General features: G+C 47.5%; 4 protein-coding genes and 1 long non-coding RNA gene across 8 annotated transcripts; 3 read left to right on the top strand and 2 right to left on the bottom strand.

Annotated features, from left to right (window-relative positions):
* Nucleotides 1-5,244: 5,244 nt before the first annotated feature.
* FEM1B (fem-1 homolog B) lies at nucleotides 5,245-12,586 on the bottom strand. The gene is made up of 2 exons (XM_075431598.1): nucleotides 12,090-12,586; nucleotides 5,245-8,354 (listed from the first exon to the last, which is right to left on the bottom strand). Exons 1-2 carry the CDS (start codon nucleotides 12,335-12,337, stop codon nucleotides 6,719-6,721), a joined length of 1,884 nt encoding a protein of 627 aa, XP_075287713.1. The 5' UTR covers nucleotides 12,338-12,586; the 3' UTR covers nucleotides 5,245-6,718.
* Nucleotides 12,587-12,849: 263 nt separating this feature from the next.
* LOC142362558 (uncharacterized) lies at nucleotides 12,850-14,849 on the top strand. Its single transcript, XR_012765151.1, has 2 exons — nucleotides 12,850-13,055; nucleotides 13,610-14,849. It is a non-coding gene; the product is annotated as an uncharacterized LOC142362558 (long non-coding RNA).
* A 681-nt stretch (nucleotides 14,850-15,530) lies between these two features.
* Nucleotides 15,531-24,909, top strand: CLN6 (CLN6 transmembrane ER protein). Of its 2 annotated transcripts, none has more exons than XM_075431596.1 (7): nucleotides 15,531-15,660; nucleotides 16,364-16,478; nucleotides 17,438-17,536; nucleotides 19,694-19,882; nucleotides 19,994-20,049; nucleotides 22,600-22,722; nucleotides 24,526-24,909. In XM_075431596.1, the coding sequence occupies exons 1-7, from the start codon at nucleotides 15,578-15,580 to the stop codon at nucleotides 24,812-24,814; spliced, it is 954 nt and encodes a 317-aa protein (XP_075287711.1). In that variant the 5' UTR covers nucleotides 15,531-15,577; the 3' UTR covers nucleotides 24,815-24,909. The 2 variants fall into 2 exon arrangements, with proteins under 2 accessions (XP_075287711.1, XP_075287712.1); XM_075431597.1 differs by having other exon boundaries at nucleotides 24,594-24,793.
* Nucleotides 24,910-27,846: 2,937 nt separating this feature from the next.
* On the top strand, nucleotides 27,847-35,961 carry CALML4 (calmodulin like 4). 2 transcript variants are annotated; one of them, XM_075431740.1, is made up of 5 exons: nucleotides 27,847-27,944; nucleotides 28,063-28,093; nucleotides 29,778-29,918; nucleotides 31,003-31,191; nucleotides 35,660-35,961. In XM_075431740.1, the coding sequence occupies exons 1-5, from the start codon at nucleotides 27,942-27,944 to the stop codon at nucleotides 35,755-35,757; spliced, it is 462 nt and encodes a 153-aa protein (XP_075287855.1). In that variant the 5' UTR covers nucleotides 27,847-27,941; the 3' UTR covers nucleotides 35,758-35,961. The 2 variants fall into 2 exon arrangements, with proteins under 2 accessions (XP_075287855.1, XP_075287856.1); XM_075431741.1 differs by lacking the exon at nucleotides 29,778-29,918.
* Nucleotides 35,962-37,875: 1,914 nt separating this feature from the next.
* Nucleotides 37,876-101,949, bottom strand: PIAS1 (protein inhibitor of activated STAT 1). Of its 2 annotated transcripts, none has more exons than XM_075431526.1 (14): nucleotides 101,824-101,949; nucleotides 74,720-75,164; nucleotides 60,912-60,996; nucleotides 60,237-60,284; nucleotides 58,664-58,754; nucleotides 57,844-57,978; nucleotides 54,569-54,674; nucleotides 53,003-53,076; nucleotides 47,410-47,570; nucleotides 45,459-45,589; nucleotides 44,962-45,139; nucleotides 43,638-43,780; nucleotides 43,279-43,316; nucleotides 37,876-41,781 (listed from the first exon to the last, which is right to left on the bottom strand). In XM_075431526.1, the coding sequence occupies exons 1-14, from the start codon at nucleotides 101,947-101,949 to the stop codon at nucleotides 41,485-41,487; spliced, it is 2,058 nt and encodes a 685-aa protein (XP_075287641.1). In that variant the 3' UTR covers nucleotides 37,876-41,484. The 2 variants fall into 2 exon arrangements, with proteins under 2 accessions (XP_075287641.1, XP_075287642.1); XM_075431527.1 differs by having other exon boundaries at nucleotides 37,876-41,581; nucleotides 101,824-101,895.
* Between the last annotated feature and the right edge of the window lie 9,973 nt (nucleotides 101,950-111,922).

The raw sequence follows: 111,922 nt of genomic DNA, 5'->3' as shown, positions 1-111,922 counted from the left end.
GAGGAAGGCGTGCTGCCAAATCATCGTATGAAATCTGATTTTCATTGCCAGCGTCCTCACCTTGCATGGGAGCTGTTAACGTCATGGTTTCTGGCTGACTGGGGTCTCGGCTGTCCCAGAGGGCCCAGCTGGGGTGCAGGGACACCCCGGAGAGCCGAAATCCCGGTGCAGGTACCCGGGTGGGTGCCTGGGGCTCCGTGAGCTGAATGCCCATAGCCAGGCTCCACGAGCACTACCACCAGCGTCTTTCCAACCCTTTATTGCTAGGAAAAAAAAAAATAAATAACTGCTCTCCAAGGCTTTGCCCAAAAGGATCTCAGCCCTTGGTGCTGCGAGAAGAGCGGCCGCTTGCCTCTCCCTCCCTCCCTCCCTCCCCAGGCGGTCGATGCCTGCAGAACACAGCAAGGGCTGGGCAGGATCCTGCAGCGGGGCCTCCCCAGGGACGTGGGGACAGGTCTAAGGATGTACACATTTTTTACATACCCTCTCTCCCTATATATATACGTGTCTGTGTGTACATACATCCTCCAGCCCTGGCAAACCACGCTTAGAGGCAAGATGGTGCACCAGCCTGGGGGAGAGATGTGGGCGTACATATACATATTTGTGTGTGAATGTGTATCTACGTGTGGTACATGTATGTAACTGTGCGTGTGCATTAGAGAGAGCATCTCCAGCCTCGGGAAGCTGTGGTCACAGGGGACACGCCGCACCAGCAAGCATCTCTGTGTGTGTGTGTGTATAAATACATATAAATATATGTGGCTACATATACGTGTGTGGATATGCTCGTGTGTGTATAAAAAAAAGTGTTTCTGTGTACACATATAGGCATATATATGTGGGTTTTGTGCATGTGTGTACATATATATATATATATATATATATATATGCTTCTTCCCTGCCCCTACACCCCAGCCCTCCTGCCCAGCAGCTTCCAGGCCCAGAGCAGCGGCTGTTGCCCACCGGTACCCGGTGCCTGTCCCAGTACCTCACGCGTGCCGGTGTGCGACAGCCGCCCTGCGCCCTCACGGGAAGGAAAGCTGAGTTTTTATTTCTATATCCAGCCAAAACACCCCAAGAACACAGCTCCCATTCTCTGCAACAGCCTGGGGGCTTGGGGGGGACAAGAGCCCTACTGCAAGCTTCTCCTTACCGAAATCAGGCATCAGAGCATCAGCACTTCGCTCTCTGTGGGTTAAACCGGGTTTGCAGCTACTGAGAGCTTAAAGCTACTTACACTGGCAGCTTTTACCAATTAAACTCCAAATAGCACCAGCAAAGCTGCTGAGCTGCTCCTCATGGTTACTGGGGTTCACAAACTCATGCTCACACCACGGGACACCTTGGTAAAATGAGCTCTCCCAGCCCGCCCTGTTCAACCCCAGTGAAAAGGAATGGCTCCTGCCATCTCCAGATAAACTCATCAATTAATTCTGCACCTTAATGTACCCTGAACAGGGTGGCACAGCCCCAGCCAGGGCCCGATCCGGCAAACCCTGCTGTGAGCTCGGGGAGGACTGGAGCAAACGGGTACAGCCGAGCAGTGTTTGCCTCCACGGAGATGCAGAAGCCTACAGAATAAGTGAAAAACCTCAGCTTTTCACGCAGCTACATGATGCCAGGGCCAGGGAGGGCTCTCCTCTCCACCTCAGGACCACGGTTTAAGAGTAGCTGACCCAAAGCGAGCGAGTAAAATGCCAGCTGCAGGTCCCTCCAAGCATGGTGGCACTTGCCCTTCTGCTTGGGCTCGCTGCCCTCGACGTGGGGGGACCGAGATGCCACGTTTGCCAAAGCTTTGCACCCCCCCAGACGCGTGCTGGCCTCGGGAAGGTTTGTTTTTAAAAGGCAGCTCTGCAGATGACAGACCACCACCCCCCGGGCATGCACCCGCCTCATCCCTGGCAGGGGGGACATCACGCCTTTTCCCCAGCGAAAGGAGCACCTGGGGACTTTGTACAGGTTTTCACCAAGTTTTAAGCAATTCCCGCAAAGAGAGTGAGCTTTTTCAGCTTTTAATGCTTGGAAATCTCCAAATTAAGGAGAGGGATGGTCCCGGGGCGCCGAGAGCCGTGATGGATTCTGCTGCATCCGCACGCATGCAGAAATGGGCACACGACGGGGTATTTTTTTCCCCTGTCCTTTGGCCGAGCGCTTTCCCTGCCGTAGCGAAGGCGGCCAAACACCGCCCTGGTGCAGACAGGCAGGAACCCGTCCTCCCCAGGAACTGGGATGGAGACCAGGGACCACAGCTGAGGCAGGAGCAGCTCCAGCATCAGCAGCTCGTCCACAGCATGGACCTCACCCCTCTTCGCCAAGTGCTTCGCCGTGGACTGTGCAGGAGTGTCGTGGCTGCTCCTGGGTAAGGACATCCTCTCTCTTCAGGTCTTTAAGCCGTTAAATCATCCCCAGAATGGCATGAACAGAGCAGAACCACTGCAAAGATCCTGCAGTGGAGCGAAAAGCGGGAAAGGATGAGAACAAAGCTACAGGAAGGAAGAAGCAGCTCCTCCACAAGGTCGCTTGGTGTCACATTTTTTTTCCTATTACAAAAGCAGAATGGTGGGAGGAGCAGCTTCCTTCACCTTATTACTACCTACAGATATTTCAAGCACTTTTGTTCCAAGAACAGCTTCACACAGGTATTTCACAAGACTGAGATTACTCCAGGGCAGAAACAGGTCCTGAGAAACAAAAAAGAAAAACAACAACACTGCCTTAATTGATGATGGAGCATCTCGGAAGGATTTCCAATCCAAACGCTTCGTCACACACCCAGCAAGCAGGGTGAGCCCCAGCCCCGGGTGCCCATGGAGTGCAGAGGGGTTTGGGGCTACCCGGGTGGCCACAGAAACGGAGAGGGCTCAGTGCTTCGGCTTGGATGCCAGCAGACATCACAGAATCACAGAATGGTAGGGGTTGGAAGGGACCTCTGTGGGTCACCCAGCCCAACCCTCCTGCCCAAGCAGTGTCACCCAGAGCAGGCTGCAGAGGACCTTGTCCAGGAGGATCTTGAATATCTCCAGAGAAGGAGACTCCACAGCCTCCCCGGGCAGCCTGGGCCAGGGCTCCGTCACCCTCAGAGGGAAGAAGGAGGTGCGTGGTCCTCACCCCGTGCAAAGAAAACTCAGCCTTCAGCCTGCGTGGTCTTTGGGACGAGCGGTGCGAGATGCATGGGCCAGCTCTGGCTGGGAACACAGATTTTGGTGGCTGAATTTTCACAGTTGAGACCCCCCCCTTGCCCTGGGCAGGGGTACGTAAATATGTGACATGGGGGAGCATCCAGTTTTCTTGGAAAAATTCCAGTGCTGGGATAAGGGTGACCTCCTGAAGGGAAAAGGGCAACGTAGCAATTATCTACTACGTCTATACGCCCCTTCTCGAGAATCTAGGAAATAAATATGAACAAGAATTTCTATGACACAGCCGCAATGATGACATCATGCACACCCAACACACAGCGCGGACACCAATTACGTCCTTACAGAGGCAACCTGGGGAGAGCAGAGGAAAGGCAGGCAGCGCCGGGAGGGCACACGGCAGGAGGGCACGTGGCAGGAGGTGTGAGGAGGAGGCAGAAGAGGTTCTTCCAATTATCAAGAACAGCCAAAGTGAAGGATCTCATTCTAATTAATTAACCACAACTTGGTCAGGCATTGGAACAGGCTGCCCAAGGAGGTGGTGGAGCCACCATCCCTGGAGGTGTTTAAAAAACACGTAGATGCGGCACTTCAGGATGTGGTTTAGTAGCAATGGTGGTGTTGGGTGGATGGAAAAAAAAACCCCACAAAACAAAACAAAAAAAAAAAAGGGTTGGACTAGCTGACCCACAGAGGTCCCTTCCAACCCCGAACGTTCTGTGTGATTCTGTGAGAGCCGGTCAGCCCTCTCCCCTCTTCCCCCCCACCCCACGCCAGACAGACTCCAGCACCCCGACCCTCACTTGAGCCGCACGCACATCGCAAACCGTAGCTGTGCAAGCGCAAAAAGGAGCGGCGAGGCAGCGGAGCTCTGTCTGAAGCACGCAGCACAGCAAAGCAGATTTTCTTTCCGTAAGGCGCACGCACCGATTCACAGGGTGGGTAATTGTAACCGAGCCAGCGACCGGCAACCTCAGCAGCTAAATACCAACCCTCTGGTGCGTGTTCTCCAGCAGGTTCAAAGCTTTAGCACTAATGGAGACAGTCCCAAGGCGGGAGAGTAAAAGCGTTCCCCAGCTCTTGCGACGAGCCACAGCCATTTCAACATTTTTTTCTGCATTTCTAAGAGCCAGGCTAACCCTGGCCACTGCAAATTCTCAGCAAAACACAGAACTGCAGCTTTCCTGACGGCCTCAGCCGAGCAGCGGGAGGAAGGCATTTCAGGTACCAACTTACAGGCACATCCGCGCTGCCAGCACCCGCCTGTCACATCACAGAATCCCAGCGTGGTGGGGTTTGGCAGGGCCCTCTGTGGGTCACCCAGCCCAAACCCCTGCCCAAGCAGGGTCACCCAGAGCAGGCTGCACAGCACCGCGGCCAGGTGGGGCTGGAATATCTCCAGAGAAGGAGACTCCACAGCCTCCCTGGGCAGCCTAGGCCAGGGCTCCGTCACCCTCAGAGGGAAGAAGTTCTTCCTTGGGTTCAGCTGGAGCTTCCTCGGCTTCAGTTTGTGCCCGTTGCCCCTTGTCCTGTCGCTGGGCACCACTGGAAAGAGTCTGGCCCCGTCCTCCTGACCCCCACCCTGCAGATATTTAGAGGCATTTCTAAGGTCCCCTCTCAGCCTTCTCTTCTCCAGGCTGAACAAGCCCAGCTCCCTCAGCCTCTCCTTGTAGGAGAGATGCTCCAGTCCCCTCCTCATCCTCGCAGCCCTCCACTGGACTCTCTCCAGTAGCTCCTCATCTCTCTTGAACTGGGGAGCCCAGCACTGGACAGAGTACTCCAGATGAGGCCTCACCAGGGCAGAGTAGAGGGGAAGGAGAACCTCCCTCGACCTGCTGGCCCCCGGTGCCTGGATCTGGCTTTGCCCTTTCGCCTGACCTCGGACCGCAGGAGTCACGGTTTCGAGACCCAAGCGACAGGCACATTTTTTCATTTTAGGAGCTAGTTTCCAGCAGGGTAAAGTCTGCAGCCTGGAGGACACGGTTATTCCTACAGCTTCTCCCTCGCAGGAGCCCCGAGGGCCACCGCTTCTTGCACCACCCATACAACCTACGCAGCGCTACTCTGCTTGGCACCAGCCAGAAATTAAAGAGTTACAAGCTCCTTCCACATTCAATGTTTATTTATTTGTAATACAAATAGAAACGTGTGCCCAAATCTCGCCTGAAAGTTCTACCCAGATTGTTTAAAAAAAACCTACAGAACATTCTTTCATCATCTGACAGTTAAAAAGCGGCGTTTAAAATAAACAGAGTTTTCAGTAGCCTGTCAAAACAAGCGACACGGCACTGTCGGAGTATCTGCAACTTCTACCAAGGAGAAGCCCTTCCTCCAGCAACAGCGTTAGTATACAATCAGTTGCTTATCATAAAAGACCTTATGATAGGACAATTTTTTAAAAATCAGTTTTAATAGAGATTTTCATAATGAAAGGAGTAAAAATCCTGAAAAAACCCTCAAGTCCAATTCAGGGAGGCACAGACTCCACGCGTGTTGGCAAAGCCGGCTTCAAGCAGTATCCCGCTCCAGAGGAAGACTCTCTTTGGCGACAGACGACTCCGTTAGGAAGATACAGCATTTGGAATCCGAGAGTGCAGCTGTACATACTTTGAGTCCGAAAGGTGCTTGTGGATCATCGAAACGACAGAAAACAAGTTAAAAGCATTTTGAAATGTTGGGACACACACAAACACAAATACCCTACCAATTTTCTAGGTATCCATGCATGATCTTTATATATGAGCAACTCAGCTACATGAGAAGAAACCACGACTCTGGTTCATTTCAGTCAACGTGCCGGTTCCTTTTTCAGAAGTTATCCAGTACTCACTGTAGCAGTGTAAATGAAGAGCTTGGTATCTCAGCTACCACTAGATGAACATACCACAGCTGAATTTAAACCTGTATTTCCTAACAGAGCATTCCATGCGTCTGTAGCTGTTGATAGCTGCTGCTCAAAATTTAATTTAAAAAAAAAAAAACAAAAACCCACTTTAAAATGTTACCAACATTTTCAGCATTAACGGAAGGCATAGAAAGATGGTGAGGTATGACAGCAGCGGACTGCTCTGTACGTCGAGACTTCACTTTTACCCACCTACCGCACGATTTCCAATTGTTCCTTCTCACCTCGCTCCAAGAAGTTTCGAACTTTGCGCAGCCGCTGCCTGGGCAGCAGGGTGATGCGGCCCGTCAGCGGTGCCTTTGGAAATGACCACCTCCAGCAGCCAGCTGCAAACCCCAAGTGGAGACGTGTACCGGAAAGAAAACATTCTGCACAAGTTACAGGGGGATTCTTATCGTTTTGTTTACAAAAACAAGAGATGACAAAGCAATTCTTTAAATCAAAAGAAATGACCAAAATCTCGTACATTAGATTTGACTACAGGAAAACGATGTGGCTTTTCCCTCCCCGCCCCCACCCGAGATCTGCAGGAGAACTGAGGCTGCAGACCGAATCCAGAGGAACCCAAAACCGAAAGGACAGAGGAAACACAACTCCACGTATACGTAAGTACTCTGCTGTCTGCAACTGATGTCGTCCCGGGATAGCACCACCACAAAAGATTTTATGTGGCCTAGTGAAACTTGACAAACTCCTCCAGAGTTCTGGGGATCTGGTTCTGGTAGCTGATGTTATAGATCCGCACTGCTCGGGCAGCCAGGCACTTGAGACTCAGCTTCATTTGAGTTTTAAGGAGTATTTCAGACACCCCCGTCGTACTTTTATCCAGAGGGGTTTTCTTCTGCTTATTCGTCATGTCCGTGTGAGCACCAGCCTCCACCAGGCTAATGATGATTGAGTGCAACGTCAAGAAGTCACTGATGGGCCTGTGGTACTGGACGATGATGTGGAGCGGACTGTTTCCTTCGTTGTCCACAGCGTTCACGTCAGCACCACAATCTAGCAAGAGTTTCGTGACGAGCGCGTTGGGGAAGCTGCAGACGTCGTTCGTGTGGAAGTCGTCCACCGGAGTGCTGGAATTGACAGCGTGATGCAGCAGACTGGAGCCATCGCGGGTTCTGGGGTCGAGGTGAATCAGGTTATAGATCTGCTTGTTGATTTGCGACTGATCCTCCTCGCTGCACTGCGTCTTGGTAGAGATGCAGACTAAGTAGAGGAAGGTAAAAATGTTGCATTCGTAGTTGTCCATGGCTGTGTGGATGTCAGAGTCTTGGGTGGTTTTGATCCGGGACATGCCTTGCTCTATCTCCAAGAGGCTGCACCTCAGAACGCTCTCGATGTCCTTGGCCTTCACGGGCTCATTCAAGTGGATCATCTGCGAGAAGACCTGAGCGAACCTCAGGAGGTCCTTGTGAGTGTTCCTGTTGCCTTTCTGCCTCAGGTGCAACGCGTGAAGCCACAGCTTGACACACTGTTCGAACTCCATGTTATCCGCATAAACAGCTCCGCGGTAAATAATGGGGTGAGAAACGTCGATATTGTCCGAGCCCAGAATTCTTTCCCGCACAATGAGGCCTTCCATGTGCAGGGCATCTCGGTCCTGCCTAATGGACTCTAATTCCTGAGGAGTCCTGCATTCAGTCCTGTTGCCATAAGCTTCAATTTGGGGAAGAACTTCTTTTTCAATTACGTTCTCGCTGTCTCGGTACCTCTCCAGCATCGCTAAATATAAATAGTGGTAAGTCTTCATTATATCATAGTTTTCCCTGTCATTGGCAAACGAGGCGCCCAGGAGTTCCAGAGCTTCGATCCGGCTTCTCCGGTCGCAGTCGGCGTGAGCCAGCAGCAGCTCCACAACGTCGGCCTTGCAGCTCTCGGCGGCGACCTTCAGTGGGGTCATCCCATGGCCGTTCACAATCATCGCCGCCTTCCACTTGACCAGCTCCCTCACTATCTCCAGGTGGCCGGCCTCGGCCGCGAAGTGCAGCGCCGTGGCCCCGCAGTGGGCTTTGGCGTTGGGATCGGCGTGCTGCTCGAGGAGGTACCTCACCACATCCGTGTGGCCTTTGTAAGCCGCGATCATAAGGCAAGTGTTGTCGTACTTGTTGGCGATGCTGATGTTGGCATTGTTTTCCACCAGGTATTTCACGATGTCCAGCCTGCCGTCGAAGCACGCGGCCCGCAGGGGAGTCGAGTTGGTCACCGTGGTGTGGTTCACGTTGGCGCCGTGACTCACCAGCAGCTTGACGACTTCGAAGTGGCCGGCTCCCGCCGCACACCAGAGAGCCGTGGCTCCGTCGATGACGAAGCTGAAAACGGAAAAGGACAGAGACAAGCAGTTAAACCGACGCTCTTCCAGAAGCGTCTTTCACAGGCGGCCGAGCTGCACGCAACAGGCACGTACGTACCCAGCCAGTAAAAGCTATTTTACAGCCATCCTGGGCTTGTACTTGAAGGAACTCACCAGGAGAGCCACGGTAAAAGAATGAGAGGCTTATCGAGCACACAGACCTCCCGAAGGAAGGAGCGTCGGAAGCTGAAACTTCAAAGCAGCCAGGGGATTTAGCCACATTCTGCACTACTCCTTCCCGGGCCGCACTGAAGATCATAGAATCATAAAATGGTTTGGGTTGGAAGGGACCTCAAAGCTCATCTGGTTCCAACCCCCTGCCATGGGCAGGGACCCCTTCCACCAGTCCAGGGTGCTCAGAGCTCCATCCAACCTGGCCTTGAGCCCTGCCAGGGAGGGGGCAGCCACAGATTCTCTGGGCAGCCTGGGCCAGGGTTTCACCACCCTCATGGGGAAGAATTTCTTCCCAATATCTCATCTAAATCTGCCCTCTGTTAGTTTAGAGCCGTTCCCCCTTGTCCTGTCACTACACACCCTTGTGAAAGATGCTACCTGCAAGCTCCAGCCCTCAGCCTCGGGAAGAAGAGTTACAAGAATTACCGCTTCTTTGACATCTCGTGCCAGAAACCAACACATGGAAAGAAAGACAGAAAACTTAAAATTCATGTACTGACACAAAACCCCAAACTCAGACGTGAACAGCGGCGTAGCTACACAAGACGCCGGCCCCGGCAGCAAAGCCGGCTTCAGAATTTTGCGTCACTTCACTCCTCCTCTCTCCCTCGGCTGCAAAATCGCCACCGCTGCGCTGATACCTCTTGTTCATGAGACCGCACCGTAAACCAGACCAGCAGTCCGGTTACACAGGTGGAACTCCAGCAATAAAATAATTTTAAAAAGCAGAAGTTCTTCCGAGCTGGGCTGCTGCAGAGCCCTGTTCTACACCACGGCCCTGCAGACAGCTTGCTGGCACTCGGAGATGAGGGGACAGTTAATCTGAGCAAAGCACCATGGTCTCTTAAGCTGTTCTCGTTCCCAAATCCAGCGCGTCGTGCAACCACAAAGGCTGGTGTCCTGTCCATTCCCCCCATTTTTGAAGTAGCACTTCAAGGTAGAAACTGGCGGCATCCACGCTGCGGTTAACACACGCTCGAGGCACATCCCAAATCACCGAGGAGGGACAGGTATCTTATTTCCATGCGTCCAAACAGCCACATTTCCCAAAGTTAAAACACCCTAAGACACCGACTTCATTTCAACAGCGACTTTTATCATTTTATGAAGCTCTCGGGTAGCTCAGCGGGAACAGCTGCGCAGCTGGCTGTAAATCCAGCACCTCTGGACAAGATTTCAGAGCCCATTTAAGAGCTCTGGCACGCAGAGCTGTCTACATATTTACTCACGGCAAGAAGTTCCCTATTTTGTAAACCACCACGTTAATCACACAATCACAGAATGTTCGGGGTTGGCAGGGCCCTCTGTGGGTCACCCAGCCCAACCCCCTGCCCAAGCAGGGTCACCCACAGCAGGCTGCACAGCACCGCGGCCAGGCGGGGCTGGAATATCTCCAGAGAAGGAGACTCCACAGCCTCCCTGGGCAGCCTGGGCCAGGGCTCCGTCACCCTCAGAGGGAAGAAGTTCTTCCTCGGGTTCAGCTGGAGCTTCCTCTGCTTCAGTTTGTGCCCGTTGCCCCTTGTCCTGTCGCTGGGCACCACTGGAAAGAGTCTGGCCCCATCCTCCTGACCCCCACCCTGCAGATATTTGTAAGCATAAATACTTTTTAAAATACTTTCATCTTAAAAGAGGAGGAAAGCCAGGGTTTGTTAACGAGCGTGAGGTGATTTACTGGTGCACTACAGGTGTGTATTTACACATCAAAAGCCCAGAGCCCAACCAAGCGGAGCCGCTGGGCCACCTTGTCCCACCAAGGAGGACAGTGAGGCTGGGGCCGCACGCCGCCTCCTCGCTCCTCGCCGGGCTGCGACTCCCGCTGTGCCCATTGTGGCTCGGACAACACCGCCTTTCACCCGGACCGGGCAGCGGCTCTGGCACGCAGATCACCAGCCCAGCACGGCACAGCGCGAGACGGGAGAAAATTCAGCAGTGGAGGGGGGGTGATGGCCCCTCCTACCGCTGTCTGTCCACAGAGGCCCTTCCTCTGGCGGAATTTGGGGCAGACCTCACTTAAGGTATGCTCAAATAGTTCTTGCTGGTGGAAAAAAAAGGGCTGGAAGGGAAGAGGAAGAATGAAAAAAAACCAAACCGCCCGGAGAAGTCGGTTCCTCCCCCTTCACTCTGCATGTAGGAGCCGAGTCCTTCCCCGGGCAGGTGGAGCTGCACAGGCACAACTCCAGCTCATCAAGTCGGAGCCAGATGAAAGATACCAGCGGGGACCCGTGACGATCCCTCTCGCTCCGTATCTGATGCGAGCTCTCCTCTCTGCGCGAGCTACCTGCAAAACCTGACGCTGTTCAAAAGCCCAGGCAACCTCCGCGCTCCGTCAGCCTCAGGTTTCAGACTGACGCATGGGAGAGAACTCAATGAGCGCTCTGGGACATTTTAAAAACGACGTTCCTCCTTCCTTCTGCCACGGCAGCACGGGGATGGGGACACCACAGCCAGGCCTCTCCCCAGGCCATGGCACCAGCACTGCTGCCATACGAGGAGAGGCTGAGGGAGCTGGGCTTGTTCAGCCTGGAGAAGAGAAGGCTGAGAGGGGACCTTAGAAATGCCTCTAAATATCTGCAGGGTGGGGGTCAGGAGGATGGGGCCAGACTCTTTCCAGTGGTGCCCAGCGACAGGACAAGGGGCAACGGGCACAAACTGAAGCAGAGGAAGCTCCAGCTGAACCCGAGGAAGAACTTCTTCCCTCTGAGGGTGACGGAGCCCTGGCCCAGGCTGCCCAGGGAGGCTGTGGAGTCTCCTTCTCTGGAGATATTCCAGCCCCGCCTGGACGCGGTGCTGTGCAGCCTGCTCTGGGTGACCCTGCTTGGGCAGGGGGTTGGACTGGGTGACCCACAGAGGGCCCTGCCAACCCCTGCCATGCTGGGATTCTGTGCGATTCTGCCCCGGAAGGTCCCAGCTGAGGGCCTGGCCCTCTCTTCCTTCCATTTCATCGAATCACGGGCTGGTTTGGGTGGGGAGGGACCTTCAGAGGCCACCCAGCCCAGCCTCCTGGAACAAGCAGGGACATCTCCAGCCAGACCAGGGTGCTCAGAGCCCCGTCCAGCCTGGCCGGGAATGTTCCCAGGGATGGGGCATCCACCGCATCACCGGGCAAACTGTTCCAGTGCTTCACCACCCTCAGCACAAAGAAGTTCTTTCTTATATCCAATCTAAATCTCCCCTGTTTTGGTTTAAAGCCATTCCCTCTTGTCCCATCGCAACCAGCCCTGCTAAAAAGCCTGTCCCCAGCTTTCTTATAAAAAAGAAAGCTGCCCTAAGGCCTCCCCGCAGCCTTCTCCTCCCCAGGCTGAGCAGCCCCAGCTCCCACAGCAGAGGGGTTCCAGCCCTTGGATCACCTCCGTGCCCTCCCCTGGCCCTGCTCCGACAGCTCCGTGTCTCTCCCGCTCTGGAGCCCAATGCATCCCACCCTCCTTCCCCACGCCAAAACACCCCGTACCTCCCCCCCACCCCACCCCCGGGCCGTTCCTCGCCAACCGCTCCGTCGGGGCAGGCGAGCAGCTCCACGTACCCATCGAAGCGGACGGTGCCGGTCTGCTGGGTCTGCACGCGGTAGTGCTCGAGGAGCAGGCGGACCACCTTGGCGTGGCCGTTGCGGGCGGCGATGATGAGCGGCGTGGAGCGTTGCCCGCCGTGCTGGCTGACGTAGCCCAGCAGGTACTTGATGTCACTCTCGGAGCGGTTCAGGAGCAGCGCGGCCAAGGTCAGTACTCGCCCCTCGCTCGCCGCCTTGTACACGTACCCGGCCAGGCCCTCCATCGCGGCCTCCTCCTCCTCACGGCTGCGGCACCGACGGCTGGGCCTACCCCCCTCGGGCCTGCCCCCCTCGGGCCTACTCCCGTCGGGCCTGCCCGGCTCGGGCCCGCCCGGCTCGGGCCTACCGGCCTCTCCCTCCTCCTCCGTCCTGCCTCGGTGCCCGGCGGGGGGTACATGCGGCCCGCCCGGGGCCAGCCGCCCCCCGGGCCCGGCCAGCCCCTCCGGGCCGGCGGCGAGGAGCGGCAGCCCCAGCGCCCGCCGCCGCCGCCGCCTCACCCGCCCCGCGACTCCCCGACGCCCATCGCCGCCGCCGCCGGGACGCGAACCCACGGCACCACCCTGACGGGGGTGCGGGGGGGGACACGGACGGACACACCCGGAGAGCGGCAACGCGCGGAGCGGGCCCGGCGCCGCTACGGGTCGCCGGAAGGGCCCTGCCGGGCGGGCACGGCCGTCCGCCGCCGCTCCGCCCCCGCCGCCGACTCCGGAAGCGAAACCGGAAGCGCCTCCCCCTTCGCCCGGTTCCCCCCTGGCAACCGGCGCCCGCGCACGGACGTTCCGGGTGGCGGGCAGGACCGCGGGAGGGTCCCTTCCCCCGGGCCTCCCGGTGCTGCCCCCGGGGCCGCAGGTCCCGCTGTCCGGCCGCAGGCTGCATGGCCTCCCCCGGCCTGCCCTCCTCGGGCGGTCTGGCGCTGTGCCGGGGCCTCCTGGCGCTGGTTCAGTTGGTTGCGTTGGGTTGAGCTGGGCTGAGCTGGGCTGGTTCGGGTTGGGTTGGATTGGGTTGGGTAGGGTAGGGTTGGGCTGGCTTGGGTTGGGTTCAGTTGGGCTGGGTTGGCTTGGGTTGGTTTTAGTTGGATTGGATTCAGTTGGGGTGTGTTGGTTGGATTGGGTTGGGCTGAGTTGGGTCTGGTTCAGTTGGGCTGGGTTGGTTGGATTGGGTAGGGCTGGGCTGGCTTGGGTTGGGTCTGGTTCAGTTGTATTGGGCTGGTTGGATTGGGTAGGGCTGAGCTGGCTTGGGTTGGGTTCAGTTGGGCTGGGTTGGCTTGGGCTGGTTTTAGTTGGATTGGGTTCAGTTGGGCTGGGTTGGTTGGATCAGGCTGGGTTGAGATGGGTCTGGTTCAGTTGGATTGGGCTGGTTGGATTGGGTTGGGTAGAGTTGGGCTGGGCTGGGTTGGGCTGAGTTGGGTCTGCTTCAGTTGGATTGGGTTGGGTAGGGTTGGGTTGATTTATGTCAGGTTAGGTTTCATTTCATTCAGTTTGTTGGTTTTTTTGAAGGAGGGACCAGCAGCTCTTACCACCTCGGCCATGACTCCACCGCAGCAAGCCTGTCGTGCCCAGTCTCGGCACACGCAGGAGCTCCGTCCTCGGTTTCAGGGACGCCATTACCAGCCTCGCTGCACGAGTATCAGCTTAACCGAGAGCTAAATGCCACCCACCTGCTTGGCCGCCTCGCCTCTCACCTGCACAGACCATCTCCCAGAGACCTTCAGGAGCTGCCCCAGCTACGTGAGACCGATGGAGGCCACGCTACGCAACGTGATACGCAACCCGTGCCGCCGTCTGCGGCGTGCCGTTGTTTTCAAGGGGATACTGTATCAGCCGCATTAATAGTTAATTTTAAATCGGGCAACCGGAGCTGCTGCTCTGTGTGGAAAGTTTCACGCGGGCGTCACGCATGGGAGCAGCGGCCTGGCTGCGCAGCCGGCGTCGCCACGAGGAGAGCCGAGAGGGAAGCGAGTCCGGCCGCGGTCAGCTCCGTGGTGTTCCGTCGAGGAGGATGAGCTCGTTGAGGTCACTCCATGACCTCAACGGTCTCCACCAACTTTTCAAGGATTTTTTTTGTTTGTTTTCCCAACAAAAGCTGCGGGTGCCACTCGCGTTGTCCCCGTTGGCTCCCAGCTCGAAGCCCACCCTGCGGTGCCTGAGCGCGTGTCACCAGCTCCACCACGCTCAGCGTCAGAGCCCTCAAAGCGCCCGGGAGCCTGTCCAGAAGCCAAAGGGCTTCAGCGCATCGAACCCCCTTAGCCCGTTCAGTGCCCGTTTCGCCGGCCGGCTGCGCGGCTCGAGCCGCGTCTCCACTCGACGAGCTCCGTGTGCTTCCGACGCTGATGCATCTCCCGGTTTCGACCCTGAAATATAAAGTCCCAGGGGTGGAAATAAAGTCCCAGGGGTGGAAATAAAGACCCAGGGGTGGAAATAGAGTCCAGGGGTGCAAATACAAAGTCCCATGGGTGCAAATAAAGTCCCAGGGGTGCAAATATAAAGTCCCGGGGTGGAAATAAAGTCCCACGGGTGCAAATAAAGACCCAGGGGTGGAAATATGAAGCCCCAGGGGTGCAAATATAAAGTTCAAGGGTGGAAATATAAAGTCCCGGGGTGGCAATGATGTCCCAGGGGTGGAAATCTAAAGTACCAGGAGTGGAAATATAAAGTCCCAGGGGTGGAAATAAAGTCTCAGGGGTGGAAATATAAAATCCCAGGGGTGGAAATAAAGTCTCAAGGGTGGAAATATGAAGTCCCAGGGGTGCAAATATGAAGTCCAGGGGTGGAAATCTAAAGTCCAGGGGTGGAAATCTAAAGTCCAGGGGTGCACAGAGTCCTAGGCGTGGAAATAGAGTTCCAGGGGTGCAAATAAGAGTCCCAGCGGTGGAAATGGAGTCGCAGGGGTACAAATTTAAAGTCCCAGAGGTGGAAATAAAGTCTTGGGGGTATAAACATGAAGCCCCAGGGGTAGGAATGGATCCCCGGGGGTGCGAATGGATCCCCGGAGGTGGGAATGGAGCCCCAGGGGTGGGAATGGAGCCCCAGGGGTGGGGATCTGCAGCCCCCGGGGTGGGAATGAAGCCCCCGGGGTGGGGATCTGCAGCCCCAGGGGCGCACGCCCTTCCCCGGCTCCCGCCCTGACCGCCCTGCGCTGCCCCGGCCCGGTGCCGCCGCGGGGGAGCGGGATCGGGCCCATCGCCCCCCGACCCCCGGAGCCGCAACGCCCGCGCGGGTGCCGAACACGGGGGGGGGGGGGGGGGGGGGGGGGGGGGGGTGTTGGCCCGGGGACAGCGGGGACGAGACCCGCCACGCGGCCTTCCTCCTCCTCCTCCTCCTCCTCCGCAGGCCGCGCCGGGCCAGGCCGCGCTCCCCCCCCCGGGCCCCCCCGCCCGCGCAGCCGCCGCTCGTCCCCCGGCGCCGAGGCGGGGCCCGGGCGGAGCAGCCGGGCCGGGAGCAGCCGGGCCGGGCCGTACCGGGCCCATGCAGGGCGCGGCGCGGCGGAGGCCGTTCCCGGCGGCGGCCCCGGGCTCCCCTCAGCCCGCTGGGCCCCTCTACCCGGGCAGGTGAGGTACCGGCCCCCCCCCATCCCTCCCCATCGGGCCCCCTCGGGATGCGAGCCCCGCCGGGTCGCTGCCCTTACCGCGAGGGTCGGGGTCCCCCCGCCCCGCTCGCAGCCCCCCAGCCCCATCCAGCTCACCGGGGTTTGACGGGCTCGTCCCGGGTACCACCATCCTCTTCCTCCATCCGTGGGGTCTGGACCGTGGGCTCGGCCCCGCGGGACGGCGAAGGTCCGGAGGTGCTGCCGGAGGGTCCCGTGGCGGGGGGACATCAGCCGGGTTGGGTCCGGCCTTGCCCCGCCGAGGCAGAGGAGGAGGAAGGTCTGCGGAGCGGGAGATGAAGGCGGTAGCGCGTCCAGAGCATCCCCGCGCTCGGGTACCACCGGGCATCGGCGCGGTTTTGAGCGCTGGGCAGAAGCACGGCCGGGGGTTGGGGGTTGCTTTGTCACCCAAAAGTTAAAAATGGTCGCGCTGAATTCAGCGCTGGAGCTTTCCATCCCGCTTTCCATCCCTGCTCGCCGGGAAGCGCCTGCTTTTGTCACCAGCACCTTGCCTTCGCGCGCTGCCTCCTCCTCTCCTCGGGCTCCTCCGCTGTTCTCCCACGGATCCCAAAGCCCGGAGACGCGCCAGCAGCCGGGGAAGTGCCGGGGATGCAGAGGTGGAGAGACCCGTTGTGTCGGCTGACGCTGTCGCTTCTGTCGCCTTCTAGGCATGGAGCGGTCAAGAGCGAGGACACCTTCAAGACCTCCCCCTTCCATTTCGACCTCTGGTTCTACTTCACCCTGCAGAACTGGGTGCTGGACTTCGGGCGTCCCATCGCCATGGTGAGTGTGGCGGAGGTTGGCGCGCTGCTCTCCTCGCGGTCGGCCGGTTTGGGGTGGAGTGTCCCCTGCAGACCCCTTGGGCTGTTTGCTGCACCAAAGGGACGCCTTGGAGGAGCCGTCCTTGAGACAAGCACCGCTGCCGTGTACTGGTGTGAGTAACTGGTACCAGCTGCTTCAGTCTTGCTTCACTCACAGCGAAGGTGTCTGAGAAACTTGGGTCAACATCAGAAGAACTTTTTCCCTCTGAGGGTGACAGAGCCCTGGCCCAGGCTGCCCAGGGAGGCTGTGGAGTCTCCTTCTCTGGAGATATTCCAGCCCCGCCTGGACGCGGTGCTGTGCAGCCTGCTCTGGGTGACCCTGCTTGGGCAAGGGGTTGGGCTGGGTGACCCACAGAGGTCCCTGCCAACCCCTGCCATGCCGGGATTCTGTGATTCTGTGATCATCTCTCCCACAACTTTACATTTTCATACCAAAAGTTACCTGGGGAGGTTCCTCCTGCTCTTCCCCGTGCCTTGCCTGCATCTCCGGAGCGTGGGGCTCCTGCTCTCCAGACGGTGCAGGGCAGAATTGGCCGCTGCCCTCAAACGCAGGTTTTTCTCGCTGGCACCTGCACGTGGCAGAGGGTTAACGGAGATCCGCTGCTGCGCGACTCCCGAACGCCTTCCTCACTCGCTCGGCCCCGCAGCGGCACGGCGTTGGCTTCGGGCAGCGTAAATACGCCGTGCCGTGAGCACCCGCGTCCGAGCGCGCTTTTAGGGGTGCTGCCTGCGAGCAGAGCTGCCCAGCTTCCTGACTAACGGCGACGCGAGGGCAAGCCAACAATTCACAAGCAGTGGGGGTCCAGAGCAAGGGTTTTCTCTCTCCCTGCCTTTCAGCCGGTGGCAGGGCTGTAAGCGCAAGCTGCGTGGTGAGGATGCACTGACGTGCTCTTGGTTGTTTTTTTTTTCTCCCCTCCTCAGATAATCCTGCCTTTGGAGTGGTTTCCTCTAAACAAACCGAGTGCTGGAGATTATTTCCACATGGCTTACAATGTTATCACGCCCTTTCTTCTGCTAAAGGTAAACCTCGAGGTGCAGGTGTTAGATTTTTTTTTGTTTTTAATATTACCGGTTTTAAAAACAGGGCAAACAACCCAGTTCTGTAAAGGCTGAGAGTTCGTCAGCAACTCGCTGAGCGAATGTTGGTTATTCACAGGCTCCTGCAAGTGAGCCGGCCCTGCTGCGCGGTGGGGGTTTGCTGCTCCGGGAGGAGTTTGCGATGCCGCCTTCCCAGGAGCCAGGCAGCGACCCTCTTACTGCAGCTCCCTTCCCCCACTCCTGCCGGGGGCTCCCGATTCGGGGGGAGTCAGAGCCCTTCACCCTGGCCGAGCCAAAGCGTGTTGTGAAGACAAAATCCACCCGTGACTCGAAGGACCTGATGAGACAGCTGGAGCTGTTGTAGATTTTCTAAATTGTTCACTGCTTAATTGCACTTGCTCTTCACCATTAGAATTGTGTCTTTAGCTTGAATTTATCTAGCTTCAGCTGGCAGCCACTGGATCCTCTAAACCATTTGTGAGGTTAAAGACTGTCATATTGTTAGAAATCTTCTATTAAATACTTAGCTGCCAGAAGATAGGAGAAAGCAATTATAAATATATTTTAACCTTCATTAGCTAGAAATTGAATTATGCCCCAAGATGTAAATGATTCTCTCTCTCCTGAGTCTGTCTGGGAGATTTTAAATGCCGGTATGGTCAAAAGGGAATATTCAGGACCTGGTGCTCTGGGGGATGTGAAAGCTCTGAAGCTGGGTCTGACCCATCACGCAGCTGGTGTCTGCAGGCTGGCTACTCGTCGGGTTAAAATTCACCATCTTGGACATCCCTGGCAGGACAGCGTGAAGGGTTGGTCCACAGAAAAAATCCATTTGTTATTCAGGGCGCATTTCTTTTGCCCAGCGTCCCCTCGAAGGATGTGTCCCACCGTCCTTCTCCAGCAGACGAGAGCTTTCCTGGGCCTTCTGCGCTCCTCATCCTCTCTGCCTCCTGTGATGTTCACACAGCGGTTACAGAGAAGCCTCAAAATTAAACACAAATAAGGAGCTTTTCAGTGTTTCTGAAGGGGTGCAAAGCTGATTTGGCAGCAGGGATTGAGGTGGCGAAGGTGGCCCCAGCTGATCCTCGGGCTGGGCTGACGCCTCCGCCCCGACGCACGCTTCCCGAGGCCGGCTTGGCGTCCCCTCCGACGCCTGGGCCGCTTCAGCTGGGAGTTACGTCCTCTGAGGTCTTCTCGGTTTTCCCAGCCGAGCGGGGAGCTCCGTTTTGGGGAGCAGCTCCTGCTCTGGGTCCCCAGCCCGGAGCAACCCCGGGCTCCCCACCAGCCTCGCCCGCCTGCACCCAGACCTCGGCGGAGCGCGAGGTGGGACCGGGAGAGCTCGTCACTGAAGCTGGCGTGCGAAAGGCTGCCTCGACCGGTTTAGCTGGTAATTAGATATTTCTAGATACGGGTTTGAGTGCGGCTTCCACTTTAGAAGCAAACACAGAGAGAGGTGAGACCGATTCCATTAGGAAGAAAGAGGAAAAAAAAAAAGCCCCAAACCGTTCAACAAGTCTGAAAATGATCCGGCGGAGGATAGCGAAGGGCCGGGGCGCGAAGCGTGCGGAGCTGGCGTGGTGCCGGAGGCTCTCGGTGCCGCTGGAGGGCACAGCCAGCCCGGGGCAGAGCCGCTGGGCAGAGCCACCGCCGAGAGCAGCCGCCCTTCGCCTGCTCGTTAATCGGGCTTGATCGCGTCGGGTGAAGCAACTGCCGCGGGCGCTGCGTGAGGAGGACCGGGACGCTGATTCGGTCGAAGCGTTGGCTCGGGTTAAGGGTGCTGCTTCACCAAAAAGTTTAACAAGGGCAAAAAAACGTGGGTTTACTGTTGCAAACAGGGATAAAGCGCGTCCTCACACCCGAAAGCCACGTGAAACGTGCCTGGGACGCGTTCGGGGAAGCCGCTGCAGTCGGGAGCACGCGTTCCGGTGCGGTCGCGCCGCTTTCCCCGGGAACAGCCGTGTTTTCCCGGCCCGGTGCTGGCCGGCGCAGCTCGCACCGCTGCGGCAGCACAGCCCGCAGCGTTCTGCAAGGCCCTGCTTGGGTTCAGGTGACTTTTGTGAAGTGGAAGAGGGCAGAACTCTCCGCGCGTCTCTGCTGGTACCTGCTCGCCGTTGAACGCGTCTCTGTGGGGTTTTTTAGCTCATCGAGAGATCCCCCAAGACCTTACCGAGATCAATGGTCTACGTCAGCATCATCATGTTTGTCATGGGAGCCAGCATCCACCTGGTCGGAGACTCCGTAAACCATCGCCTGATTTTCAGCGGCTACCAGCACCATCTGTCCGTCAGAGAGAATCCCATCATCAAGAACCTGAAGCCAGAGACGCTGGTAAAGAGGCCGTGTTTTTTTAAAGAAAAAAAAAAATCTGAATTGCTTCTTCTCGTTGAACAGCGTCCTGTTCCCTCTGCCCTTTAAAATCCTCTTTTCCTTGCATTGCAGATTGATTCCTTTGAGCTGCTGTACTACTACGACGAATATTTAGGTCACTCGATGTGGTAAGCATTCGACAGTGTATCCAGCGGCCCGAGAACGTGGTAGGAGGAAGGGCAGGTCGGATCTGGTCATAGCTTAATATCACAGACTCACAGAACGACAGCATGGTGGGGGTTGGCAGGGCCTTCTGTGGGTCACCCAGCCCAACCCCCTGCCCAAGCAGGGGCACCCAGAGCAGGGGGCACAGCACCGCGGCCAGGCGGGGCTGGAATATCTCCAGAGAAGGAGACTCCACAGCCTCCCTGGGCAGCCTGGGCCAGGGCTCCGTCACCCTCAGAGGGAAGAAGTTCTTCCTCGGGTTCAGCTGGACCTTCCTCGGCTTCAGTTTGTGCCCATTGCCCCTTGTCCTGTCGCTGGGCACCACTGGAAAGAGTCTGGCCCTGTCCTCCTGACCCCCACCCTGCAGATATTTAGAGGCATTTCTAAGGTCCCCTCGCAGCCTTCTCTTCTCCAGGCTGAACAAGCCCAGCTCCCTCAGCCTCTCCTCGTAGGAGAGATGCTCCAGTCCCCTCCTCATCCTCGTAGCCCTCCGCTGGACTCTCTCCAGTAGCTCCTCATCTTTCTGGAACTGGGGAGCCCAGCACTGGACACAGCACTGCAGATGGGGCCTCCCCAGGGCAGAGCAGAGGGGGAGGAGAACCTCCCTCGCCCTGCTGCCCACACCCCTCCTAATGCATCACAGGATCCCACTGGCCTTCTTGGCACCCAGGGCACGCATCTGGCTCGTGGTCACCTTGTCACCCACCAGCACACCCAGGTCCCTCTCCTCAGAGCTGCTCTCCAGCAGGTGAGCCTCATCAGGTTCCTCTGCCCAACTTTCCAACCTGTCCAGGTCTCACTGGATGGCAATATGTAATATGGCAATATTTTAATATGTAAAACCGTGGAGCGCAGCTGATCAGAGCTGGCTGGGGATAACGTTCTCACAGCCGGTGTGGTCATGGCAGATCTCTCCCTTGGAAAATGGCCCGTTCCCCCTCGTTTTGTCCCCGTCTCGGTGATATTTCTAGGACGTGGCGGTTGTTTGACAGCCGTAGGGGACAGAGGCACGGCTCGTCTGCTCTCAGCCCCTTCCGCGGGACACCCAGGAGACAAGGCACAGCGCAGGTCCGAGGGCTCTGCTGGCTCCTTGGCTGTCGCCCCCCACATTTTTCCCCCTCTGGAGGTTAACCCCAGAACAGCTGGACTCTGCCCGGTCTCTCTAGCCCTGTGCTCGCTCCTCTCCTTTGCTGGGCATCCGCTTGGTGACCCCTGGCGAGAGGGAAGGCTTGCTGGCGTAGCCACACCAGTGCCGCCCAGTAAGAGACCGTTTGGCCGTCAAGCTACGAGGGCTACGAGGATGGTGAGGGGACTGGAGCATCTCTCCTACGAGGAGAGGCTGAGGGAGCTGGGCTTGTTCAGCCTGGAGGAGAGAAGGCTGAGAGGGGACCTTAGAAATGCCTCTAAATATCTGCAGGGTGGGGGTCAGGAGGACGGGGCCAGACTCTTTCCAGTGGTGCCCAGCGACAGGACAAGGGGTAACGGGCACAAACTGAAGTAGAGGAAGCTCCAGCTGAACACGAGGAAGAACTTCTTCCCTCTGAGGGTGACGGAGCCCTGGCCCAGGCTGCCCAGGGAGGCTGTGGAGTCTCCTTCTCTGGAGATATTCCAGCCCCGCCTGGCCGCGGTGCTGTGCAGCCTGCTCTGGGTGACCCTGCTTGGGCAGGGGGTTGGGCTGGGTGACCCACAGAGGTCTCTTCCAACCCCCACCATTCTGTGATTCTGTGGTGACCCAGGGAGCTCAGTCGGGGTCCAGTTTCAGCGCTGTCTCCCTGAGCTGACCCTAGAAATGCTCGTTCTGGCTGGGCAGGGTGCTCTGTCCGTTGCGGCTGCGCCTGCTGACCCGGGGTCCCCTCGGCACGGGGACCGTTACCTGCTGCCAGATAACCCCGAGACTGCTCGGAGCAGGGGGAGATCTCTCCCCCATCAGGCTTTCTCAGTTTATTTGCTGTTCCTCGAGCGCTGTGAAGCAAGCGAATCCCGTTCTTTTAAATCAAAAAGGGCTCTGTGAGGTTGTTGAAGTCCGGGTCCCTGCGGTTCAGCCTGTAACGCAACACATCGCTCTTCAGCAGCCTCTCGGAGCCCGGCAGCGTAACCAGTGCCGTCGTTCCACGCCGCACTGGATCCCAGTGTTCGACCTAATCAGCAAACTGGGATTTTTCCCATGAGATCCCCAAAATCTCACTATCTCCAGGAGCACGGGGTGCAGCCGGGGCGTACGGTAGCCCCGCAGCCGGCACCGCCAGTCCTTCGGCTGCTGCACCGACACAGCGAGCGCGGTGACGCTGGCAGAGAGGGGCTGCCCAACACTGCGGGACCCCACAAAGCTGGACCCCGCACCCCGGTTACCGGCTGCTTCACCCGCCCGAGCACGCGTGGCCGGAGCAGGCTGGGTGCTCCTTCACCGAATTAATTCCCACCTACCTGTGTGCGTGGTGTGGGTTTTGCGGGGAGGGGGTTTCACGCTCTTCCCAGGGTGGCACCGCCGACCAGCGCCGTGTTTCCCTTTGCAGGTACATCCCTTTTTTCCTGATCCTGTTTATATATTTCACCGGCTGCTTCACCCCCGTCGAAGAGGAGAGCAGGATGCCGGTGGCTGCCTTGCTTCTGATGGGGCCCAGCAGCCTTTATTACTGGTGAGTGATGTCCGTCCGAGGGATGAAGAGCGAGGACCTCAGGCAGGGGCTCTGCGTCCCCCGGGGCAGAACTCGCTGCAGCTTCTGCACTTCAGGCCTGGAAAATTAAATTTCAGCTGGCTGAGATTCGCAGCCGCTTTAGCCTTCGCAAGGTGGGACAACCCGAGGGTCGCCCGTCGGCGCTGCTGTCCCTGCTTGGGGTGTTTTTTCAGCCACGCTGTCGGTCGTGTGCTTCTGGCCGGAGCTCTGGCTCTTGGCCTCCGTGGCCCTTGGTGTCTGTCCCCCCCCTTCGAAGCCGTCGGGCAGTCCCTCGATGATTTTGGGGCGGTCACCCGGTGCCTGCAGCGCATCCGCCGGGTCTCGGGTTGTCGGCGGCAATGGGGATGCTCCCTCCGGTTGTCCAGGAATTTACCCAGAGCCCAGGCCGCCTGCGTGATGCTCAGATGCGGCCTCCTCGGCTCGCCCTGCGGGTCCAAATAGCCTTTTGAGAGAGGGCTTATTTATTTCCCATTTTCATTAGCCCCATCTCCCCATACGGTTTCCCTGATGGCAGCCAAACAACTTTTCATTCATCTTCAGCGATGATGTTCTCTCTTACCCGTGGCTTTGCCCCCATGCTGAGACTGTTTTCATACAGTAAATTAATTTTTGATAGTCGGAGTCATCAGGATGATTTGGTCAGCTCCCAGTTACCCCGTTGCACTTCCTTTAAACACATCAGCATGAGTCGTGCTGGCGATTGAAGAGCCAGGGAGTGCAATTCCTCCTTCCCCCTGCTACCACCCGCTCGGGGCTCGCCGCCGCCAGAAACGGCAAGGGGGGGGGCAGTGGATTTTTGGACTAAATGTGCACAACACCCACGGGTCGGAGCCAGAGCCTGGCTTCGGTTCTGCATTCGAGCATCCCATTCACGAGCTGAGCCCAGCCCCTTCCAGATCCCAACCCTGGGCACACGTTCCTTCACCCGTTCTCTTAACAAAGCCCGTGCTGGGTTGTGAAATTACTGATACTGTGCTGCCAAGAAAGCCAATGGGATCCTGGGGTGCATCAAGAAGAGTGTGGCCAGCAGGACGAGGGAGGTTCTCCTTCCCCTCTACACTGCCCTAGTGAGGCCTCATCTGGAGTACTGTGTCCAGTTCTGGGCTCCCCAGTTCAAGAAAGATGACGAGCTACTGGAGAGAGTCCAGCGGAGGGCTACAAGGATGGTGAGGGGACTGGAGCATCTCCCCTACGAGGAGAGGTTGAGGGAACTGGGCTTGTTCAGCCTGAAGAAGAGAAGGCTGCGAGGGGACCTTATAAATGCCTACAAATATCTGCAGGGTGGGTGTCAGGAGGATGGGGCCAAGCTCTTTTCAGTGGTGCCCAGAGACAGGACAAGGGGCAATGGGCACAAACTGAGGCACAAGAAGTTCCGTCTGAACAGGAGGAAGAACTTCTTCCCTCTGAGGGTGACGGAGCCCTGGCCCAGGCTGCCCAGGGAGGCTGTGGAGTCTCCTTCTCTGGAGATATTCAAGACCCGCCTGGCTGCGGTGCTGTGCAGCCTGCTGTAGGTGACCCTGCTTGGGCAGGGGGTTGGGCTGGGTGACCCACAGAGGTACCTTCCAACCCCTACTATTCTGTGATTCTGTGATAAGAAGCGTGAAGACAAATTACAGCATAGAAAGCAGCACAGCTTTGTCGGTCGGGATGCAGAGCGGGGAGAAGCGGGCGATGGCTCACCCCGGGTAAGGCTGGGGGTGCCGGGGGCTGCCGCCGCTCGGGGCTCGCTCCCGGGGGGCACTAACGGCTCGTTTTGCTTCGTAGGTATCTGGTGACGGAGGGTCAGATTTTCATCCTCTACATTTTCACTTTCTTTGCCATGATGGCTTTAGTGATGCACCAGAAACGCAAAGGACTCGTCCTGGACAGCAACGGGCTTTTTCTCTTCTACTCCTTCATCATCACGCTGGTGCTCATTGCTGTTTGGGTGGGTTGGCTGTGGAATGACAAAATTCTCAGGAAGAAGTACCCTGGCGTGATCTACATCCCGGAGCCGTGGGCGTTTTACACCCTGCACATGAACAACCTCCACGCAGCAAAGGAAAATTTCTAAGTTTTGATATTTTAGAGTGATCTGAAGACCGAAAAAAAAAAAAGTCTAGTTTTTCTAATGTAGAAGTATTTCAAATAAATTCCTGACCGACATTGGCTGCGGGACGTGTCGTGTGTTAACCAGGCCGAGCTAGGGAGGGGGTGTTCCAACAAAAGCCTAAAATAGTCTTCGTGATTTAACACTTTCAAGGCAAGGTCGTGGCCGGGCTGTCTCCCCTCCCTGCCTTCGCACTGGCCAGCCCTCGCGGTTCCACGCTGGGCTTTTTCGGGTGCTTGGGGGGACAGCCCCAAACCCATGGCACAGCGGAGCAGGGGCGCAGCGTCCCGGCCCCAGGGTGGTCCCCACCCGGGGTGACCCCCATCCCACCGCCCCGCAGAGCACCCTGGCCGTTACCGGGAGCGCTCTCGCCCTCCCCGTGTCTCGGCGTGGATTTATCCGCTCGTCCCGCGCCGCTCGCAGCCGAGTGAAGCCGCGGGGAAGGGGCTGAGCTGTCCCACCTCGGGTCCGGACGGCAGCTCCGCTCGGCCGTGCCCCCCCGGGGAGCCCTCCCGGGGTCCCGGCTGCCAGAGGCAGAAGGGCCAATTCCCCATGAATGCACCCCAAACCAGCACCGTGCGGGGGGGTTGAGCTGCAGCGTTGGCGTGGGGTCCGTGCCACCGGCCGCTTCTGCTCCCACTCACTGTGTCTCCAGCTGAGCTCCTGCAACTCCAGCCGCATCCTGGCGATGCTTCAGGTCCATAAAATTTGCATTAAAGCCCTGTGTGATGGAATCCAAGCGGCAGAGGAAAAATGTTACTGGCGAAACGATGAATAAAAACGTTTGGTAGAAGCGGAGGGACTGGCGTTGCTTCCTGAAGCAGCTCTGCAGGGAGAATCCATCCCACGGGATGGAAGGACTCTGAACGGGCCACTGTAACGGGGCAGAGTCTACCCTGGGAAGGCTCTGGTCCGAGCCACAGCGGTCACTACGGCCACTAAATATTTTGTTCTGGGGTCTGGAAGGACCTGGCATCAGGTCCTTCATCCTCAGCCTGCGTTTCTTTCCGGGCTGGCTGAAGCACGGGCGGCTGCGGAGAGGCAGAGCATCGCCGGTGCCGTGCCCAGGAGCACCCAGCCGAGCTGCCGCCTCAGCTCTTCGCGTAGGGGACACGGTAGGGCAAAATTATAGATTAACACAGAATAATTGCTTGTCAACGGCTTCAAGGGCAGCGGAGCGGCAGAAGCGCGGGGCTGGACGGGACCAGCAGAGGTGAGAAACCCGGCTGTCTGCGTGGGCTGGTCCAGGAGAGCCTGAGGCTGCCTGCCCACCTCCCGGGTCCAAAGCCCAGCAGCTCTGTGGCTCGCTGCAGCACTTCCTCGGCGTCCCCGTTCCGAGGGCTGCCACCAGACGTGGCCGTCCTGCAGGCCGATGGCTCCCAAGCAGATCGAGGGGTGTCCTGGTGGACGACAGGTTAACCATGAGCCAGCAGTGTGCCCTGGCTGCCAAGAAAGCCAATGGGATCCTGGGGTGCATCAAGAAGAGTGTGGCCAGCAGGACGAGGGAGGTTCTCCTTCCCCTCTACACTGCCCTGGTGAGGCCTCATCTGGAGTACTGTGTCCAGTTCTGGGCTCCCCAGTTCAAGAAAGATGAAGAGCTACTGGAGAGAGTCCAGCGGAGGGCTACAAGGATGGTGAGGGGACTGGAGCATCTCCCCTACGAGGAGAGGTTGAGGGAACTGGGCTTGTTCAGCCTGAAGAAGAGAAGGCTGAGAGGGGACCTTAGAAATGCCTCTAACTATCTGCAGGGTGGGTGTCAGGAGGATGGGGCCAAGCTCTTTTCAGTGGTGCCCAGTGACAGGACAAGGGGCAATGGGCACAAACTGAGGCACAGGAAGTTCCGTCTGAACATGAGGAAGAACTTCTTCCCTCTGAGGGTGACGGAGCACTGGAACAGGCTGCCCAGGGAGGTTGTGGAGTCTCCTTCTCTGGAGATATTCCAGACCCGCCTGGACAAGATCCTGTGCAGCTGCTGTAGGTGACCCTGCTTCAGCAGGAGGGTTGGACTAGATGACCCACAGGGGTCCCTTCCAACCCCTACTATTCTGTGATTCTGTAATCTATACTTAAAAATATCTGCAGGGTGGGGGTCAGGAGGATGGGGCCAAGCTCTTTCCAGTGGTGCCCAGCGACAGGACAAGGGGCAACGGGCACAAACTGAAGCAGAGGAAGCTCCAGCTGAACCCGAGGAAGAACTTCTTCCCTCTGAGGGTGACGGAGCCCTGGCCCAGGCTGCCCAGGGAGGCTGTGGAGTCTCCTTCTCTGGAGATATTCCAGCCCTGCCTGGCCGCGGTGCTGTGCCCCCTGCTCTGGGAGACCCTGCTTGGGCAGGGGGTTGGACTGGGTGACCCACAGAGGTCCCTGCCAACCCCCACCATGCTGGAATTCTGCAATCAGCCAAATAAACTCTAATAAATAAAAACCCAGATGATGGGGAGCTTTCTAAACCTTCTCAAAACCCTCCTCTCCTCTCAGCCCGCCTGCGCCGTCCCCGCTCTGCCGCGTTGGCGGGGGACACGTCCAAGCCCCCCTCCCCTGCCAACCCAGGACGCCCAATGCCCTGCACCCAGCTCCGCCACGATGTGTAAATCCCCAATCACCCCTTCCCCTGCCCACCAGCAAAACCCCTCCGGCAGCGCAGCGCAAAGCTGTAAATCCCCCCCGCGCCCTCAGCACCCAGCACCCAGGCTGGATTTGTCTCCCAGCACCCAAACCCAGTGCAAGGCGTGCGGCTGGTGGAGATTATCAAACCTGTAGAGCTCGGCTAACTCCCCTCCATCCCGCCCGACCCCAAGCACCCTCAAACCTCGATGGAAGGGAAGCTCTCACCCCGCTCCTCCCGACAGCATCGCTGCTCGGGGTCCCGGCTGGCGGCTTCGGGCAGGCTGGGGAGAGCAGGAGCCGTGCTGGCAGCAGGATCCGGCCCTGGCAGGGATCAGGTCTCGTAGCCATAGCAGCGGGGTATTTATTACAGCCCGGCCGCACTCCACCCCGGGCTGGCGGACTTTAGCCCTTCGTCAGACAGAAAATCAGCAGCAGACACCTCCGATCCCGACCGGCAGCGCAAAACACAAGGAGAGCCCCCAAAATAATGGTGAGCGAAGCATTACAGCTGGTACAAACTGCTCCACCCCGCTCCCCCCACCCAGATTTTAATGCTGGTTTTTTTTTTCCCCCTCTCTCTCCTTTTCCTTCTCCCCTTCATGCTGCAGGCAAAATTTCTGTCCCAGGATCAGATTAATGGTATGTACTGGTTTGTTCTGGTTTTGTTGGGGGGCTTTTTTAATAGCAAGATCAGCTTAAATATTTTTATATACATATTATATATAATTTTATAAGATTTTATCATTTTATATTTTATATTGCATGTAGATATATGGATATATATAAAATGACATTTCCCCAAAAGTGTCCAGGCTTGTGCTCTGCCACCTGCCCTCCTCCCAGCTCTCAAGGGGATCCCCTCGCTCTGAATCCAGAGCAACCTCCCCGATCTCACCCAGGCAGTGCTGGGCACAGGCAGGGAGCCGAAAGCGCCCACGGCCCCACGCGTCGGGACCCGCGTCGGGACCCGCGGAGGGCACCCAGCAGCCTCCCAGCCCCGTAAACACGGCAGCCCTGCCCGAGAAATCCCAGCTGGGATCCCACGCATGGTGCTGGAGGTTTCACGTACGGCGGGAGCGAAGGCGATGGAGGAAGAGGAGGAAGGAGAGGGTGCGGGAGGTAAAAATTCTCTCGCTGGCAAAGGGGACCCCCTACCTCGGACCCGAACGAGGAAGGCTTTGCTGCAAGCACGGCAGAACAAAGCTGAAATAAGAGTATTATGGCAAATCTGTTAATCTGGAGAGCTGCGGGCTCAGCAGCTCTGCAGGCTTGCTGTGGGGGAGGAGGCACCCATGGGCACCCAGCACCCACCCCTGCAGCGAGGGACGGAGAGGATGAAGAGGGGGCAGAGGGTGGTTTTTCCTTCCCCGCCACGCTGCAGACAGGACTGTCCCTACGCGGCCCCGCATGCCCATCAGCGACGCGGAGAAGGAGCCGAGCGGGACGAGAAGATGGGAGCCAGCAGCCTCCCGTGGGCCGGCTGCAGCCCCTCGCTCTTCCCCCGAGAGCTGCGCTGGAGCGGGCAGGGAGCAGCGGGTGGGGGAGATGCCGCAGCGGGATGGCGGGAGGGCAGGCAGCGGCTCCCGCAGCAGCGCTCCGAGTACCAAATACAATCATAGAATCATAGAAAGTTTTGGGTCGGAAGGGACCCCTAGACGTCATCTAGTCCAACCCCCAAAGGTGACGTTATCGGTTCCCTCGTCCTTATTAAAGCCCAGCCGGTGTCAGGCCGAGGTGGGGGCAAGTGCCAGACCCCGCACAGAGCGTGGCAGGGACCAGTGCAGCATCCTCCACCGCTCCTCAGGGCTCGCTCCTTCAGCACCCTCTCCTACCCCCCGTGAAGGCAGAGAAAAGCGCTTTTAAGAGTATTCTACAGATTCTCCAGGCTGCCCAGAGGGGCTGTGGAGTCTCCTCTGGAGATATTCAAGCCCCACCTGGACGCGGTGCTGTGCAGCCTGCTCTGGGTGACCCTGCTTGGGCAGGGGGTTGGGCTGGGTGACCCACAGAGGGCCCTGCCAACCCCCACCGTGCTGGGATTTGGGATTGGGGAGCCTGGCTCCACTTTCAGACTTGCTTCATTAGGCTGAAGGACCCCAATTAGCTTAGCTAGTCCCAAGCCTGGGCTTTAATTGCCCGTGGCACTTTACCCGGGGTCCTGCCTCGCTGTCCATCATCTCCCTGGAAAGGAGACACCCCACGCCAGACACAATATCCGTGCTGGAACCCTACCAATGCCACCCAGCCGGGCACCGGGAGGAGAAACGTCACGGGCAGATCAATGTAACCTGGCATGGCATAACAGAGCGTTTCGGTTTTTAATTAGAGTTCAAGGAATGTTTTTCCCTCTACGACAAGAAACAAAAAGGCAAGATAAAAGCCTCCGACCTGATGGCAGTGATGCGGTGCCTGGGAGCCAGCCCGACGCCGGGAGAGGTGCAGAGACACCTGCACCTGCACAAGATCGGTGAGCGCAGGGCAGCGGCAGCGCGCGAATAAAACACGCTGGGTTACGGATGGAGAAATTCAGCTTTTTTGTGGGCAGGAGGCAAGGAGGCTGCCTGGGGCCCAGCAGGTCACGTTCACTCCCTGGTGAAACAGCCCTGGCAATGCGATGTAACCAAGAGCCGTCACCAAAGCCTGGTCCAGTGTGCCAGGCAGTGAACTGTGCCAGTCCAGCACACAGATCAAAAACAGGGCCGTTAAAAAAGGAAAGCTTCGAGGGCAGCGGGAGGCAAACATATCGATTATGGGTTGTGAGGATGGGAAACTGCCCGGTGCAGCCAGCAGAAGTAGAAAAGCACAGCAATATATTCATCTGCAGATACAGAATCACAGAATCACAGCATGGTCGGGGTTGGCAGGGCCCTCTGTGGGTCACCCAGCCCAACCCCCTGCCCAAGCAGGGTCACCCAGAGCAGGCTGCACAGCACCGCGGCCAGGCGGGGCTGGAATATCTCCAGAGAAGGAGACTCCACAGCCTCCCTGGGCAGCCTGGGCCAGGGCTCCGTCACCCTCAGAGGGAAGAAGTTCTTCCTCGGGTTCAGCTGGAACTTCCTCTGCTTCAGTTTGTGCCCATTGCCCCTTGTCCTGTCGCTGGGCACCACTGGAAAGGGCCTGGCCCCGTCCTCCTGACCCCCACCCTGCAGATATTTGTAAGCATATATTAGGTCCCCTTGCAGCCTTCTCTTCTCCAGGCTGAACAAGCCCAGCTCCCTCAGCCTCTCCTCGTAGGGGAGATGCTCCAGTCCCCTCACCATCCTCGTAGCCCTAAAATACGTATAAATAAGTTCAAAGCGCAAAGACCAACGAAGCATCATGAGATAAGGTGGGCAGGATTAAAAATTCTGGACACAGAGGTTTCAAAGCACAAGTCCAGCAAAGCCATAAATGGGGTTTTGGGCCAGGAGAAAGCCCCCAGCAGTGGATCCACCCAAAAGGGACAAGGTGCCCCAGGAAGGGAAACTGGGGGGCAGAGAAGCGGGGTGCTCAGGTCTGGATCGGGCTAGAAAACTGAGCCACTCCTAAAGAATCTGCTCTGATTTTTCCAGACAGAAACATGGAGCTGGATTTCTCCACTTTCCTGAATATAATGTACCGGCAGATGAAGCAGGAGGAACCCGAGAAGGAAATCCTCACGGCCTTGTCCATGATTGACAGGCAGAAGAGCGGCGTTATCTCCGCGTCGGAGCTGAGAGCCAAGCTGACGCGGCTCGGAGAAAAGCTTTCCGAGGAAGAAGGTATTTTGCAATTCAGAGATGTAGCAAACGCTCTCCCCCATCTTCTTCTTCCCTTCCCGGTTCTCCCCTGTAGCCGAATCGGAGCCCAGAGCAGGAGCGCGCCCAGGGCCGAGCAGAGCACGTTAGCCACGTCAGCTCGCTGCAGCTAATTAGACTAATTAGACAGCCAAGTCTCCTCGGCGCTGTCAGCCTTTACCCACGCCACGAGCGCTATGCAGGGGTTTTGTGCTTTGCAGAAGAGGCAAGGCAGCTGCCCGTGACCCGAGACCCGTTCCTTTTCTCGAGTCGTTTCCCAAATGATGATTTTTCACCCCGAGATGTTTCGCTGTATTTGTGCATCTGTCCCACGGAGAGCCCCAGGAGAGCGTCCATCCGTCCATCTGTCCCCCAAGCTGCAGGGATCATAGAATCATAGAATGGTTGGGGTTGGAAGGGACCTTAAAGCTCATCTGGTTCCAACCCTCCTGCCATGAGCAGGGACATCTTCCACCAGCCCAGGGTGCTCAGAGCTCCATCCAGCCTGGCCTTGAGCCCTGCCAGGGAGGGGGCAGCCACAGCTTCTCTGGGCAGCCTGGGCCAGGGCCTCACCACCCTCATGGGGAAGAATTTCTTCCTAATATCTCATCTAAATCTGCCCTCTGTTAGTTTAGAGCCGTTCCCCCTTGTCCTGTCACTGCACCCCCTTGGGAAAGGTGGATGGGGATGCTGGACACGGGGCACCGGCCGTTTCCAAAGAGCCCTGCCACGGTCAGCTCCACGGCCAGCACAATTTGGAACAGAGAGACATTTTAATTAAGATTCTTTTTTAAAAAAAAGAAAAAACCCTGTCCTGTTCGCCAGACATTTGCCTCCAAGGGGCACGACAGGAGGGAACTTCCCGGAGGTTGAAAATGACCCAAACCTTTCAGCCAGCTGGCTTTGCCCTAGGTGTTTTATGCACGTATATAAAGTTTTTGAGCACGGGCCCCGCTTCCCCGGGCTGCAGGAGGCAGGGCAGTGCTCCGCGCACCCCTCAGCCCCGGGGCCGGGCTGTCCATCCCCTCCCTGCCCCAAACCACAGCCCCTTCGGCTGCTTCTCCAGCTCGGGCAGAGCTCTCGCCCCTCCGACCCCGCTGCAGGGAGCGGGGTCCGGAGCGTTGAGATTGCTCGCTCTCTGCCATCACCAGTTTGATACAGGCGAGGAATGAGTTTTACTGGTGTTACTGGGTTCGTACAGACCCCATTAGGCTCCTCGGGGGTACAAGAACTGTCCTTTCTAATGTTAAAGTAGAATTCAGATTTAAATCTAAATCATCGCCGTCACCAGCTGCGCAGCGACACACCGACACGGCACGTCTTCCAAGGCCTTCCTTCAACTCTTTAACTGCAGTAGTAGCTGCTGCAGCTACTTCCACCTGAAAACACTTTCAGAGCTATTATGAGAGCTGACGAGTGGAGATACAGAGACATTAACCCTAATTAAAGGCCTCCTAGCATGAACCCCTATTCTGTAAAGAAGATTCGGGAGGCGCGGGGGGATTTCCCAGCACCTTGGTGTACACGCTGTGCATCTACTCACCCCTCGCTGCAAGGCACTGCGGATCCCAGCGTCGGAAGCAAGGCTTCTTCTGAAGCAGACATTCCCCCTTGGCCTTGACGCGCTGCACTCCGGCTCGCTAAGCTGCTATAAATATTTGATGCCGGAACCGACCGCGTTTCATCCGCATCGGCGATTGCTCAGGAACCACTGGCACGTCCCTTCGTTTACAGGGGCTCCGGAGAAACCTTCGCTTCATTTTAATTTAACGAACCTTTACCAAATCAGAACCGACACATTTATCTTCTGTGTTATTTTTAAATGTTCGGGAATGTTCAGGGCTACGAGGATGATGAAGGGACTGGAGCATCTCTCCTACAAGGACAGGCTGAGGGAGCTGGGCTTGTTCAGCCTGGAGAAGAGAAGGCTGAGAGGGGACCTCAGAAATGCCTCTAAATATCTGCAGGGTGGGGGTCAGGAGGACGGGGCCAGACTCTTTCCAGTGGTGCCCAGCGACAGGACAAGGGGCAACGGGCACAAACTGAAGCAGAGGAAGCTCCAGCTGAACCCGAGGAAGAACTTCTTCCCTCTAAGGGTGACGGAGCCCTGGCCCAGGCTGCCCAGGGAGGCTGTGGAGTCTCCTTCTCTGGAGATATTCCAGCCCCCCTGGCCGCGGTGCTGTGCAGCCTGCTCTGGGTGACCCTGCTTGGGCAGGGGGCTGGGCTGGGTGACCCACAGAGGTCCCTTCCAACCCCTACCACTCTGTGATTCTGTGGGAAAGAATTATTTTTTTAATTTATGCCCTTAGAAGCATTTGATTACCATCAGGGTATTCTTTCTGAAAGGAAGATTCGATCTCCAGGAAAGAAAGAACTGTCACTTACCGCACGTAGCAGCAGTTCTCGCAGAGCCCCCCCCGCCCCCCATTTACCCCACGCTGCAACCAGATCCCCCCGGCAGCAGCTTCCACGGGGGCTGCGCTCCCCCCCGCTGCAAACACCAACGCCTGTCTGCGAACAGAGGGCAAAACGGCGTCTCATCCCGCACCCGGACGGACAGCAGAGAGGAAACGGGTTACACCACTCGCACGGACCTTCCACAAATATTTAAACAGCTTTTTTTCTCCCTAAACCTCCCCTCCTCCCATGACCCCCGCCCTGGATTTCACAGCCGGTGACGGCAAAGCTGTTATTCCGTGCTCCGGTACGAGCAGTCGGAGTCTTATTTAAACAACCACAGCTCGCTCAGCCCCAACAGCCATCCTGGTGACCTCGGCCGAGCAGATCACAGTGAAAACGCAGACCAGCCTCCGCCGAGCTACTTCACGAGGGGAGAGCACCCAGCGCTGCCCGGACTCCAGCCCACAAGGCCATAGAAACACGGAATCATGAAGGTTGGCAAAGACCTTTGAGATCATCAAGTCCAACCGTCACCCCAACACCCCCATGCCTGCTAAACCATGTCCCCAAGTGCCACATCCACACGGTGTTTGAACCCCTCCAGGGATGGGGACTCCCCCACTGCCCTGGGCAGCCTGGCCCAACCCCTGACCACTCTTGCAGGAAAGACATTTTTCCCAATCTCCAACCTGAACCCCCCCTGACGCAGCTTGAGGCCATCGCCTCTCGTCCTGTCGCTGGTTCCTGGGGAGCAGAGACCAACCCCCCCTCCCTGCCCCCTCCTGTCAGGGAGCTGCAGAGAGTGAGAAGGTCTCCCCTCAGCCTCCTCTTCTCCAGCCTGAGCAGCCCCAGCTCCCTCAGCCGCTCCCCATAGTTCTTGTTCTGCAGCCCCCTCCCCAGCCTCGCTGCCCTACTCTATGAGACTCTGGAGCAGCACCACGCATGATCCCTCTCATTCAGTGGTCTACCAACAGGCTCTAAAGGTGTCCTGCTAACGAAATATCAAACAATAAATGGAGGTCCGTGACCCAAGAGCTTCCTCGCCGACAGCCCGCCCGCCCCATCCCTCTGCTCAGCATCCAGCCCCGACCCTGCTCACGCGCTGCTGGCCCGAAGACGGCTGCAGCCTCCTGGAACTGGGCACACGGCCCCGCACACCAGCAAGCACAGACCCCTTCCAGACTGCATCGGAGACCTTACCGAAGGGAACGGCCTCCCAAAGCATTACCAAACAACAGCTGCCGGGTTTCTCCTTTGTTTTAGCACCCACCCACCCTATGTTAGGGGTAAACAAGCATGGGAATTCGCCCCCTCGCCCGTCACCCAGAGGAAGACGGCAGCTAAGTCCCAGCGGCAGCTTCATTCAGCAACACTTCACACTACTTTTCTATGTGTCATTTCTTACTTACTTCTAATTTGTAACATTACTTGATGGGAAAAATACCTTTTAAGGCTTTAGCCTGTCCAGATGAGATCACTCCAAGCTCGTAACCGCTGCCACCACCGAGGTGTTGCCGCAGCTGGAGGGAAAGGCATCGCTCCTGCCAGGGGCCAACCGCGCGGTCACCGCCTCTTCACCGGCGTCTTCCATGAGAGCCCTCCCGCCCCAGCTGGAGGTGGTCTTCGATTCCAACACTATCGGCCCGCCGGCATTAGGCAGCACACAGATCTCCTGGAAGTCGGGCGCGTAGTCTGCACGAGCGCTCCGCTCGCTCTGAACCGAACAGGGACAGGTTTGCTGCTCGAGCCAAGTCAGCCACTCCTACCAAGGGCAATTCCAAGCTGATCTGGGTTAAATTTGTGAATCTTTTGTCCTGTGGAACTCAAAGAGGTGGACATCTCTGCTCCAGAAAGTCAGACACAGAAATCAAAATTAAAGAGCGAACCAATGGTATTTTAAAACTACAATTTGGACGGCACCTCCAACTTCTCTCAGAAGCTACTCTAACAAAAATGATTTTAAAACCCAGGTCCTGCATTGCTGCTCTTCTGCAGATCGTAACATCCCTAATATACGCTACTCACACTTGTATTTTTCTTTCACTCCTTTCAGTTGATGACCTGCTAAAAGAAGCCAAAGTTGGCCCAAACGGAACAATAAAATATGAAGAATTCGTCCGCATCGTCTGTCTTCCTGCAGTCGACTACTGAAATTGAAACCAAGAGATTTGGTAAGACCAAGACCTGAAACTTTTTTGACTTTCCTCGTTACTACTTGGACTCAGGAATCACCATCTGCCTTTAAACATCCTTACTTCGCCTCGATGATAGCACTTCCACAGGTTCCCGCTCCGTTTCTGGAGAAACATCGCCGCAAAACGTGAGCTGTTATTTAAATAAACCGAATGCAGCATTCCCTAGCGTAACACGCGTCATGCTTAAAAAATCCAACTCATTTTAAACACGTGTGTAAGTCTACAGCCTGTGGCACAAACAGCAGCTCGTAGTTAAGGCCTCACAGTGACTGCGTTCCAAGCAGCCAGCAACACCCGCAACCGTGTGCTGTTTCCACACACCCGCCCCCAGACACCGTCCTTTGTGTAAAAACAGATTCCCCGGGAAGCTCAGTTATGTCACGACGGTGGTAGATTTTGCATACCTACACGCAGCTCCCCTGTATTCCCTGGATCCAGGGCATGATCCAGCGAGATAAGTCCCGACCAGATGCTCCCATCACGTTCGCAGCCCCACTCGCGGGGCAGCCGCGTCCCCGTTGGCCACCCAGAGCGACAGGAGATGAGCAGCCGGCAACCCTCCCGCTCCATCAGCCAGCGACGCTCACCGCTTGTTCAGCCTGGAGAAGGCTGAGAGGGGACCTTCGAAATGCCTCTAAATATCTGCAGGGTGGGGGTCAGGAGGACGGGGCCAGACTCTTTCCAGTGGTGCCCAGCAACAGGACAAGGGGCAACGGGCACAAACTGAAGCAGAGGAAGCTCCAGCTGAACACGAGGAAGAACTTCTTCCCTCTGAGGGTGACGGAGCCCTGGCCCAGGCTGCCCAGGGAGGCTGTGGAGTCTCCTTCTCTGGAGATATTCCAGCCCCGCCTGGCCGCGGTGCTGTGCCCCCTGCTCTGGGTGACCCTGCTTGGGCAGGGGGTTGGACTGGGTGACCCACAGAGGGCCCTGCCAACCCCCACCATGCTGGGATTCTGTGATTCTATAGCTTGTCATGCCTGCCTACCACACCCCTCTGTTCTTATATTAGCTCTTCCTTACCTATAGATAGAAAACAAAACAAAAACCCCCTTGTTTCTCTGAAAATTAGAGTTACAAGCAGCTCAACGCTCAGATAACACTCCAGAAAAACATTATACATGAAACAGAGGTAGGATTCCCTGCAGAACCCAAGAGCAGGTTCCACACAGCAGCAGGAGGCAGCGCTCCCCTCGTACCTCTCCTCGCACGGCGCAGCTATCGTCTGCACAAGCACCCACCCGCCTGGCCGGGTGCCGCTGGGAGGGCTGCCCGCGGCGCGGAGCTCGGCTTCTGCCCACCGGAGCTGCCCCAGACCTCTGCCACAGAAGCGCCAGCGACGACGGCGAGCAAAAACCTCGGCTGCTTTGAGCCTGGGCGTGCTGAGCTTATGAAACAAGGAGTTCATTTCGAAGCGTTTGTTTCCAATATGCATCAACAGCCAAATTACAAATGATCCAATGCACAGCTTAATTCTCCCCTATCGACCAGCACGGTTGATTAACAAATCCTGTCAGCTGCAGACAACACAAAAGTTGGATGTCACGGGGATTGATCAGCTCATAATCACTTTGGCTTCCTCCAGAACGCGTCTGTGTGTGACGGGCGGTTCCTACCCTCTCCGGGTGGGTAAACATCGCCCAAATCAGAGCTAGCAAAAAGGAAGCGCATCCACACACCCTCACGAAACAAAGCCGCACTGTCCGAGCCCGGAGCAACAAGGAGAGATGCTGGGTGCCACAAAACCTTCAGAAGCAAAGTGCTCCTGCTCAGCAGAGACCTTGGCAACTCTCAGGTCACAGAAAGCACCCTCCTCCCCCCCCATTCTTTTCTCCTGAGGAAACACAACGTAACTGAATGCTTTTTATTACATCTAAAGATTTCTACATAAACAGGTAACATTCAATAGGTAAACCATTTTTTTTTTTGCAATGCATATAATAAATATTTTCACTTGGTACTTTTATACAAACTGACATTGGTCTACTATACATTTTTAAAAGCCATTTACTGGTTTGGCATGCCGTACGGAAACTAAGAGAAAGTTTTAAGGCAATGAATGACAGATTTAAATTCATGGAATTAATGGTCTTTTTAATATTCTGCTTATATACATTTTTCCCTTTGTTAATTAAAACAATTAACAGCAGCACTTTCGGGGACCACCAGCAATTTTCCCTTGTTAGAAATCTAAGCTCTGTTAAAAAAAATAAAAAAAAAAAAGAAAGAAAAAGAGTTACACTGACAAAACAAAATCCTTTCTATTTAAAACGTGCTTGAAACCCTGAAATGTTAAACTGCAACGAAGAATTAGTTTCCAAAACGTTCTCCTCACAGTCCTCAGCTCTGCGTTGGGAGGCAGGTCCAAGCGTCCAGTGAAACTCTACAGGCCATCCCGTCCTCGGGAGGCTTACGGAATCCTGGCCGCGGGGAGGAAGGGGCAAGCCCGGAGCTGCTGTCACGCCTATCGTTACGGAAGCGCTGCAAAGGTTTTAAGGCATGGCACAGCTTGCAGCTTAGCACAGTTTCTGGTCTTCCAAAGGATGCATCGGCAATGCCCTCAGGAGCGACACAAAGCCGCTTCCACCCTGCTACTCAAACAGCAGCTACGTACCGGCACCCGTGGGTACGCACGCAGAGCACTACACGTAACGCAGGCACACGTGCGCGCAGCCCTCTCCTCCAGCGGAAGGATCCGAGGACAGAAGACCACCGGTCTGCGGCTCGCAGACACCCGCAGCGCCCGGAGCTGTACCGTGGGCCAGGCCACCCCGGGCTGCTCTACTGCGCCTTCCACAGCACGCGGACTGGTGGGGACGGGGCTCTGGAGTGACACTTGCAGGGAACTTGTCGAGAACTCAGACTGAGACTTCTAGCAAGCAATGTTAACTGTGGTCAGAGGCACAGAGAATTATCAACGATAAAGAACACCCTAGCATGAAACAGGAATACTCACAAAGCATATGGGATCGATACCACAAAGGAGGACTTGAGAACATTTCTGTCCCTTCTTTGCAGAGCGATGAGGTTAAAAAACGACAACGGTGAACTCAACGGCCTTCCCTCCCTTCAGGGTGACTTGTGAGGAAACGGAAGGCGTCCTCAGCTGACCTCGCTTTCCTAAAGCTAAGAGGGGCACAGAGATGCCAGGTTCTGTGTTACCACACACTCGCCACCTTTAATCTTCTATGTGAATTAACAAGATTTTAATACCATTGTCAAAAGTGACATAAGCTGCTCTTCAGGCCATCTTTAACAACACAGTCCATGGAAACGTTGCCACAATCGTCGGTAAAACAGCCACAAGCTCTCCCGAATTTCTCTCGGGTGTTTCAGAAGCTGGGGCCACGCACGCTCCCAGTTACACTGATAGCAGTCATACTCCAGATTTACAAACGGTATTACAGCAAAGCATATGCTCTGAAGTTACCAGGTTAGTATTCATGACTAAAATGTATGAGATATATTCCTAATGTAGGTTTAATCACTTCAAAATCAGACTGAGCTTAAAAAATATTTCCCATTTTCTATCCTTTTATTTATTTTTTTTAACTGACATTTAATAAATTATAAAATTGGTGTATGGTGAAATATATATATCAGCCAGATATGTATGAAATACACATGCATGGGAAAAACTATTTAACTCACTTTTAACTCACACACACAGATCTATAAATACATATATACACACACATATACATATAAACACAAACATTTGTTTTCAAAATTCAAGTCAACTATTTAGTGGCAGAGGGATGCTGTAAAAACACTAAAAACGATTTTGATGCCACATAATGTGAACCTTTCAAATAACCATACGACTGATCATACAGCAATACCTAATGCTACTTGGATTAAAGATTTTTTTCTTTTTTCCTTTTTTCTTTTTTTTTTTTCTTTTTTTCATCAACGTAAATTTTGAGACAACTTCATAGGCAAAAAGTGGCTCTTGTCAATGCTCAAAGCAACTAGCTGCAATCAACAGTTTTAGACATTAAAAACTCAGACAAGAATCTGCTAATTTTAGTATTCCTTAACTCTTTCCTGATAAACTTGTTACCTGCACTTTCAACCAGTTATAAAAATATTTTTCACACCAGAGGAAATATTTACTCTCTCTGACATGGACTTTGGGACACAAGAGAATCACTTCCTTCCCTCCCCCTTCTCTTAAAGAATCTCCTGAAAAACTGCATTCCAGCTATTTACACATTTCACTCTTTAATAAGAACAGATCAGCCCAAATGACCCATCAGTTCAAAAAAAAAAAAAAAGAGATTTTCCTATGTCACACACAACTGCCAAATAAAAAAAAAAAAGAAACCAGGAAGTAAGTATGGCTCGAAGTTCTCAAAGTTCAGCAGAAGCATACTGAAAATTAGAGAAATCAAAATTATTACAAGGCCAAAAAGAGAAAACTGAATTTTGAAACCCACTACCCTAAGAGACTTCAGTAGGTAGCAACACATTCGAGTGCACGGGCTACAGGGTGGAGCTTTTTTATTGGGTTGGGTTTTGGTTTAAGAGACTCACATTGAACATTTAATATTAGTTGTGATGAATGTGAACTCAGAAGACAGTGTACCAAGACCATTATCAGCTGCACAAACCATGCAATAGTGTGTTGGTATTTGTATTTTCTTCCTTTTGTTGACAAGTTCACTTTTAAGCAGAAATTTGATCTACTGCAGCTAAAAGTAGGTTTCTCCAGACAGAACAAGACAGGCCTCAATTCAACAGGCCATTTATACACGCATGGCTAACTTTAAAGCACAAGCAGTTCCACTAATTTAAAACTGATACATGCTTAATATTTTGCTGATTAGGATCTTAACATTATTTTAAAAGGATTTCATAGTAAGTTCTTAGAAACAAAACCCTACAGTCTAATGTATCAATGCTTTTACTTGGGGCTAGATTCTATAAAAATTCTCTGTTTTGTCCCACATAAGCACAGCCAAGTAAATCCTCAGCCTGAGATTTTATTGAGTCTGGCCCTCAAGAACAATTGGTGCACTAATGAGTTTGCAACATGCTTGAACAAAGCGTGGAATTTAAAAAAAAAAATCGTCTGAATAGAGAGTCAGCTGGAACCAGAAATGTCAAAAAAACCCCAAAAAACTAAACAACAAACCCACTCCTGAAAGGTTATGTCCTGCAAACAGAGCGGATGCTGTGGAACAGTTTGGGTAGGGTTTATTCTGCTTTAAGCATAATAAAAACTGCACCAAAGGCGGGATGGGGGAATTAGATTCCACCAAAGGTAAAGGTCTCCAAGAGGAGAAAAAACCCTCTCACAAGTTTGAACTTTAAAAGTTCAGCTCCTTTCCTGTTTATGTTACTGTGAAGAAAATAATGCCATTTGTGTCCAAACTATGGGGGGGAAAAGTAACTCATAGGACAAATGCACAGGTGTAAAATCTTCAGCATCCATAAAAATGAACCGAAGCTCCTTGTTTTTGTTAATTTTTTTTTTTGTTTTGTGTTTTTTTTTTCTTCTTTTTACCAGTGAGGCCATCTTAGGTTTATATACAAAAGTAAAACTGAAAATATACTTTTGTTCTCTGTACACATAAATTTTTTTCCCTAAAAAAGGAAAAAAAAAAAAACCTTGTCTATGTTTCTAACATAAAGTAAAACCACGCACAAAGATTTCCTCTGACGAGTTCATGTATTCCAAAAATCAGTCCAATGAAATAATGTCTGGTATGATACCAAAGATAGACGCCGTGTCCGTGCTGCTCCTACTTGCAACTGGATGACCATGATTCTCTCGCAGGCTGTTGGAGGAAACAAGACTGCTGTTACTGCCACTATTGCTACCATTTGTGGCTGGCAGAGAACTGCTTCCTCCTGCATTTAGCTGATCGAGAAACATCTGAGATGAAGTGTATGGGAAAAAACGAGAGTGTAAGAGTTCTTGATCATCTGATGCGGAAACTGCCGCGGCTGCAGCGGCAAGAAGGGATGTGTTGTAATGCTGGGGGGAAAAACAACATTTTCAAGTTACATTTCAGACACCATAGTTTTGATTCAGACCAGCACAAAGAAGGTATTTGTAAGCTAAAGCTCTGACAGCTTCTGGATGTCACAGCAGCTCGTCTACTCAACCTTTCTGTAGGGTAAGTGGACAGATGCAGCAAACTTTTACCTTTGCAGCCCCTGATTTCTGAAGCCAAAAGAAATTGGAAGTACTAGTATTAGTAAGAGCAAACACTAGATGCAACAGTATTGCAAGACACCCAACACAGTAAGAAATGGTAAGCAGCAGCACTCTTTTACCTCTTCAAAAAATTCCTTGGTGGAAAAATTCCCCAAAATTCAAAGAAACATTTTGCCATCCCTCTCCTCCGCTCAAAAGTCACAGACCAACCACAGCTGGTGAACCTACGTGCTAATCACTGTTGGTGGAGGAAAGCACACTTCTGTGAAAAATGCATTTAGAAATAGCACGCTTAGTCCCATCCGGTGGCAGCTAGGGCTGTCCCAGGTTATGCTCTCTGATGGGCAGCCCCTGAAAGGCAAGAACTTTAGCTATCAAGAACCAGATTTTAAATCCAATCTCTCTGCAGTGTAATTCTGCTTTCGATGTTTCTTTCCATTACAGTGAAACATCCATGCAGGTTATTCAGCCTTGTTCCCCAACCCATACGCACTGGTGTAATTAGTGCAGCATCAGTCTTCCACACTACTTGTTTCACAATACATCCCATACCTATGTTTTACTGAATATCAATATAGCTTTTCTGAATCCAAATTCTACAGTGCAGGCTCTGGTCTTCATTATGATATGAAAGTACCTCTCTACTTTTAGTGCAATTCTCCTACTTGAGACTGCAGAACAGACATGAAGGGACAACGGGCGGGTGAGTCACCCCAGCCCCCTTCTATTCTTGGAGGCACAGGAGGAAAAGTGATCAAGCAGGAGGACTTGCCAACCCAGACTCCTTTTGAGAATGATCTGCTTAGTTCCCAAAAGTGGAGAAGCCAGCACCAAGCTAGCCCATTTCAGCAAGTGTGTACAGAAAGGCGGCAAACGTGGTATGAACAGGCACGCGGCCTCAGACAAACCAGAGCTGCCCCTGACTCTCCAAATCGTGCAGAGGACTGTCAAGAGTCTCAGTGGTGGGGCCCCGCACTGTCAGATGGCCAAAGTCAGACCTCAGGGTGGAATAACTAAGGAGGTGGCTGGTGGACCTTCAGCCGTGGCCAAGGGTCATGCCACAATACAACAGCAACTGACTGAGCTTAACCCTTGGAAACTGAAATGTTTATCTTTTGTTCTGCCTTATCCTACACCCCTATTTAGACAACGCTCATGTTTGGTCACAGTTTCTATGTGTATAAAATATAGCTGCAGCCTGCCTGCATTTACACCTACATTATACATCTGCTCCTTCCTCGCCTATACATCCATGCCAGCAAGTCCTTCTCAGAAAAGAGTATCTGCCATATGACTTGGTTTTCCTTGACTTACCTGATTGTCTCCTGACAGGAACGGGAAGAAATCTAAACCTGTGAAGAGTCAGAGAAAAAATTTTAGCTTCTCAAAACACAAAAACACCTCCTCATTCTTCCACCATTTATTTTGAAATAAACCAGTATAATACTGGTGACACTTCAGATTCTCTTCACTACCAGAGCTTGCAAAACATCAACCTTTTAAAACCGTATGATATTAACCTTTTTTTTTTTTTTAAATACCATCTCTTCCTCTGGGGATGCAAAATAATATTTTGCACTACTGAATCGTCAAACAACTGCATGTTTAAATCCTGTTACAATAGTTCTTGTTTGGAGAGCTGTACTTACAGACACGCACAGCCAGAAGCTCACCTTGCAAGTCATAAGGCATAGGTGTCATATGGAATGGATGCCTGTAGTCTTGGATGAGTGACGTATTGATGTAGCTGGTGTCAACAGCAGGAAGGCTTGGTGTTCTTGACACAGGAGATGCTTGATGGGGTAAATTTAAAATGCTGGAAGAAACAAAGGCTTGTTACAAGTGTAAAATATAGTCTTGGCTTTAATGCCAGAAGAGCATTTGAAGATTTCTCTTGCTGTCCCATGCAAGGCATGCCAATTTTCAAATTTAATACAAAGTTGACTGCTCAATATGTATTATGAACTTTATGACAGGTGCGCAACAAACTCCTCCCCTACGAAACTTCAAAAGCTTCACTAGAAAACATCACGATGCTACAGCATCTCAAAGAGTCTTGCAGGGACTGCAAGGGGGTGGCTGGGAGGAGATGCAAGAGACACGAGCATCCCCCGTTCCCCAAGCTTTCTTCTCACACTGACATTTCAGCAAGCAAGTTGATTCAGTCCAAGGCAGTTGAAGTTTAGCAAAATTAAAAGTAAAGCGAAGTTCAGTCTCAGACAGCAGAAACTGATGACTCTTGCTGTAAATAGCTATAGCAGATATCCCTATGCCATGTTACAAATACTCCTAAGCCAGGACAAGACAATCCTAGCGGAATACTGAACTCCCCAAAACATACAAATCTGTGTAACACCACAGATTATACTCCACAAGGTAACTGGCAATAGAATTGGAATGCCAAAAAGGTCTTGAGGAGTTTTAAGTGACCACCGAGTCATTTACATTAGTGGAGTAGTAATCACTTCAACAACAGGATTCCCTAGGTTTAGCCTCAGTTTTCTTCCCTACGTATTTATGTAAACCGGGTGCTATTAACAGCTTGGCTACTTAGGTGTAATCAGGTTATTCTGGCATTCTTTATTACTACGCTGCTGGCAGTAATCATCAGCAAAACCCACACACTCCCATACCACACCCATGTTTCTCGTTGCTCTCTCTCTCCATACGTGCTGCTTTTATATTTCTCTAGGGAAGCAAAACATTTCCAGATTCACAAAAAAATATACTTCTCAGCCACAACCTTTTGCACCATTTTATACTCTTTTTCACAAAAACAATTCAAAAATTGTATCGTGTTACACTTAACAACTCAAACTTTGTTATTCCAATCTTCTCAGGCCTTGTGACCTGAGATCAAATCCACTTGCTGTAAGCTATTAAACTGGGATATAATCCAAATACAAACTTTCTAGATACAATTTCTTTAGAAATATGTTACTACTCTCCATCGTGAGTATATTTGCTCTGCAACGGCCTGTATATTTTTCTGCTCACCCTTTATTGTTTAATGGTGATGCTGGAGATATGGAAGGACAGCTTCTCTTTGCCGATGGTTCCTCCTCCTCTTCATCTGATGAGCTATCAATGGTTAAATCAATCACTTCTACCTTCTTATTTTTATTTGACTGTTGGTGAGAAGACACCTGATGTTCCAAGGAAGAGCTTATGCACCCTACAGAAAGAAAGCCAACACTATAAGCTGTAGCTTACAACACCACTACCATCATCGTAACATCACAGCTTATTATATGCCTTCATAAATAAAGCTTACAACTTAGAATAAAAGACAACAAAATTATGTAACGTTGATGGCAACTTAAAAGTACCATCAACCCTAAACAGGCATTGCTCAAATAATCTCTCTCACCAATGATCACTAAGAGCTACAAACGTATATGCAAACATGAGCATTTTGAAAAGTTCAAGGAACATCACTGCTTAACAGTTCAAAAGGATGACATTCAGTCTGTACACCCCAAAACACGACTGACCATCAACTCCATTGTAAGACGCAGTTACTTCCTGGACTTCCTTCTTGGATCTCATAGGAGCCCATGATCCATCCTCCTTAAACTGAATTTCGTCACAATCTGTACAATACTTCAGGATTTCCATGAACAACCTGTCAATCAAAAACATATAATATCAGTCCTCAAAAAGAGCTTAACTCCTTTTTTATGCCTCCAATATCTCTATTAGTGCAAGTTTGAATTAGTGTTTAAAGAGTCAAAAGCTTTCATTGTTCTACTCTTATTTCATCTGCTTCCTTGATAAAAAGGAGTCACTGAAGAATTTAAACTATTATCTATAACAAAAATCTACACATTCACTTCAGAGAACTACACGAGTGGAATCCTGCAGATCTCATGACACAGAACTCTCCGTTTCCCAAAACAAAGGAAAAATGTGAACTAGCATTAAAAAACCCAATTTCCTTCTTACCTATATTTATCTTTGACAAAACTTAACTGAGGAAGCCCGTATCTTAAAGGAGTCCACACAGCTGAGTATTGAAGGACTAGTATTTCCTGAAACCTCTTTATAGGCAAAAACTTCCTAACAAAAGCTGAGCATGGGAATCTAAACTTGCAGCCTCTTCTCCTAGATGCGCCTCCTAAAACTTTTAGGATCCTGGCACCACATCACTCCCAGCGGGAATTCCAGCTTTTGACCAAGACTATTCACGTGGTTCTGCGGAGGAAAGAGCTTTGCTTTAATTAGTGAGAAAGTTCACTCCTTCCCAGATCGAAACATTTTCTAGAAATAACCTTCTCTTTGGGATGCTATATCACCTGATCTCCAACATCTGCACCTGGCAATACAAGAAGAAATAAGGAAAATACGTTGTTTTCATTATTACTGCTCTTAGTCTTTACTATTTTAGGCTGAAACTTAGAACAAGGAAGCCCACAGTTCATTGACCCAAAGCAGAGGGCCTGCAAGTCTCAGGGTCCATAAACCCAAACCAGCCGGTGAGAGCCCTGAGTGTCTCTTCACGAGCTTTTTGCAAGGCATTAAAGGGGATCCCGAGCAATCTCAGGCTGCACTGGCAAGTCACCAAAACGAAGCAGATGCTCACTAAAAAGGACTCAATCATTTGTGAGCTGGTCTTCTGAGGTTATGTTTGTTTCAGGGTTTTTAGTTTTGCTTTTTGGCACTTTGTTTGTTGTGGTTTTTTTTTTTTTGGTCGGTTGGTTGAGTGGGTTTTTGTGCAGTCTGAGTAAAGCATTCTGAGAGTATTCTCAGAAGGCTCTACTCGTTCTCTTCATTTATCACACTTTGGAAAGAAGACTCCTATCTAAAGAATTAAAATGCAAACCCAGGAAGGAATACTTAACATTTCTTCATGGAGACCAACATTAGATTTTTTTTTTTATTTTATTTTTTTTTAACATTCTGCAGGTAGGCCTTACCAGGGAATCAATCTCTATGTCCCTGTCTACATACAGCAGCTCCCCAAATGTGGAACTGTACATGGAATTGTACACGCACTTGGGGGGGGTGGCAGTATTTATGTGAGCTAACATGAATATCTGCTACCAGCTATGCCAGATTTGTGCAGCTGCTCCACTAGAAGAAAAGACAACATGTGCTGTTTTCACCTAGGGATCCAGCACTATGGAATACCGGGAAAAAAAAAACAAACCAAAACAACCCACAACTATTTTCGGCAGGATAGCTCAAAAATTTACCTAGGGTTGGAAGCAATACCTCTCATTAACTTTAACTTCATCTGATGACCACAGTTCTTCCAGAATACTGAACGAAGAGGTACCTGGTTAGTAATTCTTCACCAACAACAGGGAAATTAAAGGACATGGTAACTCAAAGGAGGTCACAGCCAGATAACCAAGATTTCAGAGCAATGTATTCTGTGCAGCACAAGAACAGTAAGCAGAGAGTGTAAGGTACATCGTGCACTTCGATTAAAGTTTTACTTACCCATCAATAATGAGATGTTCATAGGGAGCCTTCTTGTCACAGACGGGGCAAACCCAGGTTGGTTTCTTTTCATTCATTTGAATATACAGAGTGGCATCAAAACATTGCAGGTGTGAACACGTCAGGGCCCTACATGGTATAGTTAGCCGCATTTTACCAAGCTTTAAGAGAAAAAAAACAAGATTACATCATCTTGGTGTTAAAACAACAAACAGGGCCTTTCCGTCTGAAAATAGACAGAGATGGGTTGAGTTCTACTCCAGAAAGAACTCTCACTAATCTGAGCTTTGATTAAAATACATGCCACGTACAATGTTCCCTCCTTCCTGTAGGTTAGATTATCGCATAAAAGCTACTAAAAATCACTTTTTTTAACTATATTTGATCAAGGAAACTGAAGACTACATCCTTCCATATCCCAATAACAAAATACAGAGCCCACTGGCCACCTCTAGCACACCAGCGTCCTGGTCGAAGCACAAAAACAGAGTTCTTCATTAGTGGTTTAAAAGCTGATGAACGTGGGTCCATCCTCCCCTACTCACTGACAGTTACAGGGTGTACTCAAGCTGCTGTCCGTGCCTCAGTCATCAGGGCACTACTAGAACTACTTGTTTAACTCTACAGTCACAGAGGCAAGCACATTGAAAATGCATTTGCAGGATTATGGATCATCTCCTGATGTCGTTCTCCAACTCCATCCTTTTGACTGCTTTCTCCGAAGAACTGTCAGAAAGTGACTGCTCGCAAAAGAAGTCACACTTGTTAACTATTAAGAAACTGTTTTACACTTCTCCTGCTGTGATGAACACCACTGCTATGGACACAGTCATAAGCTAACCTGAAACATCGCTGTCTTTTCCTTGTGTAAAATACGAACAGCTGACGACCCCCTATAATACCATCATAACTTTCCAACACTACAAAGGGCCTGCAAATGTTAACGGAAGATGAGACAGGAGAAAACAGGTTCCAGAGTGCACTTTCAGATGGGGACCATCCTTTCCTTCAAGTTTGTAGAAAGGTCAGGACAGCGAGGGTTTGCAGGCCAGCTTCCACAAGTTGAATGCACAAAGCACAGCTGAGTGCTGAAGCTGAGCAGACAACATCGCTGCGCTGTGCGCCCCGAGTCTTCAGCCTAACTTGTGCAACAGGAATATCTTAGTCTGGATTAGATTAGATAAATCAGGGCTAACCCAGATCATAAAACATTAACGTATGATTACACTGAATGCAAAATTGATTAGACAGTGAAAGGCATTTCACATTAATCTGAATTAAAAGTTTCCTCTCCTCAGAAAAACAAGCAGTTTTCTGGCAAAGTGCTTACGCTGCAGTTTAGGAGGGGCTTTAACTGACCACACTAAAGGTAAAATGTAGGAATGTCTGAACAAGACTTATCCCACATTAAAAGACAACAAAACAATTCTTTATTACGAAGTATTTATACTGAGCATTTTGAAGTTGTGTATATTTGACTAAAATATATTTGACTAGAACGCACACAATGACTTCATTTGAAAACCTTCATCCAATTCTAGCAAGGGATAGTAGGAGGAATTGTTTTTAGCACAGCTTAAGCAAGCACCGTGGCCGTGCATACCGATTCTGAGCAATACAAGATGGGTGCCACAGGATGGCACTCAATCTCAGAATATCACAAAACTAAAAACAATATCAAGAACAAAGGCTCTACTCACAGTCCACCACTTCCTCCATGATCCTTCTCCCCCCGCCCCTCCTCGCACCCCCCACAAGCAGAAATCCCTCCACCCCATTCCCAGCAAATTCAGCTAGACTGCAGGACCTCGCTCTTTCGCCTTCCCCTTGGCGCTCAGTCGCTGCCACAGAGCCGGCCGGCAGATGGGAGGGGAGCAGAGAACTCCCCGGGGAGCCTGCCGTAATGCTGGGGGGAGCGCCGGCCGCAGGAGTGCTGTATGTGCCATGTGTTTGGCACCTCTGCCCCAAAATCCATGACCAAGCACATTATTTCTATCACATAATCAGCCCCCAACAAAGCCAGGCCCCCTGGTCCATGTCTGTTCTGAATTCTTCTCTCCCAGATGGTAGGTCAATGGCTCATTTGGCTTTTGGGTACAACAAGAGTCTCCTAGCTCAGCGAGGATCAAGAGTAAAGGTACCGGAGATAAAACCTGGATGCTTCTATGTGATGCAAAATAAAAATCAGGAAGTCAGAGACACATGCTGCAGGCAGAACATAAACCCACCTCTTGAGCGAAAAAGAAGAATTAACCCAGAAACATTTTCACCAGCTTTTGGGACAAAACCTGTGGCTCTGATTTCTAAGCAGCGGTCGGATTTAACCGAAGCCACGCGCACGCAGACAGGACCGGCACACTCAGCGTTAACAAGTCGATGTCTCCTTTCCCAGTTTTTGGCACTGAACCTCCCAGATCAGCTCTGCCATACTGGCCAAGCTGTGTCAGAACCGACAAAAGAAAAGGTCATAAAAGAAGGGACGCACCCCAACTTCTGAAAAGCCATGCTTCCCAACACTGTTACTGTCTTCATTCCTGCCTGTTGGCAGCCAAAGAAACACTGCATTAATTTCTTTTACAAGCATACAAGACATTGCTATCTTTTCATGCTAAAAACAGCACCCAAAACAGGAGTGCAGGATTTGTAAACAAAGCTGCAAAACCTACAGTAAAATGCTAGATTTGGAATTTTTGCTCAGTTAAATATTTGGTCCAGCTGCAGAGCCTGTGGATTTATTTATTTATATTTCAAATGAAAAAAAAGAACCTGAATTCGAGCGTCTTCCTGAAATACAGGCTTGGTCCAGCCCATCTGCCTGCTGTATCTTGGCTAGATTCAGCCAATAGTTAAGGACAGCTTTTTCTCCGTACTCCACGGTCTCAGAGGGAGAGCAGGCCTCTGTGCTAAAAAAAGATCAGCAGCAATCCAAAACAAATTCAGAGGAAGCTGCCTCACTCTGCATCTTTTCTGAGGGCAAAATACAGGTTATAAGGTCTAAACCTGCCACCCCCAACCAGATATGCAATTCCATTTATTTTATTGAAGCATATGCACTAGAGAATCGCACCCATAACAAATGAGACGGGAGAACAGCACCCTCGCGTTAACAGAGCTGAAGATGCATCACTCGCTAATTTTTGCTTCTGCTGTTGGAGACCAAATCAGCATCTTCAGTCTGTACTTTCAAAGCATACACTGTCCATTCAAGCATTAGAAAGCAAGCACAAAATATTTACAAGAAAAAATTCTCCCCGAGCCAGCTGCTTACAAATTGACAACTAAAAATATGGAGGCTATAATAAAATCACATTCAGACCCGAGACAGTGTGAACCACGCTAATAACCTTTCTATGCACAGGAGAGGCTGCAAGGTGCAGTCTCTTGCAACAAGCTCTTGCAATGATGGGTTACACCAAGAGCTACAGGGACATCAGACAGCACTACATGAGGAACATACTGGGGAAAAAGTCAAGCGTGGACATTTTACTTTGCAGACATTAAAATGACAAATATGCTCAAAATAATCTGCTATAGACTTTTTTGGTATGTCTATCAGAAAAGTAGTAAATTTTAAAGAGGAAATACTGACAAAGGTAGGGCTTCTCAAGAGCTACTCCCTAATGTCTGATTGCTGTTTTGTTTTTACCCCTGGCAGAACTCTGAGAAAGCAAAATAGAATGTGACTTCTTTAGGTATTAGCAAACTTGCAGTCCTAAAAGCAGTATTGTAGAAGATACTCCTGATCTAATACTAATTCATCTGAGTCGCAGCCATCAAGCAAAAAAAAACAGAGAGCATCCAAAAGCACTGCAGAAGAACTTTTATCAGAAGTGGAAGCAATCCGGACAAAGAGAAGTGTGTCAGAAAACTCCCATGGAACGATCTGTAAAGCCACTCAACTGCAGTTTTGAAAAATCAAGTACGACTGAAGTAAAACTCTAATTCCAGAAGATGCATGAAGATTAATTTAAGATAATGAATTAATACATAGGCACTTCTAAACTCTTACAGCCACTTAATTCCTAGTAATGGATTACTGGTTTTGCCCCTATTGGAAACTCCTTTTAAGTGGTAAGCATATTGTGCCTGAAGAATGACAAAAAAACCCACCAGGCCTATTGTTGTGCTTTCTAGAATAACAAAGTACCAACAGCATAACAAAAGTTCAGCTACAACAACTCAGCAAAACAGCTGGCAGGTGTGGACCCAAAATACTTCAGCGTTGCAAATCTGCAGCAGTTTCGACGTGACACGAGTTCATAGGTTTGTAAGATTGTAGGATATGAGGTTCTAAGTTTACAAATCAGGATTTTATTTTGTAAATGCAACCCCTGTATCTTTCTTTACAGATAAGTTTTATCTTCCTTACAACTGTGTTTTTATTTAGTTAGCATCAGCGTTGATACAGAGAAAGTCTTAAGACTGAAGATCATGAAAACACCAGATTTAAAGATTTACAATAACCTAACACATATGAAAAAGTAATGCAAATGTCAGTTGGGCTTTTTACGAAGCAAAGCTTACATATCTAAAAGTTTATCTTTACACTGGTAGAGTTTAAGAACACATTTAATAACTTCAGAAATAACCTTCAATTTTGCAAGAATAAACTCAGTTTTCTTCTTTAGATTTCAAAACTGAGAATTTCGTGTCAGGCTTGAGCAGATTGAGCCAAAGCAGGAAACAGATGTATCCTTAATCTTGAAAAGAGGTTAAAAGGTTATGCTGCAATAAAGATACTGTGTCAATCAATACAGAAAGCTAGTACTCTGAAGGCACGTGGTACTTGAAACCAGAGCACTAAATCCCAAAGATTTTAAAAAGTGTACATAATATCAATATTGTTCAGTTTATCAATGATAACGCAAACCCAGATATAAACTCCTGCTTATCCCTGCACCCACTCAGTTAAAAAACAACCAGTAGGCCAAGATACAGTACATGTCTACAATTCCAGTGAATATCAGAATCCCAGCATGGTGGGGTTGGAAGGGACCTCTGGGGGTCACCCAGAGCAGGCTGCACAGCACCGTGTCCAGGCGGGTCTTCAATATCTCCAGAGAGGGAGACTCTACAACCTCCCTGGGCAAATATGGAAGTGGCTTTCTCCCACTTCAAATTTGGAACAAATTTTGTTTGAACAACCTCTAGGACACTGCTTCGTTTTTAATCTAAGATTATTAAATACTCAAAGTGTACACGTGCATATAATCAACTTCAGTTAAAAGATGCTCAATTCTTTGACTGCAGACACTGGCTGAAGAGCTATTTTTAATAGCCAGATTCACCTACCCTACCACTGAGAGTGGTTGTGTCGCAATCAAGGACCCAAACTGCACACTCAGATGATCCAGTGACAGATTTAGGTGTATGCTTACATCTAATTTTGAACAGCGTTTTGAAGTTAATGGAATACTCATTTTCTCAGGGGTGTACCACATGCTTAAGCACAGTGACAGATAACTTCAGCACTAGATCCTATCTCCTCACAGTTAACACACACGTAAACACAAGCTAATCAGTACTGAATACACGTCCCAGAACAGTCACATTTGGGTCAGAATCAGTTTTGAGGGAATTAGAGAAAACTTACCGGACAAAGCAGAGAAACTCTTAAGCTCGTTGTTGCTATTTCACTGTCTGGATCGGCAGTCAGCTTCTCTTTAACTGTTATTTGAAAGAAGAAAAGGTTTATTTAACAGTTGATTTAAAAAACAAAAGGAGCGAGAGAAATGAAACAAGTCTGACACTGTGTGCTAAACTTTCTGTTTGCCGTATCTACTGGAAGCAAGCAGCAGTGACTATTGTTTCAGACTCACACAATAAACATGTAACATAAGCTGTCTTTACTCTCTGGAAAGATCATAAACGACAAAGATTTAAGAAAGCTAAAAGCAGGAAAAGCTCATCTTCACCCAAAACGCCTACAAAATGTGTTTATAGAGAGATGTCCTTGTTCATATACATGCAACTTTGTACTTGACAGTTATTTAAAATCCACTGACAAGATAAGCAACACTGATTTGACTGGTAACTTCAAGCACATTAAAAGAAAGTGTAAGTAATTCTCACATGGACCAGCACCACTGTAAACCTCTGAAATACTCATCAAGCAATCCTGTGATTTAAAACTGAAAAGCAAACTGAGAACTAGGAAATCAGAAGTACCCTGGCAAAATTTGGGTTTTAAATAACTGCAGTGAAACAGTAGCACTAGAGAAGTCTTTCACCTCTACCCATCCCCTGCCCTGACTCAAAAGGACTGTTTGCACAAGTCACTGGTCAAATGGACAAGGCAGTTCCATCTTCTTCCTGCTCTGTGAACCGGACCCACACCCTCATTCTCACCTTGCACACACAGAGCAGAAGCCACGGAAACTCTCTAGGTTTTCTGCTTTTAAACCATCATACTCCATTAGCACAAGCTAACATCCAGCACTATATAGCACTGGCTTTGCAGCATTTACTGGTGGACTAATTTCCTCCCTTTTGAGCAGGTCCTGTGCTGCACACAAGACACATTATCTGAGCATTAAAGAGTATGACCACCAGCTGTCAGGTGTTGGTCTTTTCACCCTCTCCCTGAAAAAGAAACACGCAGCAGCTTTTGCTTGCATTTTTATTACACCAACTTACACCAACATGTACTTGTCAGAGAAAACAATACAGCAGCAAAGCTCACAGTTAAATTTGGAAGGGGGCTGGGAGGAGCATTGTGCTAGACTCTCTCCAGGAGCTCACTCCACAACACCATGCCAAAGGAACAAAAACTGTGCGGATGGAGACTTTCCCCCAGCATGTCAGCATCAAGGTTCAGTGTCAGGAATTTAGCTCAGCTTGCTTGAGGTACTGAATTACCAGTTAACTATATAAATACAGTTGTTCTGTTCGGAAGAAACAAAGCCAGTATGGCTGAACTGAAAGAGATTCTCTTGCATTTTTCCCTTCACAGTGTCAACAGGGTTCCTGGACTGGCTCCTAGTACAAACAAAGGCCTCCGAGTCTCTGAATTGGAACTGAATACAAAGAACACCACTATCAGATTCTCAAAACCCAGAGAATTGTAGGAAGTCCAAACCTCAGTTAGTACAGTCCTATTTCAAATCTCCTTTTACAAAAGCTGTTTTTCCTTTTTAAACAAGTAGTACATTGCACATACTTAGTGCTCTAGAATGATCAGGGTTCCGTATTCCTTTTGCTCGTAACCTCTGCAGTAACACCGTAGAGGACAGCTGCTTTACAAGATAGACTGCCATGGAATAGTTCTAGAAAACAGAACAAAAGATCAATGTAAAAACTGTTTCAATCAAAAGATAGCTTCTATTTTATACAATGCTGATGCCATTTGTTACATGATTACTGGGCACTGTGTCTCTATAGCAGTTACATGACTTTAGATGGCTACATTTTCAGACTAGAGCAAACCCATCCTGCTTCAGAAAGTTCAGAGGGCTGGAATTTCAGAGATGCAACAGAAGTGACTTCATGTTTCCCTGAGCTCAGATTTAGCTGCAAATCAAGCCATTAAAACAGCATTTAGGACACTTCTGGAAGTTTTACACTTAAGTCAGGACACGCAGTCTACAGCCCATTTAAGAAGGGCAATTTTACATCAATAATGTCAGGTACTGCAGTTGTGTCAATACATTTCAGGGAAGCTGTCAGGTCGAACATGATCCAAACTTTTTTTTTTTTTTAATAAAAGCTTATTTCATTTTTAAAACAGGAAAATCAGCAGTGATGCCTCTTCAAAAGCAACACACAAAAAGATGCATTATCTGCAGTATTTCCTACGCCGTCTGGGAGCACCGTTCAACTTTCTTTTTCTTTTCTTCCTGCACGTGCTGTCCATGAAATGCTAACACTGCTTCACTGGTGAAGCTTACCAAAAGTAAGGCAGTTGGAGAGTTCAGGAGTTCAGCGGGGCCAAGATGTACTCTAGTGAATCTGGCTGGAGCCAGCAAGAACTCACCACTCCCAACTGTCCGCCCTTGCCCGCTGGAAGGGGTTAGGTCGCTTCCCCCCCATCAGTCTCAACACAACAGACCACGCACACGTTCCTTATCAGCGTCGGCAAAAAGCCATGGATGCTCACTTCTGCCACTACAGAAAATAATTTGGCATACCAGCAGGTCAGCTGCCGACCGAGCACCAACTCGGCCAGCTCCCCGGGAAGAGCATAAGCCTTCCCTCGAGGGACGAGGAGCAGAAAAGCGCTCTGCCTGGCACTGCTACACGATTCCAACCCACAGGCTGAGATTTCTGAAAGCTCTCGTTTTTCTTGTTGGCTGCCAACAACAGCAGGTAATAACTGTCTTTCTAAAAATGTGCTATTGTACTACGCACTCATCAGCAACACCCCTCACCCCCCCTCAAAACGGAAAGGGTAAAATTTGTGTTCTCACATTTGGGTACATCAATTACTTCTTGATATAAACAGCATTCGCTAAACCTGTAGCTGCACCCATAGGCTTTAAATTAAAAACACTGAAGTCTTCCCCAGCAACTGCCACGTATGTTTCCACTAACAAAACAAACCAAAAAAATCCATACAATGGTGACATCTGCCACTATTTAGGATGCCACCAGAATCCAAAGACAGGATTTCAGTAATATATCTTACCATAAAATTGCACAAATTGAAATAGCATCAGAAACACCACATTTTAAATAATTTATTCTTACAATGTATCTTCTCACATCGTTAAAAACCACTACTGCTTTAACTTGTTTGTTTAATGCCTCAATTAGTATAGAAGTTAGAAAAATGGTAATTAACATTGTGAAATTATTTACCGACAGCTTGAATCTACAAAGCTAGCAACTTGCCCAAGGCATCTTGTACAGAAGGCTCTTGGAACAGATTGTGTAAAAATCACAATTATGACTTCAGGAAAGGTAGAGCACACCAGTTGAGACATGCAACTGACTCTTAAGGGAAGGGGAGGAGGGGAATTCAAATTTTGCACCACACAGGAACAACTAAATGTAAAATAATTCCTTACATTTAACTGTCAAGGTCTCAACCAACCACATTAGGAAGCATTACATCTCCTGAGTAGTGAAGTTCTGACCAGCATCTAATTCTCGTGAAATACACTAAGAATTTGCCCCTCTCTTCAGTTTTCTATTGTAAGCTAGAAGTTGGCCAATATGGTTTTTTTAACTGAAGTATCTACGACGCCTGAGAAACTAGCTTGGTTCACAAGAGACCAGCTTAGAGTCCACGCAGGCTGGTGACATTCCTTTTCCCTAAATCCTCACTGGTATTCTTCAGCAAAAGTACAGCGCTGTATTCAGAGCAATAACCACGAATCATCAACTTGCACGCTGCCACTTCTGCCATGTAAACCATAACTGGTTTGTTTTTAAATGCTTATTTCCAATACCTGCAATTCTCATTAGATAAAAGAAGGTTTAAAAAGAAACAAACAAACAAAAAAAATCATTCAGCCATCATTTGTTCTGTAATCTGAATGGAGACTGTTTTACGCTTCACAAGAAATCCATGATGAAATTCCATCGTGAGGTTTTATAACCAGCTATTGTGCATGATTGGGCTGTAAGCATTTTTCCACGCTGGTTCAGGAATCCTGGACTTTGTGCACTGACAAATTCTTGGGCAAGGTTTCATCTCAGGACAACTCTCGGGACTTCTAAAAACAGGACGGTTGCAATGGCAAAGCCACCACTTTTCAAGTACACACTGACTCTGTGATGCGTGTCTAGCAGGTTTTTTTGCCATCAGTGAAAGCAGTGCACTAATTCATGGACTAATTTATTGAAGTAACTTTCTGCAGCATGCTCCAGATCTAATTAGTCCAGTGGAACATCAGCAATTTTATAATACCAATTGTAACATTCTCCCCACAGACATTAAAAAGTTGTAAAAACATGACTTTTTAAATATTAAGGATAGCAGTTGGGAGAACAGAAATGTAAAAATGGCAAATTAAATCTCCTGGGCCCTGCTGGGTTGCTATGCTTTGTGTCCACATTTACCCAGCTGCAAGAGACCACTCTGTACTGAATGTCACATGCTGGTTACAAACTGCAGCCAACAAGATAAGGTTTGTTGAGTCCCTAAAATTAGGAAGAGCTTGAAGTCTGAAGTTAAGACAAAGAAACAAACAAAAAGAAGTTTCACAGGATGTCTTGATCTTATTATCTGGGCCCTCAATGAGTCACAAAGATAGGTGGGTGGGGGGAGAAGAGCGCGAGATCGCACCGAAAAATTTGAGGGCTACTGATCTAAGGGAGCGTTGTCACATCTGCCTAGCATAAAGTAACACAACGAAAAGAAGGAACAGTCTACTGCTAAACCATGAAGTAGTTTCTGCACAATTAAACTAGCTTATCTTTCAGCCCTTTCAAACAGATGCCAAAGCAGAAACTAATCAGCTTTAGACAGAATTATGTACCAAAATTACTTACTCTTCCAATTTCTGCAGTCCATGAAACGACGATTGTGTTTGGTACCGTCGTAGATAATCTGACAAGTGAGGTAATGTTGATTGGTCGGCTAGGTCGCTTTGGTTCAACACCATTTTTGGTTGGTGGAAGATAGCCCTAGAAATCAAAGTAATGTTTTTCTCCTCAGCAAAACAAAACAAAACAAAAAAAACAACCACCACCTGCTTTTGCCTTCTCCCCCTCTCACCACAACCCTGTCCCAATAAAAGCTGTGCCTCACCTGAACCAGGCTCCCTCTTCAATTTAAAGAGAGGGGTATGCATCAGACAATCAAGTATCAGGTGTTTCACAAGCCCCTTCTCCTTACACAGAGCCTTGCACTTTCCAAATTCCTAACCCTACCCACTGGAACATTACAAGGCACCTTTGCCATCTCCCCTTTCCCAATACTGCTATTCAACCTGCATAGCCAACATTGCCCAGTCTAACCCCATGCATGTCCCAGTACTGTAAATTGGCATTTTTCTCTTTAGTCTTGTTGGTCAGCGATGGTCTATTCCCTGCACAGACGACCTCCAAAACAGAGTCCAATTTCAGCCAGACTCACTGGATGTTTGTTAAACAAAAATTAACTGCCCCATTTTTTGAAAATGAATCTTCTGGATCTACTGGTTGGTCTCCTGAGAACCAAATTACTTCACCATCTTTTCCATTCACCTATCCATCTTCATTCAAATGCTCCAAAGTGTGAAAACAAAGGATAAATTCTCAGGCTAATTTCTGCCAGACAGTTCCTAATATTGCTATCCAATTACACACATTGAAGTAACATCTTACTTACTGGAAGGCTGCATGTTTTCCCATTCACTTTCACACACAGATTGGGTGGGAAGTGATCTTCTTGTGGACAACTGGTTTCTGATAAACAAAACCTAAAAGCAAAGAGCTTCCATCATCTTTCACTTCTAAAGTGATTTAGCGATCACCTCTCCCTAGAACAAATGTTTTTTCCACTGAGTTACAAAAGCATGACAAATCTTGCTAAACACAGTCCTCAAATTAGCTGTACAGATCATTAAGCAGGAAAGCCCCTCAAAATTGAAGGTTTGGATCAAGATGGCTGCAGGTTCCTCCTCAGATTTCTTGAATTCCTCAGACTGACTGTGACTCATTCAGACACAGAGGTTCCTCTTACAAAAGACAGATCATCCGGATTTCTCTCCTGCCATTTCTGCAGCCTGACCTCTCGATACCAGACCAGGGTTTCACAAAGGACAAAACCTACAATCTCTTCAACCGTCCCTCCTCCTTCTTCAATAAACCAGCCAGCTGTTCAGCCACAGCATCAAATGCTATCCTCCTGCCTCTGCCAAGCCTATTACTTACGTTCAGACAGTTTTATTTATTTACTTAAGTTCAGACAGGTTATTTGCTGCTGGAACCAAAGTAAGACACACCCTTCCTTGTCCTATGAAATGTGTGTAGGCCAAGATTGCGAACAATAGGGGTTCAATGGACCAAAAAGAGCCTCTCAGCTCCACTGGATTTCTTCCAGGGGACCTGCCCCATCCATGCAAATGTACCATCACATCAGGGTACAGCTCTTCAATGCAGCCGAGCCCAACAGGCTGCTGGTCTCAAAGGGGGAGCTACCTTCCATCTCCATTTTCCCTCACATACCCCTGGTCCTTTCATTCATCTGACCCCACACCAAGCCAATCCAACTTGGTCATTAGCAGAAGGCATCCTGACAAACAAGACCTGAGCTCAAAGCTCATCACACAGACATGACCAGGGAATGAAAGGCAAGACAGCCATTTTTGACAGGAGCAAGCTCTGAGGCCAGCTCTGCTCACAGCCCTCCCACAGCATTACAGAGATACATAGGATTTAATCAACTTAAAATACATTTGTCAAAACCTCTAAAGTAAGCAACAGGTTAAGACCCAGTCTGGTGATTCCCAAAGTCTTGCCTTCCATTGCCCAAAGAAAAGCAGACTTAGGGTTGCCATGCTCAACAAATATTGTTTGACATCTCTGCTAGGAAAAATAACGCTCCCTGCAAGTAGATTGTGAGGCCCAGGCACCTGGAATCTGACAGACATGGAGTTAAAAATCTCGAGCACACACACAATCTAAAATAACGACTTGAAGAAAATCAGCTGGCTATAGCTAAGTAGGTGCAGTATTCTGACATGCCAGATACCAGGCCACCAGCAACTTCAGGAAAGCTGCCCATAACAAGGACAACCAGTTAAGTCTGCCCTTTTCAAAGCAGCCATCAGCAAGCTGCTCTCAAGAAAACAACTGGATGAGACTGTTCTCCGTAAAGGAAAGCCCGACCTGCTGGGGAGCATATATCTGATCTATTTTAAAACCCAACAGCATCAAGAATGGGTGATACAAATACATACCTTAGCTGGACCTGTACTGTGAAGTCGCATTTGGTCCCAGAAATATCCCTAGAAACAACAGGACACAAGTTAAAACCTACTGTTTACACAACAGGTTCACCAATATTTTCTCAGAGTTTGCTGCAAGTTCAATGTTCGTAAACCACACCTTCCAGTATATACAGTGTATACCACACTTTCCTCCTTCTGGTCACTCAAAGCACCACTCTCAAGACATGCTAAAAGGTACAGGGTTTATTTTTCAAGGTAAATACATTAATTACTTTCTCATCTGACCTCTACCATTTCTTTTTTTTGTGTGTACTATAAGGAAAATTCTGATGGGTCACTATGAAGTACATCTTTACAGTGAGTAACTACAGAACTCAGTAAAGGATCTGACTGATGGTGAGCAAGGGTTGCAGGAAGGAGAGTTGTGTCTTTGTACAGCACTTAGTACCAGAGAAACCTGCCCAACGCTCGCTGGACAGTCGCGGTATTTAATTCTCTCTTCCTCACCCTGTTCTTGTCCATCAGTTTATATGCAAAGGAGAAAAGAATTCCCCAGAAAAGCATTCTCTGAGGCACTGTGCACACATCTGTGTTCTTTAAGACAATGCTTCAAATGAAAGATATGGTAAGCTACTTCCTTAATTTTTATTCATAAATACTCCATTATCGATCAAACTCACTCACATCGAACTGCTGATTTGCTGCACTTGTTGTGGCGTCAGTGCAAATGCAAAGCAGGTTTCTCGAAATCGCTGGCTATTATCTGATGCTAGAAGAGAAACAAGAGATCATCACTTTAAAAACCAAAAATAGAGAATAATTAACAGAACGATCTCCTTTCATTAAAGTGTCTACAGACACACGTTTTTAGAGCAAGCCCAATAGTACAACACATATCTGTTTCTGTAAACAATTTTAGAGCCAACAAGAAAGTTGCCATTTAAACTCTCCTGTAAATAAAAATACAATAAACAAACTTTATATGCATATAAAGTATACATTAAAAAAAGGGATACAGATAACAGCAAAGCCGAGACAAATCAGCTTAAGACTTTCTATCCGTCATGGTAACTTAACTCTAAATGTTCTTTGATATTAAATACAAAAATTCTTAGGAATTCTCATCAATCACACTTTTATATCCTGTAACGCACCAGATCCTGGATTAGCCTGTAAAAGCACAGAATGACTAAGTACAACACATGCAACCTCTCACGTTCCAGTAAGATACTTTCTGGAGTTAAATGCACCAAATAGCTAATATACAACAACTCCTGAGATGCACAAGTATGAAATCTGGTTTTCAAGTCCTTCAGCTCTGTGCCATAGTGGTCCACAACAAAACAAACAGTACTTAAGAATAATGAACCTGCTGAAAAAAAATCAAAGAAGTGTTAAACACCTCCAGAACAGCACCTATATCTAAGCCACATCCCTGCACCAGGGCTACAGGCACCACTGCAGTACAGAACCACACATCATGGCAATGAAAATGGCTTTTAAAAAAAAGATTAAAGAGAAGCATCTCTCCAGAGCACTGTTCAACATGCCCATAAACACACGTATTGAAGTGAAAGTTGCAAGAAGCTTGCCATTCAATTTCATTATTCTTAATAATTTTATAAGGTTATTCATAACTATATTGTGTATTAAACACTCGATAAATTTATCCTTTTTTGTTTTACTATAATACACTTCCTGACTCATCCTTGAGTGACAGATGAGTGAATACTTCAGGGTGATACTTCAGATACTTTGTTAAAAACAGCATGTGGTAGGTTGGAACCAACAATAGAATAGACATTGACTTAGTACAAATATTAACAGCAGCAATCTCACAAAATTACATTTATATCTTTCTTGTCTGACTGTTCCAAGATCTGTACATTTTATTACATTATATGCAACGGCCACATGCAGTTCGTTATCAGTTGCTCTAAAGCTAGATGGGCAAGAACAGGTAATATACACCGAACGGCAACTTTTGTGAAAATACTAGCAAACAGTATGTACTTTTTAAATCACTCAGTTATCTAAATAACTTTTTATAGTTTTATGTGCAAGTATTTCCTTTTTTTCAATAACAAGTTCTACTGTAATGTTGAAAAGCGACATCTGAGCTAGGGTGCAGCACGCAGCCACTAGTTAGACACTCCTACCTACAGTATCCAACATCTATTTTTATTTTAATACATTTTCAATTACCTTTCTTCAAAAGAGAAACACACAGAGCTTAAGATGACTGCCACTCATGTTACCACAATGTAAGAATTTGCAGGAAATATAAACACAATGTATACAATTAACAATGAAAATCTGTTACAATATTTGGTCTTCAATATAATTTTATACCTATTTATAGTCCTAATGCACCGCAGACCAGAGAACTGAATGAATTCAAGTTATTGTTTCATATTTTTACATGGTTAAAGGTGGTCTTCATCTGTTGGTTTCATTTTCCTCCCATGTACTACCTGCTTTACTCTAGAAATTGTCAGTTCTGGCTTTATTAGAGAAGTTCTAGAAGGTCTTTACAAACATCGTTGTGAACTCCAACACCTTTAATTGAAGAACAAGGCTGCTGATCATTTAACTAAGGTTACCTTCATTTAAAACTTAATTATGCAAAGGAGCTGAACAGCAATTATCAGAAGCCTACACCCAAATTTCCCAGGAAATCATCTTCCCTTTCAGCTGCTCATCTTTTCGCTTGTTTTGGTTTTGCAGCATCCCCAATTTAAAGACAGAATCAAGCAGGTAATGTGGATTTTTGCAAGCGTTAGGAGAGAGGAGCAACATAACTGTGAGCAAAACAGCCAAAGAGGTCCCAAAACTCAATCCTTTTCCTCTGTTCTTTACTGGCTGATATTAATGCAACCCTTATTTTTGCTGAAGGGTGACATGTGATCTTGAAAAGTGGGTTTCTAATTTCTACATTTGATTTCATCATGCTCTTGCACTGGCCAAATTATAGCAACATACATTTAAAAAAATGGCAGAAAATGAAAACGTACATTCTTCTGTGCTGCCATGGGAACTTTCATAATTCCAGGTTTCTTCACGAGCTATAGTCCTAGCACATTTTAAGACAGTCAATAGACTCTTCTTGAATCTAAAATTTTCCCAACAGAAACAGCCACTTGAAACTCGTAACAGTTAAAACACCACAGAAACGTAAGCATTCTGAATAACTGCACTGCGCACATTCCAGCTAACGAATTTGCTCTGAACTAGAAGCCACCCAAAGTGAAAAAGGCAAGGAGGAAGGCTCTGGGGTTGGGGGGGCTGGCTGGCTGGTTTGAACACCATCAGTTTAGGCTAAGCACAACCAGGCCCCCAGCATTTCTCCTTCTGCTGGCTATTAACTGCACGTGCACTTGTCTCAACTGGAAGCAGCAGTCCGTGAGCTGACAGATCAATGGTCCCCAGCGAGCAGAGATGCACTTCAGCACATGCTGCTTGATCTTTTCCTAGCTGTACAGCAGCATTAATATACACACACCGTGTTTTCAATATATGGCTTTTGCGTACCAGCAATCACTGTGATTACCACGGGAGCATGGCCAAATAAACAACTTGTTAATTAGGCAAAGATGATCCAAAGGCCAACCAAAAGATTTCAAAACTCTTGACAGACTGAGCAGTACAGACAGAGGAAGACAGACAAGAAGCCACAGCACTCTAAACTAAAAGAGAGGTGCAGTAAGGTCTTGAACCAGTATTAGGATACAGCTCTGCCCCTTGGACTTCCAACTGCCAACTCGAAAAAGAGCAAATTTAAACACCAATTTCCCAGTTCAGTGTGTGCTACCATAAGCAAGTCTAACCTTGAGGAACGGGCACATTTCAGCAAATTACATAGCCATAATTTGAAACTTTATATTCAGCACAATATTAAGAAATGTCGAGAACAGAATATGCAAAGAACGGACAGAATCGGCTTGACCCAGACACAAAATGACTTGTAAAAGAGGCCAGGAACAACAGTGAAAATGCTAGGCTATCGCATCTGAAAGCGCAGTTGAGTTTTACAGGGGCTGTGGTGGTTGAGAGCATTAATCCAAGACCCCAGCACCAACCCCCGGGGACAGCCTCCGAGCCACCCGCGCTGCAGGGAACCCAGCGCCCAGCAGCGAAACGGCGTCTCCAGCCCGGCCGCCAAAAGGAACCGAGGGCAAAATACACCCTCCGCCTGCAAAATCACAGCAAGCTAACTCAAGCAGAGGTCCGTTAAACACGGCAGAGTCAACAGCTTCAGAAAGACTCCACACACCCCAGCTGCAAGCCAACTGCTCGTTTACTTTGCTGCCTCACGGGCTATCGCAAAGCGACGCTGCGCGGGGCTTGGCTTGGGGGGGACGGGGGACGCGACGGGGCAGAAGGACCTCGCCTGCGCGCCCGGGGCTTGCCGAGGAGGAAGGGGGATACGCAGCAAACGCTGCCAAAAGCTGCCAAAAGCAGCCTCTGCAAGGGAGATGAGGATTGGTTTTTCCTTGTGGTTTTCTCTAATCTTCTCCCATATGTTTTCGCGCATTCTTTTTATAACCGTATCTATTATTTCTAGATCCACTTATCCTACAAACGATGCATGAAAATTTCAACAAAACACATTAAACAGAGCTAATTTAGCAGCTTTACTATGAAATACTAGGCTTCCAAGCTTATCTATGACTATACAAACTTCCCGATCTCTAAGGACTTCAGCTTTCTCCAGGAAGGGACACTGGAAATCTGGAATTTAAGAGTCAAGAAAAGCAAAGACATTTCTATTAATGCATCTGCTGTGTTTAGGAACACCACACAGCCCCTGGCAAGCCAAGCAATCCTTTTACTTTTAAAGTTCTGGAGTATGATTAAAACCAGAAACATGCAAATATATAGTTTTATATAAGAAAATCATTTTGATGGCTAGAAACACGCAACCACGCCTTGCAAACAACTATTATTATCTAACAAAAGAAAGGCAAAAATAGATCCCCAATTGAAACTGAGTAGATTAAAATAGAATTTATAATCTAATAAAGCTGGAATCTAGCCAGGACAACAGAGTTAATATGAACTTTCTTAAGAAAGTTGCCAGGAATGGTTTTTGTTTGTTTTTTCTTCATAACTGCGAATTAATAAATTTTTATAACCTTTTCTTTAGCGCTCTTTAGATGGTACAGAGCTTGGTGGATTAGTCACGAGTGGTTTATAGGCCACATCTCCTTTGCAATCTCAAAAGGAGGTACAAGGCACAAACGTCTAATGGATTTCTTTTTTTAATTTACACATAAAAAACAAAGGCATGGTACTTTAAAAAGAAACAAACACCAGGAATCACAAGCATGGCTTTACCTTCTGTTAAAAAATTTCCTGAATAATTCAGAAATCTGAAAGGGCACATTTTGAAAATACAATAAAAAGCTTTTCAAGTAGACTTACAGAATTAAATGGGTGTCAACAAGAACAGCTTCAGACAAGCCGTACAAAAATCCACTTCTCATCTTACCGGAATCTCACCGTTTTTGAGGGGGTACTGAAGAGGGGTGGGCGGAGGGGAGTACTTACTACTTCTTCATTCCTCCAGCTTAAATCGAGGAAAGGCAATGAGCAAAATCCACATTTTCTTGTGAACACGGACACACACTTGTTAAGAACCAGCACAAGCTCAGGTCCGTTGCCTCTGCAGGTCCCCACCATTAGCACAACACACTCTAAAACGCCTAAAAAGTTGCAAAAACATTACAGAGCAGAGTTTCCTCTTCAAAGCTATTCTCTTTACCAATTCACTATCACCGCAGTTTCCTGAATTATTTCATGCTTTCCTCATTCAAGCAACGATCCAACCAGCATATGGGGCTTGTATGTATTAAGTGAGAGAGACACAATTATGCCTTGCCGGTTGTATATTTCATTAAACATTTCACATGAGTAAAGAGTTTTCAAAATTGGAGCAAAAACTATTTTAATACATGACAGTATCGTTCACAGGACCAAAACACTTAAAATTCTGTATGAATGTATATACACGTGTGTGTACAGATAGACAAGGAATATGTTACTTACAGAAGTAATAATAATGATACATAAAATACCCATTTCCTACCAATTTTATTCTTTATTTTGGAAAAACCCTGTAGCACTAGAGTGAAAAAAAGAACCCGGTTTGAGTGGCTGCATTTTCTACAGCTCTAAAAATATTCTGTTCCACCTCACCAGTACCCACGGCTAAAAATAGCCACACAATCTTTCTGCAGTAAAACACCTCTTGCTGTCTTGAGAAAAAGCCAGTCTCTAAATTTCCACTGAAGAACAGATACTTAAAATCTTTAATGAAACTTATATTAGCACATTGTTGAGGTGGTGATGCTTCCTAATGCAACTGCAGCCGACCACCACACTGCCAATATACTAAGGTTAATCTTTTCCATCTGTCATCACCAAGTGCAGCTTATTAAATAGTGAAGGGCATATATTACCTTCTAATACAGAAAGATACTTAGACTAAAATTAAACTTGCACTTTACACAGCAGTAATTACCTAAGTTCAGGCCACGAGAAAAGGTATCATTGAATTGGCCTATTATCAATGATTTCCAATAATCGCATGTTTATTCCCAAAGGCAAAAATAGTTACATTGCCTAAGAGTGTCAGGACTGTAGCAAATATTTGCTACATGCTGTAAGATAAATGAGAGATGTCTAATTGGTTACTCACTAACCTAACACAGTACATAATTTTGATCAGTTAAATCTGTCAAAATGTTAACCAGAAAAACCTAAACATTGTAGAAGTTGTCAACCCAACACATAAAAAAATTCTTGCTTCTCTTTCCTACATAGGTAAGATACCTCATTTTGTTGCAGCACAGGCATTTTTCTTTTTCTTTTAAACAACAGCAAGCATTGTAACAATTTATGTTCAATCTTCCTTCAGCTATCACTGCTGAAAATTTAATCCACTGCCTCCAAGCTAGACCAAAATTACTGCATCTAGATTAAGGCATAGAAAACATTTACCTTTTAAAAAGGTAAAATTCAGACAGGCTTTGAATTATGTTCAATTTCAGCAGAAGCCAGGAAATCTGTAACACAATATTACGTACACACAGCTCCTCATAATGTAGCTTGTCCAAAACCTCTTGTATCAGTCCTGAACGGGGTTCATTTATACAGCTGCTCTTGGAGGCGAGATCAAGCGCCTGCGTACAGCACCTCGCAACGGCCGGCTGTGAGCAGCAAGCAAGCAGCTACACGGGAGAGAAACGACCAGAGGATACCTTAATGGGGGATCTACAGCATGTCGGGATGCATCATTAGCCCTTTTAAAACCACCACAATTTATGAAGTTCCTGGGTAATGCAAGTGTTTATACATAAACACTTCCTTTCTGCTAACCGCAACCTCTTAGCACCAAGCTCCCGCCATCTCCCGGGATCCAGCAGCAGTACCCTTCGAAGGACTGCCCACCACGCTCTTCACGTCCTCCTACCCATGCAATGCCTTCGTAGCATGCAGTGTGAGGTCTGTCACAGTCACACCCCTCCTGCAGAGCCACCCTCTCCCCCCGGAAGGCAGGATAAGCCTCTTGCTCCTCGCTGGGGCCACGTCAGCTGAGGCCAAAGCCAGCCCCTCGCCCCAGCCCGTGGCCTGGCAGATGTCTCAGGAGGCCCGAGGGCCATGCAGAAGCTCTGCATGCCCTGCCCAAGCCACGGGCTTCAGGAGCTCGGCCGCACCGAGCTGATGTCCAGCACCAAGAGGAATCCCAGATTCCCGTTGTGGCTTGTCACTCGCTGGCTGTGACATCTTGGCCATTTCACTCCATTTCAATCACCCATCACAATGCATGTTGCGTAACCTTAACATTTCACAACACTTCAAACCTACTTGAAGGGAAGCGTTTTAGTAAACATGCAAATCGTTGTTTCCTTGACAGTGGTGACCAGCTCTCAACCCACTTTCACAGGTTACAACTGCACTACACTCACAAACACTCTGTGTTCCTGTGAAGTGACAGTGCCACGTTCTTCAGCTTACACCAGATGAAAAGCTGAAGTCCGGTTCTGGTCAGTCTGCTGCACTTCTCACTTCAGCTCATTTTTAGATTCTGTTCAACTTCAGCTTTTAACAGTTAATACTCAGCAGGAACAGGCTGACTTCCACTGGGAGTGGGAAAGGCAGGGAGTAAAGAGACACGAAGGAGCTTATTTGAAATAGTGCCTAAATATATATATGAAAATAGCCTGGAAATACTCCAAGGACTACAATTAATTCATAAATATTACGTCTTTCATAACTCTCTACGATACGTTATATAAACAGAATAGATCAGCTGGAAACTGTGCAATTGGACAGCTATTTATGTTTGATTTTTTTTTTAATCAGTCACGTATTAGAGCATTTCTGAGCAATGAGGATTTCTGAAGACCTACAGTAAGCATTAAGGGACAATTTCATGCTGACCTTCCGTGCCAGAACTCTCTGCCCTCACAGCCTACCTCTGTGGAGTAAATATCCACCTACTCCAGCTCTCCTCTCGTCGCTGCCCGTCCTGGGCCCACAGATCTCCACCGCACATCTGGCCCATCATTTTACCAGAGGGAGGGAAGATCACCAGAGCATCTATACTCAAGCCACTTGATTTCTTTAGACACCTAACTATATGTCCCAAAACTCCACTGCTGCCACTCAGGCTTGAAAATTTTAGCTTCTATTCCTAAGAGCACCGACAGCAGTTAAGCACTTCAAACAAACAGTACTGAAAAGCTAGCACTGCCACGTCCCTACGTGGGGCATCCTGCTTCTAACGCATTTTCACTCTCACCAAGAAAGTACTAAGTTTTATAACACTAACAGGAAAGGCAAAAACCTAAAGTTCATGATTAGATAACAGAGTCCCTAGTAAGCTCTCTACCAGGATTAGCATAACCCGTATCACCTTTTTCTAAAAGCCGCTATAAAGGGAAATTAAAGTATCTCTAGAAGATTTCAAGTTACTGAAGACTTACAAGTCCCAGCAGCATTTCCAATGACTTGTAAGTGATCTCAACATCCTGGTTGCAAGAGGAAATCTTAAAAAATACATAGTGCAATAGCACACCTTTGTCTCTTACGATATGTGAGCACCACTTCTAGGCCTGAAGCTCTCCAAACACTTAAAAGGGATACCACTCCAAGCTTAGATTGGTTCACCAATGGATAACCATTAATGGATTACTTACATGCTTTGAGTCAACCACGTGATTTTCCGTAATTCTTTCTGCTAAAAGCTTTAATTAGAATCATAGAATATCCTGAGTTGGAAGAGACCCATGAGGATCACTGAGCCCAACTCCTTATCAAATTATCAATTATCAAAAAGAAATCCTAATTTGATCTTGGGAAGCAAAGCGGCTTCCTAGATCCCTTCACATCCCAGCAGCAGTCTCTGAAAACATCCATATCCTGTAAGGTCCTGGAATTTGGGTGATCTCAGTTCTACGCAGGAGGAGATTGAGCAATCAGCTAAAGTGAGCCGTAATAAATTATACTCCTCTTCTTGGAGCAGAAGAGCCACCCGGTTGGTTAAAGCTCTCTCACATTTAAAAGAAACAGACTCTAGACTACGGAATCATTCTCTATACATGAACTTGAGGCACACCACATGCAAATACAAGTTGAAGCCAAAAAAACAAACTGAAGTGCACTGCAACTCTAGTTCAGCTACAGCACATGAACAAGACAGAGCGACTATTTCAGCTTACTCTTGCACAATTCAAAACTGCAGAGCCGGAAGTCAGAAAGCTCAAGCCCGAGTTGAGAATATACTGTTTTGTTGAACTTCCTCCCACAAAGTACATTTAAAAAAATAACAAACACAGAAGACAGTAAAAGCATGGCTTTCATATAAACCATGATACCGACTGCACAGAGCAACAGATGAGCTTACTGATCTATTAAAGGGAGAAACACTTGCCAAACAAAACTTCTATAGTTTCCAGCCTAGATTTTCAAGTGCAGTGAATTGTTTAATTGTTTAACAGCTGTGCCTTGAACTACAATCACCCTAAAATCCTTAGGATTTTAGTCACATCAGTTGCAAGATCTGTCTTCAAGAGCGCAGTACGTCCAAGTAACCATGATCAATCACAATCAAAAAGAAAATATCAAGGTAAATGCAAGTCAGAAGCCCCAGTGCTGGTTAGTAAGCACGTAATTCTTAAGGGCAGGCCCCAGGGGTGATATTCTGCCTGTTGGAGAAACCCATTAGAGTCCACAGATATAGAAATGAAACCAAGACCTAAGCAAATCAAGACAAGCCTCAGCAGAGCCACTGGAAGTTCCTTTCACCCGACGGAGCCAGAGTCTGGAGCTGGGCAGGCGGCACACAGTGCTTTCTGTAAGCGATCCTCCGATTCCCCAAACAGCCTCATGTTTGTCTCCTCCTTCCAGGTGGGTGAGACCTGGAGGTGAAAATCCCGATTTCCACAGCTTGGATCTGAGTTTCAGTGTTGTGTCCACATCACTTAAACCTGAAGCACAGCAAATAAATTGCAGGGCGATCACCCGTATCCCATTTGGACAGCTTTTAAGCGAGTAGCATAGCCCACAGCCTCTTTAACCCTTCACACTGAAACAAAAAGGTTAATTTCCCTTTATAGGTACAGACCCATAACCTAGTTAAAAAGTTTTTTGGAACAACTACACAGCTAAAGCAATTAGGAATGACATACACTGCAACAAGAAGTATTTTTAAGATGTTATTTAATTGTCCAACGTCCCTCCCATAATAATCTGGCAGAATTTTGGTACTGTTACTCATCTCACAGTAAACACATTTCCCCACACAAAAGAGATCTTATCTGTGTGTTAGAAGTTGCTTGTAGAAAACTGGTGCTATGCTTAAAAAACAACCAATTAGTGTCTGTGCACTCAGGGCTGAAAATAGGGAAAAATTAAGTGAAACCTGCAGCCTCACTTGAGAAGCCAACACCCCAAACTCTCCTATTTAAAGGAGTTTCTATTCAGAAAACAACAGAGAAGTCAAAATAATACGGCAACCTTCATACACTCCATCAAGGCCAAACTGGACAGCTTTTCCTCCAAAAAAAGCCCCAGTCACTATCACATCAGATCATGGTTAACCACAGGGCAGAGTGCTCAGACTTCTCACTAGCACTGCAAGAGTGGAGTACAGCGTACAGCTTCACCCACCAACATGCATTTGCAGAATACAGGGCATTCCTAGTTGGCTTGTACACAAAACCATCCAACACAGATGCTTTCCCAGTTTTAGAGTGAGGATGACTAATAAAATACGGATCGAATTCAACAGCTCCACTGAACATGGACAGATATCTCTGTCTCAGATAAACAAGCCCACTGACCGTCTTCCTGGGAGTAAAGAAAACGCTGTCCTCCCCCAACAGCACAGCCAGCATTAACCATAGTTGTCCGTATTAGCCACACGGCTCCGAAAGAGCTACACAGGAGTTGTGTACTTGAAGCACTCGGAAGGAAGCAAGAGACTCTGCTATCTTAGCAGAGTAACAGCAGAAGAGTCCCACCAGCAGCAGGGTCTAGCTGCTATTTTCAGTTCTTTGAACACAAGCAGGTTGAGGTAGAATAGGCTGAGTTTACGAGTTCAACTAGCTAGGCAAGTCTGCTCTTCTGCAAGCATCCTACTCACTGCTACAAGCTGTACGGGCTGCTGTAAGCCACAGAAAGTTTAAAAAAAGTAAGTTAACCAACAGCCTTCTAACCTGAGCTTGCCACGCATGCTTCAGCCAGCCACGCTCAAGCAATGATCCTCAATAGCTGCTGGTGAGCAGGGTACGGATGGATAAAGCACGGCACTTCCCCCTCGCCACGAATCCAGCCCAGCGAGCCATCAGCATGTGGATTTTAATCACAGTTCAGAGCTACATTTTGAGGAAGCAAGTGTAAGAAGGTAACATCCATTTCCTCCTTTTGTTCTTGACATTAAAAATAATAGTTAGCAAATTTAATTTCCGTATCTGCTATTCACATTAGCTTGTGTACTACCCACCTACGTAAAATATTTGGGTACAGAATGCATATTCGAGTGCCCTGCTGTGCAACTCCCTTCCCTGAGGCTTTGTCAAATTATGGTTTTTCAATTTAATAATCACTTCTCGATGGGACAGGAGACTACTATAGCAAACCTTCCAAGCAATTCCACTTTGACTTGGGAAAGACCAGGGAGAATCACAGCCAAAGATGTGCTTTGCCCAACTTTTATGTAATGACTATCATTTCAGAAGAAGCTATAAATCAGCCGAGACAGCACTCATTCTCTCTGTCTCACACACATGGCTTCTTTGTGTTCCGCTAGGTTCCATTTTAAGCAGAGAGATAAGTATTCAAAACCCCACATCAGGTCATCAGTTTGTTTTTCTGGTGGAGGGAAATGGAGTACATTCAAGTTTCTTATCCCTACTCCACGAGGAATCTGGTGGGAAAAAGCAAGCAGGAGATGCTCAAACGCTGGCCAAATGCCAAGAAGTTCTGCATGTTTGTAATACGCATCTGCCATTTGAAAAGAAAGCCAGGGAACCTAGAAATTTGACATTTGAGGAAACGCACATTGTCTGCAGCAGTGAGAAGGATGCCCAAAGCATTTGGGGCAAATATTCGACAGATCATTTAAGACTGTTCTTAGTTAGAGTATCAGTAAATGTATCAATACAAGTCTGCTCCATACTTGCATTTAAAAGTCCTAAGCTGTAAGCACAATTGCTTCAAGTTGTTTTGAAAGTGTATAAAGCTGCATATCACTGGTTATTAACACAATATGTTTTTTCATTAACATATATATTTTTTACTCTAAAATACCTTCATGACTTTTACAGTTAGAAAATTTACAGTCTGCAGCAACATCATTTGCCACTACAAAAGGAAACAACCAACCATTTCTCATATGCACGGACACTGAAGCTCTCTCTTTCCCAAAAAGCACAAGAAAAATAGCTTTTGAATAGTATTGCTTCAGACGAACAGAAAGACATCTGCAGACAGGATGCGCATACCCTGAAGTTAACTGAAAGGGCAGAGATTGCTTAAAAAGGTATCTGGTTGGAATTTCACCCACTTTCATTTCTTACCGTGACACTCAAGAGTCCAGAAAGGGGGAAAAAAAATCCTATTGTATCTAAACTCCTCAAGCAATACAACATGACAGAGCGTGAATCATGATCTCTTCATTTGCGGCCGGTTTGTCAGACATGGAGCTGACAGCAAAGCGCTCTTACCGCATCTAGGAATAAATGCATACCATAATTCCTGCATTGGAATGTCTTACTGAAATTACAGTGTTATTTTTAAGTGTTTATAATGTAAAAGTGATGAGACACATACTGAGTACCTAATTATCCTGTACCACCAGCATTGCCTGGAATGCTTACTAATCAATTAGGTTTTAGACTAAAGCTAAATAGATACAGTATACCTCTTAAAAGAATACCTGAACCAGCAGATGACATTATTAAAAGCTATCTGTTTTCCCCCCTCAATGTCTCAGTTATAACAGTTAAAACACACAAATATGCAAACAACTGTGCAACATACTTCAGAAATCTGCAGACCACCATCACCACTCACGTATCAGGCCTCCCACATCCCTGTAGCTGTTCAGAATGCTAATGTAAAGTACCTGCTCGTTCTTGTTTACTAGGGATCTCTTTTGCAAAGGACTTATTTTTCACTCACCCACCATCTCCCCGTACCTACTCTCATAAATCTCCTCCTCCTACCAGCTATTCTCACAGTGAATCTCTTCCAGGGTTTCAAGACAGCAGAAGGTTCCAACACAAGCAGCCCCTCCAGAAATCAACAGAACTGTTGTATTTAAGCAGTATTTAGGAGTATTAAAAGTTAACCGTGCTGTTAAGTGCTGTGTGGAGCCAGAGCCAGAAAAATCACACATTGTTATATAACGCTCTGTAAGCATCAGATTACTCTCAGCAGCTACGCAAGTGATTTATACCATAATACAAAAGATAGTTTAAAAAAAAAATAGTAGCCACAACTGCAAAAGAACCACAAGTCTTCCCAAACTCAGACGTTCAGGCTGTAATGGATCATAGCAAATATCTAGCCTGGCATTCTTTCCCAGCACAGAAGAGAAGATTTTGTGGGCTTGATGGATTCGGCGGTATTTTTGCTTTGGTTTTTTTACATAATTAAACTCTACGCTCTGTAAGAACTACTGAAAGCAGACAGATTTTTTCCTTTTTCCAAGGTTTAGTTTGTTCCTTGTCAAACTCACCCCTTAAATACAACGGATCTTTGAACCATATTTAGTGGCTCAGCTAAAGCAACTAATGAGTGTTACGTAAGATGTCTCTCCATGTAGAACAATCTGTTCCAAAAGTTACCAAAAATAGCAATTCCCTAAACACCGGTGTGATGCAATATTTAACCAGTTACTGCATTAGCAGCTGAATTCACCCATTACTATTTAAAATAAAAATGAAAACCTTCAAATATTATTACAACATCTGCAACCTTACCTAGGCTGGTAGGTTTTATCAGCTCATCCAACAAGTCATAAAAAGGTAATTTCTGAAGTTTTATGTCAGGATGGACAGGGTGGAGCGCAGATGTGAGATGGGGGAGTTCCAGTTCGCGTTTAGGTCCCAGAAGCGAAACGGGAAGCAATGGTGAGGTGGCAGGGTGGCCATCGTAACTGAGCTGTGGAATGGTAGACGGAGACAAAGCTGCTGGCATGGAGCTCGAGTGTACGCTGGGGATAGATAAGTCTGCAGGTGTCATGATTTTCTGCGGGAACCTTCGCCTATAGAGTTCTTTGATTTTCATTTGTACAGCAGGACTGCAGCCAGCCTTTAACAAATGCAGTGCTTTTGTGAGAAGTTCGTGTTTTCGTCCGTGCTTGTTCCTCCCCGCGTAACCCAGAAGTACTTGCAGTTCAGAAACTCTAAGGCTCATAACCATTTGCTTAAAGGAAACAAAACAAAAAATTAGTATTCAAGTTACATCATCTTAAACACTAACATTAGAATGTGGCTTAATCCCATTAAGCATACAGTTTTTAAAGGCACACCACGACTGCTCTTCCCCCACTGATTATCTGAAGTACAACACACAACAGTACTTGTTCACAGGCAGATACATCTACCCAGAAAGTCTGTATGGAGTGATTTCCAAAAGGATTTCCATTTGCCATACACAAATCAGGACAGCAACGCTGGGGAAGAAACTGAGAGCAGCACAGCTTGCCAGTCCAAAATAAAGCTTGTAAATGTAATTATTTTCTAATCACTGTTCTGCTAGCATCTATAATGTCAACAATTTCTTTTACATCCAACTAGATGAATAAGTCACATATTGACGGTATCCAACTCTCCAGTACTTGCACTTTAAAAAGTGTGCCAGTCCTTAACTCTGGAACCCTACTTGCAGTCCCTCCCTCACTTTTTGCCAAGTAGCGTGACGAATCCACACAGGTTCAAAGGAAAGGAGATAAATGACTGATGGTAAAAAGAGAGAGAAATGTTATGATCCAAATTATGTGAACCCCATATAACCATTACTCCGTTAAAGGAAATTTCTTCCAATTCAGCTTCCTTACTTCTCATATCAGAGCTGCATATTCTGTTTTGGACGGGGCAGTTGGGCTTTGCCTTCTATTAATGAGCATCTTCATTTACACCATCTTTTACTGTCTCCCAATATGGGTGAATGAATCACACTGGTAAGACTTGTAAACTGTTTCACTTCTCCAGGAACTGAGAAAAACACTATGCAATGCAGCGAAACCAGTGACCGCCTGTGTGCACCAAGTCCTTCCCCACTGGTCCAGCAGGAGCCAGGAAGTCAACTCTAGTTGACTAGAGACTAGTTTCTCTTTAAAAACTTCTTTCAGTGCTTGACAGTGACTTGCTTGCCCTCACAAGGCCTGTGACATCAGCCGAAACGATATTCCTGCAGAATTTTAGGTTCCCAAGTAATCACAAGAAAGCAGAACGCTGACAACCCACCACCACAAATGGCTATCTGGATCTTCTGTATGAAACCATTAAATGCCTTGAATATTTTGTAGTCAATCCCAAAAAATCAAATACTTGCAAAATAATACTTGATGTATATATTTGGGACTAAACCAGATAATTCTGCATACTGGAGTTCCACAATTTCCCAGCCACTGAAGGCTGAATAACCAAACTAGCACTTGCATTTGCAAACTATCTTTAAAGCAGAGTACAAATGCTCCCATTCCCTCTAGTTCCTCAAACCGTGCAAAGTATTCAGACACACACATTACTCAAACTATTTTCACATTAATTCTTAAACCTAAAGTGTTAATATTAGAAAGTACACTATTCCTAGCTTTAGTAAAACCAGCCCAAAACTCCTATCGATGCCTCAAACTTCCAGCACCTGCAAAAGATCTTCAATGCTCAGGTATCACAGAATGGTAGTGGTTGGAAGGGCCCTCTGGGGATCATCCGGTCCAACCCCCTGCCCAAGCAGGGTCACCCAGAGCAGGCTGCACAGCACCGCGGCCAGGCGGGGCTGGAATATCTCCAGAGAAGGAGACTCCACAGCCTCCCTGGGCAGCCTGGGCCAGGGCTCCGTCACCCTCAGAGGGAAGAAGTTCTTCCTCGGGTTCAGCTGGAGCTTCCTCTGCTTCAGTTTGTGCCCGTTGCCCCTTGTCCTGTCGCTGGGCACCACTGGAAAGAGTCTGGCCCCGTCCTCCTGACCCCCACCCTGCAGATATTTAGAGGCATTTCTAAGGTCCCCTCGCAGCCTTCTCTTCTCCAGGCTGAACAAGCCCAGCTCCCTCAGCCTCTCCTCGTAGGAGAGATGCTCCAGTCCCTTCATCATCTCCACAGCCCTCTGCTGGACTCTCTCCAGTAGCTCCTCATCTTTCTGGAACTGGGGAGCCCAGAACTGGACACAGCACTGCAGATGGGGCCTCACCAGGGCAGAGTAGAGGGGGAGGAGAACCTCCCTCGCCCTGCTGCCCACACTCCTCCTCATGCACCCCAGGATCCCATTGGCCTTCTTGGCAACCAGGGCACAGTCCTGGCTCATGGTCAACCTGTCATCCACCAGGACACCCAGGTCCCTCTCTGCAGAGCTGCTCTCCAGCAGGTCAGCCCTGAGCCTGTACTGGTGCATGGGGTTGTTCCTCCCCAGGTGCAGAGGTCCACAAGAGGTATTTCCCTATACTGAAATAGGTCGTGTTATTTAAAAGCCCTAAATTAGGTGATTCGTGTATTTAATGAGGTATGCACCCAGACAGATTTAAATAAATGTGCCACAGAACTTCTGCTCTGTTGAACCACATCAACAGAACTGAATAACCTTGCTGCAAGTCTTAGATAAACCTTGCTGCATACTCCCACAAACACTTTGGATGTAACAGGAGCTTCCTGGCTTATTTTTCTGTGAATACCCCGAGAACCTACTTCACACTTTCAACTATGGGACTGTCATGGAGCTACTAATGAGAACAGACAAGGCACTTTGTACAAAACAGAGATGTCTTTAAAGAATAAGGCATTTTAGCTACAATCTGAAGTGTTGACAGCTGAAAAGAAAGTGAAACTGATAGATTTAAAACATGGAAAAACACTATTTATAATGCTTTACAAACATTTCTTCAACAGAACGAGTAGTTGTAGCTGAAAGGTTTAATGCCTGCTACCACCACCATTAAAAGTCACTTCTTGAACAGCCAGAACCTCTCAGAGCTTCACTCTGTTCTTGTTTTGTAATAAACTCATAGGCTTAGCTTGCAAAAAAAATTGAGGATTAAGAAGTAATTAAGCTAACAGAGAAGCTCCTGCTACAAGTTGGCTATTCTCCATTTTTTTAAGGTATAGGCAAGCTGGAAATAAGCACACAGAAAGCAGTCTATCGTGTCGCCAGCCTCACAAACCAAAACAAACAAAATTCCCCAGATCTTCCCCACCCTGGTGCATTCCTCACAAAGAAGGATGAGAACATTTCTATTTGCAACGTTGAGGGCACTAAGAGATACATCGATTAAAAACACGGTCATGGAAAAAAACAGGAATAACGGTCTGCGGGTTTATTACAGTTTCACACTTCGCTGATAAGCCTTTCGTCCACAAATAAAGAGAGGTGATGCCCTAAAACAGCCCCCACACAAACACAGACCCACAGGGTTCTGCCAGTGGATCGTGTCAATCAGTTGCACGGGGGAGCAGAGCCCGACAGACAGCCGTGCTGGCAAAAGTCTCTCACGTCGCTGCAATATGAACGTGAAAATTCCTCTCCCCTCCTCCACCACAGTTGTGTTTTATTTGAGGACACAGCCCAGCTCCACCAGCAAAAGAGCCACTGCCTGCACAAGCCCTACCCAGGCTACCAGCCCTCGCCATGTCACACTGGTACCCTAATCTTAGAACAGGCAGGATAATTATAGCAGGGAAACAAACCAAGCGCTGTCAAACGCACAAAGTAAATACATAAAAAAGCTGCAACTTGTAATTTTTTGTTTTCCTGTCACATCTCACCTTATCACAATTCAAACCCCTTGCTGGCTTAGCTACGCCAGCAAAGCTGAAGGGCAATGACACAAAGCGTTTTGCTTCAGGAAATCTGGCTTTTTTTTCCTGTTGCCTGAAGCAGAGTAGTAAAAAGATCACTCACAGCAGTACAGCTGCATCTGCAGCAACCTACAAACCCCACCACAAACAGTCTGTCTCCCAACAACAAAAATATCCACAATGCAAACAACTGCCCCTACCTCTGGCTGTTTACCAGAATTGGCAAAATGTTTGGGTTTTTCTTTCCTAACACAAAAGAAAGTAACAAAAAAAACCCAACAAAAAATCCCCAACCAAACAAAAATAAAAGCATATACACGGCTACCAAGGACAGACTGAAGGACAGCTTGCAAACTGCAATTACAGATAAGTAGGTGTTTAGTTGTGTGTTCACGTACAGGTAAATACATGTTCCTACAAACATCACACTAGTGCACAAGAATTGATGCTATTTAGCTACAAAAAGGTTGAGCTACCTGTTTAACTTTGGCATGATAAACACAGCCAGCTGACTGCAAGCCAGTTTCGGGTACAACAAATCCCAGCACCGAACACTCTAGGTGTTCTGGGGGCGTTGGGCATTTTGGTACCTGCCGTACCCAGGCTACATCTAAAATACAAAGAGAGGGTGAGGACAGCACGGTACAATAATTGTTCAAAGCGTAGAAGAGTACGAACAAGCTTTACAGAAACTCGACTTACCTCAGTTTAGCAGCGTATTTCTGTTTTGACTCACTGTAAAGACCTTCGCAGAGTTTAGAAGGTAACTCTTAATCTCTAAACACACATCTGACATTTCCTGCTCGACAACACAACACCAACACGTGTTCCTCCGCAAAAGCTGCCTTACTCATGGGGATTGCCTGGCTCGTCCCACACACTCCCCCTCCAGCCCACGGCCCCTCACCCACGGCTTGGGACCGCAGCCCAGCCTTCCCAAAGCCATCGGGGCATTCTGCTGTCTTAAGTCACTTAATTGTACGCATCAGGCAGGAGGGCCACGGAAGCGATGAGGCCAGTTTATTTTCCCACCTCCCAGTTGCTTGTTTCCCAGTCTGTGCAGCTTCTCTCCCGCCAGATTGTGTGAACCCAACCATCTGACGCAGCTCACGCTGCAGCCACACGAGCAGGTGCATCCCCATATTTCTGCGTGTTGAGGAAGCGTTCTCCAGCACCTCACCTGGAAACAAGGATTATTTCCTGCTCCACGCCTACTCCAGATAACCAATAAGGTTTGGAAGAAAATAGCTCAAGGATGCAAAAGCAATCCATGGGCGGCATCCTACGTCACTCGCCTACTTCTCTCTGGTGACTATCAATAGGAAAGGATGTTCTACCCACAGCGCTCCCCTTCAAAAAAGTTGGTGCACTTTTAAAAAAGCTATCAGATATGAAAATTGTTGAAGTCCTCCGAAGTAAAATTGTGTGTAGACACTTGCAAGGTAAGGACAAACAAGGGTCTTCTCCAAGACACAGACAAAAGGACTATTACATAAAAAGCATCAGGCTGCAATGTCAACAAACATTTTGTAGCTCCTGACTCACTAAGTTCTCTCAATAAACAAGCGTATCTGATGGGAGAAATGTGTCTATGCCACACAACAGGACCGTTTGCTTGGTGAATGATGTTTAGCCAGTCCAAGGAAATACTTCACCATGGACCTGATCTTCTAACAGAGCAGCCAACATTCAGTCGTTTACTTTGATTTCTCTCCACAAAGAAAACAGCAGAGATAAATCTTTATTTTTAAAGAATGGTCTTCCACACAAGCCCAGTCATTCCACCCATCAAGGAAAGATGCCCAGGCCGGGCAGCTCCCTGGCTAGAGAAGTCCAGTCGTTAGCAAAGGTTAACAGGTCAGACCAAAGAAAATGGCTTTCAAGAACTGGACCTTGCCTCACTGATCTAAGAAGGTTGGGAATTAAGTTTAAAAGTAAATAACATCTAAGTGTTAGTGCCTCTGAATAAGAAATTCCTTTGATAACCCTGTGTGGCTGGTCTCACTGGCTCGTGATTCAGAGAAGGGCAACTAAAGAGACAAGCGGATTCAGGCAGAGAACATCATTTCTAGACTGGAAAATACACAGGGGCTACAACACTGGTTTGAAACGCAGGAAGACAAGCTGCACGTCCCACTGCTCAAGAAAGGATCAGACACAGGTTATTTGCAGAGATCCAACACCACAGACTGTGAGCCTTCACCTTTTTTTCCCATTTTTTGAAGGAAGGGACTTGCCTGAGAGGTACAAACCAGGCAGCAGTCAGTATTTTTTTTTTCCCCCCACAAATTAAGCAGCGTCCATAGGAAAGCATGATGGACAACACTGAAAATTTATCACAAACCCCAGCACCACAAGATACTGTCTTCAAAGCAGCATACTCATCCATCAGCAGCAGCACTGACAGTCCCAACAATCTGATGAATGCTTTCTAGAAAGAGTATTTCTACATCTCCAGTAATCAGCCCTGAGATCTATCTGGAGAATTTAACAAGTTATTTCCGGATGTTTGTGATAACTAGAAGCTGTGAATAAGCTCCAAAACACATTCAAAAGATTTGCCAGCACAACAAGAAGCATTTGGCTAGATACCACACCGCATTTTGTGCCTAAAGCTATACAACAGGTCCTCCACAATTCTCTAACCATTAACATGAAAGTTAAAGGGCAAAAAAAGAAAAGAAAAAAAACTGCCTCAAACAGCAGTCAAGAGATGGAAGAAGAGAGGAAGTAAAATGAGAAAGAAGAAACAAAAAAACGGGTACTGAAAGGGAGGTCACCCATTTATAATCAGCATTTTAAGACAGTGACAGTGAATTTCTCCTGTTACTAGAAACACAGGGATCAGCAACAGGTTACCAACAGCCTCTGAAATTAAGAATCATTACTACAGAGGAGGGTAAGCCCTGCAACAAGTCACTTCAAAGGTGAAGCGTAAGGCAGAAAACCCTTCTGACTACACGCCGGCACTTTTTTGAACGTTTCACCCGAGGAGCCTCCACACCAACACCCTGCACGGCACCTTCTGCCCCAGCGTCCAGAGGGATCGGCTCCGGCTCTGGCTCGCGTTAAGAGCATGGACACCTTCACACCAGCAAAGCTCTAATGCTGTTTTCAAGGCCAACGCAACTGGAAATTTCCCCCTTATGAAACAAGGAAACTGCTGTTCGAGGAATTCCACAATGCACTTCCAAAAGACAGTTTAAAAGAAAAACCAAATCAAAGTTGTCTTTTTTTCTAATAAAAGCGACCAGGAAGCATTAGATTAACATGGAAACAGTTTTGAATTAATCTCAGTATGCCTCCAACACCCAGCTGTAAAAATACAGGTGAGTTCTTGCATGCTATGAACAGCCCCTTTAACCCCTGCTGTAAATCTTCTGGAGAAGAAAGCTATACCTGAGCTCCATGAGCTCTCTACAGTTACACAGACCGAACTCCTGGGTTCTAAGATTTGTGAAAATGGGAGATCATGAAGTTAAAAATATTCCCATCTTTTATGAAGGCACATTCCCTAGTCCTAAATTCTACCTGCAAGACTCACACAAGGAAGCTATCAAGGCTAAACCATAAAAATTGAAATCAGTCTACCGAAAATCTGCAAGAGGGAGTGGAACGACCAATTCATGGAAGCTCCAGCACCTCGATGACAGGCTGTAACTTCCTGCGTTTGTCTAATGCAACCAAAACACTAAAAGGTTGAAGTCACCATAATTCAAAATGGAGGGGAGGCAAAAGCACAGAAGAACAGTCATAAATATGCAACATACTACAACCTTTACGGAGGCTATTGGTTTTCATCACAAAAAACTCCGCTGTCTCCTCATGCAATGTACACGACGTTTCAGCAAGCAGGGCAACACTAAAAGAATCAGTACAAACCAACGGCAGGTACAAATACTATTTGCCTTTTGTTACACATGCAAGTTGATAAGAGTATTTCTAAATCAAAGAAATTCTATATTTACACAGTATATCAGTGCTCACAAAGAACATTTTGCAATCTAAGCATTCATCTAGCTGGCAATAAAAATATTTTTAATGGATTAAAAATGTGTCAATAAAATGATGTCCGTTCATATACTGTGACAAAAATAGCCTGGACTGACCTACCATTGGTATCTCCATAGATGCAGGCTTCCTTAAGGTCAAATGCTGCATTCACGATTTTCACCAAGTAACATATTTCTTCCCATGCTAGCAGAGGACGTACACTATAAAGCTTACATCGTCAGGTGTTATTTACTTTACCATGCTGACAAACAATATATTTCCTTTCAAAAGACATCTGTTAATACAAACACGATGATCCTTCAGCCAACCTACCCGACTGATAAAGCTCAGGTTCACGTGCCTGCTAACACTAGGAATCTCCAGCATTGAAGAGATCATCTAAAAACTGCAGCAGTTCAGTCTAACGGGCTTCTGGACAGGAGGTCCTGCAATTTCCTACTCTCATCCTTCTGTATTCTGTTCACATAACAACTTACCAAGCATACTATAACCGCTTAGCTCTTAATTCCACAGATCAACTAGTACAAGGAACATTTTTCTTACCTGCTCTTGGCAAACACTGCCTGCTTGTATCTGTCATGCTGGTAAAACCTGATTACTCTCAAATTTAGGAAGTTTTAGTAAGGTCAGAGCAATGCTGCTTCATACATGGACACTGATAAATCTAAGCTCTCCTTCCAGCCCACAGTTCAGAGGCCTCCATCTAATCCTGCACCAACGACACCACCAAGCTCTTAGAGACGTCTGTCACTTACTGGAGACAAGAAAACCCACAGTGATAAAAGCAACAAAATTCACTGAAGGGTGAAAGGATATTGCAAAAGAAAACAGTAAGACAGACCTAGCCCCGCTAAACTGGCTGCTAGTAACAACAAGCAGGCAGAGCTTGGAATTTTTAATATAATCCCTATGTGTTAAAATCTGTCTTACATTTTTTTGCAGATGCCTGTGGTATTTTGCTATGCTATCATATAAATGAAATATCTTCTAAAAGCCCTGACACATTTATACTGGCAAACGAGGCAGGTGATTGCCCCCCTAGACCCCCACTCCAGCCCTTTCCCTAGAGGTTTTTTCCTCTGGAAGAGAGATTCAGCAGAACAGACTGCGTGCCCACATCCCCAGAATGCCACTTCAGTGCTTGAACACTTAGATCTGTGGGATTTGGGGTTTTTTTTTTCCAATATGATGGCTTGCAAACCCCATCCCGCACTGCCTGCCTGCCTGGCTGCACATTAACACTGCCGCAGCAGAGAAGTGGGACGGGCAGCTGGGGCAGTGACTTGCTCAGACTGTAAAAGCTAGATTTGTTGGAGAAAGTCTGCCAAGACTTTAGTCATGTCTAAACTGTATTTGATTTAAAGTCAGTCACATTTTCTCTTAATCCGTAACAAAAGTTTTACTGCTCTCAAGAGATTTTATTCACTAGGTGAACTGTATTATTAGTTTTGGTATTAAATAAGGTTGCTGACACAGTAGTAATCTTCATTTCAGTTCTTGGAGACTCAAGGTTTTTTTCCAGCCACACTCAAACTTAATTGTCCCTAGTGTATTTATCTTTACGGATGGGAATTATTTTCACAGAGCTATGCGTTAGCATGATTTTCATGACAAGTAATTGCAGAAATACTAGTTTAGACAATCTGTGGATACAAAACAATGTGCCTCACCAAACACAAACAGCTTACACCTAAGTCTAATAATGAAGACAATTATTTTCAGCTATTTGGGAGAGGGTCAATGCCAGACAAATTTGCTTTTTATTAAGAACGTTCTTATCCTTAACTAAGCCTTTCAACTGGCTGACAGAAGAGCTAATTCCTATGCAATAAGCTTCGGTGGAGCCCAAGCCAGCCACAGACACAGCTGTCCAAAGAGCTTGCTAAACACAGTATGTGTCCTGTTCTAATCTCTCTAACAAATAACACAAAATGTCTACATCGGTATAATCAAAATATAACAACTTATACAGCATTCAATCATAGTCTGAAAGATTGTCTTTTTGTATAAAAAAAGAAAAAACTTAGGACCAAGTCGTCTCAGCGATGATACAGGGAGTCACAAACACACATTTATTTCCCCTCCCTCAGCGATTTTAAAAAAAGAAAACATACATTTTATAATATACAATTAAAACAAAAGCAATGGTTACATAAACAATCTCGCTGATTTGGGATTTACAGACATGGAGTCTACTATCTGAGAATCCTTTTAGCCATTATTTTTCAGCAGAACACTAGAGAATCAAGCTTTAGTTACTTTATCTAAATATCTAAAATACCTGCATGGAGCATATGTAGATTCTGGAAGTCAATTTTGAAGCAAAGCTGGAAAAGAATGTACCTGGAATTCCATGAATGTACTCACACTGCAACATGGACAAAGAGGCAGCTTCCAGAACCCCTTCACAGCAAGACATACAACAATTTCAAGACCTACATTCTTACATTCAGTGTTTGATGCTTGCTTGCAACAGTTATTTAACTCTGCTGTGTCAACAGACAGTATGTCTTCATATGTGTTAGCCAACCTAAGAATCCCTTGATTAAAACAAACTACTGCCATAATAGATGCATATTTTCCTCCGAGATTTTTTTTTAAAAAATCTTTTTATTTCTGTACCTTACAGAACTGCAAAGTGATATATTCTCCACATGCCGTAAGTTATCACCCAGTGCTGAAGAGTTAGCTGTCCACTACAAACAAAGAAACATTTGCTATTTAATTAGCTTTAAATGAGATAACACTTCAGTGTATGCGATTATACAGTCATATATACCCAAAACACTTTTTTCCCCTCATTTGTCCCATTTTCTACAATGCAGCACAAAAGACAATGTCATCACTGACTATTCTTCTAGTACCTCAAAAAGTTTTAATAAACAAATCACATTAAATTTGGACATTGACTGAACAGCAGGCTGAAGCCAGTACATAATTGAACCTCGTTTCCCTTAAAAGTAACCAACTGTTATCTTAATGCCCCTAGACAAGGAAAACCGAGAGCACGGCAAGCTGGAGTGAGGCTTTTTGCAAGGGCCTGTAGGGATAGGACAAGTGGTGATGGCTTTAAACTGAAAGAGGGGAGATTCAGATCAGATCTCGGGAAGAAATTCTTCACTCTGAGGGTGGTGAGGCTCTGGCCCAGGCTGCCCAGAGAAGCTGTGGCTGCCCCCTCCCTGTCAGGGCTCAAGGCCAGGTTCGACGGGGCTCTGAGCACCCTGGGCTGGTGGAAGAGGTCCCTGCTCATGGCAGGGGGGTGGAACTGGATGATCTTTAACGTCCCTTCCAACCCCAACCATTCTATGAGTCTATGAAAACCAGAAAACTGCAGTTGCCTGTTCAAAATCCTCAATTAAAAAAAAAAAATTAAGCAAAAATGACACGTAATAAAATAAGAGTTTTCTGTTAGACTTAGAAGCAGCCCTTCTCACAAAATTCCCTTCCAAGAAATGTATTCCCAGGCTTTGTGAATTACACCTAAGAAGAGCAATTCTGAGACGCTGAGCTCCATCACACAAGCAGGATCCATCCACAGAGCTCAGGACAGCAACAGCCGTAACTCAGACAGGGCCTCAGCTGCCATCGGCCTGGTCACTGGGTACCAGGTACCAACATCACCTTGCTCATGCACTGTCTCACAAGATGCACGAGGATGTTTGGTAGTGCTTTTGTATATTCCCGTGGTTACAGATAAAAGACTGCAACAATAGTTAATAATATCTAGAACAAAAACTGGGGAGGAAGGAAAGGCGGAAGGAAGGGAGAAGAACAGGAAAATTAAGAGATCACATAAAACATCAGGTATGGGAAATACTCAATAATTTATCACTAAAAGATTTCCCTTTCCAAAGAAAGAAGCAGAACGCAAATTAAATAAATCTGCTGATGACAAATACCTATGAAATACACTGGCCAAACACCCTATTCTCTTCTAATACTGGTCCACCAAGAATATTAGTTTATTACTACTAACAATTAGTATATCACAGAAACAAGCAATGGAGCCAAAAATTCCCACTGTGCCAATAAGCTGAAAACAAATACTCCATCATGCAATCATACAGGCATCCATATAGTCTTCTTAAAAAAAAAAAGCTGGTCATTCTGCACATAATTTATTTCATAAGGTCTTCAAATTCATGTATAGAAATTATAGAAGGGAGCCAAACTACACACTTTAAGTAGTCATATAGCAGTAAGTCATCTAGATGAGCTAAAAGTTTGAACAATATTAAGAAATTTTCCTTTTACATTACTGTTCCTCAGAGCTCGCGTAAGACGCACCACACAAATCAAGTATCTTCTCACCAGTTCTGCAACAACTGCCTAACACAGCATGCAACCGAGGGAAACCCCAAGTTTCACACATCAACGTTCTCACAGCACAGATTATCTTAAGTTGGCCTCTACTTTAGAGCAGAATTGATTCCAAGCACGTTCTAGTGAAGCTCTTCAAAAACATTCTGTCAGTGCAGTTTTTCTAAATCTTCATGCAGTGCAGGCAAGAGAAACATTTTCTCTGCGCAAGTCACCCTCCTCTTTCACAAGGCGACACCCATTCTCCTGCCTTTCCTCTACTTACTTTGGAAACAAAGCCATTGCTACAAAGCAGAGGAGATGATCGGAGTTCTCTTCACTCTGCTTGCTTAGCCCTAGCCCTTCCTAGAAAAAAAAGTCCTAGATGTTTGCTGGAGACCAAAACAGGACTAATAGTCCTTTCTCTGTTCCTTAGCTATTAAATACTTTCTTGTTTAAGCATCACCATTTATCCGGGAGCCACTTCTCTGCTTCCCGTGTCTTATCCATCAATAGCGCACTGGCTGTAAACAACACAATGATGTAACAGAGACAAGGCTTGAGGGAAAGTAATACTTTTTATTATATTTTGAGAAAGAACTTGCACATCTGAAGTGTTTTTCAACCATATCAACTGGTCTAAGAAGAATTATTACCCCTTTACATCTTACAGAAACATCCACCTGTGAACCAACTCCAGCACCAGCCTAAAAGCAAGCCTTGCCTACCCTAGCTCATTTTCTCTCTCAACAAGGCGTCTACAATAGAGAGCAGACACGTAACAGCAAACTGCTAGCAAGGAAACTCTGCGTGCACCACATGTGGCCACCCACCAATTCAAGAAAAGTCAGTTTTTCAAACTCTGAAGAGCTATTGTCTGTCACGGCACAATAGGAAACGCAAATTATAGGTCTGACTATTTATAGAACAGTTAAATGGACATGAAAGCCTAATTTATTCCTAACTGTACAGATGCATCAAAAAATGTAATTATTCATTACACGCAACAACTTGACATAGATTTAATATTTACATCATACACTGAGACAGATCAACTTCAAAGGGCCATAATACATTTATTATTATAGAGGACAAATCAGCAGCTGGGTAAAGAAAAAGCCTCCCTTACGGCACTTGTCCAAAGCCAGGTGAAAATACCGGCAGTCAGAAGTTCACCTTCTGTTTCAAAAATCTTACTATGTCAGGACTCAACCTAGTTCCCACCGAGACGGATTCAGGATCCCAGGTCAGTCAAGTTAATGAGACATGGATGACTTCTTTGGCTGCTACTCACAACACTAAAGCATCAGTAAGGCTGTCAAGAATCACACTGATTTCATTCCAAGTACCAGCACAGCTTGGAAAGAGAGCAACGGGGCAGCAGCGGTGCCAAACACTGAATGCATATCCTGGGCAAGACATCTAAAAGAGGCATGGGGACAAAGAGAAAGCAGGAAGCTCATTTTTTCATATCACTCACAACGACTGGTTTCTTCCCACTATGTAAAAATGCAAAAAGATGATGGAATAATAGGAGAGGAAGCAGACCTTCCTGCTTTTCTTCAGCATTCAAAAGAGGATAAAGCAAACAGTTTCAGATGACAACATGCAGCCAGAGACAAACCGGGAAGATGCATCTTAGGCGAGGCCTAGACTCCTGACAAAGCTGATCCTAACCTCACAATCCTACTTCACCCCTCAGAATCTGGGCTACTCTGTCCTTCCACCCTCCAGAGCTGTCCGCACCAGAAAACTGTATTTTTAGAGGTATCAGCTGCACTGTGTTACCTACAGGCTCAAAGACAATGCAGTGCTTAAGAACCCATTAGTTCACAATGATTAATCCCAGGACAAAACATTCAACAGAAAGCCAAGAATGCATTCTCCATGCAGTATTTTCCTGGCCCACATGCAGCACTGACAAGGTCTATAGAAACATTTCTTTCAGTCACACTGGAGCATGTTAAGGAGAGATCCTAAGGACGCTCGGTCAGAGGGAAGACGGATATTTCATGTCCCAGTGCCATCAATCTGACACACTGTCCCCCTCCCCATCACCTCATCCTTCAAGCATTGTATTTTTCTTATAATCGAAGTAAGACGGAATTCAATTAATCTACTCACACAATAACCCCTGCCCTGCATGGAAAGAAAATGCTTGAAGGAATGAAGGTTTTTATAAGCCAAGTTTCAGCCACACCTATGATTTAAAATACATGAAAACCATTGGAAGCAAACTCCAAAAATGATACTGCATTGCACTTGGCTTCAGCCACAAGAACAAGAATTGAAAGAGCTGCCTAAGAAAACTTTGATAGCAAAGTTAAAGCTTCCATGGAAATCCTGGCCACGTGAAAACAGAAAACGTGCAGTGTTTCTACAGCCCTGCCTGCAGATACAAACTCTCCCTGCTTTTCCCACCCGGCAGTGAGCTGCCTCCCCCCGAACTCCCACCCACTCGGGGGCAGAGAGAGGATGCTGCTCCAGTCACTGCTCCTTTTCATCTTCACCGACCGAACTACTGCCCCACCTCATTAACTGCATTCACCCAAACCCCACTCTGAATAGGAATTTGCATACAAGCCTATTGCAGCTCATTAATATCATTCCAATGACTCTCACATGTTGATGTTCACTCTGCCTGTCCCTTTTTACGTGTATGGGCCAAAAGCACGGGGGGGGGGGGGGGGGGGAATTATTTAGGATGTCATAACAAAATGAAGCATTTTCTGGGTTTCAGCCCAGCATTTTAGTATGAAGTGCCTTCACCCTTTTACCTCCTGATACACTGTCCTGGTTTTGGCTGAGATAGAGTTAATTTTCTTTCTGGTTTTGGATTTGGGATGAAAATAACGTGTTGATAACATACTGCTGTTTTCAGTTGCTGCTACACAGTCAAGGACTTTTCAGCCTCTCACACTGGCCTGGCCTCCCAGGTGTGCGGGAAGCTGGGAGGGGACACAGCCGGGACAGCTGCTGACCCCAACTGCCCAGAGGGATATTCCACACCATACGGAGTCACACTCCATACATAAGCTGGGGGAGTTGGCCGGGGGGCAGCGATCCCTGCTCGAGGACAGGCTAGGTATGGTTCATCGGGTGGTAAGCAACTGCATTGTGCATCACTTGTTTTGTATCTTCTTCTCATTATCTCTTCCTTTGCTGTCCTACTGCACTGTCTTTATCTCAACCCATGAGTTTTACTTTCTTCCCCACTCTCCTCCCCATCCCACGGCGGGGAAGGCGGGCAGTGAGCAAGCGGCTGCGTGGTGCTTAGGTGCCGGCTGGGGCTAAACCACAGCATACACTCACCAGACAACATACCGCTTCCACTTCTAGGTAAGGATGTTCTAAGCACCATATTACTACACAGCCTTGCTCAGTCTCTATGCCAAAAGCAAAGGACAGTCCGCTATCAGGGAAAAAATAAAAATGGAGGCATCAAGACATCAGTCGTGCACAGGCCCGAGGAGCAAAGCAGTCAATGCAGTTACTCTACCAATATTTAGCTCAAGCCCTTTAATAAGCTGTGTGAATGTACTCTGAAAAACAAAAGGCACTTTTAAAAAAAACCTCTTCTAGTTAACTGAACGTAGGAAACAAGTTTCAACACATCTCTGCTTCCCCTTAAAACAGCTTGGCAGCACCTCAGAGTTCTACATATGTTTAAAAACAACAGAATAGTACAGGTCAAAGGAAACTACGAAAATCCAGTCTGCACACACAAGCTGCGTATTCTTACAGCATTAATAATATATTTTTTAAAAAAAAAAAAAGGCCATATATCCTTAGCTTGCTATTCAAAGTTCTTCTATTACCAATGTGTCCAAGTTGTTCCAAGACCAAACAATAGAGGAAGGTCATGCATGAGTTCTGCAAGGGCCTACGCTGGCACGTGTAGCTTAACCTATTCGTTCACAACCTAGAAAACAAAGCAGTCAGTGGGGTGACAAAGTTGCTGACAGTACGACAGGTTGTAAGGATGAAGGCAATCTGAAGAATCACTGAAAGACCTCAGTGATGGAGTAATTCAATGTACATAAACGTAAAGTGATGCCTGTGGGGAAAAGCAGAGCAGACAGACCCGGCTTTACACACGAAGTGATGGGCTCCGGGGTGACCTTTGCCACAGCAGAGCAAGCTCCCAGGCCCAAGACAAACAGACATATGAAAACATCAGCTCAGTAGCAGACAAACACACAAATCATTGTTAGAAATCATTAAGAAAGGAACAGAGCAAATGAGAAATCATTACATATACTATATAAATCCCTGGTTCACCCAGATCTCAAAGCGCGGGTGGTTCTGGTGGTCTCATCTTTAAAAAAGATACAAGTGGAAAGTTTGACAGAAGGATAACGGAAGTCCAGAATGATTCCCCTAATTAAGAAAGGGCAAGAGCTAAGCGTTTTCAACCTAGAGAATGGAGAACGTGGGGACGGATATTATAGCAATCCATAAAACCACGAGCAGCACAAGGAGAGCGGGCAGGGATCAGCAGCTCAGTCTCTCTCATTACACAACACAGTGACCAGTGGATGACGCTGGCTGGAACCAGGCTCAAAACAAAATGCAAAGGGCCCTCACACAGCAAACAGCAAAACAACACAAATCCCTAGCAAAATACTGTGAACAAAATAAGTTTATATAGGTTCAAGAGGATGCTGGACAGGCACTTGGAAAATATTTATTATGGCTTGTCCAGCTAGTAGCCTCCATTGGGTTCAGAGGACTGAGCTGAAAATTGCTGAAGAGCAGCAGAATACTGCAGGGAGGTGACAGTTCTTTCTCATCCTTCATCCTGGTTTTGCTTTTCCCTACACACTCACTTCTGGAAGCTGAGGAAGACAGATATCAGGCCAGATGGACCCTTGGTCTGAACCAGTACAGTTAATTTTACATGCTTAAGATTCAGTTTATAATGCACGTTTATTTTTAGCCATTTCCTCAGAAACCCAAGCAACACTCTCAAGAACTCTAATAAAAATGCTACTTCTCAACTGAAAGAGTCAAATTTTAACAACCGAGGTAAAAGGGGAAATTAACTGAATGAAAACCTGGGTGTACACCCTTTAGAAAAATATTATCTAAAATACTTGCAATTCATACTGACAACAGTTCTGATACTCGATTAAAAAAATCTGAAGCCCTGCCATGAAGCGGCCTTGGCAGATTCACTGCTGAAATACTGCTAAATCAACACAAAACCTACGGAAAAGAACAGCTTTGTTTCTGTACCACTGCAGAAGTTTCTACATTTTTCATTTTGGTGCAATATATTTATAGGTGCACTAACAACTCCATAGATAGCCTGAGCAAAGCTGTCTCTAACAGATTTCTCAGTAAGCTGAAAATCTACACAAATACTTGGACCATTTCAAAGAGTTTTATTTTGCACCAGGGAAACAAGATACAACATCTGCACAGAAGTGAGATCATTTTGTCAAGGGAGTCTCAAGAAACAATGTGAGGGACAAACGTAGAAAACATTCTCATCCACACAACTTTTTACAACACACTCCTCCAGCTCGGATTACAGATTTTACCTGAACCAAGGACATTACCCTAGCGTATCTGGCCTCTGCTTTTTTTTTTTTAAAAAAAAAAAAAGAGAGCTGCACCTATGCTAAATTGCCAAGCAAAACTAGGTTCACTGCTATTTCCATCCTATATCCTATTTTGCACGCTAACTAATCATGTTTTCAGTTGAAGAGCTGAACTGAGTAGCCTTATTAAGTCCAGACCCTGCTCCGCAAAGAGGGCAGGAGGAACGTCTTGCCAAAGACTGTAAACGAAGGTAAGCAAGACGTTTCAGCTCTGAATGATTCTCAACCGACTGTCCCACTCTAAGGGACAGTAAAGCTCTTCATGTGGCTGGACCGCAAGAGTAAGCTATCTGCTTACACAGCAAACAAGCTAAAATGCTCTTCTTCAGAAGGAAGATATGCATTCTCAGGAGGAAGCTCTGGCACTCTCACGTGCGAAACAAAGCTGGAGGAACCTCGCATAGATCACTACACAGACCAGACTACAAATATGCAGAAGGACCAGCATTAGACTAGACCAACGAAGCGACTCTCAGGACTACCAGTTGTTCTGCAGAGATACACAGAGCCAACTCTAATTTCAGAAGCAACTAGGGATAAATTATTTCGCTAAACTCTGCCTTTTGGCTCAGCTGCCAATCTGCTCCCCTTTGTGAGCCTCAAGAACCGTTGCAGCATCAAGCAAATACACAGTCAAAAGGGCCAAGGCTGAAATCTGATGGACTTATTGCAAACCACGCATCCTGAAAATGTTGCGGATGACAGATGCTACAGCTGCTCAATAATGAGTTGTACAGTATGGAAAAGTAAAGCCACGATACTGGCTGGCAGCTTGAGTACATGCCCAGGGGAAGAACCACTGTGAATACAAACCCGTATAGCTTCCTCATAAAATTCTAGGGTACCTGAAGCACTCCACAGTCTTACACTTTGTCACCTCTTAAGAATAGAACTGTTTTTTTCCTAGTATAAACCTGGCTTAGAAAACAGGCCTCTAAGCTCTGCGTAAATACTATGACTTAACTCCTGTCCAGAACTAATTTCTGAGAACTTCTATCACATATGCCTGCACACTCAAATGGCTGTGGCCACAAAAGATGCATCTTCTGGAAGTGAAGGCAACGCTGCAACACAGCAATATGGAAACTGAGCTCAGTTTTGCATCTGCTTTATAACCATGTATTTAACGGGAGGAGAGGAAAGAGAGGTAGAGCTTGGCATACGATTTTCAAAATGGACAAGAATCCTATGAAGCCTCCTGGTGAAGAGATGCCTACCTACTGCCTGTCATCACCTCCCCTCAGAGGGTTCATTGCTTTTGAAATCTAATTATTTGAAGCAACCTCCATCTTTTCCAGTGATATCAGTCAACAGTCTCAGATACTACTTTTGCACATTTCTGAGGATGTTAAGGATTCTGTAATACATCTTCATTAAGAGAAATCCACAGGAGTAGAAACTCCTCAAGAACTACATCTGTGGCATGGAATGAATCACCTGCCCAAATCCCGTCCCCAAACAAGCTGTTGGTATCTTATTGTGAAAGATGGAGAGGGACAGCAAGATGATCCTGCAAGAGGCTGGGGGAACAGGGCTTATTCAGCCTGGTCAAGAGAAGGCTTTGGAGGAACCTAATGGCAACCTTCCAACATGTAAAGGAGGTCATCAAGTAAACAGAGCCACGATCTTCACAGAGGTACAGAGCAGAAGGATGCGAGACAACAGGCACAAGCTGAAATAAGAGGTTCAGGCTGGATATTAAAAAAAAACAACTCACGCAAAACTGTTTTCACCATGAGAGCAGTTAAGCAGTGGAAGAGGTTGCCCACTGAGGTTGTACGGTCTCCATTCTTGTAGGTTTTGAAGACCAGACTGGATAAAGCCCTGAGTAACCTGTTCTGACCTCATAGCTGATCCTGCTTTAAGCAGGAGATTGGAATGGAGATTTCCCAAGCGCCCTTCCAACCAAAATTACCAAAAATCTATAGTCAGGATCCAGGGATCAACTAGGTGTCAAACTGAAAATAGCACCAAGGAAAGCTAACAGGAGAGTCCTACTGAACTCATGCTTTGAAGAATTTAGCACAATAAATGTTATCTAGGCTGGGAACTGGGCAAAAGACTCTTAGTATACACTATAAACACGCAAGGCACAGCGAAGGAAATATCTACAGAGTTAAAGGGATGCTTCACAGCTTACTATTCTGGAAAAGTTGCTGGCTGTGTATCAGCCCCAAAGCAGGGCAGAGACTGAAAATCTCCCTTTCTTACTCTCTCCCGCTGCTAGACATACTTCTAGGACAGAAACTGGCAACTGAAGCATTACCTACAGCCCATGTAGTCCTGGCAGAAGCACAGTGGAGGCAGAACTCATACATGTTTATCAGCATTTATCCAGAAAGCTCATTACCATTTTCTAAGCAAAACAAGGGAAGTTCACTACAGAGCAATTTTCAGTGATGCACATAAAGTGAGTAACACTTATCTTACTGTCCTCCATGCTAAATAAACTTTAGCGTATCCACAGAGTCTTTGCTCTGCCACAGAGCCTAGGACTCTATCCTTACCAAGCTGTGGCTTTAAAAGGCTTCTTCTCTGTTAATTATCATGCCACTTCCTATAGAAATCTCTTGTATATCATCTCCATAGACATAAAGGTCAAGCTTAGGTTGACCTTTGGTCTAATTGTATACTAGCTTTTCATTTCTTTGTTTCACATATTCTAGACAAGCCCCACAATACCGACCTTCTGCTAATTCCCACTCTCCCCTAGTCTTGGAATACATTGCTTGCTTACAGAGCACTCTGGTATCCCTCCAGTATATGCCAAGGGACCGAATATAACCATGCAGACGTGGCAGTACATCTGTAGCCATCCCTAATCCAAACAGGAGAATAAGATTAAGCAAATCGCTGACAAACTCCTGGATCAATACAGCTGCAATGGACACAGGAGTCTCAGCAAAACAATAAGAAAATAAATTACAATAGAAAGGTCTGTAGCACAGCACACAGAGAACAATCACACAATGCTACCTGGTTTAATGTGGTTCTGGCTGCTATTTGGAAAATCAGAAAGTCTGGAAGACAAGAACAAGGCTAGATAAACTGGACTGGCATCTCCCACACCCATCCTCAACTCCATCTATTCTCATTTTTAAAGGTTTAACACCTACTTTTTGTTGTAGCCCTGCAGCTTCTCATTTACTTCAAAATAGCCACAGTTTATGGTAGTGACTAGCTGTTCAAAATAGCTTTGATAGTGTTGAGGAAAATTACAGAAATAAGTACCCTTTTGAAAGCTACTCAAGCTCCTTTCTTCTCCCCACCTCCCCCCTTTAACTAGCAAAAGAATCTACTTTTATGAAAGGCATTTATTTTCACAAACAGACTACCACTGAAGGTACTACATGCAATTTTTGCATCATAAAATCTAATCACCTTCATTTTTAAAAGCTCAAACCAACACTCCTAGCATTTATTGGTCTACACTGAGCTGGAATAGCAACAGAGCAACAAGACAATCAATACCTGAGCTTGACCAAGAGGATCATGAAATTCAGCTGCCCAAGCATATGTCACAGCAGTCACCCAAACAATGCATTTCCCCTTGTCTCCTCCCTTAAGAATAGGACAAACATTTCTCTGATTCTTGCGGGCACATTTGTGTGTTAACCAGAAGTGAAGCTCCTACTTACAGGGGACAGCACAAGCTGAGGCAGCTGGACTCCAAAAAACACACAAGGTATATACCAACAAGTTTTTAATGTAAAAATGGCGTTTGCATCCTCCACTGAAATCGTGGCTTTCAGAAGGCTTTTACTACTTCTTCTGGAGGGCCACAAAGCGGAGGCTTCCATTAGAAGGGCACCTGTAACATCCTTCATTAAAGCAAAATTTTCTATAGGGGAAGCACAGCAGCAAAAGTAAAGAGACATCTCTGAGACAACCTAAGGCTTGTAGGTAGAATTCTGTCCTTGTGGAGCCAAAGGGCCAAATACCAATACCATCACGTAAGAGAAACGCTCCAAGAGATCCAATCCATTTCCCAGCCACAAATCCCCTGGGACACTGGGTGATCCCACCGCCCCGCAAAGTAACCCTTTCAAAGTGTTCATTCACAGCAAGAAAGGTACTAATACTTCAAATTCAATAGTTTGAGCAGAGACCACTGAACCCCATGCTGCTGGAGTCCACCAGTCGACTAACCCTGGGGTTCAGCTCCGAACTCGCTCACCACCATGACTACAGTCAACAAGGACCGCGAGCGACGCTTCACAGAAACACAGCAGCAGGCCAGGCACTCAGCAGATCACAGAGGGTGGGGGGTATCTCCAAACAACTACAGGGAGCACTTGAGTCTCAAGTGTTTGGAAGTTCTGCTTTGTTTTTCACTATAATGGCACTAAACAGAAAAACGATCAGATGCTGACTTCTACGAGAATGCATTACAGGAACTAAAACCCACTGTGCCAAACGTTAGGGACAAGTCTTCACTTCTATCTGTGCTCTGTATGAATGCAGGTCAGAGTATAAACCATACCAGTCATCTACATCCCTGTAAGTAACTTCAGTATCTGAAGGTATCTTAACTGTCTGCACCCTGCTGCATGGGACGCTTTTAAGTATTTGTCCTGTGTGTCTGATCCATAAGCATTCTTATCAACGGCCAAGCAGTCCGGAGCCCTTCCCCACCCTAGGGTAATATTTCTCTCATTCTCATGGAATAAAGCTAAATAAGATGCATCTTGTACCCATTTCCCAGCTTCTGAGCCTTTCAACTGTAATTTCTAAGTACCTACATAAAGAAAAGAGAAATGAACTGTTCATCCATTAGAAATAACTACTATGAAGTACTGGTTCTTATACCTTCCTTCCTTCCCACAAGTGGCAACGAATTTAACTTGCACAGGCCTACAAATAGTTCCAGGAGGGCCCCTAAACTTCGTGAGGGGTTTATGCTAGAAGTGTGCTGACACTATATTTACGTGTACACAATATGCAATTTGGTTTTTATTGGCAATAAAGCAGTGTTATGGATTGGGACTTTGACAGTTAAGCAGCGATGCACAGCTGCCAATTTTATTCATCTGATATCTTCAATTCCAGTGTTGAAGACCAAAAGCTCAAAAAAGATATCTAGACCAAAAAACAGTTAGAAATACAATTATACTGACATATACCAAACTACAAGCTTGAAAATAGAGTAATCTGTGGATTCAGATAACAAGGAAACATGGATTATACTGACTTTAATCATAGAAACACGCAAGCCCAGCAACTTACAAAAGGATTAAGCAAAAACAGCTCATAATACAGAAGAGTAAAATTCTAATTGAAGCCTGAAATAGGTAGCTTATGCTTATTAGCATTGACGATGCAATTTAACACAACTGCATTTCCACACCAGAGATCCATTTGTCACTATTATCACCACCACCTGGAAGCCATTCTACTAGCCTCTCCCCCTCAAAAAACTGCTTTACTGTATTTAGGGGAGGGGTATTTCCCAACTGAATATTTTTAAATGGTTTGTTTTCATCACCATTGTGTGAAAATGCTATTATGAATTTTCATTCAAACTCTTGGCTCACTTTTTTTAAGTATAAATTGTGTCTAACAAGAAACACACCAGGGATCTCTTCAATCCCCAAAGGCACTTTCTTAAAAGGAGCGAGAACAAAGGAGAAAACCTCCCAGCATGTGCTTTCCAAACCAGCTTCTTAGGACAGTATCAAGAATGACAATACTAGAACATAAGCTTTTCTTTTTCATTCTTTGATCCATGTATAATTGAATTGATTATTGCAAACTGTGTAATGATTTCCAAAAGACTTAAGTAGAAGGCAAAGATCACAACAATCTAATAACCAATTTAAAGAGATGTAAGAAATATTGAAGGAAAGATTTAATCACTCAAGTATACTCCTTCCAATTAGAAAGAGCTTTAAATAGCTTACCTTGAGATACATTAGAGTCTGTATGCAATTATACAGAAATAGTAATTAAGATCAGGAAAATTCACATATGCCTCAGCCTATAGACTTAGGGAGGTAATCCACAGAACAGCAGACTTTTCAGTTACCTTGTTTCATCAACAGAAATGAAAACATACTGGTTCAATTTACCCAAACCTTTGAGAGCACCAAAGAATTCAGTAACCTTACAACTCTGGGATCTGCAAAGTATGTTTGATCGTATCTGATTTTTTCCCCCAATAGGACAAACATTCTCAAACGGGGCAAGACGCTGAAATGCTCTTGATCGTGGTAAGAAAATGCATTGCAGGAAACACCAGTTCATGATTAGAACTCTATGAAAAATTATGGCAAGTAAGAATGACCACTCTTTTTCTGGAGGAAGCAAGATCTTTAATTTTACTTTGTGCATTACCGTATCACATTCCCCAGATTACATGTTTGTACATTACCTGCATGTGCCCCCATGGTTCTTCACACAAGCAGGCAAGAAAGTTTTAGAAACTTGCCTAAGTTTTTCTGACAAGCTTTACCCGGCAAGTCAAGTGAGTTACTGCGCAACTACTACACTTCATTTTAGTTTTTAGAGGTCACTAAATCTGAAATCAATGCCATTTACTAATTAATCAGAGGAGAAACGTGAAAAGATTTTCCCTAAGAAAAATAAAATAATGAAAGGAATTCACTCTTCATTCCTCAACTACCAGAGACTTAATCACAAACCCTCCCTTAGTTACATCTCCTTCCAACTTCAAAAAAAAAAAAAAAAAAAAGAATTTAAAAGCACGTTTTCTGGAGATTTACTCCTGCTTAAAAATACCCACTGCACTCAACTATGCTGTAACAGCTTTCCATTAGCCATGTTTTTCCAAGGAGCACTCACCTCATCCAGTACCTAAATAAGTGAGCTGTATTACTGTTGAAAAACCGGTATGTGACAGCTACAACTCTAAGCAGAAATGTCATGCCCCCCTGTCTTTCCCCCTCCTTCCTGACAGAAGGGACACACCCACACACCTTTTTTTTTTCTTTGGTACAGCCCAGAGGAGAGAGAAAAAAAAAAAAAAATCATTCAAGTCTTCAGAGTAACTATTTTTTTCTTATGTAAACTGCCAAGCCCCCACAGCTACCAAAAAAACCAGCCAACAACTTTTCACAGAATGCAGTGCTACCATCCTACAGTCCCAGCTTGCAAGTACCACTACATGCCCTGAGCAGCAAAGTAAAATTGAAAATAAACTAGTCAGGATGACATTTACCCTTCCGATCCCTGAGGTAGCAACGGCATTTAAAAAAAAAAAAATTAAAACTTTTCTCTCCACTGGCTCTCAAGAAGCAGGTTTCAGAAAGGGATCAATAAAGAAGTCCGGGATGACAAGCAGGCACCCACACACTTCTATGAAAGCTCCACCTGTAAGGCTGCAGAGAAAGAGAAAAGCAGAGGCTCCTACACTGCGCTGACCGAGACCACCGGCACTCCAACACACCTCCACGTACCCAGAGCCTGCGATGGACAAGAGGAGAGGCTTCAAGTTTCAAAGCTCCTACGATCAAGAAATTGTCAGTTTTCACAGTAAAATCATGTCTTCTCGCACTCTCCCTTGAGCATCATCCTGCTATCTTGACAAACATTAAAAAAACCCTTTATTCCTTAGCTCTTGCCTCTTTTCACTCCATATGAGCCAGTCTTGTTTATAACGGCATCACATAAACCCAAGCCAGCTACTGCACACCAAAAACTCTACGAGTCAGTTACCAAAACACACTATTCCATTTGCCACGCTAAGATTAACAAAAGTTTAACACTGGAATTACATCTCAACACTTTATCTCATTATGTGAGAACCACAATTTGAACTAATAAAAAAAAAAGGCTTGGGGCCAACTCAGCTGAAGCAATCTACTCTGCGAGATAGCCAAAAAAACAAAGAACAGGGGAAGATTTACACGAGGATCTATTTGTGCTGACCTGGCAGGCACAGACCCCAGAAAGCTGGAACACGCACAGGATTTTTACACCCTGACAGCTCTTTAAGCATCTCAAAATGAAAGTACAACAAACCTTTGATACACACAAAACCGAGACTTACCAAAACTCTCGGGGAAGACAAAAATATTTCCCTAGTCATACTTTACATATTCCGTAGTTTATGTTGTACATTTAATATACTTCTGATTTGTGTCTTTCGCTGTCTGAAGTCGGAGACAGGAGCCCTCCCGATGAATACGGACCCTATGACAACCACAACGAAATTCTCGAACTTTTAAGCAGGCTGCCGGGTGTGCCAGGCAGAGCTCGCACCCCCCACACACCTTGTCAAACCGACTGGGAAGTTTTGGGGGGTCTTTTCTGTTACACTGGGTTGGGTTTTTTTTTGGGGGGGTGCATGGTGTGGATTCCCCACCACCCACTACCCCACCTCTCCTAGTCCTCAAAACCCCCGAGGGGCCGCGCTGCGCGGAGCTGCTCCCGAGCCCCCCCCCCCCAGCTTCACCCACTCGGGGAGCCACAGCTTCACCCGGGGGTGCTGCCGAGCCCCGCGGCTCGACGGCTTCGGCGGGACGACAGGGACAGCCGCAAGCTGAACACCGCACAACTCCCCAGCGCCTGCCTGGGCCGTGCTTCACCCGCCGGGGTGGGAGCGGGGTGGGGGGAGCGGGGTGAGGGGAGCGGGGTTCCCCTGTTACCCCCCCCCTCCAGCGCCGGGCGCCGAGGGCGCTCGTTCGGAGCCGGCCGCCTGTCAACGGCGGGCAGAGCCGCTCCCCGGGGCTCCCTCCCCGCCCGGCCGAGTCCCCTGGAAACTTTTGCGGGGAGCCCGGGGGAACCGTCCCCCGCCCCGGCCGAGCCGCGCTGCCCAGAGCCGACAACTCCCGGGGGCTCCCGCGGTGTCGCCGCCGCCGCCGCCCTCACCCCTGCGCCGGCCCGAGCCCAACCGCCCCCTCCGCCGGCGCTGAGGGGAGCTCCCCCCCTCTTCCCCCCAAACCCGCCCGACCCCCGCGCCCGGCGGGGCTGCCCGGCGGAGAGGCGAGGGGAGGACAGCTCCGCTCCCCGCCCCGCTCCGTCCCTCAGCCCCCGCCGCCGGCCGGGAGCTGCCGCCGCAGCCACCCTGGCGAGGCGACGCCGCGCAGAGCCGGCAGCCGCTCGGTTCGCGCCCGGCGCCGGGGGTAAAGCACAGCCCCGCCGGCCCCGAGCGCGGCAGCCAGGGGCATCGCGAAGGGAATTGAAGCTGCGCTTTACCTTTAGTTCCGCACTGTCCGCCATCTTGCAACTCGGGGCGCAGGCGCAGTGAACCCCGCCGGGACACCGCCCCCCCGCCGCCCCCCCGCCCGCACGCAGCGCGCAGCGTTTGAATCGCGGCGCCATTTTGTCCCTCCTCTGCTCTCCGCCGGGCGGGGGGTCTCCGGCGGGGAGCGGCTCTCCGGGTTCTTCCTCGGGGCTGGGGGGATCCCCGGGCTTTCGGCGGGGACCCATCCCTGGGGCAGCGAGTCGCCGCCGCCATCCCCGGAGAGTTTCCCCCCTCGGCGCCGCCTTCGCCGTTGGTCGGTGGGCGAGGGGAGCGCGGCGCTGAGGGGAGGGCGCGCGGCGGTCGCGAGGCCCGGCCGGTGAGGCTGCCCGCGCCCCGGCTCCCCTCAGCGCCCTCCGGCCCTCTCCGGCGGGATCACCGGAGGGAAAGAGGTGGATGCGCATTCCTGCAGTAATAAGTTGATTAAAAGTGGAATTTGCGACTTCATCCGCGGCTTCGAGCGCCTCAGGGAGTGGAACAGCGCGGGGCGAGGCCGGGCAGGCCGCGCTCTGCGGGCCGCAGCTCGGAGCGGGACGCCCGGGGGTTGCTTGCCCTGAGCTGCTGCCGTGGAAGTTGAGGGAATCGGCGTGGGCTTGCCCGGGTTTTCGTCCTACTTAGGAAAAGCAATGCAAGTGTTGTTAGGTGGGCCTGCAGAGCTTTTTGATCTAAACTTGCCCGCGTCCTATCATTTTTGAAGAGAATGTGGGTCCTTACAACGGCAGAGCGGGCAATGCGGAGGTGTGCGCACCGAGAATGGCACCTGGCAAGATGGCTGCGTCGGCTGCGAGGTCAAGCAGCCGGAATACTCGTGTCTAAGTTGCACACCTTGGCTTGATTCGGCTGCTTTTCACCTCTGTGTCGCTCCGTCGTCACAGACTGCCATGACACTTTCGCCGCTTGGCCTGCACCTTAGTGCACAGGATGGAAAAATATCGTTGAACACAGCCAGTATTGTACATCCTTTTAAGTGAGAGAGATACAAAATTTGCTGTTTTTCCATAGCTGCTGTGAAATTCATCATCGTACATTCAGAAAGCACTTAAGTTATCAGCATCGCGAGATAAAACAAGTGTTAATGTCTCAAAGAAAGCATGCTGGAGGCCACACAGGGAACCAGCGGTGAAGAGATTACTGCTCATGATTAGTACTGAATTATAATTTCTGTCTCCCGTATGACCTGAATAGTTAGCCACAACTTAAAATTAGGTAGTTTCCACTGAGGGAAGAATATGGTAGTGGTAGCAAATATCTTCCTAGTAAGTAGTTTTTTGATACCATCCTGTTTATTGGTAAGAGTGTATATGAAGTCCTGATTCTCTGAACAAAGGAAAACCAGCCACATCTCTTTCCAAACGTTTCATTTCAAAGCATTTCACCCAGAAACATTCCCCAGCTTGGTTTCAAGGCCAGATTGGCAGAAAACCCAGGTGCCTCTTTTGACTCCTTGCTGGTATTCCCATTTCTTCTCCAGGTCATGCCTACATCCCATTTCCCTTGCAGATACGCCAAGCATCCACTATTCTCATTGATTTTTTTTACAGTTCTCAGTGTTCAGCATCAGCATATCAAATGAAGCATTCAGAAAATGAGGAGCAATTAGAGAAGGCTGATAAGTAATACTCCGATACTCTGGCTTAATACTGCATGTAATGAAGACTTATCACAGTGTCTAAAATGCTGGTCTGGGGAGGGGGCAGGGCGCTAGGCAAGATATCTAAAAAAACAGAAGTCAGATGACTACCCAGTACACCCACGTGTACCATAATTAGCTGATCTATTTCAGTGGTCTGAACCAGCCCAGTTTAGAATGCTTCATTTTGAATGATTGAACATGTTTAATAATTACGATCTAATAGGATCTATGAGTTTGTGTCTAGTTTAAGGCATTTGGCAAAAAGGTCTATAATCATATAGAGACAAATTCTTTTTTTTTTCAGTTGCCCCCCCCCCCCAAAAGGCTTGCTGCACAGCAAACAGTTTTTCCTCTGCTTCTTCGCTTCCTAGCAAATTCAGTGGGATGCGGACATGTGCTTAAGTGCTTTGCTAAATCATGGCATAACACTATCAGACCTGACACATGGCCATAAACCACAGTGTCCTCTTTCAAAACTTGCTTTAAATAAAACAGGCTGAGAATGTCTTCAGATACATTAAAATAAGGAAGCAAACTAAGAGGATACAGAATATTCAGTTCAAAATGGTTCACCCTAAATAAATATTTTTCCAGACAAAGCTGGTACAGGCCCTTTATTTTTCCGTTTGGACTTCTGATAGTCACTTGTTTTTTAATGTGGCATATACTTCAGTATGAAGAAGGAACCTAATGTGAAAAGCAATCTGTGCTTCTATTTTTAGACGATTATTTACACGTAATGAAATTTTGTTCCTCGCTACTCCCGAGACTTAGATAATGGTTTCTTTGCCAAGAAAAGACTTTTGTCAACACACAGTATTTTTTCAAAGGTGCTCTCAGCCGCTCCAGCTCTGCTGCAGCTCTGTCAGTGATGGCAACACTCAGATCTGTCACCACTGTGTCTTCATTTCAAAAGGACATGGCCGTCAAGTAGTGCAACCGGGGTGCAGCCGGGGCAGGTAAGAACATCTCCAAAACAGCCTTACTGTCATCAGTCACCTCTGTTTCTGAGCTAAAACTACAATATTTTTTCTTTTAACCTTTTTTTTTTGGGAGGGGTGAGAAAAATAAAGATGAGGGTTTTCCTCAACCATTCAAAGTTTTGATATTTTTAATTCCCAGTTTTCAAAAGTTCATTTCCCCCTTTTGCCATATTGCAGTAAAATAAATGACTTCCAGAATCTACCTTCCATTCCCATTTCATCTATTTCCCGATTTGGTAACCTCCCCAAAAAAGTATCACATCACGTAACTTACTTGCATAAAACTGTGTTCAGACACAATAACATTTTTAAAACAGATACGCATTTTTTCTACTAACATGTTGTTTTCATTAGTCCAGGTCTCCAAGACTTTTCCCTCTTTGTCTAATAGTCCAAACTTACTCTCTGCTTAAATGTAATGGGAGGGGATTTTTGATCCTGAATACAACTTTTAAAGTTATTTAAAGATAGATTCTCAATGACTCTATTCCTTGATAGAAAAACGTGACCAAGCTACTAAAGACATTTTTTATTCCTGAGATTGTTGGAGGCATAAAAAACATTTAGATGTGTCATTGAAACAGCCTTTTCTGGGGAAAAAAAAAGTCATAGAAGTACATTTTAGTGAAAATTATTTGGATGTATGTGAAGGAAATGGAGTAGCCAGTTTATCAGAGAAAAGAAGTCTATTTAATTCTTTCTAAGCAATATACATGGCATTGCTCAGTATGCTGTGTAGCAAGTTCAGCAATGTTGGGTGACTGAGACTTGGCTGGTACACACGTCTCCCCCGACATTCACATCCAAGTGTAATATTAAATCATATCATATCATATCATATCATGTTACCACCGTGTCTCAAATTGGTCCCAGAACAAGGGCAGCTACTTACTTAGAAGAGGAAGATTCATTACATCTTTGCTGCCTGTGTTATTAAAATTTACAGAGGGGGAGTTAATCACCTAAAATCCTACATTAGGGAAAGATTTTGGACTATTTTGTTGATGTCACCTCTTTATATCCTTAGATCTCCTGGTATAACAATGTTACTGCAATATGGAAAGCATATGTAAATGAGTTGCTATAATCTTTAATTACATATGCAGCGTTACAGCGTGACACATCCCAGCTTCATTTGCGTATTTCCTGTTTTTTCAGTTCTTAAGTACCAACTTGCCTTATTGCTGTACACAGGAGTGCGGTTTACTACACCGAGTACTCAAAGCCTACCACGGCCATGATACAAACTCTTTCCCCATTGCAATTTTTGCAAATCTTGAAAATTTTAATTGCACCCCCTCATATTTGAATGCCCTGTATATTGTACTCCCTGCCTGGAATTTGGCATTCCAAGTCAAGCTCAGCTCCCTATGTACTTTACTGCTATACAAAGCGTTGCAGCTGCGAGACAATAGCAACAGGCACAACAATTAGCCCATTCTTTAAAACTATTTGCTTAGCCCTTTCCGCTCCAGTATCAATGGATGATATGTGCTTGCTGGTAGCACTCTGCGAACGTTCTTAAGGCCTGCCCCTCATAATTAAGCTATGCTCTATTTGGACTGTGTCAGATGAACTATCAGTCGTGTCAGATGGAGAGCATGTTTTAAGGTGAGGATGAACAGAATGCGGTCTCCCCGCTCGTCCCCCCCTGGGAATCCGCCTGCCACGGCTGCTCGACAGCACCGCGCGCAGCCTGCGGATCGCAGCAATCGTTTGCTTTCTGCCCGGTGCCTGGCAGGTCTTGCACCTTCGTCGAGCACGGGTGCGGGAAAAGAAAAGTGCCTGGATTACCTCCGAACCAGCCACGGAGGCTGCGTGCAAAATGCACTCATACAGCCCCGTTTAATTTTATACGTAACGACAGTAGTCTCAACAGCAAAACTCATTTGCACTAGAGGAGTTTTATGTCGCAGGGGACTGCTTGCTGTGCTGAAATGGGGCGTGCATGTTACAGGCAGTCCGAGATAAGCAGGTGACAGCATCCTACTGGCCTTGCAGCATTTCATTTAACTTACCTGAAATTAACTTCTGTGACTTTTATTCCAGGGCAACTGCCACTGTTGAATGGATCTAGTTCTGTAAGTACCTTTGTTCACTTTTCTCTGGCCTTTTCTCTGAATTGTTATCTTTTTCTTTAAAATTAAAGCTAGAATATTTTTTTCTGTAAGAAATGGTCATTCCTGAGATACTCATTTACACTTGTAAAAGCATTTCCTTTGGCTGATTTTAATCCAGATTTTTGTCAACAAAATTCCACTTCGCTGAATCACGATTGGGATTTTTGGTCATTAGCACCCATTTTCATAATGTGCTGATGGAGTACAAGAAGAAAGAGTAAAAAGCAACTGCAACTGACCCTCACCGATCCACAGCGAGCCGTGAAGTCCTCGGGGCTGTAGCAAAGCCAAGTAATACCTGGAGCGTCAGATGCTTCAGAAACTTGAAACTGGCCAACTATTCAAACACAAGAACAGAAAGCTGCATCTGTTTCCAAAATAACTTCAGAGGGGTGAGGCAGACTTTTCATCAAGCTGTACAGACTTACAGCATCAACAAAACCAGGTTTTAACGGTGATAAACTCTTTCAGTCCACTTAAAAGCAAGGTCCCAGTGCTTAAGGAGTTACTTTCTACAGATACTAAATAGTTCCTTCCTGTCCTACAATTTCCATTATGGACCACACATGGAAGCAACGCAGACAGTATAGGAATAGATTATTACACATGGAAGGATGTAGAGGAGTACAGGAGTAGATTATGCTTGTCTTCTCCGGTTCTTTAGCTCCCATCTTGCCTAAGGTGGTTCAGAGTAGAGCTGGATAAAACGCTGGACAAAATGCCAGCAGCTAGGCTATGCCTGCTGGCACAGAGGTGGTATCTGGTATGACGCACTCACATCTTTCATTTTACCTAATCGCTCTTTCTATAGAATCACTTTACCCAAGGGAACACTGTAAGTAAAGCTGAGTTCCAGTAGCAAGCAGAATTCGTTTCAGATGGCTCATATGAAAACAACAGAGCTAATTATACTGTAGTAATTACCTGAAAATTATATGTATGTTGTTTTTCCACCAGTCAATACTGCTATTTTTGAACTTTGCATTGTTCTCATGGATTGCTGGAGTCATGCTGTCTCTTGATGGTCTTCTCGTCTCATCAGTAACTTAGCCTCTGGTTTGGGGAGAGTGTTTTAGAAGAAGTTTCAGCTGCAACGTGTGCTATTTAGCTCAGACCTTTTGTGCTCACTTGCACTCTCCACCACAACATATCCTCACCTGTGCTGCATTTGAGAAAATGTTTCCATTTTAATAGCTGTTTGAGTATGGCTTATAAGCCCCTGACTCTACAGCAGGACTCTAAAAAAACAGCCAATTAAGATTTACTCTCGCACACTAAAAGATACTGAAAATTCACCCTAGCCTACTCAGTGTGATTAGTAACTGTGATAAATCTGATTTTGAAGAGTATTGTTTCCTCACCTGTCCTGGGTGTGGCATGTTATCATTGTCTATTTTTTAAGATCAACCAATAAAAGCACCTGACGAAGGCAGGCAAGCGCTGCGCAGGTGAGTGGCACACCCCACTCCCAAGAAGGGAATGCTGTCTAGCAGCAACAACGGGAGTCAGGAGGTTTTGGATCACTCCCCGACAGAGTCCTGCCATATTACCTGATTTTGACCAAGTCATGGGGTGAAATGCTCGCAGAATGACTTCTTTGTGAAATGGGGATGATGATAATAGGTATCTCCCTGGGCTGTTGAGAGGAAATTAATTAACATTTGGAAAGTACTTTGAGATTGTTGGATGAAAGATTATGGAGCTGAAATGCTGGCAACATTCAAATAAGTTGGAATAATCTTAATATTTATTGCATACAGTGCTTTCATCTTCAAAGCTCTTTACTAACGTCAATGAATTAACAAAAAACATTAATAAAGATCATATTTACCCATAAAATTATTCTCCCAAAGCATACATAAATAGATCTGCCTCCAGTTAAAAATATTAAAAGAAAACCTAAGCACCAGCTCCAGCATCTTGCACTAGATCCCTAGTAGTGCTGTCCATAGCAAACCTACTTTGAACTATGAATTATTAGTTTATCATTTTAATGAGGATAATTGGACCCTAAGCCTAACCCAGCAGCACTGCAGTCACTGGGAGCACATCATCAACGACAAGGGGTGAAACATCAAGCCAGCGAAGGAAGAAGGAGGAGCAGCAGTTAGAAAATACCTCTGCTTTGCCAGAGAGGCTGCGCCAGGCTGCAGCGAGCAGGAGACGACACTTCTCTCTGCAGGAGGGTATGGTGTTTCGCTCCAGTTTGTTGTGTCTTTGGAATAAGTTGCAGAGAACTGAGAAGCGCCCTGTACCATCGGGACAGATATGCAGCAGCCCAAGATATTTCCCCATCAACGTATAAAACTGAGGGCATCCCAGACTAAACTATCCAAACGCTGCCTGCAGGGAATTGCACACTTCTTTCTTTCAAAAGTACATTCTTACTGGCAGAGACATGACTATCACGTTATCACTGGGAAGCACAGCCCAGCAATTTACTGAAAACCAGTAAATGAGACAGTCCTTCCAAGTGCATTATCTGCATTGATTTCGAACCACTGCTTAAAGAACAGCAAGGGACCTTTCCCTTTGTGTTCCGTTTTCCAGTCACCTTCCCCATCACAGTCCCTTCAGCTGCAGAGAGAAATAACACCAGAGAAAAAGCATTCTGTTGTTATTTCCCCCCACCCCCTTTATTCTGAATTAAACACGTTTCCATAGATCTCCTTCACTACAGCAAATGCGGGGAGTTGCTGGCGCTCTCTACAGTGATGGACTCGGACACGTTCCAGAACGTAATGGGCTGTAATAGATTTTTTAAAAAATCCATGGTGCACTTCGTGGACTCTGGAGGTCATTTTAGGCAGCCCATCAATGTTCAATATAAATATTTCTGTTCAGACCGTTCTCTGCACACCGATCAGAAATACGCACTTGCCAGATGTGCATGCCACAAAACCAAAGCCGCTCTCTGTTTTCTCCAGACTTACTGTGAAAAAAACACATTATCTGTGAAGTGTTTTTTAGCCCAGTCTTGTCAAGACTGTTGCTGTCTCTTCAGAGTTGGCTGAAGGCTTTGCAAAGTTATTCACAGATTAAACCGTCCCGGTTAATCTGCTGTACAACGACGTTCAGGCAGAGCTTCAGATATGTTTGGTTTTGGATAGAAATCAAATGTTACCTTTGGGAAATATGCCTATTATTAGCATTAGACATAGCTTTTGGTTTACTTCCAATAACTTTGCTGAATTATAGGGATTTTGTTACTGGGTTTTCTTTGTGTCCTGTATTTATGTATCGTGGTTGGACCGACACCATTTTTCAGCATTTACTGTTTCTAGGGCTACCAGTGCTATCGGAGGTACTTGCAAACATTAATTATTCCATGTAACGCCTAATACGTGGTGAGGATCCAGTTAAGAGCATATCACCTCTCTGATGTGGGCTCACGAGGCTGGCACATTTAAGCACAGGTAGCATTTTGTAGGCTAGGAAAAAAACCACGTGAGCAGGAGGCAGTATTTCTCTTAACAAATACGCCGTAGCTGCAGAAAGCATTTCAACGACAGACGAGACTGACGTCCAGACAAACAGCCAAGGTCTTTTTCTCACCATGTGATCTTTTCGTAATCCTCCATTTCTCTCCTAGATCAACAGGTTCCTCTTTATTTGTCATTGTCAGCTCTCAGCACAAAGAGCCTTTTGTCTGTAGCTCTGACCCAAACACACAAGACTTTTTTTGTCCGTTCTTGGCCATATGCTTTCAAACGGACTAATGGCTTTCCAAGCTATAAAGCAGAACCTTGACCCCAGAAGGGGAGATGGTTGTGTGACAACATCTCTCTGTTTTGACATCATAATTTATCCCCGCCACGGCTCTACTGGCAGCACGAACTAGTGAGTAGACAGCACAACCCAGCAAAAATACTTGAACCTGATCCGCTCTAAAGCTCTTGCTATGGATACCGACGCTGGAATCACAGCGGCGGCAGCTTCCGACGCCGAGGCTCAGAGCAGGGAAGACCAGAACCAGTCGGTGGCTGCTTCTTTGGGTCCTCCTCTACTTCATTGTCACTGGTGTGATGAAACTATCACACCTCCTCTTTAAAGCACCACATGTTGCAACAGAAATCACGCTAGCCCGAAAGTCCAGAGGATTCCCGCCGGAGGCCTGCCACAGTTTCCTTGTGCTCTGTTATTTAAAGTCCTGTTGTGGATGCATTGCTGCATCCGTGGATGTCACTCTCAAACTGCGTTGCCGAGGGATAAGCTGACAGACTATAAGAACAAGTTATATCTGCCCTGTCTTCTCAATTTGCTGGACTACATCACCACGCTACACGCAGCCTGCCTAATTAATAAGGGCGCAAAAAGCTACTGATGGCTTCTACTATACAAACCTTGCTGGTGATATTCAGCAGTTGAACACAGTATGAAAAGAGTTCATACCCTTTAACTGGCGCTTGTTCCAGGCTATCACAGAAACTCTTTTGTTTTCCGGTGGAAATAGCTCCAGAGCGAAATTCCTACCTGGCTCTTTCAGGGCGTGTCGTTGCCGCTTCACATAACACGGATTTGCTCAGGCTTAACCCATCCTGGAGCTTCAAGGGTGGCTTCTTAGGAGACATAGTGGGGTGCTGACGAGAAGGGGAACCTTGGTTCGAATATTTTTTTTTTCAGTTATTTCACCAAAGATTTGTATTCAATAATCTATCTTCCAGAGACCGGGGAGGCGCGGTGTGACCCATTTCATTTGGGAGCCACTTTCCCGTGTATTTAACAGAGCTTGTGGCATTTTGAAGGTGGAGCCTCACCATTTGCTGATGCTCCAGATGAGGGAGGAGAAGGAAAAGAGCTTTTTATCTCCCCATTCAGCCCTTATCTGAGCCTGCCAGCTGAGTCATGCTGGGGCTGTTGCGAGGGGGAGGACAGACAGGGCCTATGGTGGAAGCAAGCACAAAGTTTATGTGCACGTAAAAGAAGGGGGAAACCTGCACCCAAAAGCACCTCTTATGTTACAAACTGCTCCAGACCCAGGGCTGAGGGGCGGAAGAAATCAGCGCTACGTGGCCTAGAGCTGCCATCACCTGCGCAGAGTCAACACCTACAAGTTCAGCAAGTGGAAGAGCCCACCAACGCGTTCTTAAACAACATATCAGCACCCACATGCTCAGAGAAACCAACCGAAGGAGGTCGCCTGGCATGGTCGAGCCCAAGACAAACAGCGTTGTCCCGTACGCTGTCTGGCAGGCTGGGAGACGGCACAGACAGCATCGCCATGCACTCGCCTCCCTCGAGCTGTGCACGAGCAGAGTCATCTCTCCGCAGCCCCTGGGTTGCTGTTTTCCCTTGCCAACACCACCAACCATCCTCA

The sequence above is a fragment of the Opisthocomus hoazin genome, chromosome 10 (assembly GCF_030867145.1).
Source record: "Opisthocomus hoazin isolate bOpiHoa1 chromosome 10, bOpiHoa1.hap1, whole genome shotgun sequence".
Taxonomy (NCBI): domain Eukaryota; kingdom Metazoa; phylum Chordata; class Aves; order Opisthocomiformes; family Opisthocomidae; genus Opisthocomus; species Opisthocomus hoazin.
The sequence above is the reverse complement of the archived record's forward strand: the minus strand, read 5'-3'. Positions and strand labels throughout refer to the sequence as shown.

What these genes read in the sequence shown, in the direction of transcription:
- FEM1B (XM_075431598.1), bottom strand. Translation starts at nt 12,337, where the DNA reads ATGGAGGGCCTGGCCGGGTACGTGTACAAGGCGGCGAGCGAGGGGCGA. An exon ending in GGCACCGTCCGCTTCGATGG is followed by an intron (nt 8,355 to 12,089) that starts GTACGTGGAGCT and finishes TTCCGTTTTCAG; the next exon opens with CTTCGTCATCGACGGAGCCA.
- CLN6 (XM_075431596.1), top strand. Translation starts at nt 15,578, where the DNA reads ATGCAGGGCGCGGCGCGGCGGAGGCCGTTCCCGGCGGCGGCCCCGGGC. An exon ending in TCGGGCGTCCCATCGCCATG is followed by an intron (nt 16,479 to 17,437) that starts GTGAGTGTGGCG and finishes TCCCCTCCTCAG; the next exon opens with ATAATCCTGCCTTTGGAGTG. An exon ending in TATTTAGGTCACTCGATGTG is followed by an intron (nt 20,050 to 22,599) that starts GTAAGCATTCGA and finishes TTCCCTTTGCAG; the next exon opens with GTACATCCCTTTTTTCCTGA.
- CALML4 (XM_075431740.1), top strand. An exon ending in GTCCCAGGATCAGATTAATG is followed by an intron (nt 28,094 to 29,777) that starts GTATGTACTGGT and finishes GTTTTTAATTAG; the next exon opens with AGTTCAAGGAATGTTTTTCC. An exon ending in CCTGCACCTGCACAAGATCG is followed by an intron (nt 29,919 to 31,002) that starts GTGAGCGCAGGG and finishes TGATTTTTCCAG; the next exon opens with ACAGAAACATGGAGCTGGAT.
- PIAS1 (XM_075431526.1), bottom strand. Translation starts at nt 101,949, where the DNA reads ATGGCGCCGCGATTCAAACGCTGCGCGCTGCGTGCGGGCGGGGGGGCG. An exon ending in GATAAAACCTACCAGCCTAG is followed by an intron (nt 60,997 to 74,719) that starts GTAAGGTTGCAG and finishes TTTCTCTTCTAG; the next exon opens with CATCAGATAATAGCCAGCGA. An exon ending in GGAAAACATGCAGCCTTCCA is followed by an intron (nt 57,979 to 58,663) that starts GTAAGTAAGATG and finishes TTTGATTTCTAG; the next exon opens with GGCTATCTTCCACCAACCAA.